Source organism: Mastigoproctus giganteus, chromosome 1 (genome assembly GCF_048544385.1).
Source record: "Mastigoproctus giganteus isolate SK-2022 chromosome 1, ASM4854438v1, whole genome shotgun sequence".
In the NCBI taxonomy this organism is placed as follows: domain Eukaryota; kingdom Metazoa; phylum Arthropoda; class Arachnida; order Uropygi; family Thelyphonidae; genus Mastigoproctus; species Mastigoproctus giganteus.
The window spans coordinates 29,408,170-29,552,348 of record NC_143575.1 but is presented as its reverse complement, the minus strand read 5'-3'; the positions used below and the strand labels follow the sequence as shown (position 1 = coordinate 29,552,348).

Here is a 144,179-nt window from a genome sequence, read left to right as displayed (position 1 = left end):
GTGATCACAGTGTGCTGAAGTGGGAGTTACTCAAAGAGGTAACTACCATTAGGGGTAAAGGGAAGGGGTATTGCTTTCGTAAAGGCGACTACAATGGACTGAGACAGTATTTAAATTCTATACAGTGGGATCAACTGATGATATTGCCAACAGCAAATTCAAAATGGGAAGCATTCAAAGAACTTATCGTGGAAGCTACTAGGCTTTACATACCAACTAAGAAATATTGTTCAAGGTTTAGGCCTAAATGGTTGTCAGATGAACTAATGAGGCATATGGCAGAGAAGAAAAATGCATGGGATACATACAAATTAACACGTGACACGGACGCCTATGATAGATACAAGTTGATCTGTAACCAAGTTACAAAGGAGGTTAGGCAGGCGAAGGCAGATTACGAGAGATCCTTGGCAAGGGATGCGAAGAAAAACAGCAAAGAGTTCTTTACTTATGTAAACTCTAGAAGGAAGGGGATGAATCAGATTGGTCCACTTGAGATCGATGGGTCAACTGTTGATGACCCTGCTCGGGTAGCTAACAAACTAAATGAATATTTTGCATCGACATTCACACATGAGGAGTTATTCAGCGAGGGGAATGCCAGAGGTGTATTCAACTCTAGCAGTAAGCTAGAGAATCTTGTAATAACTGAGAGCAAAGTGGAGGAGAAATTGTTGAAGATAAACACAAGAAAGGCACCTGGGGTGGATGGGATCTATCCAGTTATATTAAAGGAGGCAGCAAAGGAGGTAAGCAAACCCTTAGCCATAATTATGAGAGCTTCCTTGGACTCAGGGGAGGTACCCATTGACTGGAGATGTGCAAATGTGACCCCAATTCACAAAGGGGGATCAAAGGCTGACACAAGTAATTATAGACCTGTGAGTTTAACTTCTGTTCCCGGAAAATTAATGGAGGCACTGGTGAAAGAAGCACTGCAGGATCATCTAGACAAGACTTCAGTTATAGCTAGGACACAGCATGGTTTTGTTAAGGGGAAGTCTTGCCTGACCAATTTGATTGGATACTATGATGCAGTCACAAAAGAACTGGATGCAGGGAATAACTTTGATATTATATACTTGGATCTTAGAAAGGCTTTTGATACTGTTGCACATGGAAGACTGCTGCACAAATTGGAGCAGTGTGGCATTGGAGGCAAGTTGCTGCTATGGATAAAGGGGTGGTTGAGGGGGAGAAGACAGAGAGTGGTAATCAATGGACACTGCTCATCGTGGACTAATGTTATTAGTGGAGTCCCTCAGGGTTCAGTATTGGGGCCTTTATTGTTTTCTGTATTTATAAATGATATTGATGATGGTATATCAGGCTTAATGTCCAAGTTTGCAGACGATACGAAGGTTGGCAGGGTTGTCAAGGACACTACTGACACTATGCTGCTGCAACAGGATTTGGAAAGGTTGAGCAGATGGGCTTCGAGGTGGCAAATGAAGTTTAACATTGACAAATGTAAAGTACTACATATGGGAAACAGCAACCCCAGAGCAACGTATCAACTCTGTGGTACTACACTGACAGTGGTAGAGAATGAAAGGGACCTGGGGGTGGTGGTGCAGGCAGATATGAAGTTCTCTGAGCAGTGCAGACGAGCTGCAAGAGTAGCTCATGGTGTATTGTCAATGATATATAGGAATTTTTCTAGCAGGGATAAGGAGGTGATTATTCCCTTGTATAAGGCAATGGTCAGGCCACACCTAGAGTACTGTATACAGGCCTGGAGGCCTCATTTCAGGAAGGATGTAGAGCTGCTGGAACGAGTACAGAGAAGGGCAACTAGATTGGTGAATGGAACAAAGGGGTTCTCTTACGAAGAAAGGCTTAAGTTTTGCAAATTACAGTGTCTGGAAACTAGGCACCAGCGGGGTGATCTGATAGAGGTGTACAAAGCCTTGAATGGTTTGAGCATGCTCAATGCTGATGGGATTCTTCCTCTAGCTCAGAAAAATCACCTGAGAGGGCATAAATTCAAATTGAGGAAAGACAGATGTAGGATAGATGTGCGGAAATTTGCCTTTAGCCAGCGGGTGGTTGGTGGGTGGAACAGACTTCCATCCCTTGTCGTGGAAGTTGATAGCCTAAATAAGTTTAAGGCTCAGCTGGACAGGTATTTCGAACGAACAGAGGGGTGAAGTGGAAGTGGTTATTTTTATTTATTTATGTTACTTTTTTTTTTTTTTTTTTTTTGGCTGATGCTGCATAAGCTTGCTTTCTTGCATCAAATGCCTCTACTAATGCTAATGCTAATGCTAATGCTAATGCTAATGCAGAATTGGAATTTGGGAAGTGCAATGTGTACAGAAAGGACAGGAAGGGAGGAGGGGTTATGTTGTTACATCTAAGGAAGTGCATCCAGTTGACATGGGTGGACATTGCAATCTTTGAGTCAGTTTGCTGTGACAGCACGGACAGAAAAATTGAGAGGAGTGTGTTATAGGCCTAATGATGATTGATGAGTACAATGAACAACTGTACAGAGAAATAGTGGACCAGTAAATCAGATTGCCTTATAATGGCGAATTTTAACTTCCCAGATATTGACTGGAACTTGTGGGTTGGTCACTTGCACACTAGCAAGGCTTTTGTGGATTTACTGGATGATTGTTTTCTACAACAGCATGTTCAAGAGCAACCAGAGAGAGTAATAATGCTCTTGATCTGATTATCAGCAGTGATTCTTCATGCATTAAGAATTTGCACATAAAGGAACCACTAGGTGACAGTGATCACAGTGTGCTGATGGATTTACTCAACGATGTAACTACCATCGGATAAAGGGTTTATACTTTCGTAAAGGTGACTACAGTGGTCTCAGTTGTTTTAAATTGTATACAATGAGACCAACAGCAAATTCTAAATGGGAAGCATTCAAGGAAGTAATCTTGGAAGCTACTAGGTGTTTTGCCTCAACTAAGAAATACTGTTCAAGGCATGTGCCTAAATGGATATCAGGTGAAATAATGAGACTCTGGCAGAGAAAAAAACTGCATGGGATACATATAAATTATCAGGTGACACAGAAGACTATGGTAGATATAAGCTAGTCTATAAGTCACAAAGGAATTTAGGCAAGCAAAGGCAAATTATGAGTAATCTTTGGCAAAATATGCAAAGAAAAACAGCAAAGATTTCTTTACTTAGGTAAACTAGAAGAAAGAGGATGAACCAGATTGGCCCCTTGATATTGATGGTTCGATTGTTGATTCTGCTGAAGTAACTGAAAATGAGTATTTTGCACCTACATTCATGAGGAAGTCTAGAGAATTGGAGGCCAGAAGCTAATCAAACTAGCAGGGAGCGAAATGATTTTGTAATAAGAGAGCAAAGTGGAGAATAAATTGTTGAACATAAGAAAGGCACCTGGGGTGGGAGGGATCTATCCAGTTATATTAAAGTAGGCAGCAAAGGAAGTAAGCAAACCCTTATCCATAATTATGAGAGTATCCTTGGGCTCAGGGTATGTCCCCACGGACTGGAAATGTGCTAATGTTTCCCCAATTCACAAATGAGGATCAAAAGGTGACACGAGTAATTACAGACCTGTTAGTTTACTTTCTATTCTTGGGAAAATAACGGAGACACTGGTTAAAGAAACACTGCAGGATGATCTATACAAGACTGCAGTTATAGTTCAGACATATGGGTTTGTTAATGGGAAGTCTTGTCTGACAAATTTGATTGGGTACTATTATGTGGTCACATAATAGTATCCAATCCCATGGTGGGTAGTATGTATGTACTACTCACCATGACTTATGGAAGTGAAACTTGGGCACTCACCAAAAGAATGGAAGAGAAGCTGAGAACGACAGCGAAGAATGGAATGAATTATATTGAGAATCAAACTTAGAAGAAGAGAAACACATGGATTAGACAGCAAACTCACGTAAAGGGCATTCTTATCAAAACTAAAGAACTAAAATGGTCTTGGGCAGGACACATAGCTCGAAGACATGACAGATGGACTAAGAGAATAACAGAATGGTACCCAAAAGGAGTTAGAAGAAAACCTGGAAGACAACGACGGAGATGGACAGATGAAATTCTTGACTTTGTGGGTGGCCATGTACAAAACAGAAGGAACTGGAAAGTTGCTGGAGAGGCCTTCATCCTGCAGTGGATTGAAAATGGCTGATGATGTGGTCACAAAGGAACTGGAAGCAAAAAATAATTTTGATATCATTTGGATTTTAGGAAAGCTTTTGATACTGTTGTGCATGGAAGACTACTGTACAAATTGGAGCAGTATGGCATTAAGGGCGAGTTACTGCTATGGATAAAAGAATGGTTGAGTGAGAGAAGACAAAGTGGTAATCAATGGACACTGTTCTTCACGGAGTAGTGTAATTAATGGAGTCCCCCAAGGTTTGGTGTTGGATCCATTGTTGTTTTCTGTATTAATGATATTGAAGGTATATCAGATCCTGTTGCAGTACGCTACTGCAACAGTATCTATAAAACTTGAGCAGATGGGCTGACAGGTGGTAACTGAAGTTTAACATTGACAAATGCAAAGTGCTGCATATGGGTAGCAGTAACCCCAGAGTAACATACTGCTTGGTACTACACTCAGGGTAGTGGAGAATGAAAAAGACCTGGGGGTAATTGTGCAGTCAGATGTGTGGAAATTTGCCTTTAGCCAGCGGGTGGTTGATAGTAGGACGAACTTCCATCTATCATAGTGGAGTTTGACAACTTAAATAAGTTCAAGGCAGAACTAGACAATCATTTGGAGTGAATGGATGGTGAAATGGGAAGGTGTATAAACTTGCTTTCTTGTATCATATGCCTCTACTAATGCTAATGCTAAATATCTAGTAAGAGAAAGCAAATGGATATAGGCCTGAAGTATTATTAGTCCTGACATAATGGTTGAGTAGAAGTTTTGTTGTATTGGTTTGCAAAGATAAACCACAATGAAGAAGCTATCAATTTCAATTTTGTGGCAGTAGTTGGGGATATATCATCCAGTCCTATTTCAGCAAAGGTAGAGAGAGAATTCATTAGAAGCTTTTATATTTTTTATTAGCATACCATGTTAGTGAGAATCCTTAAACAGTGGCATTGTGCAAATGGATAAGATATGGACAAATCTATGCATCCACAACTATCATTTTCAGCCCAGGAGTCCGTTTGAAAGTAGTGAGAGATGGCTTCGGTTTGAGAGCTATGGCTCACGATCTGAGTTATGTACTGTATTTGTTTATTTTATTAAATCCCGGTGGATTCGTGAAATACGAGTTGCAACGATGTTGTGTAGGAACATTAGCTCCTACTCGTCATTGCAACATACACTGAGTGAACACTGAATTATGACCACCTACCTAATACTTTGTAGGTCCTCCTTTTGTCTTCAGTACAGCAGCTATCCGACGTGGCATCGATTCAACAAGATGACTGAAGCGTTCGGGAGGTATGGCCAACCAAGCTGTGTGTGACACGGTCAGCAATGCAGGTATGGAGGTGATTGGCGTATCCAGAGGCCTGATATGCCTTTCCATAGTGTCTCACAAGTGCTATATAGGATTGATATCGGGGGAGTTCAGAGGCCAATCGATATGCTGGAAGTCAGAACTGTGTTCCTCAAACCATTCCTGTATAGCAAGTGTCTGATGGCTCGGTGCATTGTCATCTTGGAAGACACCATCACCATTCGGGAAAAAGTGTAACATAGCAGGGTGTACACAATCAGCAAGCAGTTGACGATAGCGGAGGGATGATAGTAGGTGCCCAACACATGGCTCACTATCGTAGTGATACAGAAATTGCACTGTCCCCGTTCGACAGTATCAAGAGTATCGAAATAGAAATATGCCATTTCCAGAATAACATCTCATCGTGGGCGGAGAAAGGTGATGGATGAACTGGGCCGTCAACTGGAGAGCGACAGTGGCACAAATCACTGCCGACTTCAACGAGTGAGGTGCCAGAAACATCTCCATCAGGTGATCATTAACTACAATAGGTTATGGGTGCCGATCCACCAGAGTCCCATTGCTAACACCACGACACAGGACTATGCCTCAACTGGGCGAAAGAACTTTGGCATTGGACCTTGGATGATTAGAGATGGCTCTCCTGGTCCGATGAGTCCCACTTTGTTACTTCGAGCGAACGGGACGGTGCATATCTGGCAAAAACTGCACAAAGCTATGCACCATCAGTCAACAAGGAACTGTTCAGGCAGGTGGACGGTCGGTAATGGTCTGGGGTTTTCAACTGGCACACGGGACCTCTGTTCCGTCTAGACACCTTTGAACAGTCCAGGTTATGTCCATCCTTGCAGACCATCTGCATCCCTTCGTGGTCATCGTGCACCCACAGGGCAATGGACTCTTCCAGCAAGGCAATGAACCTTCCCACAGTGCCATAGTGACTGCGGAGGTGCATTCCACAGATTTTACAATCATGGAATGGCTTCCCCAGACACGAATCCTGTGGAGCCTCTTTGGGATGCTGTGGAAAGGCCTGTTCGAGCTTTGGATTCTCCACCCAGGAATGCAACAAAATTATGGACAGTGGTGCAGAAACGCACAGATGGAAATACCAGTGGAACGCTTTTGTGAACTAGTGGACTCGATGCCTCGACATGTGACTGCCCTTATCTGGGCGAAAGGTGGGCCTACCCGTTACTACGTAAATTTACTGTGATTTCTGTCCACTCGGTGTACAGCACAATATGACCTTATTGTGCTGTACAGAAAAATACGTTATTTTTCTGTTGTTTATAGGTTGGATCTTGTAAAAATATATTCGCCAAAGCACCTCAAAGTGCAATGAACTTACCATACCTGCCAACAATGGTCTTTGTTCCGATAAACGTAGTGTACAGTGTAAAGTCTGACTCTGACATCAAGTTTTGCACTTTCCATGAGGTTTCAATGTTTCTTTATAAATCAGAAATGAAAGATACAAAATAAATCATCCTCTGCATGCATAGAAATAAAATATTTCATCTATTATATTCTTGATTTAGAGGTCAAAGATATAAGCTGCCTTACCATTAATATCCGACACCTGAATATCTACAAATAACTTATTTAAAAGTAAACTAAAGCCATGTGCTGAAGCCTTTGACCTTTATATCCCGTTGGAGAACTCTACTTTTTTTGTAAATGTCATCCGATATTTTCTGCCATTTGGCCTTCAAAGTGGTCACCAGTTCAGCTGTTTTTGGGCAATCTCTCCTCACACACCCCCGAAGATCCAATTCATCCCAGAGGTTTTCTATAAGATTGAAGTCAGGGCTCTGGATTGGCCAGTCCAACTTTTTGACACTCATATTCAAATCAGTCCACAATGCTGCTGATACAGGTATGGGTTTTCTCCAACGTACTGCCACAAAGTAGGTAATGCATTATTGTCCAGGACATTTAGTAGCCCTCAGCATTCCTGGATCCAAAACAACCAATGGTCCTAGACCAAACAATGAAAAATAGCCTCAGACCACCACGCTGCCCCTGGCAAACTTCATTGTCAGGTTGATATGTTCTGGCAGGTAGCTTTCTTCCTACATCCATCACACCCAGGAACGACCATCAGACTGATGGATCATATACCGTGACTCATCACTCCAAAATGCAGCTTTCCATCGGTCTATGGTACAAGGACGGTGTACCTTGCACCAAGCTAAACGCGATCTGTCATTAGCCAGAGTGATTACTGGCTTGTGGATGGATGGATGCATGCATGACCATGGTAATTCATATCATGCATGGTAATGTGACTTTATTGGTGCTGATATGTATATTTGAATAGTCTTACTGAGGGCCAGTGTGTGCTGCGACAATGTCAATCTGAATTCCGAGCGGACGATTCTTTGCAGGGTTCTCCTGTCACATCCTGTCAGCTTTGAAGGTTTTCCGGGTCGTTTCATGACGGTTTTAGCACCAGTCCGTTTGCATTTGCAGATTACATTACCAATCGTCGCCCTTGGGTTCTTCAGTGCCATTGAAATGTCATGTTCAGACGAATTGCTTATGTGGCAGCCCATTATCATTTCGTATCGCAAGTCTGTTAATTCCGTCAATTGCAACATCTTGCATTCACAATCGTACTACGGTCTCTTGGAAGGCCTACGCGCTTTCTTATAGTTCTGTCTGACCAATAGTACTTGCATAGGGCATGACCAACTATCAGTAGAAGAGTAACTGGACAGTAATGATAGGACAATGTATATCATCAAAGTTCCATCTCTGCCAACCAACAGATATTGGAGAAAAGGTCACAAATTTTACTTAAACATTGAAAAATTAGCATTAGCATTAGTTGAGAAATACGATTTAAGAAAGCCTATGCAGCATCAGCCAAAAAAATAAAAAATAAATAAAAATAAAAGGCATCCCATTTCACCTATCTATTCACTCCAAATGCCTGTCTACCTCAGCCTTAAATTTATTCAAGCTATCAACTTCCACAAGAGATGGAAGTCTGTTCAGCAATCAACTACCCGATTGGCTAAAGGCAAATTTCCGCACATCTATTCTACAACTGTCTTTCCTCAATTTGAATCTATGCCCCCTCAGGTTCGTAATCTGAGCAAGAGGAAGAATCCGAAACCACATTGAGCTTGCTCAACCCGTTCAAGGCCTTATACATCTCAATCAGAGGTATATAAGGCCTCTAATAACTGTTGGTTGACAGAAATGGAATTTCGATTATATACATTGTCTTAACATTAATATCTGGACATCCTTCCACTGATAGTTCGTCCCCCCCTACACAATTACTGCTGGTCAGCCAGAACTATAAGAAATTTTCTTACTTTAAATGTAAGGAAATTTCTTATTTAAATGTAAGGAAAATTCAGATTTTTATAAAGGTAATTTACATTAAATTACCTTTTTAAAAATCAGAATTTTATGTTTATTTAAATATTGAATATTAATAAAAGTGGATAAAATATCTATTTATTTTATAGACCTTGTCTTTTAAGAATGAATTAGTGGTGTTGTTAGTGTAAATTATGTTTCACAGAGGGCAGCACAAATCAATTTGCTAATAACATTACAAATACAGTAGTCTACATTTCAAAGTTTACAATAAATGTACTATACTACTTGACCTCAATTATCATGTATTAAAAGTTCTTATTTATTTAGTGCTTTTCTACGGTAAGATAGGTTTAATCCATTTGCTTGCCACATAACAATAAACCAGGACCATAATAAATGTAAATGCATAATAAAAAATTAAGTATAAAAATGCATTAATGGTAAAACCTTTAGGGATATGACGCACACCCCAGTAAAATTTAAACACTTAAAACGGATTTCATGGGAGTGCCTACAACACCATGAAAATAAGGGGGAGTGGGGGAATAGACTCAGCCATAAAAAAACAGCGATTGAAGGCATGTGCATATCCTTCACAGAGTAGTATATTCTGGCTGGAATTAAAAAAAAAAAAAAAAAATGTTAAATGCTGAAGTGAAAATTAATCAAACGTGATCAGATATAATTCAGCTTTATATTCCAGCCAAAAACACGCTAATCTACAAAACCAAACATAAAAAAATCATAAATAAATTATCTGTTTATAATTCGGGACGGCCCTACAGGAGTTTCTAAGGCAGAGAGAGAGAGTATTAACCACGCTGGCCAACTCTGAACAAATGGAAAACTTACTTGCTTCAAACATCCCATCTGATGATCGAATCATCAAACACCAATATTTTGCTCCATCGGCCAAAAAAAAAAAAAAAACGCAGATAAGAAAATACAAATTATGCACTACCCTATTTCTAAGTCACTGCCAAAATTTTGTTTTCCTATCCAAAGTCACGAGTTGTCGTTTGTCCGTAAAATTGTAAACCAATAATGTCTACTGACAGAACGAATTCAGGCTGCTAGTTTATCTGAAACACTTTGTACACGGATTGGACAGGAATATGAAATACTCCTTACGACGACCCTGCCTGCCTGCCCCTTGCTCTCATCATCCTGCGCCGACCTTCATAAAAAGTTAAATGCACAAACTTAATTTTGTACAAACGCCAAGACAAATAGGGCCCCCTGAAGACTCTGGGTCCCAGGACAATGTTTTTCCTGGGTATAATGGTTAATCCTATCATAAGAGGACTATACATTTGATTTGTTCAGGAGGAAACAATACAGGTGGTAAGTATTTATAAATTTCCACAAAATAAAAAATTGCCCTCGATAATTTGGTCCATAATTAATTTCTACGGCAGTGGTTCTTAAACTTCAGAAGTCCTGCCTGTAACATTTCTTATTTGAAAAAAAAAAAAAAAAGATAACTATGTCCACGAAGGGATACAGATTAATTACTTTTATTAGTTATTCAATTAGATTTAAATTACAATATACAGTATATATATATATATATATATATATACAGTATTTAAATATATAATTCTTATTTTGTAAAGGATGACATTTCCTTGAAGAACAGTAATGATATATTACTGTACACACTGAAAGGACAGAATTCATGGGATACTTGGTTCCTGGGCAAAGCAATGCTGTCACCCCTCTCGCTAGTGGCCAAACCTACCGCTTGGCAGGTATATAGGTAGAAAGCGTCACTGCATTCACGTAGACGGTAATTCGATGACAGTATGGATAAACGTCGTGAGTTAACAGACTTTGAAAGAGGGATGATAGTGGGTACCCGACGCATGGGTCCCTCTATCGCGCAGGTGGTACAGAAATTCACTAACTCCATTCGACATGCTCCTAGTTATAAGTACTATCCTGGCCACAACGTTCAGAAGTTTTACTGATAACGTTAATAAAGTTCTTATTTCTGCTTATCTTCCCGCCACCAATATATACATGTAATACTAAAGCAACCACAGGGTGGATTTATTGAATCCCGGAAAAAACATCCGATTTTTTCCCCCCTAAAAACTATACGTAACCTCTTGATCTAACAAAATTTCTAGGACAATACTAAAGGTTACAGACACCATTCGTCGCTTCAATCCGTCCTTTAATTAGTGGCATAACTTACTTAACCTTTTTTGACTAACCGAATATGAAAGCCGCCAGGAAGGGAGAAGCAGGGGCTGGCCGTCTCGAGGGTGCAAGCGATGCACTGCCCTCAGGAGTCAACGTTCAAGGGTCGCCTGAAAACATGAAACTTTAGCATTAGCATTAGTAGAGGCATACGATGCAAGAGAGCAAGCTTATGCAGCATCAGCCAAAAAAAAAAAAAAAAAAAATACCCTCCCATTTCACCCCTCCATTCGTTCCCAATGTCTGTGCAGCTCAGCCTTAAGTTTATTTAAGCTATCAACTTCCACAACAAAAGATGGAAGTCTGTTCCACCAATCAACCACCCGCTGGCTAAAGGCAAATTTCCGCACATCCATTCTACAACTGTCTTTCCTCAATTTGAATCTATGCCTCCTCAGGTTCTTAATCCGAGCAAGAGGAAGAATCCCATCAACATTCGGCTTGCTCGACCCATTCAAGGGCTTATACACCTCAATCAGATCACCTCGCAAGTGCCTACTCTCCAGGTGCTGAAATTTGCAGAACTTAAGCCTTTCTTGGTAAGAGAACCCCTTTGTTCCCTTCACCAATATTGTACTCTAGGTGTGGTCTGACCATTGCCTTGTACAACGAGATAATCACCTCCCTATCCCTGCTAGCAAAATTCCTATATATCATTGACAAGACTCCATGACCTGCCCTGGCAGCCCGTCTGCACTATTTGACACACTTCCTATTTGACTGCACAATTACCTCCAGGTCTTTTTCACTTTCCACTTCCCTGCGTGTAGTACCATACTCAGGGTGGTAACTTACATACACATATGAAGAAAATTTTAAAGGAGGGTCGCCAAATGCGATTGGCATATGTGGCGCCCACATATGCCAATCGCATCGAAATTGTCTGCTCTAAAACAAAACCAAGTTGACAACCCAGAAGAAACATACAAACCGTTGTTATTAGTGGGTGAGAAAAAAAAAAGTGTCAAAACTTCATTCAGAATTTTCTCCAAACTTGGTTGCATACCATGAGACGCCATTATCAACGCCATATTAACGATCTAGCCAAATTCATCAATAATTGGTGGCAGCTTTCGTTTGAGACTAGCAGACGAAAGTCAGTCCCTGTAGCGCAGTGGATAGCGCGTTGGACTTCTAATCCAAAGGTCGTGGGTTCGACTCCCACCAGGGATGAAGAAGTATTTATTTTTCAATGTGGAAGTTGATAGCCTAAATATAAATTTAAGGCTGAGCTGGACAGGTATTTGAAACGAACGGAGGTGTGAAATGGGAACTGTTTTTTTTTTTGGCTGATGCTGCATAAGCTTGCTTTCTTGCATCGTGTGCCTCTACTAGTACTAATGCTAATGCTAAAGCATGATGTAAAGAAAATACAAAATCTAGGAAAATTATATAGCGAAAAATACCACTTTTCTTCCTAGTACATTTGAAAGAAAGAAAGATAACTGCACATTCAATATTATATTTAATTTGTTTTTCTTAAATATAAAATACTAAAATTAAAACCTGGAGCCTGTTTTGTTTCATTGCATAATAAAAGGGACACTTTTTCCACGGATATTTTTTCCTGTTACCGATTTATTACCATAGAATATACTCGCATCTATAGAGGAGTTGGCATAATAATGAAAAGCCCATTTCTTTATCTCAAATTAACTGCACTTTTTTTTTCCGGTGATTAATCTAATAATCTTGTTACCAACTAATTAATAATATATAAAAACAATTGCTTTTACATCACTGCAAATACCTCACAATGTACGAGTAATGTTCACTCGACGTTTTGCAATACTTCATTTATTTACTCCTGGATTTTTAATAAAAACTGAAATGCAACAAGTATTTCACGGACCTTCTGTGATTCAATAAAATAAATAGCAACGCGTACCTCAGATCGTTACAGTCAACATTTTTGTAATGTATTTCACTTATTTCCTCCTGAATTTTAATAATCGAAATACGTGCATTTGACATTTCTGTTGCGATTACTCCAATAAAAAAATTGTATTAATTAGCATTCATACATTTATTATTATTATTATTATTATTATCCATATGATGAAAGGAAGCCTGAGGCTTATGCTGCACCAGGAAAAAAAAAAAAAGTTCCCGAGTAACCCTGAGAGAGAGAGAGAGAGAGAGAGAGAGAGAGAGAGAGTCAAAAGTAGAAGGGAATCACCAAGAAAGAGAAGAATGATGATATCCAGCTCAGGACCCTGGGTGTGCCAAGCCCATACTCACCAGATGTGAGCCCCTGGGGTTTATTAGGCTAGTGTGTGTTAAGAGCCAAAGCAACCAAGGCTATAAGGCGTCAGTATACTGTAACAGTAATTGCGACAGTCGCCTGAGACCGACTGATTCAGTCACATTGCAAAAAAAAAAAAAAAATTCCCTGCGGCACTGACGAAATTGGAACTTATGCCTTCCACCCCACAGTGTGTGTGGGAGTATGGTGATTTGACACTGTGTTGCAATACAGGGTTGTTAAAATTAAAGTATCCCTATGTAGAGGGCTCTGGAGGAAGTTCTAAGGCTCGTACTGTAGAAAAATTTGGACAACAGGTGCAATAAAGAATGCGCTCACCATTTATTAGAAAAAAAAATATATATAGTTACAAAATTTGTGGCGCTGTGACAATACAAATCACTTGAACAGTGCTACAACTGTTCAATGTGTCCTCCATTTTGGTCAACGACAGTTTCCATTAGAAGAACAGCATTTTCTACAGCAGAACGTAACATGTCAACTGGAATAGCCAGAACATGACGTCTAATGCTGTCCTTCAAATCTGCCAGAGTTTGACATCCTTCCCGATACACCTGGTTCTTCGAAAAACCCAATAACCAGAAGTCGCATGGGGTCAGGTCCGGTGATCGGGGTGGCCAAGATGTCTGGAAACAACGGCTGATGACCCGTTCTTCTGTAAAGTGTTGCCTTAGCAATCGTTAGACACAACGGTGGACGTGGGACAGCGCACCATCTTGCATGAATATGGTGTCCTAAAGGCACCCAGATTATTGCAGCTCCGGTATTTCGAAATTTGCAACATTTCATAATATCGCTGTCCAGTGACGGAACAGGTGCGGGGTCCAGTCGGTGTTACCTGTTCAAAAAAATATGGCCCAATCATGAATGTGGCCGTAAATCCACACCACGCTGTCACTTTTGGAGAATGCAACGGGACCTCTTGGATAACTCGAGGGTTTTCTGTTGGCCAAATGCGACAGTTGTGCGTATTCACTTGTCCATTTAAGCAGAAGTGGGCTTCATCACTCCAAAGGATGTTCGATGGTCAAGTGATATCCACTGTCATTCGCCGCCAGAAACTGAAGTGCGTATGTGAAACGAATATCTGCACCACCATGCTTTAGCTGCTGTAGCATGTGCATCTTGTAAGGATAGTACCACACCACCTGACGCATTACTAGCCTTACAGTGGAAAACGGCATGTCCACTTCACGAGAAACAGCTGGCACACTTGCTCTACCACATGAGGATTGACTTGATAAATCCACGACAGCCATAGCCACATCTTCAACACGAGAGGGGTCCACCCGTTTTCGACCTCTACCTGGTTGAACACTAAGATGTCCTGTCGCTTCAAATTTCGCAATCATTTTGCGGACAGCACAAACAGTTATAGGTCCACGTGGGCCTTATGCGCTTCTGACGCCAGAATTCTCTGATAGCTGCAGTTGCGTCGTTGTTGCTGTTCTGATAGTACAGGTTCACTAATAGCGCCTTTTTCTGACATTGCTGCTGTAGTGCAGGCAAACATCTACTGTATGATTTTGAAGAGATTGCTTTGCTTTTATACAGTACAGTAGAGCTGAGTAGTGGTGCTGTGGAAATAACTTACAATTATGCAAATAATCATAACTAAGATAGTTACGCGCCATACAGTGACACAGCACCACACAGTGACAAATTTTGTAACTATTTTTTTTTCCCAATAAATGGCAAGCGCATTCTTTATTGTGCCTGTTGTCCAAATTTCTCTTCAGTACAAGCCTTGCTCCAGACCCCGCTACATAAGGATACTTTAATTTTAACAACCCTGTATATTCAGTAAAATGAATAACAATAAAAAAAAAAAACAGACCTCAAAACGCACCTTCATATGTGCCAATGCTAAGAACTTAAACGAAGAACTTTTCCTTTCTGTGCAACCATTCATTCCTCCAATTAGCGAGTGGAAACCAGTGTCGCACATAGGTATGTATGCGTTTTGGTGTCCCTTTACTTTTCGTGAATTTCGAAACCTACCATTCCAACACATTTAATATTCAGAGAAACAACGGTACTTGTAGACTTATAGATTTAAAAGAGTACCATACTCTTTTAAATCTCTGGCCTTTACAGTGCTTTGTATCGCAAGACAGTATAACACGCGGAGATGGGGGAAACCTCTGGTGCCGTTGGACCCTAAACACACTTTACACTTACACATTCAATATTATTATTATTATTATTATTATTATTATTAGCTATATGGTGCAAGGAAGCCTGAGGCTTATGCTGTACCAGCCAAAAAAGAAATTCCCGAGTTACCCTGAGAGAGAGAGAGAGAGAGAAAAGTAGAAGAAAATCACCAAGAAAGAGAAGAATGATGATATCCGGCTCAGGACCCTGGGTGTGCCAAGCCTATACTCACCAGATGTGAGCCCCTGGGGATATATTATTGAATTCTGAACTGAAGACTGGTCCCCAACCTTCCATATTATTACTCGCACCCATCAATATACCTGTTACCATTCCCGGCAAGAGCGGAAGATAAGGAGACAAAAACACCCGGACCCGCAATTCTTCAAGGGGCCCAGCCAAGACCTTATTACATTTAAGTAATTAAACTGATTTTTAATAATGCAAAAAAACCCAAAAAAACTACGAACTTAATATAATTGTGTGGCAAGGGGACATAAAATGTTTTTATTTTATTAATTTTTTATCGTATTGATTTGATTAGAATTGATATAATGCTCTTTAATCCTCATATCTACATGTGCACGCGCCTCCGTAGCCAGGTGGGAAGGAGCAGCAGCAGTGCGTAGCACACACTCCTTGATTAGACCGGGGTTCGAGCCCGTCACCACCAAATACGGAGCATGCGGAAAGGTCAGGGAATGACCACCGCACCGGAGCAATATGGCCTTAGTTGCTAATGCTCTTAAAAACCAAATAACAACAAATAACTACATGTGCACACACACACACACAAACACAAGGGAGGAGCGCTTCATGCACCTTGCACCGGCCTGCTTTACACATACAAACACAAGGGGGGAGGGGGGGGGGCGTTCGTGAACTTTTCACCGAGGCCAGCGTTAGCAATCGACATCCCTATCTGTTGGCGGGAGCCAATAATGCTACAGAAGGAGGGAGAGCCATAATTGTGGTTGTTTATTTTCAAATGCTTTTTTTCTTTGCTTTGTCTCCCCGTCCCTCTCCCGATTGTAACTTGATTAAACGCTTAGAGTTTTCCCCCAAACATTTTTATCCTCGAAATGAATAATCTTTTAAAGTTTCGCCCTAGGGATTTCGTATGTTATGCAAGCAATTCCAATTTGAGTACACCGGTAGAAGCTCGCCTGAATATGATACGTTATTGAAGCATGCAAAAACGCTCTCTGAAAGTCTGTTTCCCTCAACACCTGATCAAGAGATCTTTACATACGAATAAAATGTAAACATGCAGTATGAATTTAAAATAATCACAGCAGAATGAACTAATAACAAAATCTGTAGTGATACCGCTGTATCATTCTTTTATTGGAAACAAATTTTTGGATAGAAATTTTGATGACATTTAAAACAAATCTGAAATTCACTGACTGCAATTTCAGATTGTGGCCAACGTCTGGCTGAGGGGTCCCAAATTTTCGGGGAATATTCGCAAATTACGTAAAGTGACTGGCACTGTGTAACAATTTTATTGCCTCTCCTCAGAATGAAAAGAACACTACTCTGTGAATTAGAAACAATTTATGGAACAGCAGTTGCCACTTTTCTAACGTACACGCAATAATATAAAGTAAATAAGCATCATTAAAAATACGAAGTAGAAACAGAGAAAAGTAAGAGGCGAGAAGTTTACCACAAGCTCCACTCCCTTCAACAATAGTTTTAGCGATTTTTAAAATAAGAAAAAAAAAAACAACAGCACAATGTATTCGCCTCTACGGAGCGACTTTATGGCGGCTGCAAAGGATTGTGATTGGTTCCAGTTGGACGTCTGTGAGAGCTATATATTGTCAAGAATTACCATTTCCTGAAGTCTGACAGTCGGCCGAAGTTTGGTCTGCGTGCACAGTGGTATCGTCTACGTCCTCCCCACACCGGGTGGAAAAGGCCTGGAATCGATGACGAGAGGAACTTTAATGGGCTTTTTTCACTCCGTGCTTAGTTAGTCGGTCTCAGGCGTAGATAGCAATTTCCCCCCCCCCCCCCCCAGAAACTGGGATTTTTCGTCCAGCAAAACAGATAAATCGACCATTGAACACACGCAATTAACAGACATAAGATACACAGCACGACAGATGAATTTCATTATTCGGGTGGCCTTAAAATAATAGTTTTTTTTTTTTAGTCGGCCGAAGTTTTATGATTTTGCAGCACATTTTGGGAATTTTTACAGTAGGAAAAAACTGCAGGATGAATTAGCTTAAACGGTGTCACTTTATGGCAGACACAACCGTAAAGGAAGATTATAATTTGTCCCAGTCGGACGTCACATCTGGTGAGTATGGGCTTGGCACACCCTAGGTCCTGAGATGGATATCATCATTCTTCTCTTTCTTGGTGATTCCCTTCTACTTCTGACTCACTCTCTCTCAGAGTAGTTCAGAATTTTTTTTTTTTTTAGAATCCTCTCAATAATTCTATTTCCTGGAGTCGGACTGACTGAGATACTATTACGGCCTCGATTATGCTGATTGGCTCTGCCTTGTCTCTTTTGAATACGCAGTAATCTTCGTAGGACGACCGATTGTAGATTGAACAGATTCTGTCTGCATTCCATCATTTATTCTTAGTATACCATGTTATCTGCGTATGAAAGATTGACCTTCACCTCCCGTATTATACCCACTCGCAAATATTACGTGACGAATATTCCAATTCGTCCTATTATTATTATTATTTTTTTTAATGAAAAACCTTGTTACGTAAAATTCGCACAAATCCTCTTCCTCACGTCACGCATCGTAGACCTCCACGACAGTATAATGGTTTTGCCATTTTTCACTCATTTGGAGGTCACGGTTTAAATATCATAAGACAGTAGAGGAATTTTTAAGGGCTTCTTCAATCGGAGTTGTAGTTAATCGATGTCAAACGGAGTTCCTCCCCCCCCCTTAACTGGAAGTATTCCAGGTATTTTCAGCACACACGGGTCTCCAAGACGATAAAGTGGTGTGGCTACTTGTCATTCGTTAGGAGAGGCCTGGGTTTGGGTCCCATCGATGACTGGAGCAATTTCTAAAGGGTCATCAATCGTGGCTGTAGTTAGCCGATCCCAGGCGGAGGGAGAAGGGTTTCCCCGTACATTGTTCCGGGTTTTTCAGCCAGCACAATATGCAAATAGGCATATGAACTCATGCTTCGCATACCGTATGAACTTGAGCTCCATGAGAATTGGCACACTATCACTCGAGTAGATGTACACCTTTTTTTTTCTAAAAAGGAAGGGCTCTTATAAAAAAAAAAAAATTATAATCTTATCTTTAAGCGGAACCTAGTATATTTTGTAAAGAGCGTGAACTCTGCGTGAAAGTGAATAAATTATGGAACGGAAGTTGCCATTCTTTGTACACTGCGAATAACAACACAGAATTATAACACCCAGAAAAAAGAATGTAAGGGGAAAGCAGCGGCAGTAACAAACGTAAACTCTAATCACTCTTAACTTTAATGCTGACATAAATATATACATGTCATCGTCGGTAGCGGATTAAGATCGGTTGAGACCCCGGGCGCAGAAGAAAATATTGGGCCCCTTAAAAAAAAGAGAGAGACAGGGAAAATAAAAATACATGTTAACCATTTTTTTAAATAAATAAAAAATATTATGTACTATTAATGTTTTATTTCCAATAAAATTTGAATATAATATATGTATAATATAATTAATAATAGCATAATAATAATCACAAAGTTTTGAACTAATAGTTGAACATATTAGTTCAACTAATTTGTTGGGGTTTTGCGTGGGCCCTTCATAAGTCGGGGCCCAGGGCACGCGCCCGGTGCGCCCGCCGTTAAATCCGCCTCTGGTCATCGTGTACAGCTCTCATTGGTCACTTGCCAATGTATCACTATTGTTTTGCAACTGACCAATGAGAGCTTTACTCGATGACGTATTTTGTTTATGTTAGCATTACAGTTAGAGGGAACAGAGTTTAGAACTGCAGGCCAGATTGTGTATAGGCGCCTCCGTAGACAGGTGGGAAGGAGCAGCAGTAGTGCGTAGCACACGCTTCTTGATTAGACCGGGGTTCGAAACCGTCACCACCAAATACGGAGGATGCGGAAAGGTCAAGGAATGACCACCGCATATACCGGAGCAATATGGCCTTAGTTGCTAATGCTCCTAAAAACCAAATAACAAACAAACAAACAGGACAGATTGTGAGTGGTCAATACTTGTGTTGGACGTAAGAGGGAGAAGTATATTCTCAGCAGTTACTGTTGTGGAATTAAAGGGAGATGGATAGCATGTGCGCTCCATACCGGCCTCGAGAGAAAGCTGCGTTATGCCAATTAGCTCTCGCTTGTTTGTTTTGAATGCGCAGTGATCTTCATAGGATATCGAGGGATTGAATGTAAATTGACGAACGTGGTTAGGTTGGCTCGCTGATGGAAAGGGAAAGGATACCAGGGGTTGGTTTGCAGAGTACGGAATCCGATAAATCCCCTGGGAAGGCATTTGAGGTAGTGGAGAGGGAGCTGTGAATCTATCAATGTTATAACAATTAATAATTGCTCTTGGTATAGCAATTAATAGGAGAATATATACAATGGGGACAATCAGTTAATATAATATGAATGACAATGTAAACATTATGTTAATAGGATAATAAGGTTAATTGCAAGCATATACCATATACAGTGGCAGATTAAGGTATGGGCTAGCAGAGCCCTTTGGAGCGCGCCATTCTTTAAGGGGTGCCAAACCAGAAGAACAATGACGCTATTAATATCATTATTTTTATATTTGTAAGATCAGCTCATACATTTAGTAGCATGATAAAAATATTTAAATATAATATAACCATTTTCTTTAAAAATAAATAACTTATTTTCATATGTGTTCGTCCGATATTCGCACCGGTTTCGGTAGCTTGACTGTAGAACGTTTTGCCGTGGATTAGTGAGTAGTACTGCAGCGTCAAACCTTACGTTCTAAAGAAGGGCGCGTAAACCCAAATTCGGGTAAAGTCAGAATTACTCTGAGAATTTCCTTAAATCGACAATAAGACGAGACATCACTGTATTGTGTCACGTGATTGAACGTTTTTACTAATCGAATAGTAGCGCATGGTTCGCGTAGGATTGTCTCCAAACTATTTTGTGTCAGTCATACTCATATCTGTCGTGAAAATTTTTGTAAATAACCATAGCAACTTTGATATATTTCGGGGTTGTAGTGCTGAAGACAGATACGTAGTTATTGAGTCTGCTTGTAATTGCGTTTCGTTTTCACCCATATCCCAGTTGCAGTTTTTTTTTTTTTTCCCCCTATTCGGGTTAGATTTAAATATTATTATTGATCCTTAAAAATGCCTCCTAAAAAGTTATCTGGATCTGGAAATCCAAAAAGAAAATTAGAAATAGAAAAAGAACTTACTAAAAGTGCAAAATATTTTTATGGATTTTTCAATCAGTAACCACTGGGCCATCGAGCCCCTTTCTATCATCATTATTATTTTATCATTATCATTATTATTTCTTCACAAAATTATTATAAGTTTATAATTAGACTAAGGCGCATTTAGGGCTAGAGCCTCAAGCTGCGAACAAATTTAGACTATGTATATAAAGTGCTTAGCATCATATTACACAGCCATTTCTGTATAAACAGAAAATTTTTTAAATACATCATACACCATCAGGCATCTCTCATATTGTGGAGTTATACTTCATAACTGTTTTTGCCATCATTGCATCACTTGGGTACCTACCCACTCACTGACGAAGGGCCAAATAGCCCTGAAACAGTGCTGTCTGGGTGGTGGTATCTATCTGAGAATAAGTAACACTAGTCTTCTCCTTAGGTGAAGCGTTACTTATTCGAAGTAGTGCAATATCATGGCAACTCGTTGTGAAGGTATTCACAATATGAGATATAACCTAAAACGATGCCACCTTAAAAAATTTTCTGTTTATACAGAAATGGCTGTGTAATATGATGCTAAGCATTTTATATACATAAGTTTATAATTATTAGTTCCTAAACTCATTATGTAAATCTTTGGATAACTGATCTGTTTAGTTAAAATGTTATAATTATCAGTCCTATTTTATGCACGATTATTTGTTTGCTCTTAAAATAAATAAAAAAATATATGATTAATTACAAATTATTTAATGTATATCTACCTGTATATTAACATGTACACCGATGAGCCAAAACATTATGACCACCTACCTAATATGATGTTGGTTCTCCACATGTAGCCAAAACAGCTCGTACCCGGCGAGGCATGGACGCTACAAGATTTCTAAATGTGTCTTGTGGTATCTGGTACCAACACGTAACCAGCAGATTCTTTAACTCTTGTAAGGTCCGTGGTTTAAACACTGCAGCTCGGAGTTTGCTGTTCTAATACAAACCACCGAGTTGCTGTTACAATACAAACTACAATACAAACCGACGAGTTGCGCCACAGTCGCCCTTCTGTTGCCACGTACCATCCGAGAGAGATTTCGCTCACCTCGAGCATCGATGACCCGTGGTCGTCCAACGCCTCACCGCGTTTCATGGATTTCCCCTACTCGGACCACTTTTGGTAGGTACTAACCACGGCTGACCGTGAGCATCCCACCAGTCGTGCCGTTTCGGATATGCTCTGACCTAGTCGTCTGGCCATTGTCAAACTCGCTTTAGTCCACTGCCTTGATTGCCTAAATAAATTTAAGGCTCAGCTGGACAGGTATTTCGAACGAACGGAGGAGTGAAGTGGAAGCGTTTTTTTTTTTTTTTTTGGCTGATGCTGCATAAGCTTGCTTTCTTGCATCATATGCCTCTACTAATGCTAATACCTTTCCCATCTGAAGAACAAGAGTAACACTGATGGTATAAGGTGTTTTTTTTACCGTGTCCCGACCCGCGCACGCGCCGTAGTTCACCTGCAGTTGCTTCGATTCGCATAACGACTCGCTGGTCATAATGTTTTTGGCTCATCGGTGTATTCAGAAAGTAGACAAATTCCAAATTTTACAAATCATGAAAAAAAATATATATATATATATCCTTAGTAAAGGTGGCCGAAAAATCTTTCTGTGAGGCGCCGAAATATCTTGGTTCGGCCATGACCATGGATCGACATAGATAGCTGTTACTTTGATTATAGCGGAGAGTTCATTATAGCAAGGAGAATGCTCTGTCTGCACTTTTTCTCTTTCGCTAGTTTGTACATGAGGCGCCTCCGTAGCCAGGTGGGAAGGAGCAGCAGTGCGTAGCACACGCTTCTTGATTAGACCGGGGTTCGAGCCCGTCACCACCAAATACGGAGGATGCGGAAAGGTCAGGGTATGACCACCGCATATCCCGAAGCAATATGGTCTTATTTGCTAATGCTCCTAAAAACCAAATAAACAACAACAACAAGTTTGTACATGTCGGTATCTATTTTAATGAGCGTATCGAGCATTTGGTTGGAAAGCAATCTGTCAGCCAAGGCAAATCTGTTAATATGACTGGGAAGCATCGGAGTGGATCTGAGAGGAGGTTGTGGGATCCTCCAGGAGCACGAGAACCACATGATAGGTTGGGAAATAGATCTTATTATCATATTAGCTGTGAATATGATTCTCCTTTCATTAAGAAAGGAGGACGTTCTCCTGATTGGAAAGGCAGCTGCCAGTTCAGTAGTAGTGATTCCAGGACTGTGATGCAGTTTGGCATTGGCTCACTTCAGAAGTCAGTACTCTCCTGCGTAAATTCTCTTCATCTTAGTGGGAGCTGCTGAGGTCCAAATTTCGGAACTGTACAAGGTTGCTGGATACACTGAAGTTGGGAACCTTGTAAGGATGGTGCGTTCCCGAACTTGGAGCAACTGCTGCTTGGCGGTCCACCTGTCTAGAGAGAGCCAAGTGGTTGCCACGTCAACGTGGCTGTTGAACATCATTTTAGCAACAAAGACCACTCCAAGGTCGGTGTAGCTTGCACATTTGGAATTCCGGTTCCTACAAGATTCAAATATGAAGGGTTATGAGAAGACCATTTGTGCGGACTTCGCGGCTTTATTTGTAAAATAAAACAGGGCAGGCCTGCTTCAATGTTCCTGAGGGTTGTATTTATGGTATTCGTCACCTGTAGGGGATTATCTTCGGGGCGATGTTCATTTAAGAGCTTGAGGTCGTCTGCATAACTGACTATATTAACTTTGCATGAGATCAGTGGTGCTATTACTGCGGTTAAAAGGAGGCCTCAAAACTCCTCCCTGGAAACTTTCACCTGTGGTGATTTTAAGAGAAAGGGTGTAGTTATTGGCTTGTAGCACGTGCCCTTTCATAGAACAAGGCACCCAGGAACCAAAGCATGTCTCCCCGTATATTGTAGTAATGATGAAATAGGTGAAGTAAAGCTGGAACGGAAGTTCCAGTCCCGATACGGCTAGCGAAAATTCCCGCTAGCCAAACGCGGACGGCAACGGAGTATGAACAATCAAAAAGGCACAGTATTCTTCTTCTGGCGTTATAACCCAGGGTGGGTTATAGCCTTCTTGACAATATTCCACCAATAAGCCCTCCCAAAAGTCAAACTTCTCCAAATTCTTGTTCTCATGATCTTTAACTCGTCTACGTCATCCATCCATCTTTTCCGCAGTCTTCCTCTCGTCCTCCTTCCGGTAGATTTCCATTTCATTATATTCTTAGTTGTTCTGCTGTCATCTGTTCTCATAACATGTAAAGTAACAAATCTCATAAAAAAGCACAGTATTACATACAATAAATAGCAAAAACAATATAATTTTTAAAAGTTTTCATTTTATGTCATGTTGCGATAATATAAATACACTATCCTACCAAAACAGATTTAAAAATGTGCAATAGCAGAGGCATTCACGAACAAACAGAATGAGTAGCAGAAAGGCTTAATCCTCGGATGCCTTATCAGCAATTTTTCACTACATGCGACAGCCACACGTTTGAACTTCGCAGTCATCCACCAGTTGACTGTGTAGTAAATTTAAAATTAGTAAAATTAAGTTTACTACATCGCCCATGAGTTTATACGGCAAAACTGATGTTCATAAGCCGGCCCGTAAATAGGTACTCCTAAGCTTCTTGGGCTACCCATAATTTATATTTATGTGCCTACCCTCATAAAACAGTGAATAAATAAATAATGTAATACTGTAAAATGTATGTAACGCTCATTCATTTAGTGGTAATTCGAAGTTAAAAAACAGTAACAATAAATATGCATATACAGTATATTATTTTTAAATCCAAGGTTTTTGCGACCCTGGTTTTGATGCGCCCGGTGCAATATCCTCACTTGCACCGACATTTTCAAAAAATAATGTAATACCACCAAGATCGTGGATTCATTCCGATTTATTAGTTACATGAATGACATTAGTTTGATTTCCCACCCCAAGATGAATAGAACAGCGCATAAAGTGTTAAGCATACATTTTACAACGGCTTTTAAATCAAGATAAACTTTATAAACAATTATCCTTACCAATTAGTTCAGAGTGGTTTCTACGAGCACTACATCCGATATATTTAAGAGATAAATTGGAACTAGCACAAAAACATCTTATTTTCCTTTCGACATCATCGCACTGATTATAAGGGTCTGTTTAAGTTTAAACTTGTTTCTGGTCATCCGTTCAAAAGTGCATGGCTTATTATTGCTTTATAAAATAATGAATAAAGACTATCCTCTGAAATTATTAGCCTGCCTCAACTTTGCAATTCTGAATAGTAAAACCAAAGTTATTCTAGCCCATTTTTCTAAAACATCTGGTGACTACATTAAACAGATATTTCGGTGTCTAAGTTAAATGAATAGACATAATTACCATTATATTTATTTACTAACTAAGCAACAGAAACCTGATTATTCATAATCTGTAGTATAGTTGCGAATTTATAATCTGTCTTTTTGATTCCTCAACTGCATTTTAACCCTATTTGAACAGCGCAGTGTACCGGGCATCTCCTCGTTTAAAACATTTCCCGTGGTACTTTAATAAATAAAAAACTATATCAGTATTTAAATTTACATTATATCGCTGAATTTACTTTCAGTTACATTAAAAACAAGCAGTCCAATATACAGATAAACGCCTGTATTAGTATCAAAATAGCACTCACCTGAAACACCACAACAGAAAAATCAAATGACGTCATTATATGGCACTGTTAACAATATTTATAATGTAGTGTAAAAGATATATTTAGCCAATATTATTATTATTATTATATTGTATTTAGCTCGCCAGATCTATTTATGACACTCTTTCTTGTATAAGGGTATTTAATTTTAATCATAATATCAAAAAATAGTAAAACATAAGAATAATAATAGTAATGGCATTTTAATAAGAATAACATGTTTTCAATGGACCGATTTTAATTCATTGATTTATACAGAACTTTTAGGTTATTCCACCTATTAATGGGAAAAGGACATGTTAACGGTTATATTTAAAGGTTTAAAGGCTTAAAGCTTTTAGGAATTTATTTTCTGTTTTCCATTTACAATCAAGTCATTTTCTAAGGGAATTCTCATGCCACACTAATAAACCCGGAAAGCTTTTGCAGACGATTTAAATACTGGCGTCAAATGTAATTAGATATTCACGAAAACAAACGTCAGCAACCTAGCGTCTTCCACAGATATTTACTTCTCGTTTCTCATCTGTACTTTTGCCAACAGCTAGCAGTTAGACGGTCGCTTGACCTTTCAGCTCGTAATAATCTCCTGTTTATGACAAGTGTTAGTAAACCAGATGGAGGTAGTTAAATAATTTCCTCGAAAATTGATGCTTAGTTTGTTTTCCCCACACCTTTACCATGAATACGCATTTCCTTCTGTTTTTGTATATTGTTTTTAGTTTTCTTATTCCTTTGGTGACATTTGGTACTGCCGATGAAGATGAAGATGAACTAGTGGAATCCGAAGAATACAATCATATAAAATCAGTTTCACCAACACCTATTATGTTAGTGGAGAATGCTTCTGTTGTGGATAGTATACGTGAGCAAGCGACTTTAAACGCTTCTAACACGGTGTCAAACATAAGCCTCTCGGACTTGCAAAATGATAATGACACCAGAAGGTTGCAACTTCGTCAGAGAGAAAGGTGAGTCTCTGGAGATGTAGGAAATCGAATACGTGCAAATTCTGTGTTAACTAAATTTCGTCAGAGAAGAAAGCGAGTCTTTGGGGAATAGATTATGTAGCAAATCGGACGTATTACAATAAAATCTGTGCTAACTAAATTTCATTGATTTTAAAAACGAGTGAAGGATTATAAATAAATGGGAGTATAAAAATTCAGAATTACTCAGATCAAAGATAATGAACAAGAAAAAGTTGTTAATTAAATAGTTTTTAAAAAATATTAGCATTAGTATTAGCAAAAAATGCAGGGAAGCAGAGCATTAAAAACTTCTACACAGTTACAACACGTGTATCTCTTATGCATTTTTTTAATCTATTTAATCGAAGTATTTATCCACCCCCCCCCCTCTTTTAATTTCCGTTTCCTAGTTCCATAAGTTTCGTAGTTTCCAAAATTCAAAACCAAATGTCGATTTTATTTGATTTTGTTTAATTTAAATAAAATTATTTTTAAATAAAATTATTTAAATTTCCCTTATATAAGCAGAATTCTTCATATTCTGAAATTATTTTTCAGGTTAATTGATTTCGATAGACTGAAACTGAATTAATTTAGCTTTTCATTTTTGATATTTTTATACATATGAAATGGCAAACGTGTTTTAATTGTCGACATTTCCGGATTCCACGTTAAATCCGTTATTGGACCTAATAAAGAAGCCGGTGCTTACTATACAGGATAAAAGATTGCCAGTCAGAAGAGTGCTTACCCTCAGAGGTGTGCCTACTGCGGTGTAAAAATTACCAAAGCGTAAGGACCACGAAGAAGGAGGGCCGATGGGTCTGTCTCGATAATTTTTTTTATAAATGTTATAGGAAAAAACTATATCAAATAATAATGATATTATTATATAATAGTAGAGAGCCACCATGCGTTATTTCTAATGTTTCCAGTAACGCTTTTGAAAAGTCATTTCGTGAATTAAAAATAATAAAACACTACAAAAGAAATTCGATAGAGCAAACTAGATTAAATGATCTCGCTATACTAGCTAGTGAACGTGCACACAAAAAAATAATAAATAAATAAAATAAAATGAAAAATAGGCGCCAGACTATACCTTAAGGAAAACTAATTAGTGATTTTCCAAGCATAAAGAGCCAAATTTATAAATTAATTACAACGTTGTACAGCCTAATTGTAATCTTATAGATTATTAAATCGATATTTTGATGTACTGATTTTTAACAGTTTTTTTATAGTTGAGATTTGTTAAATATTACTTAAAATGTACATTATGAATAATATTTTTACGAGTAAAGCAATTTGTAATTTGTAGTTTTTACGAGTAGCAATTAAGTAATTTAATACTGAAATGATATAATTCTGAACGAATTAAATACCTCAGTGTCAAACACTTTTACTTAAACAATTCTTGCTACGTCTCGGAACACTGTTTCCTGTTTTCAGACCTATATATACAAATGTATATACAGTATATATTACGGAAACAGGCCTATTAAGGTTATTTATTTATTTAATTTTATGATGTTTAATGTTAATGTTGGTTTAACATAAAAATTTAATGTAAGGGTTTTTTGGAGTAAGATTTACAGGTAAGAAAGAGGGAAGCAGAGGAAGAGTAAAATTCATAGGTTTGAAAAAGGAGTGTCTAATGAAGGTTCGGATATGAATCCTGCCCCCCATCTTTTGTCAAGTTGTCGCAGCTAAAAACAGTTCTAGAACCGCTAAACTGAGTTAGCATTGGCATATGATTCAAGAAAGAGCAAGCTTATTTAGCAACAACAAAAACAAAAAAAAAAAAAAAAAACCGGTTCCCGTTTCACCCATCCATTCATTCTAAAAGTTTGTCTAATTTAGCCTTGAATTTATTTAAGCTAACTTCCACAACGACAGATGGAAGTTTGTTCCAGCAATCAACTACCCGCTGGCTAAAGGCAAATATCCGTACATGTATTCTACCACTGTCTTTCCTCAATTTGAACTTATGTCCCCTGAGGAGAGGAATGTGAGCAAGAGGAAGAATCCCATCATTATCATTGAGCTTAAACAAACCATTCAAGGCCTTATACACCTCAATCAGATCACCTCGCATGTACCTAGTCTCCAGACGCTGAAATTGCCAGTACTTAAGCCTTTCTTGGTAACAGCAACCTTTTGTTCCACTCACTAATCTCGTTGCTTCGTTCCAGCAGCTCTACAGCTTTCCTAAAATGAGGCCTCCAGATCTGTATGCAGTACTCAAGGTGTGGCTTGACCATTGCCTTATACAAGGGGATAATCACCTCCTTTTCCCTGATAGCAAAATTCCTATATATCATTGACAAGATCCAATGAGCTACTATTGCAGCCTGTCTCTACTGCTCAGAAAACTTCATTTCTGCCTGCACCACAATTACCCAAAGATCTTTTTCATTCTCTACTAACCTGAGTCTAGTACCTCACAGTTGATATGTTACTCTGAGGTTACTGCTATCCATATGGTACTTTGCATTTGTCAATGTTAGACTACAACTACCATTTCTCAGCTCATCGATTTAAATTTTTCTAGATCTTGCTTCATGAATAACGATATGATACGTACAGTCATTCCGTCGTTAACCACCCTGCCAAACTTTGTATCATCTGCAAACTTTGACATTAAACCTGATATACCTTCATCAATATCAATAAATATTGAAAACAACAATGGCCTAGCAATGAACCATGAGGGATTCCACTAATAACATCAGTCCACGAAGAGCAGTGTCTATTGATTACCACTTCACTTACTGCCTTCTTCCACTCAACCTTCCCTTTATCGAAAAGCAGCAACTTGCCCTTAATGCCATACTGCTCCAGCTTGTACAGTAGTCTTCCGTGTGCAACAGTATCAAAAGCTTTCTTAAAATGCTAGTTTATGATATCAAAATTATTTTTTTGCATTCAGTTCCTTTGTGACCACAACATAGTATCCAATCAAATTGGTGAGACAAGAGAGAGAGAGAGAGAGAGAGAGAGAGAGAGAGAGAGAGAGAGAGAGAGAGAGAGAAAATCTTTACTATAACTGCAGTTTTGTCAAGATAATCCTGCAGTATTTCTTTAATCAGCGATTCCATTATTTTCCCGCGGAACAGAAGTTAGACTAACAGGTCTGTAATTACTCGTGTCACCTTTCGATCCCCTTTTGTGAATTGGAGATACATTTGCACATCTTCAGTCCGTGGGGACATCCCCTGGGGTAAGGATGCCCTCATAATGATGGCTAAGGGCCTCCTTTAATATAACTGGATAGAGCCAATCCATCCCAGATGCCTTTCTTATGTTTAACTTCGACAATTTCTCCTCAACTTTGCTTTCAGTTATTACAAAAATCATTTCTGGCCTCCGCTTCCCTATAGAATTCCTCATGTGTGAATATAGATGCAAAATACTCATTCAGTTTGTCAGCTACCTGAGCAGAATGACCAACAATTGAACCATCGATATCAAGTGGACCAATCTGATTCATCCCCTTCCTTCTAAAGCTTACATAAGTAAAGAAGTCTTTACTGTTTTTCTTTGCATCCTTTGCCAAAGATTTCTCGTAATCTGCCTTTGCTTGCCTAACCTCCTTTGTAACTTGATTACAAACTATCTTATACACTGTGCTGCCACTTTATTAGGTACACCCCTGCTGTGCACACAAATGATTTGTCCCACAACGTTGCAAGTCATATGACCACAGTTCTGGATATAAATGCAGCAGAACAACCGTTCTAGTATTAGTTAAGCGTACAAACCGTAGCAAGGATGGGGAAAAGGAGTGATCTAACGGACTTCGAACGTTGCATGGTAGTAGGTGCAATCACCACAGTTTCAAGGGGGTATCGAGAATGGTGCAACGAACAGAAAACATCCTCTCAACGGTACTCCTGTGGAAGAAAATCGCTTGTTTGATGAGAGAGGTCAGAGGAGGATGGCTAGAATTGTGGAAGCAAACAGACGGGCCACAATGTCGCACATCACGTCAGAATACAACCTTCGTGCGCAGAACAAAATATCGCAACGGACCACTAGTCACACTTTGTCGCGTATGAGCTACAACAGCCGACGGCCACATCGCGTACCTTTGTTATTAATGAAGAACAAGAGAGCACGCCTCCTGTGAGCACAGCAACACCAGCACTCGGCTATCGGGGATTGGGAAACAGTTGCTTGGTCTGACCAGTCGAAGTTCCTGGTGCATCAGTTGATGGAAGGTTCAGAATTTAGCGAAAACAACATGAATCCATGGACCCGTCATGTCTGACCAGTCGAAGTTCCTGGTGCATCATGTTGATGGAAGGTTCAGAATTTAGCGAAAACAACATGAATCCATGGACCCGTCATGTCTGACGACTACTGTGCAAGGTGGTGTGGACAGTGTTATGGTGTGGGGAATGTTTTCTTGCCACACGTTGGGTCCATTGATACCCATAGTTTCACGTCTGAATGCCACCTCGTACCTAAACATCGTTGCTGACCAAGTGCATCCGTTCATGTTGACAGTTTATCCTCAGTCAGATGGTTACTTCCAGCAGGATAATGCGTCGGTGCGCAAAGCCCGAATCACTATGGAATGGTTCTAGGAACATGACAATGACTTTTCTTTGCTGCATTTTGCAACGAAAATCTCAATCCTATTGAACATCTTTGGGATGAGCGAGAAAGGGCTGTTCGCTGCAGGCCTACACCTTCGAATCTCAAGGAACTGCGTGACACCATCATGTCTACATGGTATTCCGTAGCCTAGTGGTCAGGCGCGCGGGTGCATAGGTACACGTGCCTTGAGTGACCGGGGTTCAAGCCCGTGACTGCTGAATACGGTGCTGTTTCTTGTATTCTGTGTATCTTGTAAACTCCTCTGATCGTTTGGTCGTCCCGGAGTATAAACAGAAAATTTATTTATTTATTTATTCCATTCCTGCACAACATTTTCAGCTTCTTGTTCAATCCATGCCTAGACGAATTCAAGCTGTTTTGAAGGCTCAACACACTACTAGGTAGGTGTACCTAATAAAGTGGCAATACAGTGTATATACCACAGGCATCTATATCGCCTGGCGCCTCCGTAGCCAGTGGGCAGGAGCAGCAGTGCGTAGCACACGCTTCTTGATTAGACTGTGGTTCGAGCCCGTGACCACCAAATACGGAGGATGCGGAAAGGTCAGGGAATGACCACCCCCATATCCCCGGAGCAATATGGCCTTAGTTGCTAATGCTCCTAAAAACCAAATAATAATAATAATAATAATATGTCGCCTGATAATTTATAAGCATCCCATGCATTTTTCTTCTCATTATTTCAGCTGATATCCATTTAGGCCTAAACCTTGAACAGTATTTCTTAGTTGTTATGTAAAGCTTAGTAGCTTCCAAGATTCCGAGATGGCACGTTCTTTGCCATCTAATTTGATCTCATTATGAAATGGCAAACTTTATTAATCATTTGCTCTGACATGATGAGATAGAAACAGTAAAGAAATATGGAAATAGAACAGAGTTTAAAATCGAAATTTGGACAAAACGTAACACTCATGAGGATAAAAGAAAGTGCGAGAGTTAACGAGTGCACGTGACATTACCGATGCTTACATACGAAGCGGAACCGCATTCCAGCGTCTATTCTGAGTCCTGGAATAGAACCAAGTTTAATATAACACATCACATTACATTACAGTCTTACCTCATATGTGACTTAATACTGTATCACGTTACTTGTTACATCATATCACTTCTCCTATATCCCTTATCACAGGCAAGCTGTTCCTATCCGCACACAGTGACTGTATCACAGTTAGAATTTGTTGAGTGTGAAGAAAAAACTTAAACGTGTCCAGTCTGTCCTGGTTGAGAACAACATTGGATTCTGCCCGCATCTCAGATGTTCGAAACGAAGAGATTTTCCGCGAATATATCTTTTTAGGTCCATCTTCTGCTATACTAGCAACCGTTTCAAATTAAGAGTACTGGACATAATGGTAGTCCACTTCTTGGCTCACTATGATGTGGTTACAAAGGAACTGGATGCAAAAAATAATTTTGATATCATGTATTTGGATTTCAGGAAAGCTTTTGACACTGTTGCGCATGGAAGACTATTGTACAAATTGGAGCAGAATGGTATTAAGGGTAAGTTGCTACAATGGATAAAAGGATGGTTGAGTGGGTAAGAAGACAGAGGGTGGTAATTAATGGGTGCTGCTCTTCGTGGACTAATGTTATTAGTGGAGTCCCACAGGGTTCGGTGTTGGGTCCTCTGTTGTTTTGTATATTTATCAATGATATTGATGAAGGTATATCAGGCTTAGTGTCGAAGTTTGCAGATGATACAAAGGTTGGCAGGGTTGTTAACGACAGTAATGGCAGTGTGCGCTACTGCAACAGGATTTAGATAATTTGGGCAGATGGGCTAAGAAGTGGCAACTGAAGTTTAACCTTGACAAATGCAAAGCACTGCATATGGGTAGAAGTAACCCCAGAGAAACGTACCAACTGTGTGGTACTACACTTAAGGTGGTAGAAAATGAAAAAGACCTGGGAGTAATTGTGCAGTCAGATATGAAGTTTTCTGAGCAATGCAGACAAGCTGCCAGGGCAGGTCATGGGGTTTTGTCAATGATATATAGGAATTTTGCTAGCAGGGAAAAGTAGGTGATTGTCCCTCTGTATAAGGTAATGGTCAGGCCACGCCTTATACAGGCTACTAGGTAGGTGTACCTAATAAAGTGGCAGCACAGTGTATATACCATAGGCATCTATATCGCCTGGCGCCTCCGTAGCCAGGTGGGCAGGAGCAGCAGTGCGTAGCACACGCTTCTTGATTAGACTGGGGTTCGAGCCCGTATAAGACCTTGAATGGATTGAGCACGCTGAATTCTGATGGGATCCTTCCACTTGTTCGGATTACGAACCTAAGGGGACATAAATTCAAATTAAGAAAAGACAGATGTAGAATAGATATGCGGAAATTGCATTTAGCGCCAGCGGGTGGTTAATTGCTGGAACAAACTTCCATCTGTCGTTGTGGAAGTTGATAGGTTAAATAAATTTAAGAAGGAACTGGACAGGCATTTGGAGGGAATGGTCTATTTTTTTTTTTTTTTTTTTTTTTTATTGGCTGATTCTGCATAAACTCATACACTTGCTTTCTTACATCACATGCCACTACTACTACTACTACTACTACTTTAGTAATAAAAACTCGGCTTCATGTAGCGGTTTCGGCATAGAACTACAAATTTTTTGCTCTGTAAAGTATTTGCTGGTGTGGTTGTTCCAGATTAGGGATAAGCAAACCCGTAGTTCCCGGGCCATCAAATGGCCCACTAAGCAACTTGAATTGGCCCATTGTTTATTAATAATAAACAAATAAATTTTATTTGTACGAGTATGTTTATCACATAACACATATACAAAAAATTACAATTTTCACGGAAAATCCCAACGGATAATGTTTATTTACATATCGTTTAATATTTTCAATTGGAGTGGATTATGTTAATCATTAATCCGCTATTATATTAATGAATTATATTATGTCCACTATTAGTTCTTGGGTATCTACTGTATATAAGGGTTAAATGAGGGTTACCATAAAGATGACTGTCAACTTTTGAAGGGTTCAGAGTATCAGCAGCCAGTGGTACAAAAAGGTTTGACAGAATGCTACCTATCTACTAATTTTGATAACCTAACAATTGCAAAAGTATAGAGAAATAAGTGGAACGAATTAAAGGCTAACAAGCCTGAAAGACATTAAAGGCTAATAGTATTCTGCTGCAGCTAATATTTTCTGTTTGTCTCTAAGAATGTTATAGTTATCAACATTCTGTCTCAAATAAAATAATTGTAAAACATAACATGCTTTTTGAGCCTCACATTAGTATGTCGGATTTCTTTATCCTCAATCGGGGGGTGGGGGCACTTGTACGGATATTTTTTTGCCTCGGGCCCATAATTTATAAATGTGCTCTGTTAACCCGTATGAAAATAATGATAAATAGCGATACTTGAAGGAGATCACTAAATAAAATTCATTACTTATAAGAGCCTTCACAAGTGTGAAGTTACTAAAATCTTATGTTATTCTGAGATTGCCTTCTTTTTTGTTGGCTGTTGGCCCATCATCTTCTGTGGCCATAATGCACCTCCCAAGGTTTTGCATTTTACTGTGATCCAAGCCCGAGGAGGGATACGAACCCGCAACTGAAATTACCTAAACGTTGTACCTTGCATTTATTGCTATTAAACCTCAATTTCCATTTTTCAGTCTATCTGCCCACTTCATCTGATTAAGAAATCTTACCCTGATTAAACTGAAAACCCGTACCCTGATTAAGAATTCTTTTGTGAGGGGTAGAGCAGTCTCACACACATACACCGGCATATAGACCATTATACTGTGAAACAAATGCCTTACATATTCATAGTATAATAATGACAACGCGCTAATGATAAATTATACAGCCATTACTAGTAGAAGTATTATCATATTGCACATATCAACAAACAAATGTCAGAATTACATAAAAGAAAATTAGAATATCTGCAGTTATTTGAAATGAAATTGTCTAACTAATTAAGCTGCACTAGATTCGACTGTGATATTTTATTTATATCAGGTACATATGACAGTAGTGGAGATAAAAAAAAATATATATTAAAGTGCCCATAAGTGTTTCTGCAGACTATATATTAATATAGTCTGCAGAAATCTGTCCGCCCAATGGAGTCTTGATTTCACTGTGCAGAATGCTACAGCAACTCTGACTCCCATAGATTAGGCGCTGAGATTTGCGCTGAGCGCACTTTTTGTGGTGGTAACTGACCTAATGTTCTCCATTTTTCTGGGATCCTTGCTGTCTCAAGTGCAACTGCAATTTCCAATGCTTATATGCCATCCATCTGAGAAGTCAGTATTCCCCAACATTCAGGCATTTGGAGGTAGTGGGTGCTGCTATTACCCAGTTTTCTACATCGTAAAAATCGTCATTAATGTCATCAAACAGCCTGCCCACCTTTGTATCAATAGCAAACTCAAACTAGTTGTGAAGATGTTTAGAATAGGATATTCATCCCTATTTAGAATAGGATATTCATCCCTGTTTAGAATAGGATATTCATCCCTATTCTAAACTTAATGTTCCAAACTTGTTATCTCAATTCTAAATTATTCTAAACAATAGTCCAAACTTGTTATCTCATTTTGTACTGGAATAAACCTTCATTTAAAAATTTCATATTTATTTATGAAGCATATATGTATTAAATTATTAATATTCGTTTTTAAAATAGAGGTCTTAAAACAAAATGCTTCAAATACGATTCATCCTCCTTTTCTCAATGAAACTGTCAAATCATATCAAGAACTTTAGAACATGTCCCTTACATCATCAAGCAGGACAATATGAATACTTGAAGTAGGGTTCTGGACAAATGTGCGCTAGGGGAGAGTAAAATTAGTTGTACCCTGTTTTTTTTTAGTATTTATTTCTATAAAGAAGTTATTTATGATGAAATGGTTTAATTTTTTCCCTCTATGACTCTATAGAATGAGGGGAAAAGGACTGTGCTCCCTATTAAATTGCACACTAGGTCAATGAAAAATCCCATACGAGATATATTGTTCTTTAGTGATTGTAAATATGTTTTTAAAAGTAAATGAACTTAAGTTACAGTTTGAATTGTTCTATAAAATAAAACGAAAAATTGTTCTGTTTATATTGTACTTTTTGCAAATATCCTTCAAAGTCAGCTTAAACATTGAATTAAATACCTTATTAAGAAAAAGATTTTTTGCAAACAATAGTTTTATAAAAGTTGTTTCATTTAAAGGATATCCTTTATTTACTAACGTTATGAATGAATTTTTTCTTTTAGTTTCTATACCCATTTATGGTAATTTTTTGCAGTATTATGGACATATTAGCTGTAGAACACTGAATGTTATAACTCGGATACGTGCACTGAGTACTTTCAAATTAATAATTAATCCGTTGAAGTTAGAAAAAACATTCCCAGAAAGGGTGTGGCAATTTTACAGACGATATCAAGAAAAGAAAATATATATTACTTTTAGCATTTTGCAATGCCTAAAGGAAAGTATTTGTTGTTAAAGATTTGTACTTATAAAATTTGATTTATTGATAAATATTGAAACCATCAAAGAATATCTCAAAAAAAGGTATTTTATGTATTTTAGATTTTTTTTCTCTCTCTGACTACAGGGTGAGGGGAAAAGAATCGTGCTTCCTATGCACACTGGGTCAATAACTTACTATCTTGCTAAGACTGGTGATATGGATATATCACCATAATGATATATAAGAATCTCTAGAACATAGAAATTTGCAATGAAGAAATTCAGGTTACAAAAGAACATTGATAATTCTTAATATTCATTTCAACGTAATTACTAAAGAATGGAAAAGTTTTACCAAAAGAATATATTCCATGGTAGTAGTTCCAAAAACAACTACTTAAACTCTAATATCTAAATGTTACAAATTCTTTCCGATATTGTATGAAACACGTGTATTACATATGTGGTGCTTAAACAAAGAGATTACGAACTAAGAGGTACAAAGAGAGTTGGATCCTTCCCATTTGCGTCAGCATTTCCTCCAAGAAATATCCCAGCAACCGTCTAGACAGTAATATGAACTGGTTGTTTTCGTTGTAAGGAATGGACACTTTATTCCATTTAGAGGTAACATCAACACGGTATTCAACACAGCATTAAATTATTTTCGTTTGTGGATTTTTATTTTCTTCATTTCACTTTTAGACTGTCTGGAGGGCTGTGCCCAACTTCCTCTGATTTTTTTTTTTATAAATTTTTTCACTGTTTGTTTGATATAACATGTTTTTCACGTTTTGGCTTTGTACACCCAATGAGGGGTGTATTAGGTTCGGTATTGAGAGCAGGGTTCAATACTGAGCGCAATATTTTGAAGAGAAGGTGAAATCTGATGGTCCACAGAATTACCGCACTTTTTAAAGCTATCCATTCATACCATGAGATGACGCTACCTTATGTATTATTACTGCAATCTTGCATGTGGAGAAAAAACCTACAAATTGTTTTCGTGGTTAAATACACGGTGTAAATACTGTTCGTTTTTATGATGAGTTCATTACATGAGTTTATTCAATTGTCGAATGCGAAATTTTGTTAAAAATAATTTAGAAATACGGTAGTTACTTTCGCCTAAGAGAAAATTCAGTCTCCCATTGCTGTTTTACTTTAATTTCCATTTTAAAATTAAAATAAAGTTAGTTCTTTCGACTGTTTTTTGTCATTAGGCATATTTTATATATAAAAAGTAAATTTGAGGGAACATTCGCCAATACAATATGCAGTCAACCTGTAAAAGGTTGTAATATTATTTTAATTAAAAGCAAATCACTGAAGTATGTGAAATGGCATCGTTTTTGTTACTTCTCATATTGCGAATGCCTTCCCGAGTTGCCGTGATATTGCACTACCTCGAATAAACATCTGAAGCTTTCAGTCCTAAACTCCTTTTTAGTTTTTGATATCATTAATAACACTAGTTTACAAATTTAAGCTTGTTCACTGGGGTTTGAATTTCAATAGGTCCTACTGCCGAAATATGTTTGCTGTGACTTCAAATATGAATTAGATTTTTTTCTATCACATCCAGATACATCGCAATTTAAGAAATAAAAAGTATTGTTTTTTACGAAAGTATATAACTTTATTGTATTTAGTAATGACAAACTGATAAGATTACATTTTCATATATCAAAAAATACATAAATACTAATAAGTATTAATCAAAATTCTGAAACTTTCATTAATCAGACCTTCATCTCTTTGTTTGAAAAGAACGTTTAATCGTTTTTCTTTTATGTACAGTGCCAGGTTTCTCTCTTTTTAAACACCAGCAGTAGTCGGCCATCATGCTTGTATTCCACCTTCCCTGGTACCTCTACTCCATTTCCTTTATGTCCTGATGGAATCTCTCCCCTTGTTCTTCGCTCATCTGTGCAAGATTTTTGGGAAAAAAAATCAAGATGGGCATGCAAAAAGTGAATTTTGATGCTCATATTTCAACCTAAATTGCGAACTTTTCAAGCATAGTTTGAACAATTTTCTCATAATCCTGTGATTTATGATTTCCTAGAAAGTTTTCCATTACACTTTTAAAAGCAATCCAGGCTTCCCTTTCAACGTCAGACATGGTAGTTTCAAACTGACTGTCTAAAACCAATTTTCTAATTTGGGGACCAATAAAGATATCCTCCTTAAGTTTTGCGTCAGATAAACCGGGAAATTTACTGCAAAGGTACTTAAAGCAGTTGCCATCCTTATTCAATGTTTTAACAAATTGCTTCATTATGCCTAACTTGATATGCAGTGGAGGTAAAAGTATTTGTCTGGTTTCACCAAACTTTCATGCACAATATTTTTTGCCCCTGGTGTAAGATTGTGCCTCCGAGGCTATTGCTTCTTTGTCCAATGCAGCGCTTTAGCTCTGCTATCCCATTCACAAATAAAGCATGGCATTTTAGTGTACCCACCCTTTGCCGCGACAACATACATAACACTATTAAGTCTCCACATAGTTGCCATTCGTGATCTTGATATTTCATTTTCTCCAGAAGCAACTTTAGATTGTCATAAGTTTCTTTTAAGTAGACTGAATGACAACATACATAACAATATTAAGTCTCCACATAGTTGCCATTCGTGATCTTGATATTTCATTTTCTCCAGAAGCAACTTTAGATTGTCATAAGTTTCTTTTAAGAAGACTGAATGAGCAACTGGCACAGATGTGTACTTATCTCCATTATACAAGAGAACACCTTTTAAACTAGTCTTAGAAGAGCCTATAAATAGTCTCCATTCACTAAGAACATATGATAGAGCGCCTAAGGCACTTATTAAACCGGCGATATCACTGCAATATACGAGAGGACCTTCTTATGAAAAATACCGTATAAACTCCCTTTCACGATTTCTGTACCAGGAATGTACCTGGAGCAAGTAAGTTCTTCGCTTGAAGTCTGGATCCCAGAATTTCAGCAGCATACTTTGGAAGACCTAAGTCTCTTACTAAATCGTTCAGTTCGACTTGCGTGAATTGCTGTGGCGTTAAAATATTTTCTGGTTGATAACATTCCTCTTCACTAACCTCTTTAGCTTCTGCTTCGGTGGAAGAAGATGTGTACTCCAAAGTTTCTGGTGGAGGTTTTACAGGCAGATCAGGTCCATGCAGAACCGGTCTTATGGCTGACGGTAGATCTGGATATTTGATGTCCTTTTTATTTTTTGAATTGTAACCTTTAACGTCACATACACAAAAGTAACATTCGGCATGGCTTACTGGCTCGCGCCACACCATAAGAATAGCAAATGGCAAGCACACCTTTTTTCCTTGACTCCATTTTCTATGATGTTCAACACATGTATGGCATACTTTATGCGGTGCCCACGATTTATCCTGATCTCCTAGTTTTATGTCAAAGTATGCATAATACGATTTTTTTACAAAATTGGTAATATTTCGCTTCTGCTTTACAGGAACAAAACAACCACATATGTAACAAAATATGTCGGGACTGTTTATACACTTTCTGGTTACCATACTAAAATAAAACTAACACACAATGAGAGCTCACGACGGTTTTAACAGGAGTACTCTGACCGCATAAGGGATGTGCCACTTATATAGGCTCTGTGGTTGAGTGGACTGTACAAACAAGTGCGTGCATGCTCAGACAAGTTTAACCCGTAACTATACACAGGCGTCTCCCAGACTCCACTCGGAAAATAAATTTCTGGGAATCACATATGGACCGGAAGGAGGGGGGTGGGTGCCGTCTACCTTCCTGGGTCAAGGTCGGCTACCTTGCAGTGTGTGTAGTTACGGGTTAAACATGCATAATCTGTTGTATTTGAGGCAAATATTTGATACTGATTACGAATATAGGGGTATAAAACTTGTAAACCATTGCAGAAACTATAGTTATGTACACATTTGCGTATAATACCTAGGTAATATTTTGTTAATGAATTGTGAAAAATCATTACGTGATAGAAACAAACGGACTTCGGTTTAGTAATCAGTAAACATGCATAAATAACAGCCACATACTTTTACTCAAACCCCAGATACACTGTAAACCAGTGTAATCCTTAAATGCTCATTGTTATCAAATGAATATACCGATAATTAATTTTGTTGTAAACTGCTATTTAACTGGTTATTTTGATCACATTCGGTACGGGGTATTTAATAATAAATCTGGAAATACATAGGTTGTAATATCTAGACCAGTGGTTCCCAAAGTGGGTGGTGGGTTTACTTAGGGAGCGAAAAGAAGCAAGGGGGCGTTGAAGGTCGGACGGTCCCGAGTGTGTTGATCTCTTATTTACTATTGTTCAAGTTAGCGCATAGCACGAATATTTGTGCATATTTGTTAAGTAATTACACAGGGTTATACACGAATGGTGTATAGAACTGATAAAATTCCGTTCTCAAATTATAAGTGAAAATCACGCATTTATAATTTCACGTGATTCTCTTCTTCCTTTAATACACACACACACGCATTCAGTTTTATTTATATTGATAGATTTAAATTTGATAATTAATATTTGTTTCAGAAAAAGAATGGCGGAAGCAGAAAAATCAAAGGGGAAGTGTCAACAATATAGTGTGCAATATCTGAAGTATGGATTTATACCAGCAACAACAAACAAGCACCTGCCAAGGTTAGCATTAGCATTAGCATTAGTAGAGGCATATGATGCAAAAAAGCAAGCTTATGCAGCATCAGCCAAAAAAAAAAAAAAAAAAAATCACTCCCATTTCATCCCTCCGTTCGTTCGAAATACCTGTCCAGCTGAGCCTTAAATTTATTTAGGCTATCAACTTCCACAACAAGGGATGAAAGTCTGTTCCACAAACCAATTACCCCCCTGGCTAAAGGCAAATTTCCGCACATCTATCCTACATCTGTTTTTCCTCAATTTGAATTTATGCCCTCTCAGGTGATTATTCTGAGCAAGAGGAAGACTCCCATTGGCATTGAGCATACTCAAACCATTCAAGGCTTTATACACGTCTCCAGACACTGTAATTTGCAAAACTTAAGCCTTTCTTCGTAAGAGTACCCCTTTGTTCCATTCACTAATCTTGTTCCCCTTCTCTGTACTCGTTCCAGCAGCTCTACATCCTTCTTGAAATGAGGCCACTAGACCTGTATACAGTATTCAAAGTGTGGCCTGACCATTGCCTTATACAAGGGAATAATCACCTCCTTATCCCGGCTAGAAAAATTCCCGTATATCATTGACAAGACACCATGAGCTACTCTTGCAGCCGGTCTGCACTGCTCAGAAACTTCATATCTGCCTGCACAATTACCCCCAGGTCCTTTTCATTCTCTACCACTGTCAGTGTAGTACCACAGAGTTGATACGTTGCTCTGGGGTTACTGTTTCCCACATGTAGCACTTTTCATTTGTCAATGTTAAACTTCATTTGCCACCTCTCAGCCCATCTGCTCAACCTTTCCAGATCCTGTTGCAGCAGTATAGCGTCAGTAGTGTCCTTAACAACCCTGCCAACCTTTGTATCGTCTGAAAACTTGGACATTAAGATTGATATACCATCATCAATGGAACCAACACTGAACCCTGAGGGACTCCACTAATAACATTAGTCCACGATGAGCAGTGTCCATTGATTACCACTCTCTGTCTTCTCCCCTCAACCATCCTTTTACCATAGCAGCAATTTGCCCACACTGCTCCAATTTTTGAAGCAGTCTTCCATGTGCAACAGTATCAAAAGCCTTTCTAAGATCCAAATATATAATATCAAAATTATTCCCTGCATCCAGTTCTTTTGTGACTGCATCATAGTATCCAATCAAATTGGATAGGCAAGACTTTCCCTTAACAAAACCATGCTGTGCCCGAGCTATAACTGAAGTCTTGTCTAGATGATCCTGCAGTGCTTCTTTAACCAGTGCCTCCATTAATTTTCCTGGAACAGAAGTTAATCTCACAAGTCTATAATTACTTGTGTCAGCCTTTGATCCTCCTTTGTGAATTGGTGTCACATTTATTTATTTGCACATCTCCAGACTATGAGTACCTCCCCTGAGTCCAAAGAAGCTCTCATAATTATGGCTAAGGGTTTGCTTACTTCCTTTGCTGCCTCCTTTAATACAACTAGATAGATCTCATCCACCCCGGGTGCCTTTTTTATGTTTATCCTCAAAAATTTCTCCTCCACTTTCCTCTCAGTTATTACAAAATCATATAGCTCACTGCCAGAGTTTACACCTCTGGAATTCCCCTTCCTGAATAACTCCTCATGTGTGAATGTAGATGCAAAATACTCGTTTAGTTTGTTACCCATCTGAGCAGGATCCTCAACTGTTGAACCATCAATATCCAGTGGACCAATCTGATTCATCTCTTTCCTTCTAGAGTTTACATAGGTAAAGAACTCTTTTGTTTTTCTTTGAATCCTTTGCCAAGGATTTCTCATAATCTGCCTTTGCCTGCCTAATCTCCTTTTAACTTGGTTACAGACCAGCTTATATCTACCATAGGCTTCCATGTCACCCATTAATTTATATGTATCCCATGCATTTTTCTTCTCTGCCATATGTCTCATTAGTTCATCTGACATCCATTTAGGCCTAAACCTTGAACAATATTTCTTAGTTGGTATGTAAAGCCTAGTAGCTTCCAAGATAAGTTCTTTCGATGCTTCCCATTTTGAATTTACTGTTGGTAACATCATCAGTTGGTTCCACTGTATAGAATTTAAATACTGTCTCAGACCATCATAGTGGCCTTTGAGTAAATCCCACTTCAGCACTTAGTGGTTCCTTTATCTTCAGATTCTTAATGCATAAAGAATCACTAATGATAATCAGATCAAGAGTATTACTCCCTCTAGTTGCCTCCCGAATATTCTGATGTAGAAAACAATCATCCAATAAATCCACAAAAGCCTTGCTAGTGTGTGAGTGTCCAACCCACACGTTCTAGTCAATATCTGGGAAATTAAAATCCTCCATTATAAGACTCTCTGATTTCCTGGCCCACTCTATTTCCCTGTGCAGTTTCTTATTATACTCATCAGAGTCATTAGGCCTATAGCACACTCGTACTCTCAATTTTGATCTCCCAATGCTTATGTCACACCAAACTGACTCGACACTGCACTGTCCAGCGATGTCGACTGGCTTCACTTCCTTGGATTTTATGTGTTTTTTAACTAATAGCATAACCCCTCCTCCCTTCCTATCCTGTCTATCCTTTCTGTACACATTGTACTCTCCAAATTCCAGTTCTGCATTCCTTATTTCTGTGTGACACCATGTCTCTGATATCCTAACAATATCTGCCTTTGATGTTTTGAGCAATACCTCAAAGTTATCAAATTTATTTACCAAACTACTAGCATTGGTGTACACTCAAGTATACATGCACCTGTTCCTATTCTTAGCTACCCTAACACAATTCATGTGTTTACTGGTACCACAATGACTCCCAGCAGTCTCTGAAATATCCTGCATCTTGTTTTCCAGGCTACTGCTCATTCCAATAGAAGCAGTGCAAGAATCACTTTCACTTCTGCCAGTGGCTACTGTTAATCTATTAGTCCTTGTACCCCCCCTCCCCCCAAGCTAGCAGTTTTCCGACCCGCCTAACACTGCCTCGATATCATCAGCAAATATTCTTGCACCCTCTCTATTTAAGTGTATCCTATCCCTATAGAAGCAGTCTCTCCTGTTAACAAGTACAGACCAGGCTGAAAAAAATTCTACCCCTTGAGCCTTGCACAATCTTTCCAGGGCCGAATTGATCGACAAGGCTCTCATCATATACTCCCTCCTATCGTGTCTGGGCAGAATTGCAGACACTTTCAAATTCAACGTTAATTCACGGATTTTTTTCAACAGTGACCTGTACTTGTTAAGTAATTCTGCTTGACAAGGCTCTCATCATATACTCCCTCCTATTGTGTCTGGGCAGAATTGCAGACACTTTCAAATGCAACCCTAATTCACGGCTTTTTTTCAACAGTGACCTGTACTTGTTAAGTAATTCTGCTGGTCTCCTACTCTTAATATCATTAGTGCCAACGTGTACAACTATATCACCTTTTGTGCCCTTAAAAGATGATATCCGCTCTACAACGTCATCAACCTTTTCTCCTGCAGACATACCCTGGTCCTGTTCCACCTATCCTTTTTACGTACCATGTTCCCCGTCTCCCTGACAATAGAGTCACCAACAACTACTAGTTTCTGTGGGACCAGCGCATTCTGCCTTGGGGGTTGCCGCTGTGTTGCGTGGTGATCAAGTGCAAGCTTTGGCGTTGATGTGGGCAGCTGAGAGCTTGATGGGCCCCTCAATTTAGATCCTTCGAGGGCATCCACCCTGTCCTTCAAGCTCTCAAAAAAGCCCATAACAACGCTGAGTTGTCGCCTGATTTCTTTACACTCCTTACATCGCGCACACTTCTTGTTAAATTGCATATTAGTCACATGATGATGTGCCTAATATGCGAAAAGGTATTTTCTAATCAGGCAGTGAAACCTTCCAAACTTACTGAACATTTGAGTAAGGCACATCCTGACACGGCAGACAAGAATTTAACATTTTTTCAATCACTTCTTGTTAAATTGCAAAAGATGCCAACACTGTCAAGTATATTTTGTAATGCCTCAAAACAAAAAACGGATGATTTGCGTGTGTCATACATTATTTCATTGTTGATTGCCAAGTCTGGAAAGCCACATACAATTGGTGAAGAACTCATCTTACTAGCAGTAAGTGAGGTTCTGAGTACTGTTTTACATAAGTTACCATATGAAGTAATTAAGAGTATTCCTTTAAGCAACTATTCAGTTCAAAGACGCATAGATGAAATGACTGAGAATGTGGAAGATGTGTTGTGTAGCTCACTAAGAACAACAGAATTTGCATTACAGCTAGATGAGAATTTGCCAGGCAATGAATTTTTGCTTGTAGCATATGTGCACTTTATAAAAGATGAAAGTTTAGTTCAAGGGCTGTTGTTGTTTGCATGGCAGTTAGAAACAGATACTAAAGGTGAGTCAATATTTCGTGTTGTTGAGCAGTTCTCTAAAGACAAGAAAATTCTACTTGCTAACATACTTGCTCTTGCGACGGATGGAGCTCCATCCATGGCTGGTCGCTACCGTGATTGTGTTGTGTACTTGAAGAAAGTTGTTACAAATGTCTTTACCATTCACTGTGTCATTCACCGCCATCTGGTTTAAAAACCTCTCAGTAATCATCTTCACAAATCGTTACACACACTGTCATTACTGGTGTTAATAAAATCAAAACCCATGCTCTCAACAACAGATATTTCGGGAGCTTTGTGTGGAAAACGAAGATTTTCAACGTTTGTTGCTTTATACTGAAGTTCGTTTGCTATCAAAAGACAACTGCGTAAGACGCTTTTATAACCTTTTTGACTCTGTTGTGGAGTTTTTTGAAGAGAAAGATGCTTTTCTCAGTGATAAACTTGAAGGTATCAGGTATGATATTGCATATTTGTCCGAACTATTTGCAAAGTTCAATGATATGAATTTACAGTAGCAAGGAAATTATATCAACCTTAAGGCCAAAACTGTAGTATCCCCTTATATTTCAAAGTTAATTTTATTCAAGCGCAATATAGGCCTCTCTGTCTGAGCTAGAAAAGATTGGTGGGATACAGGATCATGATCTGCTAGTGTTTTGTGACCATTTGGATACGCCGCATAAAGATAGGTCTGAACGATTTAAAGATCTTCTTTTGATAAAAGTTCCAGATTGGGTTATGAATCCATGTTTAAATATTGAGGAAGTTGGGGTATTAGACTTAGAGGAAGAACTAATTGAGTTACAAAATGATATTGAGCTGAAACCGAAGCTTAAGAAATCTTATCAAAAGTTTTGGTTACAGAATAAAATTTCTGATCACTATCTTGATCAGAAGCTGCTTATTGCATTCCCAACTTCATATTTAGTAGAACGTGGTTTTAGTGTGGTCATCCAACTTATCTCCAAGCAAAGAAATCGACTCCCGATTAGTGAACGTGGTGATTTAAGACTCCTTCTAAGTGACTTTAAACTGGACATTGAGAAACTGGTATTATGTCATGAATTAAGCCCATCCCTAGCATTAAAAATTTACAGAAAAATAAACTTGTTAAATGTAGTTCTAAGACTTTCGTTAAATGATTGTCAGATTTTGAAAAGCTAGAATCACTAGTCCAGTAATTTCAATATGTTGAATTAAATAACATAAAGCTTTTATTGGATTTTAAATAAATGTGCAAATAATCATTACTGTTTTGAATTATATATTTTTTTATTATCTTCCTCATTTGGGCCACTCTGAAAAATATTTTTATAAGTTAGGACTTGGGGGACGTTGGGGATGCATTTATGGAAGCAGGAGGGCGGTGACTCGAAAAAGTTAACTGTTGGTTAACGCTGGCTAGACGGATACGTAAGAGATATACTACGAACTAAAGTGCGATCATCTTTTGCTGAATGAATTTTTTGCATCACATTTATTTATCAGGAATCTGCAGATCGAAATTTTGAATATGGAAAACAAATATGGGCTACTTAAGAATTGTGTAAAAGCCATACTTGGCAGAAATTAACTCTTAAATCTTAATTTTAAATAGACACTCAAGAGCCACGTAAATTAGAAAAAAATTGTTGAGAGATTCAACCCAGGGTTGTGCTGAAAGGAACGCGGGAATGGCTCACGGGAACAGACTGTTTTAGCTGGGATGACCCTTAACTGAAATTTTTTTCAAGCGAGCTCGTTATTAACAAATCAGTAAACTCAAAATTTTCTTCTAATTCATGTGGCTCTTGAATGTTTTTTTACGTTCAATATTTAAGAATACGGTCACAAAAAAAAGCACCTCGCAAGCTTAGTTTCTTTATTGTCATAAAAATGGCTCTGGATAAGAAGCATGAATAACCCGTTTACCTCAGGGTGAATTTGTACACTTTGGAGAGGAGTTTATGTGTTTCGCTGCATTTTGAAATGAGTGGCTTTGATGAGCAGCGAATTTGCTTCAAACCTTGTTCCTAATTTGGGAAAAGTGCAATGGAAACCCCGCGAAATGTAAAACATGGCTTTTGGAGAAGTGCTGTGTGTCGACGAAGGTTTTTAGTGGTTCGCAAACTTTAAGAAGGGCCACTTGTCCGTCAAAGGACGGACAAGTGGCTGTCCTATTGGCCTGCAAATTGGGTATTGGCAGGCGACTGCAATTCCCAATTTCTTCAATTACTTGCGCATGGATAATACCATAGATATTTGATAATATCTGGGATATTATCAAATAGGGCAGTTCTGGGCTTGATTGAATTCAGATGTTATTTTCTACCCACTGGATATTGTATTTTTCCGTACAGTCCTCCTTAGAGTACAGCGGCTTCGAACTTGTACTGTTTTTCTGTCACATTTACGCCTTTGATAAATGGAAGAATCGCTTGCTTTCCAGTCATTAAAAACCTTTGAGAGAGATGCTTTCAAGAAACCAATTATATCTTTCGTGTTTTTAATCGTGGCTCCTGCTAAACGTGCACCCACGATAAGGCCTTTTTCAAAGTCTGACAGACCACGCGTTTCCCCCATTATGGCCTCGGATTACTGCATTTGAACAGCTTGTGCAGTCTTTATATTCAACAAGGCAACACGTCATCACCCCACGTCACAGTTTTCTTTGCATCTACAGTATTTGAATTTCTTCTGTCTGTGACTGTATTGACAAAGTGTCGTATTATTTTGGCCAGTATGCATATGTCATAAGGTCCTGTATTCGGATTGAAATTTGGTAAGCTGATCTTATCCACACTGTGCACTATCATAATACGAACGGTGGAGCGCTTCATCTTGACTCGATAAGCCGTGTAGGATTTCGATTATATCAACAATATTTTAAGATTATCTACTACTGACATTGCAGAATTCCTAATCATAAAATAAGCACATATAAATTAAACTTCCAATTTCAACTTAATGTATAAATTTGTGGATATTTTATAACTTAAAAAGAAAACCTGAAAACAATAATTTATTGGCCTATTGAACTTCTGATAGTCAATCTTAGATATGCTATGCTTATTAATCGAACTTTATAGGCATGTTTCTGATCTTCCATGACTATGCCCGTATAAGGAACCGTACTGTAGACTGGATACAATAAAATAAATTTATTATCAACATTATCAAAATATGAGACCGACTACTAGTTAAATAAACAAATCCCTTATCAATTCAAATACTGTATTTTATTTCAGGTCTATACTATGTATCACTCCTTTTGCAATACGGAGCGTCTTGTATAATTTATGGGAGTAGCTGAAAGTACAGAATATGCTTATTAAATAAATTTATCAGCAACTTTCTGTCATCGACCTACTCGAAGAGAAGGGATATACATTTCTCATTATAGTTACCCCCTCTTTTTGATTATTTTATTACGCAGCTCATTCGGATTTAAATAATCTGTTTTATGTTTCGATATATACTTCTTATAGTATGCGGGAAAAGTTTGTATTTAATTCCCGTCAAGACGACAGAAACTTTTTATAGGTTTTTTTCACACTACGGCCAAGTTAGTCGGTCTCGGGAAGGGAGGTTATTATTCGTCCATTAAAACAGTCAAACTGAATAGAAATTATCTAAAGTTTATAAATATTTATTCCTCATAACCTTAGTTGTCTGTGTGCCAATTAAAAACCGTAGCTTTTAGAAAAATTTTCTTTTGATTTATCCTTTCAAGTAATGAATATGCAATAGGATATTTTGTGAAAATATTTCGGTCCAGTGCCAATGAGTTTACTCAGATGAACACTTATTTTTATAACTTTCATTTCCTTCATATTTTTCTGTTGTTTTATTTGCACATATTATACACGTCGTCAGTGTATAATATGTGCAAATATTCAGGCTAAAGTTAGCATGCGTATTCTATTTTAAACCGGAGATTAGTTAATTTTCGGTCAACGGAAGTGGTTAAGAGGTACAAATGAACAGTAGAAAATTATTGTATTTCCAGATGTTTCCAGATGCATTCAGGTAGTGAATGAAAATTACCTTCATCAGAAAATCACATTACGTTAAAATGTGTGGCTCACTCTCAACACATCTGCTTTTCCCGATTTTGTTAAAAATTATTGTTTGGTTTCATTCACTACGAGGTGTGCCTAGGAAGTTCACGGAATTAACTTATGATAAGTAAGTTACTTTATTATAAGTAAGTTAAAATTAAACTTGACAATTATTATTTACTTTTGTCCCATTCAAAGTAGTTCTCTTGGGCAGCTCTACGTTACAATTCGTAACTTTTGGTGTGAATTTTCCCTTGTTTAACTAGAAATTTCTGGTTCATTAATTGCTTCATTTGATATTTTCGGAACAAAAGTCTAATTTTAATTTAATTTAATTTAATTTAATATTTTAACACTAGTAAACGAGCCGTAGCCTAGTGGTCAGGCGCGCGGGTGCATAAGTACACGTGCCTTGAGTGACTGGGGTTCAAGCCCGTGACTACTGAATACGGTGCTGTTTCTTGTATTCTGTCTATTTGTGAACTCCTCTGACTTTGGTCGTCCCGGAGTATAAACAGAAAATTTATTTATTTATTTTTTTTTTACGACCGCTGCAATGATAAATGGAAAAACACGAGGCAACACAAGTGTTGTTGTCAGTTAAGACAGCTGCGCACTGTGGCCATTCTCAGAACTTTCTAACCACACCTCGATTTTCTTTCAATTTTTTATGGTACTCAATTTTCCGTCAGGAAAATTGAGGACCATAAAAAATTGATGAGAGGGGGCTTAAAGCTGTTTTCCCCTTTTAAAAAATGTACATTCTTACCTTTAAGTGAAACCTGAAATACTTAAATATTTCAGGATGACTTATTCTCTATAATATTTTTGAATCTATTCGTGTCCCCTCCACTTCAACACCTCTCACCCTGCAATGCGATGCATATTCCTCTTAAATTTTCATTTTGGAGACTAAAGGGATTAGAAAAATATATACAACAAAAATGGTTTGATGAATTGAAAAAACACTGTGTATATACTACTAGTATATTTAAAGTTTTCTTCTTAAGGGCGTTCAACGTTCATTTCGTACTGGAAAGTTGTTAGTTATTATATTTGTGACCCTGAATAGTGATTTGCATTTCTGCCGAGTGTGCTGTTTTTCAGTAATCGAAAACTTTAAATGTAAATTCTGCGTAGTTAAGCTGTCGCAATTACTTTATCAATCTTTCAACGCTGATAGGAGAAAAACATAAGTATAACCTTTTTCTACAGAATAAACATTTACTTAACGAAACTACAGAAGTCACCGAAGACTCGCAGTATATTAAATATTCAATCACTGATTTCTAACATTAAAAAGAAAATAAATGCAGTATACGAGCAAACTACTTTTATTTTTATAATAAACATTTTGGTCATTACATGCAAAAATATTACACAAAAATATTGATGAAAATCAAGGGAGAAATGGAAAATTTCTTTTCGCTTTGATATCTATACCAAACAAGATTATGGTCTTTAAGAAACAGCTTATTAGCGGTTATGGAAAAGTATATTTTAATAATTAAAATTAATAATTAATAATAGTATAGCATCTGTTACTGTATTAGGCTTACAATCAAAAAGTTGTAATGTGTTTGTGGGTGGAGGGACATTTTTTTTATTATATAATTTATAATTATTTATGACATCATGAAATCAATTCAAAATATACTTGTAGCATTATACGAAATCAATATATTTTTAGGGAAAATAATAAGCATGTGATTTTTCATCCGATAAGTAAAAATAATAATAAATTTCCTGTTTTTAAAATTCCTATGGCTATATAGGAATTAGAAACCATAGTACAGGTATTTCATTGTATTTTGGGGAATGAAACGCCAGTATATTGTGTTTTAGAATTACGTGTACCCTATGGTCGGTTTATTTGTTATGCTGAATGAACAATCCAACTTACTGGGAGAAAAATAAATGTGCATATGGTTGAGACCGACTAACTTGGCCACGATGTGGAAAAACAGTATGGCAGTATTTTTAAATGACTGAATACAGAAAGCAAAGTCTGCCTAATAATTGTGTGCGTGTGCATTAATTAAAAACATAAATCTAAACTCAAATATTATTTTAAGCCACAATTTCACAAACAGTATTAAATTTTAAGTGTTTGCATGTTTAAGCATTGCAAATATTTTTCCAGTTTTTTCATATTTGCCTTTTATTTTTTCAGAAAGAAACAGGAGAGAGTGATGATGATACAGGCCCGGATTCTTCATCTCTTGGGAATTTCCAGGCAGCCAACCTTCAATTCTTCTTTCATTTCAGATGACGAAATGAGTCGCCTTCTAGAGATCGTTAATGTAATAAGACTTTTACCTCAACAGCAATCTACATCGGAATCTTCTATTTTATCACGGATTAATCTTGGAAATTCCACGAATATTTCGAATAATTCGTCTTCGTGCGAATATGATGATGAAGAAGATTGCTAACGTTAGAATAGCTATGAAGATCACATTCTATGCAGTTAAGGACTGAGGAATGAATATTCATTATACTTATCCTAGGACAGGTAATGCTGCTATATTGTTTTGCACTGTAAAATCGAATCATGCTCTTAAAAAACAGCATTTATGAAAGATTCAGGAAGAAATTATTCAGTACATGGGAGTGCAAAGACATGATCGTTTTGAGTTATTCGCTGGTGATATAAAAATGTTTATGAAAATATGTTAGAAGCTGACTACAAGAAAAGGAATGTATAGGTTAAACAACTAACTGCTGAAAAAGCCTATAGAAGGGATTCAACGACAACATCATCTCCATAATTTTAAAGAATATCATTCATTAATAATGAATGTTTTTGCTGTTGTGAGCGGTAATAACTCCCAATTGAACAAAGAATTTATAAAAATGCTCTGAAATAAAGTATACAGAAAAATTAACATTTATCAGCAGTCATTAGTAGTACGGGAAACAAAGTCTTCACGATGAATTATATGCTTTATATGCGCTAGAATGTTCAAGACACAAGACTATATAGCAGATTGATAAAAGTCTGTGTAAGATTGGGTGTGTAAGTCCTAGTTCGCTTCTCTTTATAATAAGATGTAATTATTTCATCGACTATTGAAGTGAACTTCAAGTTCACTTTTTTCGCCTTTCAGCGTTGGACTTTTGTAAAGTGATAACACCTTATTCAAAACTTGCCCAGAGTGTTTGTTGTGGCAATTTTTCGTATACTAGAGTGACCATGACTGTAATGCAATACACTATCTCATATACTGAATTTTTACACCATTGTTAAAACTGCACTATGAGAAAATTCTTGGAAATCATCATCTTGAAATTCAGCCAATGTCATGTTCAAGCTAGTGCATCATCATTTACTCCTTCACCGTACTGAGAAATACTGACCGAAAAAATAATGATCCACAACACAGCACTAACATGAACGCTTAACATTAATAATAAAACAAAATTTCCATATAACTTCTTGTAGACATCGACCAAATCAAAACCAAACCAAATCGATGTCTACAATAAGTTATATGCATTTCACCTCAGAGGGTTCTTTAACCACTAACGTTTAAGTTTCCTTTTCATTGCGCTTGATGTCATTCTATTTTGATTTACTTTATATCAGCACTTAACAGCCAATGAAGAACGTGAACAGGATTACCTAATCTAAGTCATAGGACGTTCCTCTTATATGTTGTGTGACTACGAAAGATGCAAATATTTTGATCTATAAAGCTGTTCAGCCGTGAACTCAGAATTCATTTCAAACGTTTACGTCGAACGATGAGCACATCGAAACATATAATATAGGTTCAGGGGGGAATGATAATTGGATGCTATAGAAGGAAAATGACTTTGTGCTATTGCTCAAGAATTAATCATTCCCCAGTCTACATTTGGCAACGTACTTAAGAATTTGAAGCCTATAAGTAACACCAAGCCTAAGAAATGACTAGATATGTGTAAAATGCTGACTGGCAGCAGCTCACGTCCTTTCCCTTATCTTGTTACCAGACCCTAGAGAATTCGTTTCGAGATGCGCGTAGCTACAGGTAAACCTCTAGTCAGGAGTTCTCAAACATTGTGATACCGCGACTCTATAAAATTATAAAATAATCTATGATCCTTCCTGTTTAGGTTAGAGTTTGGCAAGAAATAAATATAATACTTTTGATTACAATTATTATACGTCAACCAAGACAAGTTACTTGATCGAAATTTTTGGCATAATGGATTTTAACGAATAAATTAAACATTTTGTAGAAGAAATAGATATGTGAGTATAAAAAAGTTCATTTCAAAATAATGATCTATAATGTAATATTTAAAGATTACAATATTATTGGCAGTTCACAGAACCCTTGTGCCTCTTCTTAGATAAAGCAAGTAGGTGTAAAACAGATTCATAATCTTAGTAACACTAAAACGCTCAAGCTCAACTATCATATCTGAGGCATTTTTTTTTAATTTATCATTCTCCCTTTTGAGTTGCTCACGACCCAGTCTGAGAACTCCTGCTGTATGAGTAAGTGTTTCCACGACACGTAGCTAATTGCATAAATAAATTTTCAAAAGAGCTGCAGCCTGCAAGCCTTTGTCAACAAAAACAAATGCAGACTGGACTGGCATGGTGCAAAGCCCACCGAATATGGCTGTGAATCAACAGAAATCGGTCCTGTGCAGCAATGAGTCACGCTGGCCGATGGACGTATGTGAGTATGGAGGAGGATGCCTGGAAAACTTTATCTGAGTGTGAACTGTGAACGTGACTAAACTGTGAAGTTGGGAGAGGGATAGTGTCATGAGCTGGAGCAATGCATGAAACCACAAATTCTGCATTGTACTTTGATGTATGGGCAATTCTGTGTGCTTTACATTACGGAAATTTTAAAGAAGCTGCTCTTACAGTTTCGAACACGACTACGTTCCGTATCACAAAGTAAAGTTTGTGAATCAGTAGTCTGAAGAGAAGAAAATGGGAGTAGCCAGTACAAAGCACTGATCTGATCTCAGTTGAAAATCTTCCAGATGAATTGATAATCAAGAATTAGGGCAAAGCCGAGACAGCCCTCCGTATCAGTGAGGCTCACATGTTTTAAAGGAGGGATGGGGCATGATACGACCAGCTTTCTACCAGATATTAGTAGAAAGTCTTCCACGTAGCTATGAAGTAATTGTTATGGGCAGAGGTGGGCCAGCTATTACATTTTTTTTTTTTTTTTTTTTTACAAATGCATATTTTGTCTGTGTTCTCTAATTTTTGGTAGGACAGTATGTAATCTCTATCAATACTAAACATTAAGACCGACCCTGTTTGATTTTGTTAGGATAACAAAATCAAAACATTCAATGACATGAACACTAACAACAACAACAACAACAAAAAAGGTTTTATGACTGTTTTCTGCTTGTTATAGTAGCGTTTTTAGAAGCATCAGCGACTAAGGCCATACTGCTCTATATTTACTGTCTTTAACTTTACTGTCTTTAACGATTTTCTCTTTGCTGGACGAAAAACCTGAATTTCTGTGCAAAAAAACCATGCCCCTTAGCCTGAGACCGACTAACTCAGCCACGTTGTGAAAAAGGTCCATAAAAATTCCTCACGTCGTCGACTGGACTCCAACTCAAGTCTCCACCCTGTGTGGGGAGGACAGCGATTCTACCAAATGTGCTACCCACGTGGGCTCTGTTGTTTGCGAACTTAACATGCTAACAGTTAAGACATCCAATTAAAAAAATGATAAAGATAAAATATAGGAATTGCACTTCACCTGAAATGTGCACGTGTATTGCTTTAAAAGAGTGGGCGTTCGGAATGTATCCCTCCATTTATTATGGAAAAGTCACTATACAGTATTGCATATCGCACACAGTAGAATTTTCCCAATTAATCAAAAGTCTGTTTAATGGTAAAAAGTAAAACAGTTTCATTGAGTTAAAGCCGACCTTTCGAAGTCCACCATTTTTTTTTCCCTTTTCTTCTTATTTCTTCTGAGCTAACCCTTATAAATAAAAAAAATAACAGAAAGAACTGGAAGGCCAAAATACTTACTTACTTATCCCTGAAATTTCCACACCTGGAGAGAAAGAACATGTTTACCTGAAAACTTGCGCGCATAACTATGATGTATATATATATATGTAAATGATTAGCATGTCAAGCTGATTGATTCAGTATTTATAAAACTTGCACAAACAAAAAAACCTACGATCATTCATGTCTAATATTTTTTTTATGTCCATAGGGATTGTGGTGTGTAGTTTAATCAAACGTTTCCCTGCATTTAATTCACACACAAGGCAATGACGAAACTATGATACTGTTAGGTCCGCAACTGTAGGGGGAGAGGAGGGAGAACCCGAAGGGCCGGTTTCGTATGTTTGATCATGTAGAGTCGTTTGGAAACCTAGTAGGAGAGGGACAAGAAATTACAGTTTTGGTACTGATATAAGCTGCAACCAAAAAAAGTATTAAGACTTTATTTATTGCAGAAAGAGTAAGAAGTGGTATAAGTAGACAGACGGCTATTGTAATAAGCAATTGTAGGGGGACCAAGTTATTAGATTGCTGAAATTTGGTATTGAGCAGCTTGCATTGACGTTCTCATAGATCTTAAGCTCTATCCGCGCAAGTAGTACAATATTTATAATCACTGTCCTCTCACACCCGGTGGAAAAGACCAGGGTTTCAATCCCGTCAATGATGCTAGGAAACTTTTGTAGGTTTTTTTCACTATGCGGCTGAGTAAGCAGGTCTCAGGCATGGATAGCAAGGTTTCTGCACTCCCGGAAACTGAAATTTTTTTTACAGCAAAACAGGCAAATCGACCAGAGAATTCATGCAATTTATGGACATATTACACATGGAGCTCTCTTGGGTAGCACAGTAGGTATAATCACTGTCCTTCCCCCACCACCCCGCTTGCATCGAATCCTATCAATGACGCAAGGAATTTTTATGGGTTTTTCCCAACATGGCAAGTTAATCGGTCTCAGACGAGGATAACATATTTGTTTTCTTTTGGAATATTTTTTTTCCCACCAAAACAGGCAAACTGACCAGAGAATCCATGGACTAATATATATATAGAGGGATGAGGTTATTCATGATCAGGTAAGCATAATATGATGATTTTTTTTTTTTTTTTTCTTTTTGTCGTCAAGCTCAGTTAACGAGTACAAACGGTCGAGATCTAAAGTGTAAAGTGTAAAATGTCTAATGGCCCCAGGGGTTTTCTCCATCTCCGCTTTGTGTACTCTGTGTATCACAGAACTCTGTGCAGGCCAGAGGTTTAAAAGGCGTAATGTGTGTGTTAGCATTGTGTAGTGTCGTGTTATGTTGTTCATCTGACCATTGCCCACACTTAGCCCCGAGGAGACAGGTCAGGCAGTAAAGGGATCGCTTAAGTACTCTGGCAGGCCTTGCCACCTAATTTCCGAAGATTTCAGTGGCAAGGGCTTAAAAAAAATTAAATAAAAAAAATAACAAAAAATAATAAAAAAATAAAATAAAAAAAAATGTGATGTCACCAGTTAGAGTATGAAGGGGGGTGTGAAGACAGGTAGAAACATGGGGTTGAAGGGAGGAGAACCCCAACCTGGTCAGTGGGGTAAGCCCCACCAAGAGAAAAGAGGGGAGCAGGGAGGGGATAGTTTTCCCCATCCGTTGGGTAGGGGAAGGAGACGGAAAACCGTCCCCTCCCCCTCCCCAACGGATGGGGATTAAAAGTGAACTAGGCTAGAGTGCCCCGTTCAGGTCGCCAATGTCAACAGTCACTGTCAGGTAATGGATCCATTATCCCAGACAAGTACATCCAGGAAGCTGGTATTTAGAGTCGTTTTGCCTCCTCCGGGTGTTTCTTGGGTCTTCCTTGCCTTATCAATGGCCATTGTCTGGAGAGGTCAGGTCCAGTTTAATTGCCTCTAATAGGACTAAGTTACTGTTAGGAATTGATGGTCTGAGTTTCCATTTCTCAAGGACAACCATGGTGCATCTCCAGTGGCTGTGCTGGCTCCCGATCGAAGTACGACACATCCGGTCTTGTAAGATCGCTCCTGGTCAACAAAGGTAGGTCGTCAGCGAACAGTTTGACTACTGAGATCTATGGGCCCCTTCAAAAATCAAAAAAAGTTTGTGGACCCCTATATATATATAAACACATATTACTTGATACCCCTTCTGAACGTTTCGCGGACCCTCTGAAACAGGTCTACTGGCCCCTAGGGGTACGCGGGAAACGCTGATATGGAAGATCTAAATTGTCGCCTTGGGCGCTGTCCACATAAACGAATTAGGTGGTCGTCTGGGGTACCATCTTGAAGGAAAGAAATCAAGTTTTAAAAATTTAAAATAAAAGATATAAAAATATAAACAAAGTAAAGGTGTCATTATATCAATTCATTCGTTTCTCCATATTTCAAAGAATTTTGTAAAAAGATAAATAATATTAGTCCTGATATACAGAACTATTGTTAATATACAGAATATATTAACAATAGGCGAGCAATAACAAAGCAGAGGTGAAATTGATAATTGCGCTGCTTTTGTTGGGTTATACATCACCCTGGAAAGTTATATGTTCAGAATTGCAAGGACTGTAGGGGAGGTCCTCATGGGCTCAGAGAGCAAAAATATTAAGAGCAAAAACAGCCAAAACTATGCTTACATGTACACTACGAGCATAGTAAATAAATTTGATGAATTTGAAGTACTGGTCAAGTCATCAAATGCAGACATTGTGATCCATCCATTCAGATATAAGGGATGCAGAATTAAAATATGGGGAGTACTATGTGCACAGGAGGGAGTGATTATGCTCTTAGCTAAGAAATACATAGAATCTGAGGCACTACATCCAGTTGACATGGGTGACCAGTGCATTCTCAAGTCAGTTTGGCATGACATAACCACTAGGAAAACAAAAATAATAGTAAGCATGTGTTAAAGATCTAATGACTGTGAAGAATATAACAAACAGCGATACAAAAAAAAAACGAATCAACAAATCAGAATGTCTGATATCTTATAATGGTGGATTTTAATTTTTCAGATATAGACTGGAACTTGTGTGCAGATGTCTCATACAATAAAAAAAATCAAATTATTATATTAGGGTTATCCGTAATTGATTACATAAACCTGTATTTGTGTTTGTAAATTGCATGTTTTCTCAGGTCATTATGATGACTGAAGGAAAAATGCATCCATCTGTGTTAAGAGCCAAAGTAACTAAAGCTACCAGTCGTCAGTATATTGTATATGTAAACTGCGTGTATTGTGTGGTCGATTTTCCTGTTTGCTGGATGAATAGCCCGAGTTTCTGGGTAGAAAATACTTTGCTACCCTTGCCTGAGACCAAATAACTTAGCCACTGTGAAAAACGCCCATAAAAATTCCATGCATCATGACGGGATTCAGACTCAGCCTTTTTCATCCGGCTTATGTAGGATGAAGATTATACCACCTGTGCTACCCACGAGGGCACGGAAGGAAATTCCACAACAGAAAATGAAAAGATTTTTCAGGACAGCAGAAAGGCCCAAGTCAGTCAAATAATAAGTTACTGGAAGAGTGCTGACCAAAGAGCATTTCAGAATGCACATCTCCTTAAACCTATTCGACCAGATATTAACGATGTTGGCTGTCAGCGGTGTAATGGTGTGGAGAGTGGTTTCGTAGTGCATATTGAGCTCCTTGATAAGAGTGGAGAAACATTTGGGTGTCATGGTTTATCTGGAAATGGCTTCCGACTAGGCGCATCTCTTCGTGGCTGCAGTGTATCCTTCTACATATATGGTTTTTTCCACCAGAATAATGTGCCATGTCACAGTAGTCGGCGCGGGTAGCAGATTGGTATCGTCACCGTCCTCTCCACACTGGGTGTAAAAGGCCCGGGTTCGAATCCCGTCGATGACGCGAGGAACTTTAGTGGGCTTTTTTTCACTCCGTGGCTGAGTTAGTCGGTCTCAGGCATAGATAGCAAGGTTTTATCCCCGGAAGCTGGAGTTTTTTCTTCTAGCAAAACAGGCAAATCGACCAGAGAACACAAGCAATTTAGAGACAAAATAAATATATGGGTAGATGCAATCACTTACGGGTGACCCTATCATCATAATTTGTGCCATGTCGCAATGCTAGAACTGTTTGTTTGCTTCTTTGCTTGTTTTTTTAATCCCCAAAGCAACTAAAGTTATCAGGTATTAGTATATTGTATCTGTATATTACGTGTATTCTGTGGTTGATTGGAGCCTCCGTAGCCAGGTGGGAAGGAGCAGCAGTGCGTAGCAGATGCTTCTTGATTAGACCGGCGTTCGAGCCCGTCACCACCAAATACGAAGGATGCGGAAAGGTCAGTGAATGACCAACGCATATTCCCGGGGCAATATGGCCTTAGTTGCTAATGCTCCTAAAAACCAAATAACAACAACAACTGTGGTTAATTTGACATTTTGCTAGATGAACAAAGTTTCCTGGATTCAAAAAAAAAAAAAAAAAAAAACGTGATGCTAGGGCCGCCTAACTCAGTCACGTTGTGAAAGAAAGCCCATGAAAATTTCTCACGTCACTGAGAGATTCGAACACGGATCTTTTCCATCCGGTTTGAACAGTGTACCAGAATTGCACAGAACTGATTTGAAGAATATGTGAGTGAATTCGGCCCGCTTCAGTGGCCTTCTCAATCACCAGAACTTAATGCAATTCAGTGCTTTTGAGATGAGGTGGAATGAGTTTTTAGTGTAGACAACCTCAGGCATCTGATTTGCAACAACTGTAGGAAGCAATTGAGACAACGCAGCATGGTTTTGTTAAGGGCAGGTCTTGCCTGACCAATTTGATTGGATACTATGATGTAGTCACAAAAGAACTGGATGCAGGGAATAACTTTGATATTATATATTTGGATCTTAGAAAGGCTTTTGATACTGTTGCACATGGAAGACTGCTGCACAAATTGGAGCAGTGTGGCATTGGAGGCAAATTGCTGCTATGGATAAGGGGATGGTTGAGTGGCAGAAGACAGAGAGTGGTAATCAATGGACACTGCTCAACGTGGACTAATGTTATTAGTGGAGTTCCTCAAGGTTCAGTGTTGGGTCCATTGTTGTTTTCGGTGTTTATGAATGATATTGATGATGGGATATCAAGTTTAATGTCTAAGTTTGCAGATGATACAAAGGTTGGCAGGGTCGTTAAGGACACTACTGACGCTATGCTGCTGCAACAGGATCTGGAAAGGTTGAACAGATGGGCTGAGAGGTGGCAAATGAAGTTTAACATTGACAAATGTAAAGTACTACATATGGGTAACAGTAACCCCAGAGCAATGTATCAACTCTGCGGTACTACACTACAGTGGTGGAGAATGAAAAGGACCTGGGGGTAATTGTGCAGGCAGATATGAAGTTCTCTGAGCAGTGCAGACGAGCTGCAAGAGTAGCTCATGGTGTCTTGTCAATGATATATAGGAATTTTTCTAGCAGGGATAAGGAGGTGATTATTCCCTTGTATAAGGCAATGGTTAGGCCACATCTTGAGTACTGTATACAGGTCTGGAGGCCTCATTTCAAGAAGGATGTAGAGCTGCTGGAACGGGTACAGAGAAGGGCAACAAGATTAGTAAATGGAACAAAGGGTTGCTCTTACGAAGAAAGGCTTAAGTTTTGCAAATTACAGAGTCTGGAGACTAGGCACCGGCGAGGTGATCTGATAGAGGTGTATAAGGCTTTGAATGGTTTGAGCATGCTCAATGCCAATGGGATTCTTCATCTTTCTCAGAATAATCACCTCAGAGGGCATAAATTCAAATTGAGGAAGGACGGATGTCGGATAGATGTGCGGAAATTTGCCTTTGGCCAGCGGGTGGTTGGTTGGTGGAACCGACTTCCATCACTTGTTGTTGAAGTTGATAGCCTAAACAAATTTAAAGCTCAACTGGACAGGTATTTCGAACGAACGGAGGGGTGAAATGGGAGAGGGTTTTTTTTTTTTTTGGCTGATGCTGAATAAGCTTGCTTTCTTGCATCATATGCCTCTACTAATGCTAATGCTAATGCTAACGTGGAACAGCATTCGTATGGCATGTTTCGGGACCACGTTGAGCCCATGACACAAAGAATTGCGGCTGTTCTTAGGAGGAAAGGTGGACCAACATCCTGTTACGTATGATATAACTAATAATGGGAACACCATGTAATTCTTTAGTATGATCAATTTAGAATTGATGTAAATGTATCAACTGTGTGGTACTACATTGACAGTGGTAGAGAATGAAAAGGATCTGAGGTAATTGTGCAGGCAGACATGAAGTTTTCTGAGCAGTGCAGACGGTCTTCAAGAGTAACTCATGGTGCCTTGTCATTCATATAGAGGAACTTTTCTAGTAGGGATAAGGAGGTGATTATCCCCTTGTAGAAGGCAATGGGCAGACCACACCTCGAGTACTGTATACAGGTCTGGAGGCCTCATTTTAAGAAGGATGGAGAGCTGCTGGAACGAGTGCAGAGAAGAGCAACAAGATTAGTGAATGGAACAAAGGGTTGCTCTTAGCAAGAAAGGCTTAAGTTTTTCAAATTACAATGTCTGGAGACTAGGCATCTGCGAGGGGATCTGATTGAGGTTTATAAAGCCTTGAAAGGTTTGAACATTGCTCAATGCTGATGGGATTCTTCCTCTTGCTCAGAATAATCACCTGAGAGGGCATAAATTCAAATCGAGGAAAGACAGTTGTAGGATAGATGTGCGGAAGTCTGCCTTTAGACAGAGGGGTGGCTGATTGTTGGAACAAACTTCCATCTTTCGTTGTAGAAGTTGATAGCTTAAATAGATTCAAGGCAGAACTAGACAAACATTTGGAGCGAGTGCATGGGTGAAATTAGAAGGTTTTTTTTTGTTTGACTGATTCTATATAAGCTTGCTTTCTTGCATCACGTGCCTTTACTAATGCTAATGTTAATTCCCGGAAAAAAAAAATAATTTTTTTTCCTAGGAATTTTTCTAGCATGCATAAAGAGATAATTATTCTATTGTATATGGCAATGGTCAGGCCACATCTTGAGTATTGCATACAGGTCTGGAGGGCCAAGTTTTCAATGGATGTAGAGCTGCTGGAGCAGGCACAGAGAAGAGCAATGAGATTGGTGAGGGGATCAAAGGGGTGCTTTTACTAACAAAGGCATCAGTTCTGCAAATTGTAGCATCTGGAGACTAGGTGTCTAGTCTCCAGATGCTAATCTGATTGATGATCAGCGTCTGGACACTAGGTGCCTGATTGAGGTGTTTAAGTAGTTGAATGGATTAAGTAAGCTCAGTGCTGATGGGATTCCTCTTCTTGCTCATACTATGCACATGGAGAGCATAAATTCAAATTGAAGAAGTAAGGGTGCAGAACAGGTGTGTGTGAGAAAATGCCTTTAGCCAATGGGTGGTTGATTGCTCGAACAGACTTCCGTCTGATGTTGTCGAAGTGAATAGTTCAAATAAATTCAAGGATGAATGAAGTAGACAAACTGTTGGAGGGGATGGATAGGTGAAATATGAAGGGTTTTTATTTTATTTTATTATTATTATTTTTTGCTTCCTTGCATCATTTGGCATTACTAATTACTAATAAAGGATGATATAGTTACTAATAAAAAAAATATTTTCTTACTTTATAAGTCCATATTCTTGAATCTTCCTTTTCTCTACCTTCTTACTCTGAATTATTACCCTCATTCCCATTATCATCTTCGTACCTCTACCGCGGTTTCTGCTTGGCAATCGAATGTTTATCTCAAGGCACGAAACTGTGTCAAAAATATCGATCAGTGAAAGGTCCAAAAATACAGTACTTCATATCGATTATTGAAAAAATTTGACACGAATCCTTAGATGGCACTGTTATCGTCATTAACGTCACAGAGTACTCTGTGATTAACGTATTACTTGCCTGGAATGACTGATGTGTTATGTCTTTAGTGGGTCTTAATTTATGTAGATGATGGGTATTTGACTTTATTTAGTAAGTTTGAAAATTTTTATTACAAAATTACATGAGTTACCAATTATGTAATGATAAATACAGATAGAAATTGGTGATAGCATTTACTTAAAAGCAGCAACATCAGGATTTTTGGTCAGCGGATGAATCGAAAATGAATGGGTGGGTGATGGGTAGAAATAGTGTAATTATGTATGATTATTTTTACAGATCGAACTAATTTAAAAGCATATTTAATCCCATGTGTGCTTAGAGGGGGGGAGAGAGTCTAGAATTGGGCGGTAGCGAACCTTGCCTATTTTTCAGTGGTTTAATTAAATTTATACACCTTACTGGTGTAATTATCTGCTTTCAGTAAGAAAAAGTTGTTCCGCTGAAAGAAATAATATAATACTATTATTATAGGCTCTAAACATCTCAATCAGATCTCTTTGCTGGTGCCTAGTCTCCAGACGATGCAATTTGCAAAACTGAATACTTTCCTGGTAAGAGGTCCGTTTTGCTTCACTCACCAATCTTGTTCCCCTCTGCACCCTTATGTGGTTATCCCGGCTAAGGTAAGAAAGCCAACATGGAAAACTTACCGGACAAACTCGTTTCCCGCTACCGCCCTTTCTCCCTGCATTCTCGGTAAACAGATAGTGCGTGTTATTGGCAATAGAAGTTGATAATGATGTATTGATTAGTTTTTCTCATTAATAAAAGCAGATTATTGGAGTTAATGAGTGTAATGCCTTTTCGGCTGAAGTTTACTTACGGATACACCTTCCAGATTAAGGTGTATAAGGCCTTGAATAGGTTGAGCATGCTGAATTCTGATGGGATTCTTCTACTTGTTCAGATTACAAACCTAAGGGGACATAAATTCAAATTAAGGAAATTCATGTAGAATAGATGTGTGGAAATTTACCTTTAGCCAGCGGGTGGTTAATTGCTGGAACAAACTTCCATCTGTCATTGTGGAAGTTGATAGGTTAAATAAATTTAAGGAGGAACTGGACAAACATTTAGACTGAATGGGTGTGTAAATTTTTTTTTTTTTTTTTTTTTGGCTGATGCTGCATAAGTTCATATGCTTGCTTTCTGGCATCACATGCCACTATTACAGCTACTACTTACTACAAACTGCCTCAGTCTTGGGGTGTTTATCTCCCCCCTTCCTGCTGTTTTAACCCGATATGAAAACAACTTCTACAGACAGTGCGTAATATCGGTAGTGGCAGTAGAAGTTGTTTTGCTATCAGGTTAAAACAGCGGAAAGGGAGGAATAAACACTCTAAGACTGAGGCATTCTGGAGGGTGTACCCATAAGTAAATTTCAGCTGCAAAGGCATCACACTCATGAACTCCGATAAGCTTTTTTTAATAATGGAAAAAAAATTATCAATACATCGTTATCGTCTTCTACTGCCACTACCAATAACACTCACCGTCTGTTTACCAAGATTGCAGGGAAAAACTGTGATAGCAGGAAACGAATTTTGCCCGGTAAGTTTTCCTGAAGTTTCCAGTGGTTCTCGTTTTGGCTTTCTTTACCTTGCCATTATATAATCACTTCCCTATCCCTGCTGGCAAAATTCCTGTAGTTCATCAACACAATGCCATGAGTGGTTCTTGCAGCCTCTGCACTGCTTAGAGAATTTCATATCTGACTACAAAATTACCCATGATACTATACAGCTGGTACATTAAAATGGGATTGATGCTTCCCATATGAAGTATCTTGCATTTGTTAATATTAAACTTCAATTGCCACTTCTCAGCCCATCTGTCTAATATTTATCTAGATCTTGTTGCCATAGCATATCCTGATTACTGTGATTTTCTACCCTGCCAACCTTATAATCTGTAAACTGAAATATTAAGCCTGACACACTTGCATCAATATCACTAATGAATATATTTGGGCTGTGGGCCCAGCACTGAACCCTGGAGCGCTCTGCTAATAACATTATTCTCAGAAGAGCAGTATCCATTTATAATCACTCTCTGTCCTCTCTCACCCAACCCTTAATCCATAGCAGCAAATTGCCCTTAATGCCACACTGCTGTAATTTGTATAACAGTCTTTTTTGTGCAACAGTATCAAAAACTTTTCTAAAATTTAAGCACTTGATGTCAGAATTATTTTTTGCAACCAGTTCTGATTTTACCGTGTCAGATTAAATTGCCCCTTAACAAATCCATGTCGTGACTGTAGTATAACTGCATTCCTATCTAGATGATCCTGCATGACATCTTTTACCAGTGATTCCATTATTTTCCCTGCAACAGAAGCCAAGCTAACAGGTCTGTAATTACTCTGTCCCCTTTAGATCCCCCTTTGTGAATTAGGGATACACATCTCCAGCCCATAGAGACCTTCCCCTGAATCCAGGGATACTCTCATAACTGTGGCTAAAGGTTTCCTTACCTCTTTTGCTGCCTCCTTTAATATAACTGAATAGATCCTGTTCACCTTAGGTGCATTTTTTGCATTTAGATTGAACAATTTCTCCTCCCCTTTCCTCTCAGTTATCATAAAATCATTCAGCTCCTCACCAGAATTTGACTCCCTTATCAAAAAATTCCTGTGTGAATGTAAATGTAAAATATGCATTCAGTTTGTTAACAACCTGAGCTGGATCATCAACAGTTAATCCATTCATATCTGGTGGACCAGTATGAATCAACTCCTTCCTTCTACTGTTTACATAAGTAAAGAAATGTTTGCTGCTTTACTTTGCTTTCTTTTATTATAGTGTATTTTATTGTATACTATATATCTTATATTATAGTATATTTCATTTTTATGTTTCAGTTTATTTGATGTTTAGTCACCTTGACATCTCTGTAGCTGATTAAATTCTTTACTTTTGGTCTTTTAAGCATTTGGGTACTATTAATTAATTATTTTTTTCTAAACCACATGTTGGTGTCTAATGGATGTTTTTAAAAACATGAGTTCTATAAATTTGTCTGTCATAAAAGATTCTGAGAACTTGGAAAATTTGTGATAAAATCAATTTTTCCGTAATTTTTCGCATGTATTTTTTCAGGATGTATGTCTCCTGAATAAATATTCACAGAGATAATAGAAGCAAAGTCAAAGGACATAAGAAAATTAAGGATTTCTGTATATAGAATTATGTATTAATAATATAAAATAGTATTAGTATTAATAGTGGCAAATGATGCAAGAAAGCAAGCTTATACAGCATTAGCCAAAAAAAAAAAATCCCATTTCACCTATCAATTACCTCCAATAGTTTGTCTAGTTCTTCCTTGAATTTATTCAAGCTATCTACTTGCACAACATCAGATGGAAGTTTATTGCAGCAATCAACCACTAGATGGCTAAAGGCAAACTTCCACACATCTATCCTGCAATCATCATTGCTCAATTAGAATTTGCCCCCCTCGTGTGCATGGGCTGAGCAAGAAGAAGTATCCCATCAGCATTGAGCTTACTCAATTCATTCAAAGCCTTAAGCACCTCAATCAGATTGCCTTGCAGGAACAATTGTATAGTATTTAGCACTGATATTTATCTTTTGATCTTGCATTTATTTATAAATTAAAGACATCACTGGTATGTATAGAAAAAAAAACTATATTTCAGAATTAACCTAGGAAAGTTCTGGTTTTTCACAACTAAATGCTAAATTTAAAATATAAAGTTGACACATTTAGAAATTGGAATTAAATATGGGGAGAAAAATTTCTTCTTCTTCTTCTTTGGTCTTTAGCTGGCAGCTGGGGGAGGCGGTTGGCCACGCAACCAGTATGCTGCTGTAGGTGCCGCAGGGTTTCGGACTTGCTCTGTGATTTTCTTCCATACCTTACGATCCATGGCTTCAGTCCTGGCCTGGTTAAGGTCGAGACGTCGGCTCTTCAAGTCATCTTCCACTTGCTTGGCCCACGTTTTCCTAGGCACGGTCCGTTGGATGCTCCATTGGGTGGGTCGTTGTCTCCAAAGGAGTGTGGATGGTATTCTGTTCGTGCATATTCTACATACGTGGCCAAACCATCTGAGCCTTCGCTTCTGGATTTGGTCGGCAATGGTTGGTTGCTGTTGGCATCTGGCACGGATGTCATTAGTGATGCGGTCGCGAAGAGAGATGCCCAAGATCTGCCGCAGGCATCGCATTTGGAATACCTCAAGTTTGTTCAAATCTAACTTGAGACAAATCCATGTTTCCGATCCCTAAAGAAGAATGGGCAGGATCAAAGTCCGGAAGAGTCGGATTTTAGTCTTTGTGGAAATGTTGGTCCTCTTCCACAGACACCATTTGAGCGAGGCGAACGCAGTGGCCACCTGTCCAATTCTGCTGTGGATTTAAATTTTTCTCCACCACTTCATGGTGGAGAAAAATTTAAAAGTAATAAAGCAGCAATGATGAGTGAAACTAATTTGAAATTAAAAAATATTAAGGACTTTTTTAATTTACGTGAAGGATGCAGTTACTAAATGCCAGATCTGATGTTTTCCCCTATTTCTCTCATGCCACAAATTCATCCAGATAACCGACCAGCATACCTATAAGTATCCCATTTGTTCTTTTGTAATTAGCTTTTCTCTTTTCAGTAGTTTACAGTATGGTTTAAATGAGCACCTGTAATGGGATGTTTAAAGTTTTTGCTGTGATTTACAGTGAGATCCATGAAATAATGATTTATCAAATACAGTCGAACTTGGTTATAACTAACATCAAGGGACCGACAAAATTTCCTTGTTATAACCGTTACTTGCTATTATTATTATTAATAGCCATATAGTGCAAGGAAGCCTGAGGCTTTTGCAGTGTAATCCACATCATACAGTCGAGGCTGAATTCACTACGCTGGGTTGCCAAACAACAGCTGCTCCACACCACCGACCCACCACTGGTAAAAAGATACATCGTATCAATCCTTTACCCGACAATACTGTATGCGTCAGAGATATGGGCCTCGGCTGCCGAATCCAACATTAAAAGAATATTCTCTGCCGAATTCTGGCTTCTAAAATGGGCCAACAGCAAACTCCACCTTCCCCCAGCTCTCAGATCAATGCAGTTAGCAGAAGCCCTTCAACTACGCAGGCTCCGATCCTACATCAGAGAAAGAAGGCTGCTGTTCACCATCAAGATGGCCACTGGTAAAATTACAGAGCCAAACTTCTGGGATCGCTGCTCTTGGCGCATTCCTCCCCCTTATCTTCGGTCTTCAGCACAGCTGCTAGCAAACCGTAACCGGCTAGTACTAACCGACAGATTCCTGCCAAAGCAAATGCTGCCCTCACTGCAAGCCATCGACGGGGACCTCCAAGAAGTGGTCAATAATAAAAAATACAGGAAGGGTATCCTCGTGGAACTGAAAATGTAAAACTGTGCTTTGTTGCCTTCCAATAATCTGATGTAACTTATGTTTTTCTCATGTACAGTAATACCCCGACTTACGCGAACTCAGAGTTACGCGGTTCTTGATTTTTTCGTTTGGCAACGCTGCTGCCCACTATCTTCAAGGTCGTTTTTCATATGTTATCGATATACGGTGCGACGGCGGAGAATGAGAGCGAAAGATGAACAAAATTCAATTTTGCTGCTTTTATGTTTTTTATATCAGTGAAGGGGAAACACATTTCACCATAATAACGTAAAAACCAACACAATTCCAGCTATCGGTATGCAATTAGATCGCGTTTACTACCAGTTTATAACAGATTCCACTAGCAGAAACGCAACTGGATTTTTATTGTTTTATGGTAGTAACCCCTAGAAATGTGGTGTTAATAGTGTATCTCTGCCTTTATGGTGTTGTTTATTCAGTTGCTACATGCGCGCAGCTTTGTTTATGCGTATCAAGCGTGCCTCCTCGTTTTGTAATTGTGCTTTATTCCCTAAAAATGAGTAAAATACTTAAAAGGTGTGAAAAGGAAGCGTACTGGTGAAGACACTGCAGATTCAGAGAGAAAAAGAAAAGCAATTATCGATAAACAGAGGCGGACTGGATCAAAAATTCTTACCCGGGAAAATTTATAGTGGCCTCATACTATGGTTTATGGCCAAAATCACATCGGCCCACCGAGGTTTCCCCAGTAAGGCTTATGGCCAGTCCGCCTCTGTCGATAGAGAAAAAATATGAAATTGTGAAACGCTTTGAGGGAGATGAAAGACCATGTGATATTGCACGTGCTACAGGCCTAAATGAAGCAACGGCGAAAAGAACATGACAATAGCAAACTTGACAGGTTGAAAATTGAAAAGGGCTCAATTGTAAATGGCTTAAAATTTTTAGAAAACAGACTCCAACGAAGAACGCGTTATAGCTACAAAGCAAGGAATAAAAAAATTATTAGCTTGCTACGAAGAAATTCTGCGTGAAAAAAAGAAGGCGCTGTGTCGTCACACGAATTTGTTAGATTTTATGAAGCCATCGACATCGAAATAACTTTTTTACGTAAGTCATTTGTTTTTTTAATACATATTTTGTATTAATATGTATAAAGAACTGCAATTTTATTAATATTTTTCTTCTAAACTAGTGTTTTTGTTAGTCCTTGGTCCCAATTAAGCAAAATTTATATGTATTTATATGCAAAGTTGTACCCCGACTTACCCGAATTCGACTTACGCGATTTTCGTCGGACCCACCTATCGCGTAACTTCGGGGTATTACTGTATATCTTTTTTTGTAAATATGTTTGTAAACCCCTGGCACCACCATGCCGTGACGGGACTAATTGTATGTCTATCATGCTGCAATTAAAGATTCTATTCTATTCTATTATGTTGCAGAAGGAAAAAAAAAAATTCCCGAGTTACCCTGAGAGAGAGAGAGAGACAACAAAAGTAGAAGGGAATCACCAAGAAAGAGAAGAATGATGATATCCAGCTCAGGACCCTGGGTGTGCCAAGCCCATACTCACCAGATGTGAGCCCCCGGGGTTAAATATATCAGTGATAGCGGAGATGGGGAAACCCCCGGGGCCATTAAACAATGAACACATTATACTAGTGATGAGTTAAATCAACCTCCTATTTTTTTTAAAATTCTCAATAACTTGATAAAGAGAAATTCAAAAAATAAAAGAAATATTATTAGAGAGAAAAAAATAATATAATTATATACCTACATATTATTGTATTAATATGCTTGTATAAACTACAATACACTTAATATTAAACACAATATATTTGTGTTTAATAAGATAAGAAAGCTTCTGAAAGACCACAACCTAACATATGTGGGAGCCATCAGCAAGAATGAAAAAAAACTACCAGCAGAGTTTGTGCAAACAAGGAATAGAGCGGCCAACTGAAATGTGTTTGGCTTTCAAGAAAACATTACTATTGTGTCTTACATGCCCCTTGAAAGGCAAGAACGTTATTTTAGTATTGAGTATGCATCACAATGACAAAATTGATTCTTCAACAGGTGAGCAACAAAAGCCTGAAATTGTTTCATTCTGTAATGATACCAAAGGGAGGGATAGATGGAGTTGATGAATTGTGTGCAGCATATGATGTTAGTCAAAACACAGATGTTGGCCAATGGTAGTTTTTTTATTTTATGATGAATGTTGCAGGTATAAATGCAAAAATATTATTTCTTTCCAACAATCCATATGAAAATGGCAATGTCCTAAGAAGACATTTCTTGAGAAGGTTAGCATTAGATCTTATGGATGAAGAAGTAAAACTGCGATCACTGATGACAAATATTCCCTGTAATGTGAGGGAAAGGAGACAGCAAGCAGCTGGAACAAGTAGCGAAATAATTGCAGAGCCAGTAGAAGGCATAAGAAAAAGGTGTCATTTTTGTAAAAACAAAAAATACACACTGTTTTATTGTAAATATTGTTTTAAGTTTTTATGTTTAAGTCGTGTGAAGTTTTTGTACATTGAATGCCCCAAAACACTTCAAAAAGGAGAAAATAATACTTTTATTGTTATAATTTATATTTGTTTATATTGTAATGTTTCTTTTTTTATATACATATATATTTTTCAGCACAATAAACTTTTGTTTTGAAAATGGAGTATTTTTGTGGTCAAAGAACACAACATTTTTGAATTTTTTATTGAATTTTTTGAATTATTTTTAAACAAAATTACTTAAATATTGTACCTCTTAGAATTCTTGGAAATATGTGCATAATACTGAAGTTTTGTGTGGTAAATTATTTTAAAACCTTGAAAATTGTAGAGCTATTAAATAAATTTTTTTAAATTTTCATTAAAAATATAAAAATTACATTTTAAGAAGTATTGTAATTATTGGTATACTCCAAAAAGAATTAAAAAAGGAAAAAATATTTTTACAGGGATCTGGAAACTTTATCCAGATCTGTCTCTTTTTTTTTTTTTTTGCCTCTTAATATGGCAATGCTGGCATATTGAATGTACATGAAATGTAAAATGCACTACATACTTTGCATAACTTATTTCACCATGTGATCAGTGGTTAGTGCAGCTTTTTTAAGTCTTTTAGGTGAAAATTGGGTCCCCTCCCCATCAGAAACTGATTTTCATCTCTAAAATCAGAACTGACCACAGAATACATGTTCACAAGCACACTGATTACTGGTGACTTGGACTACTTCATGTTAACAAGTTAGTTTATCCATTTTTCCAACTCTATGCCACTTGTAGTGCAAAGTATAGAGACTGACTTTTATATTGGTATTAATTATTAAAAACAACAAAAAAATTCATTATGTTTAAATAAGACTTATAATTTATTTTTTTCTACACAGTGTTTTTACCATGTAATCTGAGAACAAATTATTTTTAATAGGAAGTTATTCATAGTAATATTAAAAGTACCTCTTATTAGAAAAGTAATTATTATTGAAACTGTTTTTACAAATTATATAAGTAATATTTATTGCACATTCTCTTCCCTTTTCTTCCAAGATCAGCCTGTGACAGTAGCTTTAGGAATTTTAAATGGAAGTATTCTCATAATCAAGTAAGACATATCTGAAGGGGGAAAAAAGTCTTCAGTATTGATCAAAACAACATTGACTTTGCAGTCATTTATGAATAGTTAGTGATATCAGCCTGAAGGACCACATTTTTCTGTAGCTATTTTGTCCAAAGTAATGCTATGTAGATTCTCAGCATCTCTCCTAGGTACGTATGTATGCAGAAGTTATATATTGAATATTAAATTTAGTTAACTACTCTAACAGTATTAACAGATATATTTGGCAATTTTTCTGACGTGCCATCCTCTGTGACAGTATGGTAGTTTCACCCCTTGCCACTGATTTAGCCGACCGGGCTAGCCGGGTGGATAAAGTACCTGCCTAGCAACCCAAAGGTCGCGGGTTCGAATCCCGCCTCGGGCTTGGATCAAAGTACTGCAAAAAACCTTGGGAGGTGCATTATGGCCACAGATGCCGATGCGCCAACAACTACAAAGAAAAAAAAAAAAAAAAAAAGCCACTGATTTGGAGAGGTCTATATTTGAATCCTGTTGGAACTTTGAGGAATTCTTAATGGCTTCTTCGATCAGTGGTGTAGCTAGCCGATCCCCAATAGAGAGAGAGTAGGGGGCTCTCATGAGTTAGGGATTTTTAGCCCACACTACATGCAAATTGGCCTGTGGACATATACTTTTATATACATGATGCATATAGTACAATATTGCCTTAAATGCCATATAATTTTATAGACATGATGCCTATAGCACATTTCCTTAGATGCCAATACACTATATAAATCATAATGGCAAAGCGCTTCATTGTGTAATAACTTTTAGTCAAATTTCAATGGCAGTAGTGGAATTAAAAGGGGAATCATTTTGATTTAGGTACTTAATATTTTTATGAAGATTGCTTATCGTTTATATTACTTGAAAGAAGTGTTTAGATAAGTAATGTTTACACTATTCTGAAGAATTTTTAATATTTTAGGTGTGTAATGCCTTGTTTTTTTTGTGTGGGGGGGGGATGATAAGACATTTTTGTATTTTATGATGGTTGGTAGTCATGGAAACAAAACTAGTTGCTAACAAATGCATCCACAGCTAATTTCCATCAGATGTGGAAATTAGCTGTGAATAAGTACATTATGGAAAATCATCTGGATAGTCAGTTGTTGTCAATTCATATCAGTATTAATGGAAGCTGTGTGGAGGCACTAAATGGCATTACTGTCTGTAAAATAATACATGTCACAGCGATGTAGTCAGTATATGCATTTTGTTAAGTAGGTATGCAAAATCTTTTTCCCACATACTTGTAGATGATGTCAGATTTATAATAATAATAATAATAATAATAATACTAAAACTTGAAATATGATATCCAAATATGATACCCAAAGGCTGAAATTTAAAGTTGAAATTGGGAAAATTGCAAAACTTTATTCTTTAATTCCAGCATTTGGATACCTTGGATAAGAACTGGCATGAGCTGACATAGCTGAGTGGTCATTGAAAGAGTGCAGTAATGCACACGCATTTGAGCAGATCCTGCTTGAGTGCTAAATGCAGTTAATAATTATATTTATTGTTAATTAATAATTAATTTTAAACTCCTCTTACCTAGTAGCCTTAACAGAGTAAAAATAAGAACATTTATATTTATTTAATGGTAGGGAAGTATTGAAAAGGCAGAGTACAGATGACTTCTGAAGAGTACAGGAGACAATGAAAGGAAGAGAGAACAAGAAATATTGGGAAAGAATGTAAAAAATATTTTACATTGAAGATTCAAAGAGTAATTGTAATTATTCTAGATTAGAACTATCCAGTTATCCACTATCCAGTTTTAATTTGTGACAGTTGTATAGAGAAAGTCAAGAATCATTGAATGTTTAATGACAGAAAAAGCAGACTTTAAAGTAGAGATTTCCAACCTCTGTTGAGTGCCATCATCAAAAAAATAAATAAATAATAATAATAAAAATAATTTTCTTCTACTATCAATTTTTTTTAATAGAGTAAATGCAATTTACTTTTTCCTAAATCATTTCATAGTGGTATGTATGGCTATTAGCATAGGCTGGGACGTGCTTGTGCTTCTTTGGATAAAGAATCCAGTGTATAGTCCAGTAATAGTATATCAGATTGCACACCAACAGCAAATTGTGATAACATAAAAAAGTTATAGAAAGATGTTGAATAGATGATAGGTGAACTGTTGTAGGGTCAGATTTCATTGAGCATACAAGATATGTTAGACAGATATCCTATATGTTCAATTCGAAGAAGAACATATAGGATTTGAATTTGGAGTAATAAGTAAATATATAGGTTAAGTATCACTAAAAAGAGTTAAAAGGATAACTCAGCATTAGACAACTTTTGAAAGTAGATATAATAGGAGCAAATGATTGATATATATTTTTTTTTTTCTCTGTATAAGTTTGCTTCATTTCCCTGTTTCTTATAATAATTTTTCCATTCCTCCTTTAAATTTGTTTAACTGCCCACTTCTATTATACTAAGTGAAAGTTTATTCCAACATCCAATTAATCTCTGGGAGTTTAAAATTATTCCCCTTGTGTATATCATCTGAGAAAGAGTAAAGGTGCTATCAGCATTTAGTTTACCCAATCCTTTTAACATTTTCAGGAGCGAATTAAATTTCATTTGAACTACATTTCAAATAACCATCCTTTTATATACAAGTTAATTTTTCTAGTAATACATACTACCATCTCTTAAATGGTAGTATGTATTACTACCATACTACCATCTCTTAAACGTTTCCAGTAAACATAGTTTTAAGTGATGACTACATGAAAATAGCGTTGGAAATCAGAAGAGGATATTGCACCTGTTGGCCATTGTTGTCCTATTTTTGCTTACTAGAGCTGAAATTTTCTGGAATTTAAATTCAGAAGTTAATGAAGTCAAGAGGATATTATTGCTTCTAAAAAAAGTAACTGAGTTTTTATGATTATTTTAAAAAATTATTTTTGGCAATAGTTTTACTTTGATGGGCAGTCAAGTAAAGATAAGAAGAGAGTAATATTTAAAAATGTGCACATAACTTCAAAATGTAAAGAAAACCACTCCACTGAGACTATCCCTATTAAAAACTCATTACAACACATTCAACAACTTAATCTTAGACTTTTCAATTTACACATCCTTCCTATTGCTAAGGGCAAGCTTTTGCACCCCAGACTAATTTCGCTGCTCTTTTCTAATAGGCATACTTCCCTCCTGAAATGATGCTTCCTAACCAGTATGCAGTATTCGAGATGTGGTCTAACAGTTGCTTTGTACAATGGGATAAACTTCTCTTTTCCTCTACTGTCAAAGTTCCTGTATATTATTGACAGAATACCATGATCTTGTCTAGTAGCATGTCTGTGCTACTCGGAGAACTTTGTTAGACTGTACAGTTACCCTGAGGTTGTTTTCATTATGAGCTACCATCTAACCTATTTTGGCTCCTAGCTAAAATAGGTTAGATGGTACCTAGATAAGAAACAGAGAAGAAGGAAAAAAGTGGCACTCTCACATTGCAAAAAACAAGCAATGTGGTTGTTTTTTTTTAACAATAAAAACCAATAAAATATAAACCTGGCAGGTGTTTTAGTTTCTATTTTAAATTAGGTAATTTCTATTTAAATTACCTAATTTAGAAAGAAATTTTTTCTAAATTAGGTAAGGAGAGAAATTAAATGGATGAGGAACAAATAAAATTAAGATAAAATACTTTGAAGAGGTGGAAAATGAAAAGGATCAACTTGGTGTTGTATCCTTGGAAGTAGCAGCAATTGGTGTAATTTATTTTTTTACAAAACACAAGGGGATATAAATTTAAACTGAAAATATGATGGATGTAGACCAGAGGTATGTAAATTTGCCTTCCTCCAAAGAGTAATTGAATGTCGAAATAAACTTTCACTTAGCATTGTAGTGGCAGTGGTCTCATTCATAGACACAATAGTACCGTAATACTAAGGAGAGGTTAAAATATATCTAAATAACAATATGGGAGGTTAAATATGAAGCATTCATTGCGAGCATATCACTAGGGCCATTCAAACTAGTTTGGATTGCACAATCAAAATGCAAGGCAGCAGGCTTCAAAGTTAGCAAAATTTACTTTCCTAATAGTAATCTTTAAGCAATAAAAGGGCACATTTTTAAATTTACGCATGTGCATATATAATCCTAGGAATGGGCTTGCATATAAGTTAAATGCAGAATGCAAGCTATATTGTATGTTATAGATATTTAGAGATTAACTTAAGTACTTTTGCATGAAATAACAAAACATGAATAAATGATATCAAAGTGAACAATATTTATTTTATTCATGTAGCTCATTCTAGAATTATAATAAAAAATTGTTGTGCATACCTGCCAACTCTTCCAGTTTTCCTGGAGTTGGCAGGTATGCATTTCCAGAAATTCAGTTGTGTTATGGTTTTATGAAAAATTTTTGGCTTTTGGCCCGGTTTGTGATATGTTTTACAAATACAAACCCACCAAATGTATTAATAAGGACTTCAAAGCTACTATTAGATGGAGTTTGTTTGAACACAGAAATAGTGGTGGCTCCATGTTTCTGTGATTTTTGCACTTGACTAGTTATTTTGCTCTTGAAAGAGGTATTGAATGATAAAACTTACCTTGAAATTGAATTATTTTCTATGGGTATTATCTTCACATATATTAGCATCAGTAGGGCATATAATGCAAGAAAGTAAGCTTATATAGCATCAGCCCAAAAAAAAACCACCCTTCCCATTTCACCCATCCATTCACTCCAAATGTTTGTCTAGTTCTGCCTAGAACTTATTTAAGTTGCTGTCCTCCACTACAACAGATGAAAGTTTGATCCAGCTATCAACCACCTGCTGGCAAGAGGCAAATTTCTGCACATCTATTCTACAATTGTCTGTCCTTAATTTGAATTTATGCCCCTTCGGGAGAGTAATCTGAGCAAGGGGAAGAATCCCATTAGCATTGAACTTGCTCAATCCATTCAAGGCCTTATACACCTCAATTAGATCACCTCGCAGGTACCTAATCTATAGAAGCTGCAATTTGCAGATCTTAAACATTTATTGGTAACGCCAACGCTTTGTTCCACTTACTAATCTTGTTGCCCTTCTCTGTACTCATTCCAGCAGTTCTACATTTTTCCTAAAATGAGGCCTACAGACCTGTATACAGTACTCAAGGTGCGACCTGACCATTGCCTTATACAAGGGGACAATCACCCCCCCCCCCTTATCCCTGCTAACAAAATTTCAGTATATCATTGACAAGACACCATGAGCTACCCTTACAGCCTCTCTCTACTGCTCAGAAAACTTATCTGATTGCACAATTACCCCCAGGCCCTTTTCATTCTCCTCTACCCTAAGTGTAGTACCACCCAGTTGATATGTTACTCTGGGGTTACTGCTACCCATATGCAGTACTTTACATATGTCAATGTTAAACTTCAGTTGTCACCTCTCAGCCCATCTGCTCAACTTTTCCAGATCCTGTTGCAGTAGCATACTATCATTAACAACCCTGCCAACCTTCATATCGTCTGCAAACTTAGACATTAACTCCGATACACTTTCATCAATATCATTGATAAATACCAAAAACAACAATGGACCCAACACTGAACCCTGGGGAACTCCACTAATAACATTAGTCCATGAATAGCAGTGTCCATTGATAACCACTCTGTCTTCTCCCACTAAACCATCCTTTTATCCATTATAGCAATTTGCCTTTAATGCCATACTGCTCCAATTTGTACAGTAGTCTTCCATGTGCCATAGTATCAAAAGCTTTCCTAAAATCCAAGTACATGATATCAAATTTATTCTTTCCATCCAATTCCTTTGTGATCACATCATAGTATCCAATCAAATTTGTCAGACAAGACTTCCCCTTAACGAACCCATGCTGTGTCTGAACTATAACTGCAGTCTTGTATAGATGAACGTGCATCGCTTTCCTAGCCAGTGACTCCATTAGTTTCCCTGGAACACAAGTTAGACTAACAGGTCTGTAATTACCTGTGTCACCCTTTCATCTCCCTTTGTAAATTCGGAACACATTTGCACATCTCCAGTCTGTGGGGACTGCCCCTGAGTCCAAGGAAGCTTTCATAATTATGCCTAAGGTTTTGCTTACTTCCTTTGCTGCCTCCTATAATATAACTGGATAGATCCCATCTACCCCAGGTGTCTTCCTTATGTTAAATTTCAACAATTTCTCCTCCACTTGGCTCTCAGTTATTACAAAATCACTTAGCTCCCTGTTAGATTTTGATAAACTTCTGGCATTCCCCTTCTTGAATAAATCCTCATGTGAATGTAGATGCAAAATACTCATTCGGTTTCTCAGCTACCTGAGCATGATCACCAATAGTCAAACCATTTATGTTAAGTGGACCAATCTGATTCATCCCTTTCCTTCTAGATTTTACATAAGTAAAGAGCTCTTTGCTGTTTTACTTTGCATCCCTGGCAAGTGGGATGCAATGTGGTCAGCATGGGCTACCATATCTGTGGTCACCCTCCATCACCTTGTGAAGTCTGCGCTATAATATATCCAGGCTGTGCTGCACGTTGAAGATGGCACAACCAGGTTCTAGGTATGTGTTCCTAATGAAAAACTTTCAGTGTATATAGGTGACTGCAGATGATGTATACAGTTGTATTTCCTTTCTGCCATCACCTGTGTTAACTAATTGCAGACAGAGAGCCTCAATTTTAAAATTACGCTTTTCACTGGCATTTATCAAAAATTTTTTTATTGAATATTTCAGTTATACTTTCTAATTTGAAATGTTAATATATTTTATTTATAATTGCAGTAGTTATTTTAAAAAAAATTCCATTTTGTTTCAACTTTGACACCAGGTTTCATAATTTTATAATGTGACTGCTGGATATTTTTTCTTGAAATGTTATTATCACATCAAATACACATTGAACAAATATATATATAACAATGCAGAATAAAAATATTTGATTTTTTTTTTTTTTTTTTTTTTTAATCGTTGGCTCAATGCAGAATGAACCTCAAATTTTGTATTGGATATGCTTTTGGCAGTTTATATCCCAGCTAATAATTGATCATTGTCAGCTGGAATATAAACTGACAAAATTTTTTATAAAATGAAATACACATCTGAGAACATTTGTAAGGCTATCTTTCTCAAAGAAAAAAAAAAAAATGTTAGTTCCAACTACAATGTTCCAAACCTTCTGAACTAGATTAGAAAAGGGAATGATTTTATTGCATCCTGTACAAAATTCAAATATAGGTCTATGAGATAAGAAAAAAACATTGAAATAAGATCCTTCTTATTTGTGCTTAGTTATTTCTTCTGATAATTCTGCTTTCTTTAATGGAGTGTACACTGGTCAAGCAAGAAACACCTTCAAAATTGTATTTGAGTTTTTTGTTCTAAACTTCAATTGTTAATTAAAAACATTTCTCAAATACATTTTTCATTTTGCCGTGTTTTGCAAACATTGACTTCTGCAAGTGGATATTAACATTAATTATCATTAGCATTAGATGAGGCATATGATGTAAGAAAGCAAGCTTTATACAGCATCAGCCAAAAAAAAAAAAAAACCTTCCCATTTCACCCATCTGGTCACTCCAAATGTTTGTCTAGCTCCACCTTAAATTTATTTAAACTATCAACTTCCACAACAACAGGTGGAAGTCTGTTCCAGAAATTAACTACCCACTGGCTAAATGCAAACTTCTGCACATCTATTCTGCAACGATCTTTCCTCAATTTGAATCTAGGCCCCCTCAGGTTTGTAATCTGAGCAAGTGGAAGTAATCCCATCCACATTGAGCTTGCTCAAACCATTCAAGGCCTTATACACCTCAATCAGATCACATCGCAGGTGCTTAGTCTCCAGATGTTGCAACTTGCAGAATTTAAGCCTTTCTTGGTAAGAGCACTCCTTTGTTCCTCTCAACAATCTTGTTGCCCTTCCTTGTACTCATTCTAGCAACTCTACATTCTTCCTAAAATGAGGCCTCCTGTATGCAGTAGTACTCAAGGTGTGGATTAACCATTGCCTTGTACAAGAGGATAATCACCTCCTTGTCTCTGCTAGCAAAATTCCTATATATTGTTGACAAGACTCCATGACCTGCTCTGGCAGCCCATCTGCATGGCTCAGAGAACTTCATATCTGACTGCACAACTACCCCCAGGTCATCTTCATTCTCCACTTCCCTGAGTGTAGTACCACACAGTTGGTATGTTTCTCTTGAGTTACTGATACCCATATGCAGTACTTTGCATTTGTCAATGTTAAACTTCAGTTGCCACTTCTCAACCCATCTGCCTAACTTTTCCAGACCTTATTGCAATAGCATACTGTCTTTACAGTTATTAACAACCCTACCAACCTTTGTATCATCTGCAAACACTTGGACATTGAACCTGTTATACCTTCATTGATATCATTGATAAATACACAAAACAACAATGGGCCCAGTGTCAAACCCTGGGGGACTTCACTAATAACATTAGTCCACAAAGAGCAGTGTCCATTTATTGCCACTCTGTCATTTCCCATTCAACCATCCCTTTGTCTATTGCAGTAACTTGCCCTTAATGCCATACCGCTCCAATTTGTACAGCAGTCTTCCATGTGCAACAGTATGAAAAGCTTTCCTGAAATCCAAGTACAGTAGAGCGTCATTTATCTGGAATAATTGATATCAGACCTCTTCCTGATAGCCAAATTTTCCGGATAATTGAACTGGAAAACTTTCCAGATAATTTTTACTGTAAGATTAAATAAATTTTAATATAATTATTTAATTAAATAAATTTAATCTTACCGTATGATTAAATTATTAAGATTAATTAAATTTAAAAAAATTATAAACTAATGTTGGAAAATAAACATCCATTCAGGTATTTTTATAATTTTTATACAAAACAGGAAAATTAGAAAGATTTTTAAATGCTCTCGGTTTTTTTGACTTACCGATAACGAGCACCGACAATCCTGTGCATTCCAATAACATTTGCATACATAGCAGTTGTAACTCTCTATTTTCTCATCTTAAAACCTGGTGCAGGCATTTCTCTTTTAGTGGCTAGGGTTTTTCTCCATAATGCTTTCCATAATAGGCCCATCTCATCAACATTATAAACGTTTTTCTCTTAATTTGCTATAACTGAAGCAATCTTACTTTTAAAGGACACACTGCTGCCGATTCATCTACAAATAATTTCTCGCCTTGAATATCCAGTTCACATATACCGTGTCTCAGTTTAGTGTTTCAGCAAACGTGCTTTCCTTGAAATCTTCATTACCTCTTAATTTTCGATTAAAATCCAGTGCTTTTTCTCCCAACATTGGGCCAGACAATTGTTCACCTAAACTTCGCTTCTAAAGAAAACAAAAAAAAAAAATTTTTTTTTTAAATAAAATAAAGTCCACTCTCTAAAGCAGCATTTTCAGGTTTCGGCGTAGTCTTTTTCCTGCTAAATCCTCCTGCATTATCCATAATCAACACAAATTCTGATATTGCATTGGAATTGGCACCTCCGTAGCCAGACGGGCAGGAGCAATGGTGCATAGCACACGCTTTTTGATTAGACCGGGGTTCGAGCTTGTGACCACCAAATATGGAGGATGCTGAAAGGTCAGGGAATGACTACTGCATATCCCCGGAGCAATATGGCCTTAGTTGCTAATGCTCCTAAAAACCAAATAACAAACAAACAAGCATTGGAATTTTTCTTGTTGTCATAAATTGTTAAAGTCCCCACAGACCCTTTCGAGAGATTTCCTAAATTTTCACCATTTCTAATTCTATTAATAATTCCCATTTTTTGTTGCAGTGTTAAAACTACACTTCTTTTCGTTTAAAAAATTTAGAAAAATAATAAATTGCACAATTTCAGGCCGATATTATTCTTACCAAATCTGGAGCTAAACTAATTAGCATTAGTAAAGGCACATGATGCAAGAAAGCAAGCTTATATAGCATCAGCCAAAAAAAAAAAAAAAAAAAAATCTAATTTCAACCATCCACTCGTTTCAAATGTTTGTCTAGATCTGCCTTGAATCTACACTGGTGTTCAAAGAAAGTGCATCACCCCTTAAAATTGTAATTGTCGTCTGAATAACGTAAGTATATGGCAATATTTCTTACAGATTCCATCAGTTAAGATTGACACGCATAGGTGATGATGTAAAATTGCATCAGCTGTTACTTTTAGCTATATAAGCACGCTCTGCAAGAGTTGCAGTCATTTCTTGCTTGGGTCAGGATGGCGAGTTACGTGCAGTTGATACCACGAAGAAAGAGTGCTATTGTTGCTTTACGTGAGGAAGGATTTTCTTCCCATCATATTGCTTATAGAGTGTCTTGTAATCAGTGGACAGGGAGTAGATTTCTTTCCAAACTTCAGAATACAGGTTCTGCTGATAGGAAAAAAGGTACTGGACACAAACAAGTCTCTACGCCAAAACAGGACCGTGTTTTGAAGTGCCTATGCCTTAAAAACTGTAAAGCTTCTTCGTCTGAGCTGAAAAGAGAATGGGAAGAACATAGAGGAGTGGCAGCAAGTGCAGTAACAGTTTGCTTGTTATTTGGTTTTTAGGAGCATTAGCAACTAAGGCCATATTGCTCCGGGGATATGCGGTGGTCATTCCGTGACCTTTCCGCATCCTCCGTATTTGGTGGTCACGGGCTCGAACCGCGGTCTAATCAAGAAGCGTGTGCTACGCACTGCTGCTCCTGCCCACCTGGCTATGGAGGCGCCTTATACGGAGTCTAGATGACTCTGTATAAAGAAAGTTATTCAGTACTCAGTTTCTTATTTCTTGCCATGTTTATCACAAAACACACAAAACTTACACCAAACACTCTTTCTGAATGGTGGATGTTTGATTTTGTAAGTTAGCTCTTACTCCTCAATTTTTCAAAACACTAGACTCATCTACAATCTTCTATAATATTAAAACAATACTCCCACTTTCTAGAATTATCTACAACATTCTACCACATTCGCGAATCTTTCGTAATGTTCTACCACATTTAGGACTAGCCGACCGGGCTTGCCGGGTGGGTAAAGTGCCTGCCTGGCAACCCAAAGGTTGTGGGTTCGATTCCCGCCTCGGGCTTGGATCAAAGTACTGCAAAAACCTTGTGAGGTGCATTATGGCCACAGAAGCCTATGCGCCAACAACTACCAAAAAAAAAAAAAAAAAAAAAATTTAGGACTCTTCTACGCCTTTCTGAAATATTCTTGAATATTCTAGAAATTTCTTAAATAATATTTAAGTTTTTTGATTTTTACGCATAACAGAAATTATCTTAATAAAAATTGGTAAACTGGTCCTATTTAATAGAAACTTTGAAAATTAAGAAAAATTATACATGATCCCAAGCTTTTAGGCAGGAGTGTATCTTCTTCATAAGCAACAACACATTCACAAGTCTTACATAACAATACATGCGAAGAATGCACGGACTATCTAAAGTTAACAATATTGCATTAAAACTATATTTAATCTATAAATTTCTTTTTTTACATACAAATTGTATGGAAAAAAGAAATAATAATTGCCAGATTTCTATTTGTTTGATTTTTGGAATGAGAAATCTTTCTAAAAGAACTAAGTATAAAATTTTGTAAAAATCTGGGAGTTGTTGTTACATGCAGACAGGAATGATGAAGATAATAGGTGCATTATGCATATATACTAAAGTGCCTAAAAAAAGGCACCTCCATAGCCAGGTGGGCAGGAGCAGTAATGCATAGCACACGCTTCTTGATTAGACCGGAGTTCGAGCCCATGACCACCAAATACAGAGGATGCAGAAGGTCAGGGAATGACCACCGCATATCCCCAGCCCAGATAAAGGGTGAGGGTTGGCGTCAGGAAGGGCATCTAGCCATAAAAATTGCATGCTAAAACAATAAAAATGCTGATCTCATATATAATCGGAAAAAGCAAAGACAAAAAAACTAAAGTCCCTAAAAAGACACAGAGCTTCTGTTGACGGCTCAAAGAAGAGCAATCAGCTTAGTGATTGGTGCAAATCGATGCACATGTGAAGAATGGCTTAGAAAGTATGGACTGCAATGTTTGACAACTGGCCTCTTAAGATCAGTTCTGATTAAGGTTTATAAAGTGCTGAAGGGTTCTATTCTCCTTCCTAGGTGAGAAAAGAACCTGAAATTTTATACACAAGTATAAAATTTCAGGGAATAGCAGAAGACTTGATCTCACGAGATTCATCCACAATGGGTTGTCAAACTGGAAACTCTGCCATACTAGGAGGGACACGCTGTCTTTCTTAGCCAGAACGCACAGTATGCTTAGTTCAAAGCAGAATTAGATAGTTACTTGGCGAGAATAAATATGAATATTTTATTTTATTGTATTATTATTTTGTTTTATTATATTATTTATTTTTGGCTGATGTGGAAAAAGTCCACTTTTTGCATCATTTGGCCTTACTAATAAGACTCAATGACACAATATGATCTAAATTACTGATGTGTGTAAAAACCAGCAGCAACAACCCACTTCCTTTGACTGTACCATAGCTGTACATGACTTGCATCATATATAAAAAAGTAAAAGTAAACTGTTCACTTAAAAAAAAAAAAAAAAAGTTCAGCAAGTGTTAATGAATTTATGGCTAAATGGCTCTCATAATTATGGCTAAGGGTTTGCTTTCTTTCTTTGCTGCCTCCCTTAACATAATTGTAGAGATTCCATCCACCCCTGGTGCCTTTCTTTTGTTTAACTTCAACAATTTCTCTTCCACTTTCCTCTGTTATTACAGAATCATTTAGAATCCTGTTAGAGTTTGATAAACTTCCAACATTCCCTTCCTTAAGAATTTCTCATGTGTGAATGTAGATGGAAAATACCTATTCAGATTGTTAACAATTTGAGAAGGATCATCAACAGTCAACCATTGAAGTAAAGTGGACCAGTTTGAGTCATCCCTTCCAGTGTTTACATAAGCATAAACACTGGAACATCCTTCCAGTATTAGGCGCACTATAGCCCCAGCAGCTTATGCGCCATTAAACCTCCATAACACACACACACACACCCACACACACCCTTCCAGTATTTACCTAAGTGAAGAAGTATTTGCTGTTTTTCTTTGAAACCTTCACCAAAGATTTGTCATACTCTGCCTTCGCTTGCCTGACCTCCTTTGTGATTTGGTTGCAGACTAGTTTATATCTACCATACACTTTCTGTGTTGCCCGATAATTTATATGCATCCTGTGCATTTTTCTTCTCTGCCAGGAGTCTCATCAGTTCATCTGACATCCATTTAAGCCTTACCTTGAAGAGTATTTCTTAGTTGCTATGAAAAGCCTATTAGCTTCCATGATTAATTCCCTGAAGTCCTCCCATTTAGAATTCACTGTTTTTAACATCATCAGTTGATCCCACTGTATAGAATTTAAAAACTGTCTGAGACCACTGTAGTCACCTTTACAAAAGCAAAAACCCCTTCCTTTACCCTTGATGGTAGTTACATCTTTAAGTAAATCCTAAATCAATACACTGTGATCACTGCCACCTAGTAGTTCTTTTATCTTCAGATTCTTAATGCATGAATAATCAATGCTGATAATCTGATCAAAAGTATTACTCCCTCTTGTTGGCTCTCTAACATGCTGCTGTGTAAAACAGTCATCCAGTAAATCCACAAAAGTCTTGTTAGTGTGTGAGTGACCAACCCACAAGTTCCAGTCAATATCTGGAAAGTTAAAGTCCCTCATTATATGACATTCTGATTTACTGGCCCACTCCATTTCTCTATACAGCTATTTATTGTATTCATCAGAGTCATTAGGCCTATAACATTGCTACTCTCATTTTTGCTTTCCCAGTGCTTATGCCACACCAAACTGACTCATTGTTGCACTGGACACCCATCTGAAAAGAAAGCACTGCCTTAAATTTTATGTGCTTCTTAACTAAGAGTGTAACCCCCCCCTCCTATCCTGTCTGTCCTTTCTGTATACATTGTACTCTACATATTCAAATTTTGCATCCCTTATGTTTGAGTGACACCATGAGACATAACAATGTCTGCATTTGATGTCTTGATCAGCACTTCAAATTCATCAAATTTATTTACTATACTCCTAGCATTGGTGTACATGCAAGTATACATGCATCTGTTCTTACTCTTAGTTACTGTAACACATTCCATTTTTTTTTTCCATTTATTTACACACACAATTTTATGTACATTCTCATGATATAAACAATTTATATACAAGATTATATACAGTTTTATGGACATTATCATATATATATATATATATATATCCATTCTATATAATGGTAATCAAGGTACTGTGTGTGTTTGCATGTGTGTTCTTATATCGGGGTGGCTCCTAGGCCTTAGCCCATCTCCACCTTTGTACTCTGTTATGGTGCAGAAACTCTGCATAATGGGCCTGAAAAGTGTCAGTGTATGTGTGTTGTTTTGTTTGTGACAGGCTATTATGCCACCAGGGTGTAGCCAACGTATGGGCAGCTGCTGCCTGGTGCCCATCCCTAGCACCGGGCCTGGGTCAACAGTCCTTCTATACCGGTGTTATTACCACCGAAAATCTCGCACCCACCAGAGGGAGTGCAATACTGGCGAGTGCCTGCAATCCCGCTCCCAGGTTGCCCTTACCGGAGAGCCAGCTAAAAAAAAAAACAAAAAAAACTAGTAGTTATATACATGATGTTCTAGCAAAACAATTGTAACAATTATATTAACATATATACATGATTTCCTAGTCTTAGTCTTTTTCACCACAGTTCATTTATTCTCAGTACATTTTCTTATTTTCAAATGAAGTCACAAGTTGAACTGTCCAGTTTGATTTCATTCAAGAAAAAGAAGTCAGTTCCAGTAGTCTTCCCCGGATCTCAGCTGGTTGGAAGTCGCAGATTGGATGCCTCGATAGAACTCTAATGGGAGGATATACAGGGACCCTCGGGTGTTAACAGGATTCTCATAAGAATGTTGATTGATTCTGGGGCGTGACACCTGAAATCAAAAACTAAGGAACTAGATGGAAACATAGTTTACAAGCACAACCTCCTCTGAAACTTTTGGAGTGTATAGTGACATCTAGATCTGTGACCATATAGATATGAACTACATTCTCTTACCCATGGACTGTCACTGGAATTCCAAATCATACACAAGTTAGGACTCTCGGGAAAAAGGAATAATTAGAAGTCTTCAGCAACTAGAACCACCTAAAGAAAAGTTTTAAGACATGCTGGCACAGAACGGAGAAGACCACCGTGACTTTATTAATTAATCTGTACATCCTACATCTAATTTCCTCGAGGGTGAAGGGATCTTATTTCTAGTCTTCTTTTAAAAACAGTCGTTGAAAATGTCTGTAAAGCATTAAAATTCCTACAGCTTTCTACTAAGGGACTTACGTTATCTTCTGTCAGATCCGATACACTGCTAAACAACACTAAACGTGCCTGAAGATACTGTGGGCAGTCAAATAAAATATGAGACCAAGTTTCCACACCCCCACAAGTGCAGTAAGGGTCTGGCTCAAGTCCACGTTCATGTAACTTGGCTCTAAGGGATCCATGTCCCGTTAATAAGTACGTTGTATTCATTGAAGGAGCAAACCAAGGATTTATTTCCTTGGCGGCAGTAAACTCCACTTTGGTTATAAATTGCCTCGTAACTGTTCCATGTTCGCTGGCATTCCACCGATCCTGCCACACAGATGTCAGATGTTCCCACAATCTTTTCTTTTCTTGTTTGACCTCGTTCACTGGATCAGATGTTATTCCCATTAGTTCCGAAGCCAAACCTTTCCTAAGCCGACCTGTCATCCCCTTGAATACGATATACAGATCCAGGGGAATGGTTCCTGCTAAGACTTGTAATGCGTTGTTTGATACAGTTCTAGGAGAATTTAAAACAGATAATAACATGGATCTTTGAAGAGAAATAAGTTTCATTTTAACCGTTATGACTCTGTGATACCAAATGGTTGCAGCATATGAGACTATTGGCAGAAATATTGTTTTATAATATAAAAACAAGATTCTTTTACTAAGTCCCCATTCTTTCCTTGATATTCTTATGATTGAGGCAGTAAAATTCCTTATTTTATCTCTAAGTTTACATACATGTGGCAGAAAGCTTAATTTATCATCGATTAGGATGCCTAAATATTTGTTTTGGGATACATATGGGATTTGAGAGTTGTCTATCAAGATCTTAGGAGGTCGATTATAGTTAAAATGAGCTTTGAAGGTCATAAATTTGGTCTTTGTTGGTGATATTTTTAGTTTGTTAGGTTTGGTCCATGCAAATAGACCATTTAATATAATTTGCATTTTTTCCTCGAGCATCCTCCTCGAACGCCCCTCCACAGCAATTACTGTCGTCGGCATAAGCGATTTTCATAGCCTCCTCGTGGTATTTTGTCATCCACTGATCTAAGACTGCGTTCCAGAGGAGAGGCCCAGTACCGACCCCTGAGGGCAGCCTCTGGAAACAGTAGCTGAATACACTAGGTGTTTTGCACAAATTCTGATGGATCTGTCTTGGAAGTAAGACCTGATGATTCTGTAAGTATATATAAGGTATAAGGTATGTTAGTGTCTAACGGCTCCTGGGATTTCTCCCATCTCCGCGGGTGTACATTGTATCGGGGCCAGAGATTTGAAGTGTGTGGGGGTCATGTGCTGTATATTGTGTTGTGCCCTTTGTTCCTCCGGTCTATTAGCCGCCGAGCCCCTAGTGGGACCCGACGTTACCACACCATGCCACGGGGAGGCTGACCGGGTGTACCACTGTAGCTAGAGTACTCTGGCGGGTCCTGCCACCTACTTTCCTGGGATTTCAGTGGCTAGGACCAGATTTAAGAATGAGATGATCGCTGTTTCTTGAGCAACGGTTGTAATTTTAACAGAGCGTAGGGTTGTTCGCTGATAACTTGTTCTAGGGCCAAATAGGTCGGGCAGTAATTTTGATGTTTTTAGATTTAGACCTGTGGGGGCATGAGTGTGTGTGTATATAAAAATATATATACACACACACCCACACACAAATATATATATATATATATATATATATATAAACTAAAAAAAAAAAAAAAAAAAAAAACGTTGTGCAAGAGAAAAGTAAGGGAGGAAGGCAAAAAGACTGGAGGGTAGGAAACAGAAGAAAGGGGCCAAAAGGGAAGATGGCCCCTGATGACAGTGTGGCATGCCCAAAGCCTCACCAGAGAGAAGAGTGGGGTGGCGGGTGGACGAAAACCACCTCCCCACAAAAAAAAATAAATAAATAAAAATAAAAAATAATAATAATAAAAAAAAAAAAAAAAAAAAATCATTCTGTAAGAGAAAAATAGGGGGGGAGGGAGTAAAGAACGGATGGCAGGAAACAGAAGAAAGCCGGAAAAAAAAAAAAAAAAAAAAATGAGAGAGAGATATACCCCGCAAGTTCAGGGTAGGTACAGCTAGCACGGCCAGTCAGTTGGAGCCGACAACTTGCTGGAAATCCAGCGGTGTGAGTGCTGCTATGGTGGATGGGTCATGTTCAGTAAGGTCTAGTTCAGGTGCCGTCATTGGGACTCCATTTGGTGAGTCTTTGTCGCATCCAGACTGAAGGCTGGTCCAGTAGTCCATCAGAACGAACAGTGGGGGTGGTCAAAACCGGGAGTCCAAGATTAATGGTCAAGTCCAGGGATCGATGCTAGGCCTCTTCTTGATGAGATGTGTCACGTCTGGTCGAGAAAAGTTTGTCCAGGAATCAATGATGAGGAATTTGTCAAAGTATGTGTGGACCCTGTCTTTGATTGCACTGCTGGTCAAGTCTTGTGCAAGTTGGTCCAAGGCATTAGCATTCATGGCTCAATGATGAATAGCAACAATTGGCAGTCATGGTTGTTATGACCTATTGATTCGGATACTAAGGTGGTGGTAGTGCTTTCTGCCTGGTAAATAAGTCCATTGCAAATTGAGTCAGAGCTCGGTAAGTTTCTTCATTCTGTAGGGTGAGGTGTTCTTGATTTTGGTAGTTGAAGCGTAGTTTTGTTATTAGGATCCTCCTGAAGTCCTCGTAGATTTCACAGCTGTGGGCAAGGTGCTCCCACGTCTGATCCTCTCCACAGTGGCAGCGGGGTGAGTCTGAAATTCTGAAGTCATGTAGTTTTTTCTGGAAGGAGCCATGTCCAGTGAGGAGGTAGGTAGCATAGAGTCCTGGTGAAAACCAGACAGGTGTGAGGGGGTAGAAGGCCCTGACATCAGGGAGGAATCTTTTGGTGACAGCGCCTTTAGTTGATGTCTGCCATCTTTCTTGCCAGGTGTCTGTTAGATGTTCATTAAGTCTCATCTTTTCAGCGTTTCTATTATTTGCTGGGTCAGTGGTGAAACCTGCACAAGTAACTGCTCTTCCTTTGGCTATTTGGTAGAGCAACCCATGACGAACAATCTCCAGGTCCAGTGGAAGAGATCCAGTGAGGACCTGTAGTGCATGGGTGCTGACAGTGCGACAAGCACGCGAGGACAGAAGGAGAAGAGAGCGCTGGATAGTTCCTAGGCGCGATCTGTTTACTACGGTATTGGCCTTCTTGTACCAGACTCCAGAAGCATAGGTGATAACCGGGATGAAAACTGCCTTATAGAAGAGTGACAGCGTTCTCTTCTTTAAGCCCCAGTCCTTCCGGGCAACTCTTGAGACTTGGGCAGCATACTTCCTGATCTTAATCCTGAGTTGGTCTAGATGAGGAGTGAAGGAAAGGTTTTTGTCTAAGATCAAACCTAGATATTTAAGCTCTGTTTTTAGTTTTACTGTAACACCATTGACCTTGATTTGGGGTGGTCTTCTCAAATCAAGGGTGCCTTTTAGTAGGATCGAATTGGTTTTCTCTGGGGAGATCTTTAGGTTGTTATGCTCTGCCCAAGCTTGAAGGGTGGAGATGGCCTGGTTGGCAGTTGCTTCTAGTTGGGTTCTGTTATTGGCAGAAAAGAGCATGACCAGGTCATCTGCATAGGCCTGGGTTTGTACATTGTTGAGTTTGGTGTTCAGGAAATCATCCAGCACCAGATTCCAGAGGAGAGGCCCCAGAACAGATCCCTGAGGGCATCCCCTGAAGACTGGTCTGGAGACACTGCAGTGGGGAGCAGACACGACAACTCGCCGGTCCTGGAGATAGGTCTTGATGCATCTATATAAGTTTTCTGGGACATGCGCTCTTCGGAGTCTGCCCAGGACGCTGGGCCACCAGAGGGAATCGAAGGCACCAGCAAAGTCAAAGGAGATTAGTAGAAAGTATTTGGAGTTGCAGTTGGTAGCAGCTTCAATGATTGTTTCCAGTGCATCAATCGTGGAGCGTCCTTTCCGGAAACCGTACTGCTTAGGTGAGGAGAGACCAGCGTCATTGTAGTGGGCTTCTATTCTATGGGAGATCATCCTTTCGAGAAGTTTGCTGAAGACTGGCAGCAGTGCAATGGGCCTATAAGATTGTGGCAGATCATGTGGTTTGGTTGCATTCTTCAATATAAGTCTAAGGATTGCAGTCCTCCATTGTGTGGGGAAGAATCCTTGGTGGAGACAGTGGTTTAACAGGTTGAGTATTGTAGTGGGAATAAGTTCAATGGCCTTCTGGACGATTTCTGGATCGAGCATGTCTCTGCCCGGAGCCTTCTTGTTTCTAATTCTAGATGCAGCTAAGTTGAGCTCAGTTGTGGTGAAGGGTTCTTCAATTGCAGTTGTGTGATATGTTTCATTTTCCATGCAGAGCTGTAGCTGTTCCGGTGTGTGTGGGTCAGCAGGCTGCTGAAATGTAGCGTCTAAAATATTATTGATAGTATCTTGCCACGATCTGGTATACAGTCCGTTCGGTAATTTTGTGGTTGATACGACCTCGCCTCTGGGAAGCTTGTTAGTGGTCACTTTGTACACAATCCCCCAGGGATCGGCGTTCCCTTCAGTGCTTACCAGGGCTTCCCATGAGCGCCTTTTGCGCTGTTTTATTGTTGTGGTATACTGGTTCCTGTTCACTCGATATTGCTGCAGTAAAGCCTCTGTTTCTTCTGGAGGCCATGTTCTTCTTGCACGTTGATAGCGTTTTCGTCGGTAAATGACTTCGCGTCTAAGAGCCTGGAGTTCAGGTGACCACCAGGGGACAGCACCAGGTGTGAATCTCTTTTTGATAGCCTTGTTTGCAGCATTACTGACGAGCTGTGTAATTGCACATTGATGCTGGTCTGGGCTGAGGCCGCTAGAATTGAAGCGGCTGGCTGCACTGGTCAATTCCTCCTTAAAAAGGTTCCAGTCAGCCTTATTCAGGGCATATCTTCTTTGTTGAGTTCGGTTGGTTGGTTGTGTGACTAGTGAACGGTGTAGTTGGAAGGTTAGTACCCTGTGGTCAGAGGTGGTCCAGTCCTCACGGACTGTCCAGGAAGCAAGGTGCTGAGCAATGGAGCTTGAGGCTAAGGTGATATCTATTGTAGCTTCCCACAGGGTACTGGAGAAAGTTGGCAGGCAGTTAGGTTTGTTTAGAATGACCAGGTTGCTGTTAGACAAGTAGTCCTCAAGACGTTGGCCATTTCTATTTCCTCTGTGATTTTGAGTTCGGCTGTGCCAGGCTGGGGACCTGCAGTTAACATCAGCCCCTATAATGAGTTTAGCATTTGGCATTTGTAGCTGGATGGTCTGTAGATATCGGGTGGCAGGAAGAATATCTTCCCCCGGTCGACAGTATATCGAAACTAAGTAGAATTGCCCCAGTGGTGAAATTACATGGGCGCACACAGCCCAGCTAGTACACAGATCAGTGATTTTGGTGACAGTCAGTTCGGGATTGCGAACGACGATCGCGGCCCAGGGTGTGTCACCATCAACCTGGACCACTTTAAATCTTAAGGGGTAGCCTTTTACCTCCTTGTTATGAGTGTATGGCTCCTGAAGCAGCAGCACATCTAAGTTCTCTTCATCTGCCTTTTTGACCAGTTGTGCAGCAACAGCCTTGTCCCTCTGAGCGTTATGTTGTGCTATTTTCACAGTGTGGGTATTTAGGTTTGGTCTGTTACTCCCCATATTCTATTCTTGATTGTTGAGCACTTCTGGCTTTGAGATAAACTGGGCAACTGCTGTCACGGAGCGAATGGTTGGCTGGCACTTTTAGGGCCTTGCAATTGGCACATGTGGGAGGTTGAGACTTTTTGGGACATGTAGCGTATTCATGCCCCATTTCGGCACAGTGGCCACAGGTGGGAAGATTTTGCCTGCACGTGTGCGTGGTGCTGCCGAAACGGCAGCACCTGAAACATTTGGGGACGGCTACATGCTCCCTGAAGCGGTGGCTGCCCCAGTTGATGTAAATTCTTGTTTGTTGGGAGAGGATCTTCCAGGCCTTGGGTGATAGCTCAAAGACCCAGTTAATGGTGTGCCCAGCTCTGGGTTTTGTTTGGAATTTAGGGATTATGTGAGAAGTTGGTTCTTCATCTGGGAGTTCCTGTTTCAAGTTTCTGTGGAAAATTTCGCTTTGCAATTCCTCTGGAAGGAGATCCTTGTCCACATCTAGTACCAGTATGCAAGGGCCCTTTTGTCTAGGGGGCTCGGCCAGGAGTCCCAGAGATGGTAATTTAGGATTCTTAACAATCAGTTCAGCATCCTCTTTTGTGGCTGTTTCTATAATTACTCCTGTATTTCGCGTTTTGCGAATTGACTTGATTTTAGTGTTCTTTAAGTCATCTGTCAAGGAATCCATGATGGTCTTCTTGACCTCCTCACTGGACATACGACCTTCATTGGTAAGGGGTTTAAGTACTACAAAGTTAGGTCTGGGTGATAGCGTTTTCTTCAGTGTAGTCCGTAGGTTGGTACCTGAATTGTTTGTCTCGTAGCTCAGTTCCTGAGATTCGGGAATAAAGTCCGGTGGTGACTTCCTCAGCGTCTGGGCATATGTGGAGTCGCGCTGTCGCATTTGTTTTACTCCACAGTCAGTGTAGGCTTCCAATTTTGCAGTTGCCTTTTCGCTTTCCAGGTGAGTCTGGATAAGCAGCGATTCTAGCTTATTCCATAGGGTGACGATTTCTGCCCTAAGAAGTGTTGTAATTCTGTTAGTTGGCTCTTTGAGCACGTTCTCCAGTGCTACTTTGAGTTGTAGCGATTGTTGGATAACTGTCCCCTCAGGCATGCTGGGGTCAGGTTGTCTGATATCTGTGTACTCGGTTTGGGAGAGGGGGGGTTCCACGGTCCCTCTGTTTTGAGATTTTGACCTGGTTTTTCGATCAAATTTGGTACCGATTGATTTTTTGTTCTTAATGGGGGGTTCAGTTTGAGATCCCTCATGTTCTTCGTGTTGCTCTGCTATTTTAGGGTTGTCGGTCACTGGCAGGGTTGTGTTTACAGCCGATTTCCTCGATTTACCCTCCATTTTGAGCAGATATGAATTGGCGAGTTCACTCCGGATGAGCGAGTGGCGAGACAGTCTCACAGAAGGAGCTCAGAAAATGAGTGCAGATGATACCCACTGCAAGTTAGTAGGTGAATCAACTTAAGAAGTGCTACACAAGAACAGTTACCACCAATAGGATTTACGTGCTGTTAAGTCACGTGCTATTTGCCCTGGGATGACATCCATATGGTCATTATAATGGTATTAAGTTACACCAGTGCTTGCAATATTATTTATATCAAGTGGCACAATTATAATTTCTGCCGAAATTGCCAAAATCAGCCGTTCACATCCAGTATCAGCGCCCTAATTTAAATAGCCGACTGGGCTAGGTGAGTATAGTTGTCACATCTTCCCAAGCGCAGAGACACAAGGGCACTCTCCCACCATACCGTGTCAAAAGCCCACTCAAAGTTAATAAACACTGCCAACACATACTTAGCTTGGGAGTTTTCTACATAGTTCTTGAGGGTGGCAATGGCAACTTCTGTTGAAGAACCTTTTTTAAACCCGAACTGATTAATTGAACATAGATGATTATCCTGTAACGTTTTTTGTATTCTTGGAGAGAGCAGCCTTTCAAAAAGTTTCCCCAAGTTTGCCAATAGGGAGATTGGTCTGTAAGCCCTGGGATTAGATGTCGACTTCCCAGGCTTATGTAAAACTTTAAGTAGGGCAATCTTCCACGGTCTTGGAAAGACTCCCTCGATATAACACTTGTTCATGAGATTGAGGAGGATATTGGGAAATAGGTCATAAAATTTGACTATTATCTGGTTTTCTATCAGATCCATCCCTGGACATTTTTTACTGTTTAGTTTGGAGACAGCTGTTCCTAGTTCAACAAGAGTAAAAGGATTGATGTCACATGTTCCAATATATTGTTGATTGTCTCTCCTAATTTCTGCTTGTTCGGTAGAATCATCCTCTGAATTGTCTTGAGGAAAATGCTTATTTACAATAGTACCAACAGTAGAGTACCAGTCTGTAGTTTCTTGTCTGTCCACTATAACAGTGTTATATATGTCTCCGGAGATTAACTTGTTCCTGGAAATCTTGTACACTAGACCCCACGGTTCGGTGTTTCCCGTGTTACGAACAAAGTTTTGCCAACATTCATTATTTGCATCTGCGACGGCTTTATGTACCCTTTTCCTGAGATCATTGTATTGTTGTTTCAGTCTGTGGACATCAGTGTCTGCCAGGTGCCTGTTTCGTTGGTACGTTTTCCTAGCATTCATGGTTTGGGTTCTTAATGCAGTAAGTTCCGAAGTCCACCAGGGGACAGATGGGCATCTGGATTGTTTACGTTTAGCAGAGTAGCTCATAGCAAGGAATAAGTGTGACTGAACATAGTTTGAATATTCTATGGCAGATAAGGAATTTAAAGTAGAAGCCACCTCAGGACGAAAGAACAAATTTAGAAAATTCTTAAACTTGTCCCATTTAATTTTTTCCATGGAATATCTTTTCAAGTCCACCAGCTGTAGATCCGCATTTCTAACTGTGGGTTTGATACTGAATACTATAGCGTTATGATCACTGTTAATAAGTGATGGTAGAACATTCCAATTAGTTATCTGCCCGTCCAGTTTAACAGAGGTGATAGTTGCATCAATGTTTGATGTTCCATTTAAGGACGAGAATGTGTAAGGTCTGTTTGGCAAATTTTGAACTACTAAATTGTAAGACAATATTAAATCTTCCACAGCACACAGCAGAACCTCTGTTGTCTGAAATTCTGCTGTGCCAAAAAGATGATTTGGCATTTAAATCAGCGCATATAATTAAATTCCCTGAAGCAAATTTTGTGCATATACGATCCAGCTGATGTAAGGACATTTGAATATCTGCTGACGGAGGGCAATACAAAGAAACTAGATGAAAAGTAATAATTGGAGGCGAGATCAAAAGACAAGTTACAGTGTCTGTACACTCTCCCGAGATGGTTGTCACTACTAATTCATGATTGCATATTGCTATTGCAGTTTTAGGACGGGTTTCTATAGAATGAACAATTCTGAGGGATAACGGGAATCCCATAACCCTGTGAATCAAGCCTCCTACTTGAGTCGAATAATAAGGTTCTTGAACACATATAAGATCATAATTATTTTCAATCATCACCACTCTTACTTCATCCATGACCACTCGTGAACGCTGGCAGTTTATTTGCAGTATTTTTATACCCTCAAAATTCACACCCACAACGTTAGAAAAATTTGTAGTGGCCGTATTATTCATTATGAGTTTTTTGGTTTACTAGTTCAACAGCTCTTTTATACTCCGGACAGTTATTGTCTCGGACTGAATGCTGACAATCTCTGTTGCGTCTTTTACAATTGACACACCGAGGGGGTTCTTCCCTGTGTGTGTGTGCATTCAGCAAACACATGTCCACCGCCTCCACAGTGGCCACAAGACATGGTCTTATGTGTGCAATTTAAAGCTGAATGGCCATAGGCCAGACAGCGGAAACATTTAGTAACCACTGTGAAATGACGGAATTTATGTGAAGTGAAGCCAAGAAAGATACGATCATTCTGTATTAAGCGTTTAAAAATTTGGGGGTGAATCCTATTACCCAGTTTGTTATTTTATTTCCAGAGCCTGAACTAAATCTGAACGTTGTACCATTTTTAACTTCCTCTTGTTCAAACCCATGATCTTTTAGGTTCTTTATAAACAAATCTTCTAATATATCCTCCTTTGTATATTCTTTCGGCACACCGCAAATTAAAACCGTGGGGTCTAGTAACCGTGGTTTGTCCATAGACAAACCTGCATTTGTCAGCTGCGTCATTTTGCTAATTTTATTTGCATCCATGGGATTAGTAGTTTCAATTAAGAGACCTTTGTTTCTAAGCAACCTCGTATTTTTGATTTTAATATCTCGATGTTCTTTTTTGAACACCTCTGTCACTTTAATTCTAACATCCTGACTGGATGAAATTTCAGAATCGGCATTCGGTCTCAATATAATGATGTTTTTAGGGTCATTAAATTTATTTTTTGATGGGGGAATAACACCTTCGTCCAAAGGAAGTTGAGAAAAATTATGTTGTAATTGTTCATCTTGTCCTCTAGGTTTATGTACAATATTTTCAGTACGTTGAATGCCTGCTGCAGCAGCAGTTGATCCTCTAACTGCTTCAACAAAGGTACGCTGTTTGGGTTGGTCCTCGATTAGATGGTGAAAAATCTCAGTGCGTATTTGTAATTCTGAGGTTTTTACTTTCAATCGTTCATTGTCGATCAATAATGCATTCGTAAGTGACTCCAGGTCTGACCACAAACGATGTATATAGTTTGAGGCTTCCTTCGTGACTTTGCTGCTATCTGCAGATAAAAATTCTCCGAGTGCGTGTTTAATCTTGGTCATTGTTGAAAGTACCACCGAGGTATCTGAAGACTCCCCAAGGTCCAAGTCTTCAGTGAATGATGTATTTTGCACGAATTCTTGTACATTAGCCAAAGCATTGGCAACTGTGTCTCTGCTTTGATTTGGGTTTTTATCCAGGTCAGAACTACTGGGATCAGAAGCAGATGAAATAGATTTATCATCTGCCGAATTATCCTGATCACTTCTTGTTATTTTTAATATTATGGGATGTTTTTTCCCAGCTGATTTAGTAGGCTTATCTGCAATCGACGAAGACAAGTCCCTATCAGAATCAAGCAGAGGTGATACGCTAGAATCCATAGTGTTGTGTTGATGAATGAAACAGTACACACAAAATATATAATTCAAAATAATATTCCAGTCTTCCCCGAATTTAAAATATTTTGTATCACTTCAATTTGAATTTATCTTCTTTCAAGTTATTCTTCTGGTCTGGATCCTTGTATTCAAATTACTTACCAATAACCTTTCAAAGAATAACAATATATAAAGTTTTTATATACTGGAAAACTATGGTTTTTCTAACCAGCTGGATGAAAAATTGCATGAATTTTTTGAAATTGCAAAGTAACGAGTTTTCAAAAATAGCCCAAAAGATCCTATATCTAATTTATATTTCTATGTAGTGGTATGAGAATACTGTCCACTCATACACTATAGCACTTTGAGGGTCTTATTTTTTCTATTTCAGTTATATTATTTTAAATTATTCTGTGTAGATAGCGCTACAGACAAGATGGCCACTACAAAGAAAGTTTTCCCTCCAAAAACATCAATAAGGACTTCCTATTGGCTTCTTCTATTAAACAATGGCTGCCAAATGCTTTTCCTATGTTACACTACAGGTAGTCAGCCACGTTATTCTTAGGTATACCATGTGCTTTCAGAATACACAAACACAATGTCATGGGAGGCTTGAATCGCCCTCTATGAATAATGTTTATATATACTTATTCGATTTTTATAGGTGCCACTGGTAACAATAATGGTGACTCCCACGGAAAGTATTTTTCCCTCCAAAAGTTGTCGTTATGCGGCCATCTTGTCTTGCACCATAGAAGGCAATGGTGAAACCAGTGGCACTACTGCTAAGCCTAATATTCCACTTATTTCCAGTCTCTATTATAAGTCTATGGGAGAAAACCTTGTAGCATAAAATATTAACTTTGAAATTTTAAATCACTCATATCTTAGTAACCCCTTCACAAAACAACCCCAAACTTATCTCCTATCACTCACCAAGAATTTATGGAAGTTATGCAATAATTCGTTCACGGGGGGGTCTAGATCATGAATATAATCCAATTATTGAGGAGCTCACAAACATAAGGACATACAAATAGCGACAACAGCGCCATCATTCTCTTACTGTAACACAGTCCATGTATTTACTTGTTTCGTGATGACTCCCAGCTAGGGTTGCCAGATGTACTTTATTTCAAAGGACAATATTTTTTTTTTTTAGCCAAGCTGTCCTTGTCCTTTCTTGAAACGAGAAAGGATGCAATTTGTCCTTTATTTTCATTTTTAAATGCCTGTGCCTCGTAATGGCAGTGGAAGATTTCTGCACAGTCGTAGGAGGCAAAATAATTTGCAAAGCAATAAAAGAGCTTGAAAAGAATGAAACATGTGCCAGTGACATTTTTTATATAATGAATGATCTAAAAAATTCACTGCAGAATTGTTTTGATCAAGAATTTTTTGGGTATCATGTTCATCAGCATTTTCAGAAATTAGACCCTGTAGTTAAAAGCACAATAATAAATGATTTAAACTGAAATAATTTATTTTGGTTTAAACCAAAATCTAAAAAAATATAAACAATGTTTAATTATTAACTAAAAAATCATACAATTTTCCTTTTTTGGGGTGGGTGGTGATAGAGTGAGAGTCGAAGAGTGGTAGCATTAATTATTTTTGAGTGTCTCTTTTTTATTTTTTTTTATGAGAACCCCAAACACGAAAGGTATCAAAACCTATGGTACTTAGTACCGTGCATGGGTTGAAGGAGAAGTATGGGGAGAGGGGGATGCCGGAAACTTTGCTCTAGAGACTAAACATGGGTTTCACCACTTCAAGCCTCCAATAAGCAAAGTGGTGGTATTTCACCGGTTGATGAAAGTCATCTACACCTTTTAATCCAGTCATAGAAATCTGGCAACCCCTACGCCCAGCAGTCCTTGAAATCCCCAGTGCCTTGCTTTCAAGGCAGCTGCACATTCCGGTAGAAGCAGTGCAAGGATCACTTTCACCTCTGCCTGCAGCTATTGTTAATCTATTAGTCTGTAGTTTTGGTGTCCTTTCGATTTGCCTGCTTCACTACCTTGAGGTTCAACCATTAGTAGTTGCAAAATACACACACACACATCACTGAATTATGACCACCTGTCTAATACCATGTTGGGCCACTGTTCGCACAGCTAATAGCCTCTATTTGCCTAGGCATTGACTCCACTAAATGTGTGAAGACTTTCATAGAGATCTGCAGCCATGCTGCCTGCAAGGCTTTTCACAGTGCTGGAATAGTTGACAGTGGCATGTCCATATGCCTCACTTCTTGTTCCAAACAAAATGCACAGGTGTTCAGTGGGATTGAAGTCAGACGAATTTGGAGGCCAATCAAGATGGGTGATCTCTTCACTGTGTTCCTTGAACCATTCGTGCAGACCTGATGACACGGTGCATATTGTCTTGGAAGATCCTGTTTTTCTCTGGGAAAAAAATGCAACATAGCAGGGTGCACATAGTCTCCTAACAACTGCTGGTAGACCTCACCAGCAAAACATTGGTCCATATGCACTTGTTTCCACCTGCCTTGTTAGTGTGCACCCTGCATGATAAATCCATGGACTTGTGTTGCTTGCACCACTCATGATGGTATCTGTCAGTGTGTTGCACCAGGTATTTGGACTCATCTGACCAGCACACTTGTTTCCAATCCTCCAGTGCCTAACCAGTGTGTTGTTAGCACCACAGCATTCACCATTGACGATGATCAGAGGTGTGGAGTGGGTGCTTGGGTCGCCTGCTGTTTAACCCCATATGTCTGAATGTGTGGCAGATCATCATTTGGGATATTGTCCTTGCACTTCCCATATTGTATTGCAGTATTAACTGTTGCACAGTGACTTGTGTTGAGCCCATACAATGCACTGCACCCTTCACTCACCACAAACATCCACGTTGTGTAATCGTTTACAGTTCTTTCGGCCGAAGGTGGAGCTCATTCAACACCATTCTTTGTACATCTTAACCACAGTGGGCAGGAGCAACTGACAAGATGTGCCATGTCTGATATTGAAGCACCTGATGCATGAGCTTCCACAGTCATGCCCTTCTGAAATTCCATGGTACCTTTGCTACATCCAGTAATTGCTATTTTATCATTTACTTGCATGACCAGGTGAATGGTACCACTGCTCTAACATACAAAGCTGTTTGGCTTTTTATACTAAGAGCTATGTGGCATATTAACCCCAAGGACTCACATCTGGTGAGTATGGGCTTGGCACACCAGGATTCTGAGCTGGATATCATAATTCTTTTCTTTCTTGGTGATTCCCTTCTGACTCTCCCTCTCTCAGGGTAACTCAGAAATTTTTATTTTTTTTGATTGGTTTCCTTGATTTTTTTAAATTTTTTTATTTACTTCCTTGCACCATATGGCTAATGATAATAATAGTCCATTACAGATGGGGTGTTCATAATTCAGGGATCACTGAGTGTATATATATTTGTTTTGTGTAATTTTGCTGCTGTTATTAAAGTTATTTGTTCTGTCAGAATATAGAATAAAATTAAGTGTGTCCATTTTAAGCTATTTCCCCCCTCCCCAAATGAACAAATAGTGAGAGCACACCACAACTCCTGCTCTGGTGTTTTTTTTTTTTTTTTTTTTCTTTTGCACCCTGGTAGGTTAATGTATTATTAATATTGGTATTTTGGGATGCATCCTTGCATCTAAAAAGTTTGGGAGTCTATAACCTAGTATTAGAGAATTTTTGCACATTTATGTATCTGTGTTGTTGATATACATGTATGTGTTGTTTTGACTTAAGTAAAGGTCTTTTAACATATCTCATTATTATAATTATTTCTTTACAGCTTTTGTAAGAACTCCTCATACACATTTGAAACAACTACGCACTTGTAAAATGAATCCAAAATATCTTCTGGATGAAGTGAAAAATTTTAAGAGTGAGAAATTGCAACATGTTGAAACACATATCACCACTGAAGATGGCCAGCAACTTCTTGAAAGTAGAGATAACCAAGGAAGATATCATGTGAAAAAGAGAGGAAGGGCACATGGATTTGTAGCAGATTTTAGGGAAGATCTCAAAGTATCTGTTATTTTGCCTGGATTGATAATGGGTATGTTTATATTAAATATTCAGAATGCGTGATTTGTTTTTGCTATTTACTTGTTTGTATAATCGCACTTCAAAATAAGAGCTTATCCTTAATCCTTTCAGCAGTACATATATATACAATCAGTCCTCGTATAACACCTGTTTACGTTACACGAATTTGATCATACACGATTTATAAATAGGGGAACGATATTGTATATAACATGACCACATTCACTTATGCATGGTTCGCCTTTGTGTTTACAAGAAATGGCAGTCGAATGCGGAATCACCCCAACTGAATGCAACATGATAGGAATGAAGAGAAGATTCCGAAAATGTATTTGTTTTTTATATCGGTGAAGGGGAAACACATTTCGCTATAATAATGTAAAAACCCACACAATTCCAGCTATCGGTATTATCACAAATGCAGTTAGATCAAGTTTACTACCAGTAACAATTCCACTAGCAGAAATGCAACTGGAAATTGTTTTTATTGTTTTATGGTAGTAACCCCCATAAATGTGCTTTAGTAAAATGTGAGCTAGTGAGGTGTTAAGTGTGTCTCTGCCTTTATGGTGTTGCTTATTCAGTTGCTACACATGCGCAGCTTTGTTTATGTGTATCAAGCGTGCCTCCTCATTTTGTAATTGTGCTTTATTCCCTAAAAATTAGTAAAATACTTTAGAGGTGTGAAAAGGAAGCATCCTGGTGAAGACACTACAGATTCAGAGAGAAAAAGAAAATCAATATGGATAGACAGAGGCGGACTAGGTCAAAAATTCTTACACGGGAAAATTTGTAGCGGCCTCATACTAGCGTTTATGGCCAAAATCACACCTGCCTCCATCCTCTTCTGGCCTCCGGCCCACCCGAGTTTCCCTGCCAAGGCTTATGGCCAGTCTGCCTCTGTCGATAGAGAAAAAATATGAAATTGTGAAACACTGAGTGAAATGAAGACCATGTGATATTGCACATACTACAGGCCTAAATGAGGCAACGCCGAGAATTAGAAAGAATGCAGAGAAAATAAAAACAACTTTCATAGCAGGAACAACTCAAAGTGTAACAAAATCCATTAAATCAAGACACAAGAATTGGAAGAGATGGAACGTCTGTTTGGATAGAAGATCAAACAAAGAACAAGTTTGCTTATGATAGAAGCAAAAGCATTAGCAATATTTTATTACATAATAGTCGTATAAAATACGTAAGTATTTTATTACGATTATTTATTGTGTTTGGTAATGTTTTGATTACAAATGTGTGTTCAATCTTGGGTGGTCGGCACCTATTTTTCCCATAGGGCCTGTTATTTGCATTGCACAATGGTTTCTAGGAACACAACTATCATGCTATACGAGGACTGACTATGATATTTTTCATGTGTGAACTCTGAGGAATATGTACATCTTGAAGATTGCTTTAAGCAATGTATTCATTAATGTATTAATTGTCTTAATTTTGTCTAGCATGTGTTGCCATCTGCTACCTGTGTTCCAGACTAATTTTAAATACAATTTATAATAGATGACAACATGAAAATAGATTTGAGAAGATTCATATCTGTTGACCTCACTTGTCCAATTTCAGTTTACAAAAGGCTGAAATTGAAGGATTTCTGTAGAATCCAGATCCAGAATTTGACAAAAATGAATTGAGTAATGCATAAAAAAATGGATAAAGTATGATTTCATCAAAAAAGTACCAATGAGTTTTATTTATTATTATTAAAAAAAAAAAAAAAAATTTGATTTACTTTTTGACAGTAATTTTACTCTAGTGTCGGGAAAAAAGTCAAAATAAAAACACATTAACCTTCTGCTGCTTGTATGGCATCTCAGTTATTTTTTGTTCAGTGCTCTTTGAGTTTAGAAAATCATAATTAATAATCAGTTTTTAATTCAGTTAAAAAAGGTAAAAATTAATTTTTTGTAATTAAAACAAAAAAGGGCATCTCACAGACAACATACAAGAGCACCCTTATTAAATTGAGGAAGTGTGTGATGAAAGGTTAATATTTTAAAGCTTTTACTTAGTTCTCATTTTATAAAATTTCAGAATTCCATGTGGAAGACTCATTTCACAGGACCTGTTTGCTGTCAAATTCACTGCAGGGGACCCACCTCATGTGCCTCAGACTTACATGCTGAAAGTGTTAAACAAATGGTCTTGTGGGAACTTATAGAGCCTCATTTTTTAAATGTTTGTTATTGTTATTTACAAATATTTAACACTAATTTTTGTTCCTTGATAAACGATACTTCAGTAAAAAAAAAAAATCATATTAGTGATGTTTTTTCCCTAAACTATTTTGTAACCTGAGTGATTTTGATATGTTCACTGCATCTTATGCTTATAAGTGTCGAATGATACTACAAGTGATGTGTCATTACTTCTTGTGAGCATTCAAAAAGCACACAAGTGCTGTGCCATAATGCATATAGGTAGAGTAGTCAATGTATAAATGGTGTAAAAGTAAAGGCACATAAAATAACTGCTTGAGTCTTTCGGCACACTGGTTGAACTCTGGGCCATTAGCAACAATGCTTTGTTTTTGTTTATAGCTTGGTACACATGTTTGTTTTTTGCTTGTGTTGACTAGTTTTTGAATAAAATTTTGGTTGCTAAAATTGAGTTTTGTTATGATTTATAGCTCAGCTCAAAAGTAAGCGATTTTGCTTTTAGCTGTGAATTCCAGAATTTATGTTTCAGACATTGTTTACAAATTTTTGTAATGTTTTTTATTATTTTTTTTCCCCTCAATATTCTGGAAATTATGGCATGTTGAATGCACTCTGATATGTTGAAGCAAATGCCATAATCAGTGCTAGCTTAAGACCTTTTTGAGTCCCCTAGACAAGACTGAATCACTTTGTCACTTTGGGGTCCCTCCGTGTGTAGTCTGTAATGGTATGAAGAAACCTGGATGGAACCCTCTTTCGTATTGATTTTTGGCTTTGAGAAAGGGATGATAGAAACTAAATTTTAGTAATCATTAATTGTTTGCTTCATAGAAATGGTACTCAGTGATAATGTTTATTTCATATATAACTTGAATCTTTGAAAGCCAGTAGACTGCTCTTTACAACTTAGCGTCTAGCTATTCATCACTGCATTTGCAAGCTCTCCTTGGCTTTTTTTTTTATTCAACATGGCATCAATAAATTTCAATAATGAAAATATTATTATTATTAAGACTACATTTACTCAGTAATACAAAGTAGGTTTAGCTTAATAAAATCATTGAAAATTTCATTATTTTTAAACAAAAAAAGGTAGAGGATGCCAAAAAAGAAGCAAGAATAGTGTATTGTATGCAGGTTTACAGTTTACACACAAACCATTGCATCATAAATACTGAAAAAGAAACTGAAAAATCAATGTTATGTACAAAAAAATTGATGAAAATATCCTCTAAAGGAAGGCAGGGGGGGGCTGCTTATAACAATTTTCCACTTATAGTGCTGTTTGTCTTCAAAAATACTATAACTGAAGCTTACTTTATATACAAACACTAGCACATTATATTCAAACAAGGAATATATTTTGTAATAAGGATAGGTGGAATTAGGACAAGGGCATGGTTGTGATAGAATGAATATCACAGAACAGTTATCTTTTAAGGGAACAAAGTGTGATATTGTTCTACATGTAGGTAATAATGATATTAGATATTCTGTGGTCTTAGCCTGGAAAGGTTGTACAGATCACATGAGGCGCCTCCGTAGCCAGGTGGGAAGAAGCAGCAGTGCATAGCACACACTTCTTGATTAGACCGGGGTTCGACCCCGTCACCACCAAATACGGAGGATGCGGAAAAGGTCAGGGAATGACCACCGCATATTCCGGAGCAATATGGCCTTAGTTGCTAATGCTCTTCAAAAACAAACAAACAAACAAACAGATCACATGAGGTAAAATTTTTCTCATTGGCCTGCATTTATTAAAGAAGGGACTTCTTTTCTAAAGATGGAATATTCTTGAATAAGAGGTGCAAGAATACTTGCTGATTCTACTGAGGCAAAGTTAGGTTTGAATTATTAGCATGGGGTAATGGAAGTTAAAAGCAGAGCTAGATTATATTCTTGTACTGCTTTTGAACTGCCTATTGAAACTTACTGAAAACAAATCAGTTGGAGAGGAACAGGGGCTATCTCTCCTACTGATTTTCATAAGCTATTAAGAGTCATATAAGTTAGTGCAAATGCATCATGTCTGTATGCAGTAAATTAATCAAATTATTATAGTGGCATTGTTTTGTTAACTTAGTCTAAATTTTCTTGCAGTCTGGGGATTTTGCCCTGAATTTTTATCAACTTGTTAGTCTTATAAGTGCAAACTAGAACAGGCTGTAAGGCCATGAGAGTATAGGAAACTGAAAAACTGAAAAATTTCTGGGGAAAGAATTGGTATAAGCAATTACATAGGTTGTGTTAGGAATATATTTTTGGATACTTATTGCTAGGAGGGTAGTTAATAAATTTAATGAATTCAAGGATGGTTATGTCAAAAAATGCAAACATACTAGGAATATCAGAAACATGGTTATTTTGATATACTGGATGCAAAATTTGAATATGGCAAATATAGTAGATAAAAGGAAGTATACACATGACAGAAGGGAATTGAGGGTTATGCTTTTAATTGCCAAGTATATAGATTGAAGACAAGCATATCCAGTCGACAACTATATTGAGTCTGTCTGGTGTGGGGTTACAATTGGGAAATAAAATGGGAGTAGAGTATGTTATAGACCAGATGATTGAGCATGATAGATATCCTTACAGAAAAGTAGTGGGTCATCAAATCAGAATGTCTTATGGAGGACTCTTAATTTTTCAGAGATTTACTGGAACAGTGGGTTGGTCCCTCACCCAGTAACAGGGCATTTCCAGATTTATTGGATGACACGATTTCTATATCATTATGTTATAGGTGCCGAAATGGAAAAGGGATTTTTTTTTTTCCCACAAGGTCTTAGACATTTCACTTTTTATTTGGACCAAAAGTCATTCTTTGATACTACCAAGTATTTTATACCACAGAAAGAATATATTCAAAGTTTAGATCAAAACGGATGTCAAAAGAATTGTGATGATCTTAATGGCAGATAAGAAAGGTGCATGGGATGATTATAAATTATCACAGACCCAATCCCACAATAAATATAAATTAGTTTGTAATGAAATTAGTAGGGATTTAGGAAGACTGAAGTTCTTAACTGAAAATACAAAGAAGAGTAGTGAGGAATTCTTTGCTTATGCTAGTGGTGAAAGCAAAGGAATCAAATGTAATAAACCACTAGCTATTTATGGTAACAGTATCAGTGATCTTGAATCAGTTGCTCATAAGCTGAAAAATTATTTTACATTCTCATTTACCTATGAAGAAGTTCTTAAATTTGAGAATATCAGAATACCATTTGGGATTTGAATGATTTTATGTTAAACTGAAAAGAAACCAGAAGCAAAATTATTACAGTTAGGTTTGAATTATTAGCTTGGGGGGAAAGCTTAGTTATTATAATTATTACAATTGTTATTATGAATCTTAAAAATTTCTGAAATCTGTTTTTTTTTTTTCTCCTCAATTTGATGCAAATTGGGGAAAAAAAAATAAAAATTTCGATCAAGCCTTGTTCTCTGAATCTGATGGATTAGTTCTTCAAATTCGATTATATTAAAAGTTAAACAAAACTTTATTTCCAAAATTCCATTAAAGTCCACTGTCCATCAGATGAAGTCCAGAATTTACCAACTTCATTTATTTATTATTTTTATTTTATTTTTGAAAAATTGCATTTGCTTATAAACATGACCATACCTTCATTTTATATAAGAATACTTAGTGTAAAATGTTATGCTACAATCAGTTCATCTATCAACCTAAGTTCAGGATATTAGTATTAGTAATGGCCACACGGTGCAAGGAACCTTATGGCTTATGCAACCCACACCAGCCAAAAAAAAATAATAATAAAATAAAATAAAATAACAAAAAATACATAAAATAAAATAATAAGAATAAAAACAAATTAATAATAATAAGAAAATTAAAAAAAATAATAAAATAATAAAAATTAATAAGAGAAAAGGAAATGGACAACCTATGCATTTCCCCTTCTCCCTTAGATAATTATCCAGCTGACCTTTGAATTTCCCAAGACTGTCAGCCTCTATCACCTATGTAGGTAACTTATTCCAGTTATTTATAACTCACTGGCTAAAATAAAACTTCCTACAATCCAGTCTAAACAACTCCCCCCATAAGTTGAAATTATGGCCCCTAGTTCTAGAATCATTTATAACCATGAAAATTTCATCTTTATTCATTTTGCTTATGCCTCAGTCAAATTTCCTCTAAGGTGTCTAGTTTCCAAGCTCTGCAACCCACATATTCGAAGTCTTTCCTCATATGGATGCCCTTTTGCCGATCTCACCAGGCAAGTTACCCATCTTTGAACTCTTTCAAGAAGAACAATGTCTTTCTTTAGGTGTGGTCTCCATACTTGAACACATTTCTCTGTACTCCTCTTTCATTGGTCTTTAATAATTATTGTTGACAGAGAAGGTAACCTTCCCTAAACTGTTAGCAAGGGAGGGCAGTGTTTTTCATATTTTTGAACTAACTTTGATTCCATCAGCAAAACAAGTGATCTTTATGTTAGTTAAACTTTTACTGCTTTCTAAAGTGAGAAGGGTATCATCTCTGTAATGTACTGTTTATATTGCATGGAAATAAAAAAAATTTAAGTGGAAAATTTCAAGACAATTGGATGGTGTTTCAGTAGTCATGAAAAACTTTTCTGTGGCTGCCAAAGCAGTGGGAACGTGTTCGGTGTTGATCACATGTAGAAAATTATCTTCTCCAGTTAAAAAAAAAAAAAAAAAAATTCCTCTGTGTTATTTTGTGTCTTTATATGGTCAACAGTGATGTATTCCCTTTTCACTACAGTTGCATTAATGTGAATGTCATTTGTGTAAGTAGAATATAAAAAGTGCACACTCTAACTGCAGAAGAAACTTTGCTTTCACAACACACACACACACATCGCCCTTGTATTGCGCTGTTTTCAAACACATTTGTTTGAAGCTATTGGATAGTACATTTGATAGATTAATATTTTAGAGATGGCATTATATCACCAGAAAGGTTAATTTACTATTTAGCCATTGTCTCATCATTTAAGTAAATAGCATATTAACCTTTCCAAACAAATGACTGCACAAAGAGATTATAATTTGTTTGAAAGTACAACAGAAGATCTGTTACCTTACATGATTGGGACTGGATGGTTGGTTAGTAGAAAAAGTCATTTAAAGTAGGGAATCATACATATGAACCTTAAAAATTTTATTTTCACTTGAAACATGTATATTCATCTGACATAAAATTAGTAATTTTGATCCGTTTAGCATAGTTCCTCCACCTTTTTTAGAAATGTTTCATCATTGAACCTTGAGTTAGTTATTCAATAAAATGTAAAGATATATCTAGGATGCTTTTGGCAGCTAACCTGATGAACATGTAAACCCCTGGCCTGTGACGTGTACATCTTATTATTGTTGCAGTAAAGATTTTCTTCTAAATTGAGAAATTTTTGCCCTATATCTGATTCAATCTCTTCTTCATATTTAAATCCATCTGTTTCTATCACTGTATATATGATTTCTGCATTCTCCATAATTTCATTTTCTAATAAATCATGACTGATTTGTTGGAAAACATTGAATTCATCGTTATATGTTTTTCTGGCTGCAAATCTTTGAAACCTTCAATTTATCTGAAATCAGTTAATAAACTGAGTTCTTCATTATCCTCTTGTAGTTCAATGAATGGTGCTGTTATTGGGCATCACATAGTATGTTTTAAAGAGGGAAGGGAGAGTATCAGTTAATCTGAGTTGGTTAAGCCGTTAATCCACCAAGTCAGTTAAGAAGGCTTTTACTGTAGTACAATACCATTGCAACTCATTACAAATGCAAAATTTGTTCCAAGTTTTCATCGTTAAGAACACTGCCTAACAAAATAGTTTCAATCCTGCTGCCAGAAAAAAAAATAAAATAAATATTGGATGGAAATGTGATTGTATGTTGGCCTCACTCTTGAAAGCAGGTATTACTTTTATCAGATGTATAGCAGGTTCTCAAAGTATTTCTCTCATTATGCATTCTTATTTGCATATTTTTTGTTTGATGTTTTATTATGAACGAATAATATGAAAGTATAGATAATTTAAGGTGTTATTATGCATGTATTTACATTAACTGAGGTTTGCTGTACCTAATTTGAATTAACTCACTTTTAAATATATGGCTCAGTTAATCATATTTGTTTCAACAGGTTCCCAGGATGTTGCAAAGGACCTTGACCTTCTTGAAAGATATGGTGTTACACATGTCATCAATATGGCAAGTGGAGTGCCCAACTATTATGATTCAAAGTTGATCTATAAACGAGTGAGAATTCTTGATCTTCCTGAGACTAATATTCGTTCTTTCTTTGAGAGTTGCTTTGAATTTATTGATGATGGACAACAAGTGGGGTGCGTTCTGGTTCACTGTAATGTTGGAGTGAGTCGCTCTGCAACACTTGTAATTGCTTATTTAATGAGTAGAAAGAAAATGAGGTTAAATGAAGCAATGGCAGCAGTGAAAAGTGTCAGGCCATATATTAGGCCTAATGATGGCTTTGTTGATCAGTTACAAGAGTATGAAAAGGAGCTTTTTGGTGATGATGATGTGCATGGAACTGTGCCAAAGTTTAATCGCTTTAGCTAACTTGAAAAGTGAGAGCCATTAATGTGATAAATTTTAAGGGTTTACAGTAAAGTTATTAAACATTTGAATAAAATATGGTTATTTTGTAACGGGAGTACTTATAGTATTTAGAAATCTTTATTGCAATAATACTAATCGACACAAGACATTTCAAACAGCAGTTTATAAGTTTATATACATTTTAATACATTTTTTATATTTTTAAAAAAAATTATTTTATTTTTTATCTTTATTAGAGAAATTTAAAACAAAAAAGTCATGAAGTCAAAAAATCAAAAAGTAATTATGGAATTTGTTAAAATAAGAAGTTGTGATAACAACACAGAAGTTAACATTTTATCAAGTATTTAGGTAAGCAGATTAATTATACTGTTTAAAGCAGATCAATCATACTGTTCTCCTATTCCTAAAGGCAGTTAGAAAGGCAGGGACAATGTTTAATAAATTTCCTGTTTATACTCCGGGAGTGACTGCATAGAATTGGTCAGAGTTCAAAAAATAGCAAAAAAAATTGCTGCATTTAATTGTCACAGGCGTAATGATTACTCAAATGTGTGTGTGTGTGTGTGTGTGTGTGTGTGTGTGTGTGTGTGTGTGTGTGTGTGTGTGTGTGTGTGTGTGTCCTTTTGTGTGTGTGTGTATACTCGCATTTGACCTCATTCATAGCAGTGGTGGCCATTGATAATGTGGTATTGTGAAATTTGCTAATACTCTTCTGTATTCTTTTTTAAAATATCCTTGCTCTAGTATTGACTAGGAATAAACTTATCCAAAAGGTACAGTATAAAAGTCATGTTATAGGTTGATGATTTTAGCCTATTTGAATTAACCTTTGTAAAAAAAAAAAAAACAGTTAAATGTTCTTAGCATAGTTTTATTACTGTAAATATAACTTAATGGGTGTTAATATCAGTTACCACATTATACCATGCAGAATACAGCCACTCCCCGGCTTACATAATACTTGACTTACGGAAATTCGACTTTATGTAAGTTTTTGCCAGCTGGTGCAAACCTAAAAAAATCGTGGAAACGTATTTTGCATCCTTAAGAATAAACGGAGGTATCATGAAAATATTGTAATAACACATTGTTTTTTTTTTTTTTTTTTTGGTAATTCATTTGAAGACCTTGGAAGTTAATTTTCGCTATATAAATAAGCTATTTATCTCTCTAAAAGGTCATTTTTATAATGGAAATTGCTCTGCACTTTTATCGTTATCATATGTTCAGTTATAAGAATCAATTTTGAACACCTTTTTGATATTTTTCTAAAGCACATTTCTGGAGGTCACTACAATAAAACAGTAAAAACAATTTGCACATTCTGCTTTATTGGGCTTTTCTGTTAGTGCAATCTATTATAAATGGGTAGTAAACTCGATCTTATTGCATTTGTGTTAATACTGATAACTGGAATTCTGTGCGTTTTTATGTTACGGTATTATGGTGAAATGAGTTCCCCTTCACTGAAATCTTCAATCATATGAAAAACATAAATAAACTTTCAGAATCTTCTCTTCATTCCTATTTACTTATTACAATGGTGAAGAGAAAGGGACCAATGGAAATTACAAGTGCTGGCACTGCTAGGAAATGAAACAAAATTGATTTAGAAATGAAGATTATTAATTAAGAAGTAAAGCAGGACAAAGTTTGTCATCTATTTCACGGAATTAGGTCTCACTGCTTCAACAGTGAATACTATTTTAAGGGATAGTGCATGTATAAAAGAACATGTTAAAAGATCAATGCATTTAAGATCAACAGTGATCACAAAACAGCGTGCTGTATTGAATATGGAAAAGCTATTAATAATATGGATGGAAAATCAGATTCAGAAGCAAGTGCCCCTGAGTCCAATGGCCATTCAAACAAAAGCAAGAAGTATTTATGAAGATATTAAGGATAAGTACGGCGAACCCAAGCCAAGTTTGTGGCAAGCAATGGGAGTAGTTCAATAGGTTCAAGCATTGTGCTGGTTTCCAAAAGATTAAAGTGTGCGGTGAAGTCGTCAGTGCTGATTCTGCAGCCGCAGAGAAATTTTGTGATGTGCTGGAAAAAAACCCTTCTAAATCTCCACGGCCCTCAACTTCCACAGTGGCGTGCTTATCAGCTGGAGAGTTAATTCTGGCAACGATGCTTGAAAGGTAAAATTTGCTGATGTTGTCTCCTCTCTCTTTTTGTAATTTTGTACACTGTAATTTTTCCTGCGCTTGAGATAAAAAAAAAATTGAATGAATAAATAATTCTATTTACATGTTAGTTGAACATTTCTTTTTTACTTCAATCAAATTTGCAAGTGCTGCAAGCATTTAGGGAAATTCCGACTTGTGTAAGTCGGGGTGTTGCTGTAGTTGCAAAGTGTAGCATTAGATGCACTTATAATATTACTATTATTTAAGATTTATTAATTCTTATTGAGTGAAATCAGATCAAAAGAGGACATGAACACCTGCATCATTTGCTTTTTTAATTATATTGATTGAATTATAAAACAGGTTTTATAATTAATTTGGTAATATTTTTCATGAGAAATTAAAGCAAAAAAATCAAAGGCAAATTTTCATGTAAATGTAAATTAAATTTTAGAATTAGCATTGTTACCAGTGTAGAACAAGGAAGACGGAGGCTTTTGCTATACTAGCTGGAAAAGAAACTCGCTACCTATGTGATTCCCTCTTCTCATAGGTACCTATCCAGTTATTTGAAGTTCTCTGAGTTGTCAACCTCAACTAACCTTGGAAGCAATTTATTCCAGTGATTAACAGCTTGCTGGATAAAAGAAAACATTTTAGAATCAATTCTATAATTCTTTCTCCCCTCCCAGTTTGAATTTATGCTTCATTATACTGTGAAAATTTCACTCTCAATCCTTTTACTACCCCCTTTCAAGGCCTCATATACCTCAATTAGCTTCCATATAAGGTAACTAGTTATGAAGCTCTGTAGCCCACATATTTGAAGTTTCTCCTCATATGGGTAACCTTTTACCTATCTCACCCGGAGCATTGCCCTTTTGACCTTTTCAAGAAGCTCAATGTCGCTGTAGCCGAGTGGTCAAGTGTACGGATGCATAAGTACATGTGCCTTGAGTGACTGGGGTTCAAGCCTGTGACTGCTGAATACAGTGCTGTTTCTTGTATTCTGTCTACCTTGTGAACTCTTCTGACTGTTTGGTCGCCCCAGAGTACAAACAGAAAATTTATTTATTATTTATTAATGTCTTTTTCTTTTTAGGTGTGGTTTTCATACCTGGACACCCTATTCCAAGTGCAGTCTTGCAATTGGCTTTGCAGAACAAGTCATTGCAGAACACCATGAGCTCTTCCTTGCTGCATGGCTGCACTGTGCAGAGAATTAATGAATTAATTTCATGTCTACCTGTATTGTGGCCTCAAAATCCCCTGTTTTTCTCTACTATTTTATCCCTTCAAGTATATCAGCTATTTTAGAGTTGTTATTTTCCAAGTGTAAAACCTTGTATTTTGAGCAATGCTTGATGTATATCATTAACCACTCTCCAAATCTTTATCTGCAATTGTTTGTTACGTCAATTGTTTGTTATATCCTGTACTCCTTTGTCAGACCATTTTAAAAAAAATCAAACTGAAGCAGTCTAAGTACTGACAGACCCAACTTCTAACCCTAGCACATGATGAAGAACAAATTTAATTAACCTGGTAGTGCTTATGCCTCTTGCTATAAAAAAAAAAAAAAAAAAAAAAAAACATGCTGCACCTCAACTTTTTTTATTTCTGAAAAAAAAGTTTTTAATATTATTTGAATTCTACTTAGGAGTATTTTACTGATGGATTGCAGGAGTATTTTACTGATGGATTGCAGTACTTTTTATGTATTTTTTATAAAAAAAATGCGTAAAATTTTTTATTGAAACTTTTGTCAATTTTGAATGGACATTTGTCAATTTTGAATGGAAATTAATTTTATTATTAATTCTGCTTAAAAGAAAACATAGCTGTAAAATATAAACACGAAACTGTGTCTCTTCCATAATTCCCATTTGTAAAACTGTTAAGCATACAGAATTTCAAAATTGCATATACAGTCCATTCCGGTTATTTGGAACACATCGGGACTAGTGCATTTTGGCCTGATTAAGCGGCTGCCCCAATTATCCGAAGTTTCACGTAAATAGTTAAAAATACAATGTATTTTTAACTGTTTATGTGAAAATGTAAAAAAGGGGTTAAAAATACATTGTATTTTTAACCCCTTTTTTTTTACAATTGGTTCACTGTACAATCCAATCACGTTACAACGAACTCAACATAGTAAAGTACCATTCACTATATGATGTGCAGTAAGCGCCGGTCATTGTGATCACGTTTGTGAATTGAATTTTAATTCTATTAAACAGTTCCTGGCGCAATATAACCGTAGTTGTTTTTGCGCCATTAAAACCGAAATCAAATCAAATCTATTAAACAGCGATTCTAATTAGCAAAAATAGGAGGAATATTATCCACAGGCTATAAAAGCAAAGATATATTAAGCAGAAATTTACCCTTTATTACCTTACCAATTAAAAAATATGTGAAAATCGGAAGAATATACGTGATAATCGGAATAATTAATACGTACTGTAATATGTACATACGAACTAGTTGACATTTCTGTTCACTGACATTTGTGGGTGGGGGTTAAAATTTAAAACAGTAAAAAGATAAGTAATCAAATAACAAAGAACACAGCACACACAAATTGCAAGTGAGAATGGAGTAACGAGTTACAAAGCTTTAAAAATAGGAATGAAGAGTAGATCTGAAAATTAATTTTTTTATATGATTGAAGATTTCACGGAAGTGTAACACATTTCACCATAATAACCCACAGAATTCCAGCTGTCGGTATTATCGCAAATTCAGTAAGATCGAGGTTACTGTCCGTTTATGATAGATTTCACTAACAGAAAAGCCCAATAAACAGGTGACTGCTAATTGTTTTTATTGTTTTATGGTTGTGACCTTCAGAATTTCGACCGAACTATGTGGTACCGTCAGAGACAATCGTAGGGTAATCTCCAGTGCTGCAGTCTCCTGCCTCGATTAAACGGCATGCTGTCCCAATTAAGCGAAGTAAACCTTGGCTATTTTCTCGATTGGTTTCTGTTTTTTAAGATTTGCCCCAAATAAAAGGCTGCCCCGATTAACCGGTGGCCCAAATAACCGGAATCCACTGTACATGCATTTTTCTGCTTATTTATGTGTATATATATTTTATTAAAATATATATATTTAAAAATGTATTTATACATATAAATTTATAAAAAATACAGGTAACCCTCATTTTGCGCTGGTCCGATTTGCAATAGCGCCAATCACTAATCACAACGCCATTTTTATTTATTTATTTTTGCAAAAATTTTATTTTTTGCAATTTTTTTATAAATTGAAAGTTTAAAATCGTCAGACAAAATTTATTGGCATTATACTGTGCTATGTACATGCACTGTTCATATGATTTAGGACAATTTGAGCCAATCAGTGATTAGCGCATTTGTATCAGAGACGAGAAAGATTCCCACCCTCAAAGTACCCACTCGTGGATGCGGGTAGTAAAGGTCCATGCGGTGAAGCATTCAGTTGGTTTTTGTTTATGCTATTTATACGTGTTTTATTACGCTAACATTTTTTTATTAATTGTCCTATTGATAAATCGTGTTATAAAGTTTTTAATTTAATAGAATAAAGACACAGCATGTCTGGTAAAAGTAGTTAATTGAATCCTAGTGCAATATTCGGAAGATAGAATCTGATGAAAGCCGCCTTAATGTGTGCAGGGCTATGAATGTGCCTCCATCGACTATTATTACAACTATGAAGAATGCTAATAAAATAAAACAATCGATGCAAAGTGGCAGGTAAAACTTTTGGCACCTGGAACCTAACCCTGTGATTTCCGATTGACTCCATTATATAAAAGGGTTCATTTGCGCCTGTCCCCCCCAGGAACCTAACCCCAACGTAAATCAAGGGCTACCTGTATATATATAATTTGTAAAAAAATTATATATTAGATACCATTTCTTTTCCATTTTCAAATTTATTTCAAATTTCATGTGATATTAAGTGCATGCAGTTCAAAATTACACATTTGTACATATTTTCTCCATATATATTATGTATGTGAATATTAAAATCAAATGTGTGCGCATATATATATATATCTAGCAGAAACACCCTTTATGAGGTGTAGGAGGGCCACTTAAACGAAAAAAGTTGCTAGGTATGTGTATTAGACTAGGCTACATTGATTTTGAGAGTGCAATATTTGTATTTGAAATATGAAAAAAAAAACAAAAAACAGTGCAGCCAGATTGATATAACCTATTACAGTCTTGAGCTTTATGCATATAATAGCATATTACTTAGTATGCTGTGTAAGCTGAAGGTTGAGAGGATACTTGTTGACATTAGCTGTGAATTCCTGTCAGTGGCTGATCCAGAAAAAAATTGACAGGAGGGGCACCATTTTGTGCCTTGAACAAATATGACACTCAAACTCAAACATAATGTGACTGGCAGACACAGGCACACAGCTAAAGTCTGAATTACTTTGAAGTAAACATTACACAGGACCAAACTATGTGACGCCTCGAACTAGAATGGTGATCACATCAGGATCAGAGTTGCCAACTGTAGTCAGTTAAAAATAGCTGAGTCACAATAATGCAAAAATAGATAAAATCCTATGTTAACAATGAAGAAAATTTTTTTTTTTTTTTTTTTTTTTTGCAGCTAAAGGGAATTTAAACGATTGGTGTATATTCTCCGAAAAACGACGGTGGGGCATGTGCTCCTACCCTGAATCCACCATTGATTCCTGTACATTGTAAAGACAGGTCATTAATTATGTCTTTTGAATAGAGCCCAGGTGTTAGAGAGAGGTTTGGGTACTCCACCCCCATATAGAGGAAAAATATTCCCATATAAGGTGAATTTGAAATTTGTACAGTCAGTAGCCATTTAGAAGAAAAGTAAGCTAAACTGCAAAAAAGAAACCCAGTTTCTTGATGTAGAGGAAGCAATATTTGCAATGTGCTTATGCCAAGGGAAGTCAGGGTAGTCCCCAGTAGAAATATATGGTCTTGTCAAACCATCTATCATCACTCACAGTGAGCAGTCAGAGAGAAAACTTGCTCCCCAATTGCAAAATAGTCAGCAACCCATGAGACGGAAGATTTTTTTAGAAGACCTTTATGCTTGACACGGTTAAGTCTTAGAAATGTCAAGAGTAACTGCTTCAGTTTCACCAGACTTTCCCCATCATATAACATGGGACAATTTGTAGTGACCTGTGCAGATTGATATAAGTTGAGAGATACCTGTAGTGTAAGAAAAGGATGAAATTTCAAACTTTATATAAAAACAAATAAAGAAAAAAAAATTCCTTGATATACCAGTGACAATTACATTAGGGAGTTATTATTATTAGCTGTATGGTGCAAGGAAGCCGCGCCTCCATAGCCAGGTGGGAAGGAGGAGCAGTGCGTAGCACACGCTTCTTGATTAGACCGGGGTTCGAGCCCATCACCACCAAATACGGAGGATGCAGAAAGGTCAGGGAATGACCACCGCATATCCCAGAGCAATATGGCCTTAGTTGCTAATGCTTCTAAAAGCCAAATAACAACAACAGCAAGGAAGCCTCAGGCTTATGCTGCATCAGCCAAAAAAAAAAAAAAAAAGAGAGAGAGAGAGAAGTAAAAGGGAATCACCAAGAAAGAGAAGAATGATGATATCCAGCTCAGGATCCTGGGTGTGCCAAGCCCATACTCACCAGATGCGAGCCCCTGGGATAATCTCATAGTTTCAAATAAATTATTAATACTTAAATGTGAAAGATATAAAACTATTACAAAACTGGCATTTTTTGTATTAGTTTCAACTTGAAATTCTTTGTGCAGTTTCTAAACATTTTATTAGATTACTGTGAGATGGGAAATCCTGGTGGATGATCTCGTCCAAAACATCATTAATAGTTTTCCTCCCAAGGCAGAGTCTCTGGGAAGTTGCTTTTCAGAATTGAGGTGCAAGTTTCTGCTGGGTACAGCTTTTCAGTAATTACCTTATATGGTAAACCCCGGGGTTTGTTTTCATTGTTTTCTTTACCATTCTATCCCACGCAAGACACTTTTTTCTTTGAATTGAGTTAAAATATCTTCTCCTGGCTGCTTTGTACAGTTCTGCAAGCCACGCAGTCTCCTCTTCATTTCTATTGTTTTGTCTGGAACGCTGAAAGTCTCTTCTAGCCAATTCGAGTTCAGTTCTCAACTCTGTTTGCTGTGTGGTCCACCATGGGACTGCATTTAGTCTCCTTTTCTTCTTAGCAAAGCTGGCATTACAAGCAGAAATTATTATAGCCCCAGTTACTTCCTCCACCTGCTGCATGACAGGCAAATCAGCAATGTTAACAATGAATTGTTCAGTTACAACTGAGCTAAATTCCCGATCAAATTTGGTCCAGTTTTCATCTTGTATCTTGGAAAGTCGTGGACATTTCTAGTATGTGGAGAATCAGTGCTAAGCAGTATGTTAAAAGTGATTGCATTGTGGTCACTACATGACCACTGAACTTGTTTTAAGGCTTTGTAATTCCCTTGTATTTGTTAATCGCAGTAGCTAATTCAGTTAATGCCTCCTGTGAATATCGGCAAGGGGATAATATCGTGATAATCCATTTTGTTCAAGGAATCTCTGCTATTACTATTTGCACTATGCACAGCTTCTGCTGTTATGTGGTCCGACATCCCAGACACAAAATCATGCATTTTATTTAAGGTTTCCTCTGATATCCCATATTGTGGGTACCTGCTGTTTAATAATTTTCCTATAAAAGAATTGAATTTCAGTCGAAATCATGTTTTCGACTGAAATTCAATTATTAACTCTTTCTGGAGTTTTCACCTAATGCATGTGGCAGCCAACTCTGCCGAGCAGTTTCTTCATGGAATTTTAAAAATTAATAAAAATGAAGCTTTGTATATAAATGCCTTCAAATATTAATTTGTGCTTATATTGACTTGGTTGCTCAAAATTAAGAGTGAATTTATTGTCAAAAATCAAATCAGAATTTCTTGTGGAAAAAAAATTCATTAAAAATCTTGTCATTACCTCTTTTTTATGCAGTAATCTCTTTTTCATCTAATTATGTCTCACTTGATTCAATTTTATAAACTTTTGGATCTGAATTCCAGAGAAATTCAGCTTTTGTAAGCCCAAATCAGATAATGGTTGACTGGTGCAGGCTCCTCTTCTGATTTTCTCTCCAGTACAACTATTTGGAAACAAAGATAAGCAATGGCAGCACTTTCTGGAAGGTTTCAAGACATTTGGTAAATAAATGAACATGTTACTTAAAACAACCTTAACAACCTTGAAAAACACATCTATACATACTATGGTATGAGTTAAAAAAAAATAAGGGAGGTTATTTCAAAAATTGAATTAGAACTTTTGACATATATTGGTGCCAAAGATGTTAATATGAGAAGAATACTTGGATAATTATCAGTGACATTAAGGTTGCAAGAAGATTTATCAAAAAAAAACTCCAGACCAGAAGAGAGACAAATAGACTAAAGCTTCTTGTATAAAAAGTCAGACAGCTGTTACATTATTTCATTTAGGAAGATATTGTATATATACAGTAGGACTTGGTTATAATGAGCATCAGTGGACTGACAAAATTGCCTCGTTATAACCTTTACTTGCTACATCAGTTATGAGTTAAATCTACCTCCTAGTTTGCTTGTTTTTTTTTTTTTTTTTCTTAACTTGATAAAAAGATGGGGCTCACATCTGGTGAGTATGGGCTTGGCACACCCAGGGTCCTGAGCTGGATATCATCACTCTTCTCTTTCTTGGTGATTCCCTTCTACTTTTGACTCTCTCTCTTTCTCTCTCTCTCAGGGTTAGGGTTACTCGGAAACTTTTTTTTTTTTTCATGGTGCAGCATAAGCCTCAGGCTTCCTTGCATCATATGGATATTAATAATAAGAAGATAGATTCAAAAGACAAAAGAAATATTAGAGAGAAAAAATACAGTATTAGTATATACCTACATATTATTTGTATTAATGTGCTTGTATTTGGTTTTTAAATCAATCCAGCCAACTGTTGTTGCATACAAATTGTTTTCCCCTTGACCCTTCAAGATTGGAGGGACAAGCGGAAAATTGAAGCAATACTTCATCGGCATTTGTTACCTTGCACTTTTAATTTATTATTATTATTATTATTATTTTTTTTTTTTTTCGGTTATATTCTTTTCCAGTGCCACAATGTCATTACTGTTAAAGAGGATAAAGAAACCTTTTTACACACTTCAACATATTTTGTACCACGTTCTGACTCATGAATAATTTGACTTTTTTGCAAATTGACACTTTCTTTTGTTATTAAACAAGTTTCCAAAGGAAGGGTTTGTTTCTAACTGATTTTATTTAAAATGACAGTAAAGTGATCTGCATAAAAAGTTCTTAGAAGTCCCGAAATAAATTTATGGTTCACTGAATACAAAACAATATGTAAATAGGATAATACGACAAGCAGAATGCCACTGCACTATTGCATAGCCCCCATCCCCGAGAGGACAAGTTCGGTAATCCGATGCAGGTGGTTATAAAAGCTAAGTCTCCCTTTTCATTTTTGTTTATTCTAAGAATTGGGTTTTTTTTTTTTTTTGACTACCAGAGCAATTAAGAATGTTTGCATAGTTACCAAAATTTGTACATATCTGTGTAGTGCGCTCATTATAACAGTGAGCGATTGTATGGGAGTACGCGTAAATTAAAATCGTGGCTTTTTGCTCGTTACAGCCTTGATCTTGTTATTTCCTTGTTCGTTATAACCAAGTTCAATTGTATTTTTATTTTTTTCAACTTTTTCTATTTTTCTCTGACAAATGTTTAAAAATAACCGACTACATTTATACATTATAGAAAAATTAGTTATTTTGCATAACATTGGATTTTTTCAAAGTGCTAACTAACTGTGGAACTAAATTAAGGAATTCTGTGAATAAGATTTCCAAATTTTCCATCTTTCCTCAAGTCGATGGTTTCTTTTTCTATTCTAGATTTATCAATGGCAGTTTCTATGTTTACTTTTACATATATACCCACAGACACAAGAGTCAGCTCTCAAGAATGGGAATAATTTTATTTTAATAACTATATTTATTGGTATGCATAAGTGAGCTTCTTTAAGGAAAGCAGGTGATTGGTAATAGTGAATAGTGGCAGATCATCCATAAAGCAAATTCTTAAGCTAACAAACATCTTGTTTTTGATATGTCTGAATGAAAAGAGCTTTGTCAGAAACCCACTTTATTTACACGTGGCTCATCTCAAAAATTTTATTGCAAATCATTAAATTTCTGTTTTTTTTATTTCAGTTAAAGGTTGAGATACTGTATCTTGTAATGATGTATTAAATCAGTAATTTTTCTTATTGCATTATTAGTGCATATTGATGTTTTATGAGAGATGTTACAAGCCTCCCTTAAAGCTCCTAACAGTGTTTGTTTAGCTTTATTCACTGTGTTAAGTGTGCACATAAGATGGACTCAGAAAATTTTTTTTATATTAATCAAGAAATGCCTTCTCAAAATGCCTAGCCCATTTTTTCAAACTGCCTAAGTAAACACCAAATGGTACTGTTATTATTTTTTTTTGTACATTATATAAACCAAACTCCACAAAGGATTTTCTCTCTACGTGAACGTACAAATATACGTTTTTCAATACCCTTTTACAAAAAACTTTCTTCTGCATATTATAATATGCTGTAATATATTGGTTTATGATGGCATACTTCCACAGTTGCCAGTATAAAATCCAAATATGTAACTAAAATGTGTCAATTAATAAGAATCATCCTGTACATAATTGTTTAAAACAGGAAATGTTTTTGTGTGATTGAGATCACAAATTTACAACTGGCAATTTTTTATCTCCCATACATCCAGAGATAGTTTTAAAGTGACTTTTACCAGTAGGGAGTGCCAAATGTATTAGAAAGTAAATCAATATTTAGCAGACAGTCCCATTTGACGATAATTGCTTGGATATACTTAAAATCATTGCCCTGTATATAAAATCAAATAGAAAATATTTGTGTATATAAAATACCAATAAAGTATCAACTTGAATAAGATATTGCTTAATGCACTTACTGGAATTTTAATTATAGTAAATATAGAGAAAATACTTTACTTTTCAAATGAGTAAAGTTGTGTTTTATAGGTAGCTGTCTTTTATAGAAAAGATGTTTTTTGTAGGTGTTAAAATGACTGTTTCTTTAATTAGTTTCGCATTCCAACGTTTACGAAAGTTGTTACAAACAGGTTAAGTATATTATAATAGTATTTTGAAAATGTTAATTCTACAAAAGTAACATTAGAATAGGTAACTAAATGTATAAAAATATTGACAAAAAATAATAGTTTCTGTATGATAGTTAAGTATTTCCAATTAAACACAATTTACAGTTCACCGAACTTGATTCAGTAGATAGTTTATGCTGTCACATATCTTCTTATGATGATAAACAGCTCAAAAAGTGCAATTTTTATATGTTTGTATTTTAATATCTTTAGAATAGTACTGATATATTTCATAACTGTTCCAGTAAAACTAATCCAATTATCACTGAAGCTAAATTCATCAGTGAATAGGTCACGCTCTCTAATGTACATTTAATAGCAACCTATTACTCTATGTAGAAATGTTTCTGACTGAAAACCTCTAGTAATTTGTGTATTTGTGTGGTTTATGGATATATATTTATTGCTTCTTTGTATGAGTAATACACCCTTTGCTCTCTACGTGATGTGTACTAATTGTTGCTTAATTTGATTGATGTTTATCTTTCAGATTTCAAATGTTATGCTTAGCACATAACCACTGTACAGAAATGTTTTGCATTCATTACATACAAATGACTGTTGTTTATATATTAATGAGAAATTGCAATTAATTTGCTTATCTTGTCATGTACTGTGCTTCTAGTTATCCTTAGATCTGGTATTTTATGAATTTTATAGCATTGACTGATGCTCTTTGGCAGTTAAAGCCAAGACCATACCATATATGAAGTTGAAAGTATTGCTACTGGAGAATCTGTTGACTGTTGCTTGTAATTATAAATTGTTATAGTAATAAAGAATATATAGAATTAATTACACTAATGTAATTAATTCTGTATATTCTTAAAATGGCATTTTAATTTGGATCAGTATTTGTGTTGTAGACCTTTGTGGATCCACACTTTTTTTTTTGGTGGGGAAAAATAAGATGTAGAATGCTAAAATTCAAAGAATCAGTAAATAACCAAAAACAACTAGCCATTGTTTTGGTGTTTTTACAAATAGAACTGTGAATTTACTTAATCATATAGAAAAAGCAATAGTACAGTAATCTTCTACTTTATGAACACTCTACTTCCTGAAGAGTAGTTAGTGAATTAGTGAGTATGGGCTTGGCACACCCAGTGTCCTGAGCTGGATATCATCATTCTTCTCTTTCTTGGTGATTCCCTTCTACTTCTGACTCTCTCTCTCTCTCTCTTGCAGGGTAACTTGGGATTTTTTTTTTTTTTTTTTTTTTGGCTGGTACAGCATAAGCTTCAGGCTTCCTTGGACCATATGGCTAATAATAATAAATAATAAAATTAAAGTTTTTAAATTTTGGGCGTGATTTCCTATATTGGGAGGATGTTTGCCAACAAATTTTTGCTTCAAAATACGACATTACAATTGTAATTGTAATATGCTGTGTCAGGCTAAACATTTCAAAAGGAAATTTCATTTTATACTCGGGTAGTCCAAAACTACCAAATTGCTCTGTGCCAAGTTATTTTAGAGAGAAAGAGAGAGATAAATATTGTAATGTAGTGTACATTGTATTTACAGTGTATTGATAAATACTTGCCTTCAAAATATTTCCTTCTTAGCATTTTACTCTCAAAAAGTGATGTTCTGTGGTGTTTCTGAAATTCATTAGGTCAGTTATTATGAGGTGGAATATTGAATTATTGAATCTGATGTCAGATTCTTTTCATAACGTTAAATGATTAATTCGATGTTTGTAAATCAGGAGATTACTGTATAGCAGTCTTTGCATGTAAGAATACAAAGTTATTAAAAATAACTAGTTTAGTGACTGAAAAAGGGTGCTGCTTGAAATATATAAGCTCTTGTTGGACTATTGAAGATTTATTGGTATCGTTAAGTAAATGAATGTATTTAGCATTGTACAGTATTGTACATCTTTAATATTTTAAAAATTTTATCGTGTCATTTAATATGAGAATTTGATACCTTTACTGTTCCTAAGTGTTAATAGTAACTATAATTTGTACAGTTGTATTTAAGGATTTTATGATCTAATGTTAACACAATACTTTGAGCATTTTATATCTTTACTTTTGTATATTTTGTTACCAACTTTCTTTTTACTGCAGTTTTCTGTAAGAAAAAAAGTTGATGTATGAATTTGCACAATTGCTAATAAAGCATTAATTATTGGACAGAATTTCAGGAATAAAGGAATTTTGATGCATTCATATGTTAGGATGTCGCAGCTTAACACGTATGATAATTTCTAACTGAAAACTTATGGAGAACTTGATTTTGTTACCTATGGTAGGCATACCAAATGGCCTTTGCAGGGAACATGACATTTTATTTTTTTAATAATTCAAAACTTAGTAAATTAATAAGAGGAGTTTACCTCAATATAGTACGTGGAACACTTCCGTATGATACCCTCCAGAAATTAAAACGGAAAAAACGAAAAATCGACAACTTACCGGTCCATTAAAGTAAAATATAAATAATTAAAGTAAAATATAAATAATTAAATAATCAATTTAACACAATTCAAAACAAAATTCAAATTAACGCAATTAAAAGAATAACGAAAATATTCAAAACGATTCAAAATTACACGAGAATTCTGTTAATGTTCGGAGGCCATATTTGATCTCCGATGCGTGGACCTTTACGCGCATGCGCGAAGACACATAATCACTATTTAAGTTGCAGGTTTAGCCTGATTCGGTGATTTTCATTCCTGTGATCACGACAGTCGGTCGAAAAGCATTGTCAGCTTCAGGAAGGAAGATCGTTTTGAATATTTTCGTTATTCTTTTAATTGCGTTAATTTGAATTTTAATTGTTTTGAATTGATTTTGAATTGTGTTAAATTGATTATTTAATTATTTATATTTTACTTTAATTATTTATATTTTACTTTAATGGACCGGTAAGTTGTCGGTTTTTTCCGTTTTAATTTCTGGAGGGTATCATACGGAAGTGTTCCACGTACTATATTGAGGTAAACTCCTCTTATTAATTTACTAATATTATTATCAACGTAGAACATATTGAGTATTACAGCTCTGATTCATACTAAATAATTCAAAACAAAAGATTAATGAATATACAATACTTCTAAACACTATTGATGAGTAAGGGGTTGAGAAAAAGACAAACTTATTAAATCTGAATTAATGAGTGTAGTGTTCACTTTTGCCAGTGGAAGTTGCTGGGTTGGATAAGAAGAAAAGTAGTTCAGTAAGTTTGAAATTCAGCAGTGAAAGGATTTTGGATGACTGTTGTTTATGTTCTTATTGATTTAATAGAAAATTATGGAACTGTAGATGCTAACCTAGAAAAATAGTTCCTGTTGAAATATAGTAGATACTGAATAACTTCAAAATGAGTAATTCAGTCAGAGAGGATCATTAATTTTTGGAAATAAAATCAAGTTTGTTTTGATTTATCCAACTTCCAAGAGGTTAATTGTTTGGCGTGTGGGCAGATTTATTGTTCTATTTGTAATTACTGGTGGTGTACAAATGCTCATCCGGTAACTGCCACCCCAACTCGCCCTTCAGTGTTGGTAGCGTATGATTATGGATAGTGTATACCAACATATATTTTGGTTCTTTTTACCCATCACGTGATTTTTTTTTTTTTAAATTCTTATACGTATGCCGCCGAGCCCATTATGACCAGTGAGTTATGTAAATCGATACAACTGCAGACGAACTACGGCACGTGCACAGGTCGGGACACTATAAAAAACACCTGATACTGAGCTCTGTTAATCAGTGTTACTCTTGTTCTTCAAGTGGGAAAAGGCGCCTCCGTAGGCAGAAGCGGCAGTGTGTAGCACACACTTCTTTATTAGACCGGAGTTCGAGCCCGTGACCACCAGATGCAAAAAGGTCAGGGAATGACCACCGCATATCCCCGGAGCAATATGGCCTTAGTTGCTAAAAAATCATGGAAAAATCATTTGCATCCCATAGGAATAAATAAAGGTATTGTGAAAATATCGTAATGTGAACTCAATAACACGGTTTTTTTTTAGTAATTTGTTCCAAGACCTTGGAAGTTGAAATTTAAATTTTCACTATAAAACAACTATTTATCTCTCTAAAAGATAATTTTTATAATAGAAATTGCACTACACTTTCATTTTTATATGTTCCGTTATAAGAATCAACTTTGAACACCTTTGTGATATTTTTCTAAAACTTTTCTGGAGGTCAGTATCATAAAACAAAAACGATTTGCACATTCCAGTTTATTGGACTTTTCTGTTAGCACAATCTATTATAAACAGGTAGTAAACTTGATATTGCATTTGCGATAATACCGATAACTGAAATTCTGTGGGTATTTATGTTATGGTATTATGGTGAAATGAGTTCCCCTTCACTGCAATCCTCAATCATATAAAAAAACATTTTCAGAATCTCTTCATTCCTATTTTCTTATTACAATGGTGAGGGAAAGGGACCAACAGAAAGTGCAAGTGCTGGCAATGCTAGGAAACAAAAAATTGATTTAGAAATGATTAAGAAGCAGGAAAAGTTTGTCATCTATTGCACAGAATTAGGTCTCGCTGCTTCAACAGTGAATACTCGTTTAAGGGACTATGCATATAAAAGAACATGTTAAAGGATCAACACATTTAAGATCAACAGTGATCACAAAACAGCGTTCAGGTGCTGTATCGAAGATGGGAAAGCTATTAATAATGTGGATGGAAAATCAAATTCAGAAGCAAGTGCCCCTGAGTCTAATGGCCATTCAAGCAAAAGCAACAAGTATTTATGGAGATATTAAGGATAAGTACGGCAAGCCAAATTTGTGGCATCGGGTTGTTTAATAGATTCAAGCATCATGCTGGTTTCCACAATGTTAAAGAAAGCAGTGAAGCTGCCAGTGCTAATTCTGCAGCTACAGAGAAATTTTGTGATGTTAGCATTAGCATTAGTAGAGGCATATGATGCAAGAAAGCAAGCTTATTCAGCATCAGCCAAAAAAAAAAAAAAAAAACACACCACTCCCATTTCACCCCTCCGTTCGCTCGAAATACCTGTCCAGTTGAGCCTTAAATTTGTTTAGGCTATCAACTTCAACAAGTGATGGAAGTCGGTTCCACCAACCAACCACCCGCTGGCCAAAGGCAAATTTCCGCACATCTATCCGACATCCGTCCTTCCTCAATTTGAATTTATGCCCTCTGAGCTGATTATTCTGAGCAAGATGAAGAATCCCATTGGCATTGAGCATGCTCAAACCATTCAAAGCCTTATACACCTCTATCAGATCACCTCGCCGGTGCCTAGTCTCCAGACTGTAATTTGCAAAACTTAAGCCTTTCTTCGTAAGAGCAACCCTTTGTTCTATTCACTAATCTTGTTGCCCTTCTCTGTACCCGTTCCAGCAGCTCTACATCCTTCTTGAAATGAGGCCTCCAGACCTGTATACAGTACTCTAGGTGTGGCCTGACCATTGCCTTATACAAGGGAATAATCACCTTATCCCTGCTAGAAAATTTCCTATATATCATTGACAAGACACCATGAGCTACTCTTGCAGCTCGTCTGCACTGCTCAGAGAACTTCATATCTGCCTGCACAATTACCCCCAGGTCCTTTTCATTCTCCACCACTGTCAGTGTAGTACTGCAGAGTTGATACGTTGCTCTGGGGTTACTGTTTCCCATATGTAGTACTTTACATTTGTCAATATTAAACTTCATGTGTTGGAAAAAAACCTAAATCTCCACAGCCCTCAACCAGCTGGAGAGTTAATTCTGGCAACAATGCTTGAAAGGTAAAACTTGCTGACATTATGCCTGTCTCCTCTCTCTTTTTAAAATTTTTGCAATTTTCTACACTTTTGTAATTTTTCCTATGCATGAGAAAAAAAAAAAATGATAATTCTATTTACATGTAAGTCGAACATTTTCTTTTATTTTGCTTCAATCAAATTCAATACACAAAGTTGCAAGTGCTGCTTAAGCATTTAAGGAAATTCTGACTTACATAGAGTTCTGCTGAACGCAACCCTTACGTAAGTCGGGGAGTGAGTGTACTGTATAAAGTTTCAAATGGATTGACGTGGGCATGCATGCATATTAGCTATTTGCAAAACCGTTACTCAGAAATAAGTAATGGTTTTGCAAATTAATCTGTCCATAAGATTAATCTGTTCATTTCAACTCATACTAGAAATTTGAACAATGCCCTTGCATATTAAAACATGAGTCTACATAGCCACTGTGCTGCCACTTTATTAGGTACACCTACCTATTAGCGTTTGAGCTTCCTTTATCCTTCAAAACAGCCTGAATTCGTCTAGGCATGGATTGAACGAGATGCTGAAAATGATGTGCAGGAATGGAGTGCCATGCAGACATGAGTGTGTACGCAGTTCCTTTAGATTCGACAGGGTGTAGGCCTGCAGCGAACAGCTCATCCCAAAGATATTCAATGCATTGAGATCCAGGGGACTGAGTGGGCCATTGCAGCAAAGAAGTCATTTTCATGTTCCTGGAACCATTCCATAGCGATTCGGGCTTTGTGCATCTGCACATTATCCTGCTGGATGTAACCATCTGACTGAGAATAAACTCCAAATGAACGGATGCACTTGGTCAGCAACGATGTTTAGGTACGATGTGGCATTCAGACGTGAATCTATGGTATCAATGGACCCAATGTGTGCCAAGAAAACATTCCCCACACCATAAAACTGCCCCACCACCTTGCACAGTAGTCATCAGACATGACGAGTCCATGGATTCGTGTTGTTCGCCAAATTCTGAGCCTTTCCATCAACGTGATGCACCAGGAACTTTGACTCGTCAGACCAAGCAACTGTTTTCCAATCCTTGACAATCCAGTGCTGGTGTTGCTGTGCCCACAGGAGGCATGCTCTCTTGTTCTTCACTGATAACAAAGGTACCCGATGTGGCAGTCAGCTGTTGTAGCCCATTCGCGACAAAGTGCGACTAGTGGTCCGTTGCGATATTTTGTTCTGCGCACCAAAGTATTCTGACCAAAGTAATTTATATTCTGAAGTGATGTGCGACATTGTGGCCCGCTGTTTGCTTGCACAATTCTAGCCATCCTCCTCTGACCTCTCATCAACAAGCGATTTTCTTCCACAGTAGTGCCGAAGATGTTTTCTGTTCGTTGCACCATTCTCGATACACCCTTGAATTGGTGCCTGAAATGTTCAGGAGAACGGCCGTTTCATTTCAGAGATGCTTTGTCCAGCACGTCTTGCACCTACTGCCATGCAACGTTCGAAGTCCGTTAAATCACTCCTTTTCCCCATTCTTGCTACGGTTCGTACGCTTAATTGATACTCAAAGGTTGTTCTGCTGCATTTATATCCACAACTGTGGTCATGTAACTTGCAACTTTGTGGAATAAACCATTTGTGTGCATAGCAGGAGTACACCTAATAAAGTTGCAGCACAGTGTATGTAGTGTTACTTTATGTGTGGTAAATAACACCGAGTTGGCTTTGCATTAGCAATACTTAATACCTTGGGGCTACCTTTTGCCTGATACAGCCTGCAGAAGTCTTGGCATAGACTCCACGAGGTATTGTATGTTATCCTGTAGTAATACTACTCAAGTATAGCATAATGTGCCAACATATTCTCAGGTGGATGAGCGTAGCATCTAATGTCCTTTTCCAATAGGTTCCAAACATGCTCAACTTGATTGAGATGAGGTTATTTGGGCAGCCATGGGAGGACAAAGAATTCATCATGTCCCTGAAACCAACTAGCAATCTACCAGACTTTGTGTCATTGTACAACTTGTTGAAATTCACTGGAGTTATCTGGATACCTCAAGGAGTGTACTTGGTCAGTGATGATACAAACATAACGGTTCATTATCATTCCATGTTGGATGCCTGTGAACTACGTCAATCTTACAGAATTCACAGACATCCAGTGACGTGACTCTCCTCACAAGCTTAGGAAAAAGCTTGTTGGGAGAGGATACACCTCTCCCAACTAAATTTTGTATATATGTATTTTCTTTTATATGCAGGGTTGTCAAAATTAAAGTATCCTTATAATACACGAATAATGCATGAATACGTGATAACCACTTTAATACATGAATAAAAAATCAACCCTCCCTCCATTCCCATTATTGCAATATTTTCAAAATTCTCTTTTGATTCTGACTTGTCGGCGCATGTCGAATATTGAAATACTGTTACCTCCTTCATTTCCTCCCTCTTCCACACCTCGTAAGCCTGAAGAATTCTTTAAAATCTTATATTAGTAAATTAATAAGAGGAGTTATTATTCCTCTTATTAATTTACTAATATTATTATCAACGTAGAACATATTGAGTATTACAGCTCTCATTCATACTATTTAAAATCTTATAGTAATTTCCCCCTCACCTCTCCTCACAGCATAATATTAAATTTTCTACCGAATTTACTATATGGTATCTGCAGCAACGGTTCGTTCCCGAACAATTTTTGCCGCCAGATTTCAATCCAACTTGTCGATATCGCAATTTTATTATTATTCTATTTTTTTTTTCTATTTTTTATTCTATTTTTTATTCTTTTTTTTTTTTTTTTTTTTCATTTTTTATTCTATTTTTTATTCTTTTTTTTTTTTTTTTTTTCATTTTTTATTCTATTTTTTTTTTAGTTTTAATTACTTCAAGCTAGAATAAAAAAAGAGATATTTTAAATGAAACTGATTTAAATATCAGGCTCAATTATAAACTGTTTGCAAGCGAGTTTTGCTTATAGAAATCTTCTATCGAATCCCTTCAGTGCAAACATTGTTTCCGTCTCTCGGATAAAAATATGATGCAATAAACCACCCACCCCTAACCCAGGTGTTATCATCACAGGTTTCCCTGTTTATTCCTAATACTTCTAACTAATATGATTGAATAATAGTCATTTAAATATATCGCAAGCACACTGTAGATTAGAATTTTTGTACTGGCCTCAGACAACGTTTGAAACTCAGTGGCTCTGTGGTTGGATTTATATTTATCGTTATGCATCGCACTATTTATATTAGTCTATTGCATTATTACGCAAAAAACGGAAATGGAACCAGGAAACACATTGTATATTAAAAAACAAAAATCTTACGTAACAATATCCATTTGAACAATGCATTTCAACACTTCAACAATCATCAAGGTCTACAACGGACCTTGGGGTAAGCATCTGGGTTTAGTCATTAAGACCACTTTGGAAAAGGCTGAATTTGCGTCACTTACAGACCGTAGGAGTTTATGACAGCATTTTCATTTGGGCCTGAGTTTGAAGTTCTCTGGTTTTCTTTCCAGTAAAACAGGCAACCTAGCCAGAGAAAACACAATTCATGACCTAGTACACATGGGTGGATGAAGTTGTTCTCGGATAACCCTAATATGACAATTTTTTTAATGAAAAATCTTTTTTTTTTTTAAATTTTTAATTTTTTTTTAAATTTTCAGTTCTTTTTTTTTTCCTTTTCACAATCTTGCAGGGCTCGTTCTAGTCACAATTTGGCGCAGTCGAGGAAGCAAGATAACAGTCGAATCTTAGATAGAGAGTTACCAGTTGGCTCAGTTTGGTGGACTGTCTAGCTGCCGACCTGCAAAACCTGTTTTATAGTGTACCCTCTAATTGCAAAGAATACCGGATCTCGCCATAATGCCCAGCAAAAGACATCCTTCGTAGTGCGTGATAGAGAAAACGGAGTTTTGGAGCTTTGCTCGAGGCAGGATTTCTCCACTTCAGGCCTCCAGTAAGCAAAGTGGTGGTACTGCAACTAATGATAAGATTCATCGATCACCTAGTATTGCTTGCTGACATTATAAGTTGACATTCCTCTGTGTGAAGATACCAGTTAGTTCATACCTGTCTGGTTACCTCCACTTAACTAAGTGCAGTGTTTCAGACCTTGCACACGGGTACACCCAGGTTAATAACAATAGCACCTTCACAAGCGACAAGTTGGATATAATCACCGTCCATCCCACAGTGAGTGGGAAAAGGCCTGGATTTGATTCCCATCAATGACACGAGGAACTTTAATGGGCTTTTTTCACTTCGTGGTGGAGTTAGTCGGTCTCAGGCATAGATAGCAAGGTTTTTCCTCCAGAAAACTGGAGTTTTATTTCCAGCAAAACAGACAAACCGATAAGAAAACACGCGAAATTTACAGACACAAATACGGGTTTATGTAATCATTTACGGGTAACCGCAATATAATATATATACATATATATTTGTCTCAACCATAGAGTCTGCGCAGGTAGCACATTGGTATCGTCACTGTCCTCTCCACACCGGGTGAAAAAGACCGGTGTTCAAATCCGGTCGATGGCGCGAGGAACTTTAATGGGCTTTTTTTCACTCCGTGGCTGAGTTAGTCGGTCTCAGGAGTAGATAGCAAGGTGTTTCCCCCAGAAAATAGGTTTTTTTCGACTAGCAAAACAGGCAAATCGACCAGAGAACACACGCAATTTACAGACACAATACACACATGGGTATACGTAATAACAAACTGGGTGACCCTAATATAATTGTTTTGATTTCAACCTAGGACAGCATTGTTTTTCTCCCGGAATTTTTAGATTTTCGTCCAGTAAACATGAAATCGAACACAGAACAAACGTAGTTTACAGACGTATTTTATACAGCTCAATCTGGCCTAAGTTGCTGCTGCGCCTAAAATCCCCTACTAGATGGTGGTGGTTTTGTTTTTATTGGCGCATTAGCTACTGAAGCTATAATGCGCCCCCTACTAGAACCAACCCGACAAAACCCGAGTTTCCGGAATAAACGCTATGCTATGATCGCCTGGGTCCGACTAATTGAGCCAAAGTTCTGAAGAAATCCCATAAAATTCCTCGTGTCATTTACGGTATTCGAACCTAGGCTTTTTCTACCCGATGTGGGGAGGACGTTGCTCACCATGCTCCACAACGTTTCCTTATATTATCTCTTTGAACATTTTAGAATTATTTGATCCATAGGCTGGATTATGGACGTTATATTCTGTAGTAGAAACATGGCCTTTATGTCCTCATTGAGTTCCTTACAACTGAATAGCCTTTTCAGGTAAGTTTATTTTCTTCCTTTCTTTACAGAGCGTAATAAATTCATGAAAAAAGCCATTCTTTAATTAATGCAATGTCCATCCGTGCTGATTTCAGTGAGTGACAGTAAACTGGTAAAGATAACCAATTTATATTTTTAAAAGTTCTAAGATCAGTTGATTTACCGACAACAAAAAGCGGCTACTGTGATTCTCTCTCTCTCTCTCTCTCTCTCTCTCTCTCTCTCTCTCTCTCTCTCTCGATACAGCTTTGTATCCTGGTGCGGCACGTTCCACTTGTTTGCCATCTTTTTATAAGTAACATAATTTAAACCTGTTTCCTTTATATTGTTGAGTTGTTCTACAATCAATTTTTCTGAACTTTTCTGTAAAGTTTTGAATATTAGCGAGGATAATAATGCGCATAATCAATTATTTGTAATTAATAATTATTATTTATAATCAATTATTTCGGTTACAAAGGCCTCCGTAGCCGAGTGGTCAGGAGCGGGAGTGCAGTAGCGCACGTTCTTTGAGTAGACCCGGGTTCACGCCCCTAACTACTAAATACAGTTGGTCTACCAACCCTCATTGGACCAGACCACTGTGGCAGATTATGATCCATTTCTATCAGCATGAATTGTTGAGAAAGCTTCCATCCTACAGTGGGTTGATAATGGCTGCAGTTTACCTTTTATTTCGAGTATAGTAAATCATTCGGTTCGAGCCGGTGACCACCAAATACGGAGGATGTGGAAAGGTCACGGAATGACCACCGCATATCCCCGCAGCAATATGGCCTTAGTTGGTAATGCTCCTAAAAACCAAATAACGAACAAACAAACAATATATCAGTTGGAAAGAAGAGTGTTCACATCCTGTCAGTGACATGATTAACTTTTAATGGGCTTTTTTCCTTCTGTGGCGAGGTTTGTTTCTCTCAGGCATAAATAGCAAGGCACCCCCCCCCCCCCCGGGAAATCAGGTTTTTCATCAAACAAAATTGGCAAATCAACTATAAACATTTTATGAACATAATACATGTGGGCAGATGAGAGCATTCTCAGGTGGTCTTCAGAACCATCCTATTAAAAACTGTAAGTGACGTTTCACTGACAGTTTTTGATAGGATGGAGGTTGGGACTTTGGGCTGGCCAGTCCAAATTTTCAATGCTTATATCCACAAACCAGTCTGTCACCACATGGAGCAGTGTGATATGGAATGTCCTGCTGATACAGGTATGGCCTTCCTGACATGCTACAACAATGTAGGTAATGTATTATCGTCCAGAACTCCTAAATATCAGCATTAATGGTTTGGTCCATAACTGATGGTCCTAGGCCAAACCTTGAAAAACAGCCCCAGGTCATTATGCCTCTGCCAAAATTTATTGTCTGACTAGGCTAGCAGGTTGCTTTCTCAGGCATCCAACATATCCAACAATGATCGTCAGACTAGGAGACAGTGTGCCATCAATCTCCACTCCAAAGCACAACATTCCACTGGTCAATAATCCAAGAATGGCTCGTCTTACACCAAGATGGAGTGTGGCATTAGTTGGGGTGATCAGTTACTTGTGAATTGCTGTATGATTATGGTAACCATATAATGCAGCATCCTGTGCGCTGTACTGGTGTGACAATGTCGAGCTGTGCTCAGAAGAGACAGTTCTTTTCACGTCTCTCACTTGCAGATTATATCACCAATAGTTGAACCAGAGATCTTCACTGCCCTCATCCATCATGTTTAGCCTGTGACAGTGGCTTGTGGAGGGTTGCGTGATTGAGGTAACTCATACCATTCAGTGCCCTGCACACTGAACCGGTGCTGATATATCCCAATTGTGTCACTGAGGGTCTTCTTATTCTACGACAATGTCAAAGCAGAAAATTCGCAGGTTATATCAGCAGTAGTGGAACTAGAGATCTTCACTGCCGTTGTAATGTCACGTTTAGACCGATTACATGTGTGGTGGCCTATTATCATTCCATGTTGGATGCCTGTGAACTACGTCAATCTTACAGAATTCACAGACATCCAGTGACGTGACTCTCCTCACAAGCTTAGGAAAAAGCTTGTTGGGAGAGGATACACCTCTCCCAACTAAATTTTGTATATATGTATTTTCTTTTATATGCAGGGTTGTCAAAATTAAAGTATCCTTATAATACACGAATAATGCATGAATACGTGATAACCACTTTAATACATGAATAAAAAATCAACCCTCCCTCCATTCCCATTATTGCAATATTTTCAAAATTCTCTTTTGATTCTGACTTGTCGGCGCATGTCGAATATTGAAATACTGTTACCTCCTTCATTTCCTCCCTCTTCCACACCTCGTAAGCCTGAAGAATTCTTTAAAATCTTATATTAGTAAATTAATAAGAGGAGTTATTATTCCTCTTATTAATTTACTAATATTATTATCAACGTAGAACATATTGAGTATTACAGCTCTCATTCATACTATTTAAAATCTTATAGTAATTTCCCCCTCACCTCTCCTCACAGCATAATATTAAATTTTCTACCGAATTTACTATATGGTATCTGCAGCAACGGTTCGTTCCCGAACAATTTTTGCCGCCAGATTTCAATCCAACTTGTCGATATCGCAATTTTATTATTATTCTATTTTTTTTTCTATTTTTTATTCTATTTTTTATTCTTTTTTTTTTTTTTTTCATTTTTTATTCTATTTTTTATTCTTTTTTTTTTTTTTTTTTTTTTTCATTTTTTATTCTATTTTTTTTTTTAGTTTTAATTACTTCAAGCTAGAATAAAAAAAGAGATATTTTAAATGAAACTGATTTAAATATCAGGCTCAATTATAAACTGTTTGCAAGCGAGTTTTGCTTATAGAAATCTTCTATCGAATCTCTTCAGTGCAAACATTGTTTCCGTCTCTCGGATAAAAATATGATGCAATAAACCACCCACCCCTAACCCAGGTGTTATCATCACAGGTTTCCCTGTTTATTCCTAATACTTCTAACTAATATGATTGAATAATAGTCATTTAAATATATCGCAAGCACACTGTAGATTAGAATTTTTGTACTGGCCTCAGACAACGTTTGAAACTCAGTGGCTCTGTGGTTGGATTTATATTTATCGTTATGCATCGCACTATTTATATTAGTCTATTGCATTATTACGCAAAAAACGGAAATGGAACCAGGAAACACATTGTATATTAAAAAAATCTTACGTAACAATATCCATTTGAACAATGCATTTCAACACTTCAACAATTTTTTTTTTTTTTTTTTTTTTGTAGTTGTTGGCGCATCGGCTTCTGTGGCCATAGTGCACCTCCCAAGGTTTTTTGCAGTACTTTGATCCAAGCCGGAGGCGGGATTCGAACCCTCGACCTTTAGGTTGCTAGGCAGGCACTTTACCCACCTGGCTAGCCCGGTCGGCACTTCAACAATTGTCAAGGTCTTCAATGGACCTTGGCGTAAGCATCTGGGTTTAGTCATTAAGACCAATTTGGAAAAGGCTGAATTTGCGTCACTCACAGACCATAGGAGTTTATGACAGCATTTTCATTCGTGCCTGAGTTTGAAGTTCTCGGGTTTTCTTTCCAGTAAAACAGGCAACCTAGCCAGAGAAAACACACAATTCATGACCTAGTACACATGGGTGGATGAAGTTGTTCTCGGATAACCCTAATATGACAATTTTTTTAATGAAAAATATTTTCTTTTTTTTTTCAATTTTTCATTTTTTTTTTAAATTTTCAGTTCTTTTTTTCCTTTTCAAAATCTTCCAGGGCTCGTTCTAGTCACAAGTTGGCGCAGTCGGGGAAGCAAGATAACAGCCGAATCGGAGATAGAGAGTTACTAGTTGGCTCAGTATGGTGGACTGCTGCCGGCCTGCAAAACCTGTTTTATAGTGTACCCTCTAAATGCTCGCCATAATGCCCAGCAAACGACATCCTTCGTAGTGCGTGATAGAGAAAACGGAGTTTTGGAGCTTTGCTCGAGGCAGGATTTCTCCACTTCAGGCCTCCAGTAAGCAAAGTGGTGGTACTGCAACTAATGATAAGATTCATCGATCACCTAGTATTGCTTGCTGACATTATAAGTTGACATTTCTCTGTGTGAAGATACCAGTTAGTTCATACCTGTCTGGTTACCTCCACTTAACTAAGTGCAGTGTTTCAGACCTTGCACACGGGTACATCCAGTGTACTCGTGATGAGCCTAGACATTTGAATAGTAAAAATAAAAATAAAGGTAATTAATTTACTCCTTGGCTGTTGTAGGGATTTAAACCATATTGTGATGTTTATAATATGTCTGTAAATTGCGTGTATTCTCGTAGTCGATTTGCTCTTTGCCGGACAGAAAAACGATTCTATCCTCTCCTGAGGCGGACTAATTCAGCCACATTGTGAAAAAACACCCATAAAAATTCGTCGCCTTTTCACAGATTTCGAACTGAGGTCTCTTCCACCCATCGTGGAGGAGTACGTCAATTATACCAACTATGCCAGTGCTTCTCAAACTATCTGTGGTGATGGACCAGTTTCTTTTATTTCCAATCCGTCAAGAACTGGTACTTTTGTAAAATACAGTATCTCGCGGACCTGTAACGGACGAATCGTAGGGGACCGGTAAAGTCCGCGATAAATATCCAATTCGTCGCGGACTGGTGACAAACAGTTCGCGGACTGGCACCGGTCCGCGGACCACACTTTGAGTAGTACTGAACTATGCTACCCACAAAGGTGATTAATTTATTATAGTAATGATGATATCAAATATGATAGCACACTACTTTGAAATAAATTTTAAGGTTAACTTTAACAATTTAAGAAGAAAACTTAACAGCTGAGACATCATAGTTTTCCATACAAAAGAAATAAAATGAAAGTTTGATAACTTCTTACAAAAAAGAAAACAAAATCACTATAAATAAAATTATTTTTAGTCTGAATTATTGAAGACCCAGACCTAGACAGTCTTATAAGAATAATAAACTATAGATCTGAAATTCAGTTTACTATACATAAATTAATTATTTTCAGTAATAATTCTCGAAAGTTCCATACTTCAGTAAGAGATGGCACCACGAGTCGATGGGGGGGGGATATGAATTTTGACCCTTCAACCCCAGAAAACACATGCGGACGGCCGCTAATTGAAAATTATACCTTGTACGGTGTACCCACTGAGAGCTTGAGATTATCAACATTCCTCCCACCCCTAAAAAAAAAATTCCTCAATGACCACTAGTAAAAAAAAAGTACAAATTCCCTTCAAATGCATAATTAACATTGGTGTTCTCTATCAATCTTAATAATTTCGATAAATATCTATTACATGTTTTAAGGAAATGATTTGATTTTATTAAACCTTCTTCTATTTAAATACAATAGTAAACTTTCTGTATATACTAATGAAAGCAAATGAAATTATTTTTCATTAATATGCGACATTTAATTAATTGAACTCTAGTCTTGTATTTGTACTTCTTTCTGTGGTTATTTTTAATTACGTGTGTTTTTATGTTTACTGTTCTCTTTTGCTATTTTTCACTTCTTCGGATTGTGGATCCTTTCTATGGTTAAAGTTTGATTTAAAAAAAAAAAAAAATTACCCAAGATAATTCATTCAGACCTCACGAAAAAACCTCTAAGTCACATTTATAAATTACCTTTATAATTTATATGAGAGAAAATAAAAATAAAAATCTGTAAATCTGTACCGCCATCTACCGACGAAAATGGAAAATAAAATTACCTTTAAGCAATTCATATGCATGGACAATCCCGCATGCAAATTATTAACTCACTTGTATGACAGTTATTTATTTATTATTTTTTATCTGTGTTGCCACGTTCTATTTTTTTTTTTTTTCTGTGTGTTGGTACTTTCTATTTTTCTTTTTCTGTTTTCCAAGAGGCCCCTGGCAATAAAAATCAATAACAAGACACGCAAAATAGATATTTTGATATAAACCTGTCAATACCGGATGACCTATAGTTTGTCTAGTGAACAGTCAATACCACCGATTAATAAAAGCGTAGTCAGTCTGCTGGCCAAGAATCCAAAGTTTATGAACACGCACATCCTTCCACACGTACATCTTGTCAGATCGTAAAGAACTATAGAAATATGAATTTTATGTTTCATAATCTTTTAATGAAACCTTTTTTTACGATTTCAAAAAAAGAATGTTATGAATCTGCATTTTTTGGGATATAGCAATGTACTTTGATGTTCCCTTTTAAGGCCTTGATTATCACAGCTAGCATTCACAGTCAGTATTCCCTGTCAATGTCTAAACAACGCATTTTTGGGAATCATGACTGATTATACTCTTACGTTGAACGCAAAATATAATTGTGCAATACGAAAAAGGCTGCATATATTCCTAGTTCTCTTGAACCCATCTCTGCATTACTGTTTTTCATCAGAGTGACATTGGCTTCCTGGAATGTTCCATTACTATCTGTGTACAACAGTAATAAACTCGTCCCGTATACCTTTAATAATGATGATGTGTCCAATACTGTGCTACTATCGACACTAGAATATGACGCGCTCGTGGGTAACACAGTTGGTAGAATCGCTGTCCTCCCCACACCGAGTGGAAAAGACCTGAGTTCGAGTCTCGTCGATGACGGGAGGAATTTTTATGGGCCTTTTCACAATATGGCTGAGTTAGTCACTTTCAGACGAAGGTAACACGGTTTTTACTCTTGGAAACTCGGATTTTTCGTCCAGCAAACAGAAACTCGACCTCAGAATACCTGCAATTTACAGACAGTATACAGGGAGCAATATGGCCTTAGTCGCTGATGCTCCTAAAACCCAACAACAATAACAACCAGAACATGATGGATCCGTTGAATCATATAATTTGTAGAATCGCTGAGAATCGTGAGAATCTTGTGGATTTGTGTATTGTGCGAGATGATAGGCTGTAATACTGTCATAACTGTCATTTAGTGCCACACGGGACGAACCCACAATATTCTCGCGAGCTTGATTATAGACCCTCGACAGTCTGTATGTATACGCTACCATCCAAAAAAAAAAAAGTATACGGAAACCACTGTTTTCGTATTCTATTGCAATGGTTCCCAATCTTTGGTCCCTCAAATCGCACTTGAAGTTAAAAGACACATATTCACGGCACACCTGAATAGCGATTATCATTGAACGCAATAGAGTTTTCACTAATCTCGCGGTACAGCGGTTGGAAGCCATTGGTCTATCGGACTTTCCCGGATAAACAGGTGACCCAGACCAGTATATAGTGCCACACAAGTCAGTTGCTTTCGTTATAAAACACGACGCTGAGTAGATCGATTTCGAAAGAGGTGTTATTGTCGGATGACACACTGCTGTCTTGTCAGTTCGTGCAATTATTGACAGTCTGCGTCATCCAAAGAAGATTGTCGGTAATGTCACATGGATATGTGACAGTGACACCAACGTCCAGCAATACGCAGAAAGACCACTGAGGCTCACTCCACGTGGCCAGGGAGTACACGGAAGGATAGTATGAAATTTCGTTAGACATACCTGTAAAATATTAACCAGAGGTTTAAGACGTGAACAGTGGTTGAGGTCTGTACGAACACACTAGGCAAATAATTTTTCAGCCTCGGTTTTCATGGGAGAGCAGCGACGCATAAACCAAATATAACCAACAACAATCAGCGATCTTGCCTTTGCATGGTACAACGAATGCCGTAATTGCTCCATAAGCAGTTGAAATCGGTTATAAGGAGTGACGAATCTCCACACTTGCCCTATTCCGATCAGAGGAGCGAGTGTGGAGGTGCCTGAAAAGTTTTGCCAGAATGCATTGTGCCAACGATGAAGTTCTGAGTGGGCTAATATTATAGCGCTGTTTCTCATGATATAGCCTAGGATCTATGAACGCCGACGCCCACCTTAACATTTTGAACAATTCCATGCTTCTTACGATGTGGCAGTTCTTTGTTACAAACCAATGTTTATTTCAATCGGATAATGTCCCATGCTGTATCGACAGTGCTGATCGAGAATGGTTCTTGAACATCAATATGCAAAAGTTGGAATGACTGGCTCAGAGTTCCAATTTGAACCCTATGGAACAACTATGGGAAGAACGGCAACATCAGGTGAGGAGCAGACAAACATGTTCCACATCGGTAGTTTTTTAGTGAGAAAAGTCTACTAGGAGGATGGACTGTGCCAAAGAGGTAAAAGGGAGATCGACCCACTATTGAAGTGAGTGGCAATAACGTCAATTGTGAAACCGACGCGTTTACTTTTAGAAGGATATGTATGTTACGCCTGCTGTTCTTGCACTTGCGTCGACATCATATTTCCCATGAACTCGATAATATCGCTTGATTTTCCCATAATAGAGCATTAATGACATCAAAGCTATGTATCTCTACTCGTTTCATTTAAATTCGTGGGGCTCGTATGCTGGAATGCGTCTCTGATATTTTGGTTCGGCAATGTATGTCCAATATTTCGTAATTAAGAAATTTCCACCATTCAGAGAACCTTTAAAAACTTCAAGTAGATATCCTTGTAACAGAGAATGAATTTCGCCCGTGAATTATCAGCAAAGATTTAGGAGGGTGGAAAGTAAAAAAACGTCTGAAAATCTTGCTTTGCGGAAGTGCATGGGAAAATAACCAGAGATTCATGTGTGCATCAACCTTGCTGGATAAACAAAGTTAGGCACGAAAATGTCAAAGTAGGTAATAAATGACCTGCGTGTCCCCGCTGAGAAGATATAATTGATTGAGTGAACTCAAGATGCCATCCAGCATATCATAAGACAGGTGCTCACTATGAGTTTCATTAATTCTGTTTTCGGTTTGAATGTATACGAAATAGCTTCACGATGGAAATCCCTTGATTGTACGTGTTGAGATTAGCAACTACTCAGTGTTAGCCATCTTCATACATGTACCATTACAAGATAATTAAACCCAAGTGTATAGAGATCGCATGATAAAGTCATATGTTACATAGTAAACACAGTTTAGCTTTCCCAAATATGAACCTTGCGTGTTCTGTAGAGATGTGTGCGATAGTTCCTGTCCTACGACCGGCTATACTACTATAATGACTGGAGCTCGTATTTTGATACTTAAGTTTTAAAATAATTAATCATACATGTATACTTAATCACTATTCATTTTTAAAACATCTA

At 37.4% G+C, this 144,179-nt stretch overlaps 2 protein-coding genes and 1 non-coding gene across 3 annotated transcripts; all 3 read left to right on the top strand.

Moving 5' to 3' along the window:
- The first annotated feature begins 12,097 nt into the window (after positions 1-12,097).
- TRNAR-UCU (transfer RNA arginine (anticodon UCU)) lies at positions 12,098-12,170 on the top strand. Its single transcript has one exon. It is a non-coding gene; the product is annotated as a tRNA-Arg (tRNA).
- Positions 12,171-26,118: 13,948 nt separating this feature from the next.
- On the top strand, positions 26,119-52,592 carry LOC150090669 (uncharacterized). Its single transcript, XM_090379392.1, has 2 exons — positions 26,119-26,540; positions 51,878-52,592. The coding sequence occupies exons 1-2, from the start codon at positions 26,251-26,253 to the stop codon at positions 52,137-52,139; spliced, it is 552 nt and encodes a 183-aa protein (XP_090235518.1). The 5' UTR covers positions 26,119-26,250; the 3' UTR covers positions 52,140-52,592.
- An 11,026-nt stretch (positions 52,593-63,618) lies between these two features.
- Positions 63,619-111,661, top strand: LOC150090668 (dual specificity protein phosphatase 19-like). Its single transcript, XM_090379383.1, has 4 exons — positions 63,619-63,671; positions 72,530-72,748; positions 102,539-102,808; positions 111,136-111,661. Exons 2-4 carry the CDS (start codon positions 72,718-72,720, stop codon positions 111,570-111,572), a joined length of 738 nt encoding a protein of 245 aa, XP_090235509.1. The 5' UTR covers positions 63,619-63,671; positions 72,530-72,717; the 3' UTR covers positions 111,573-111,661.
- Positions 111,662-144,179: the final 32,518 nt, after the last annotated feature.

What these genes read in the sequence shown, in the direction of transcription:
- LOC150090668 (XM_090379383.1), top strand. Translation starts at nt 72,718, where the DNA reads ATGCTATGTAGATTCTCAGCATCTCTCCTAG. An exon ending in ATTCTCAGCATCTCTCCTAG is followed by an intron (nt 72,749 to 102,538) that starts GTACGTATGTAT and finishes ATTTCTTTACAG; the next exon opens with CTTTTGTAAGAACTCCTCAT. An exon ending in TTTGCCTGGATTGATAATGG is followed by an intron (nt 102,809 to 111,135) that starts GTATGTTTATAT and finishes TTGTTTCAACAG; the next exon opens with GTTCCCAGGATGTTGCAAAG.
- LOC150090669 (XM_090379392.1), top strand. Translation starts at nt 26,251, where the DNA reads ATGAATACGCATTTCCTTCTGTTTTTGTATATTGTTTTTAGTTTTCTT. An exon ending in CAACTTCGTCAGAGAGAAAG is followed by an intron (nt 26,541 to 51,877) that starts GTGAGTCTCTGG and finishes TTATTTTTTCAG; the next exon opens with AAAGAAACAGGAGAGAGTGA.